This window comes from Choristoneura fumiferana, chromosome 9 (assembly GCF_025370935.1).
Source record: "Choristoneura fumiferana chromosome 9, NRCan_CFum_1, whole genome shotgun sequence".
NCBI classification, from domain to species: domain Eukaryota; kingdom Metazoa; phylum Arthropoda; class Insecta; order Lepidoptera; family Tortricidae; genus Choristoneura; species Choristoneura fumiferana.
This window is the reverse complement of record NC_133480.1, coordinates 3919543-4055194: the sequence shown is the minus strand read 5'-3', so window position 1 is coordinate 4055194 and position 135652 is coordinate 3919543. Positions and strand designations below refer to the sequence as shown.

Below are 135652 nucleotides of genomic sequence, written 5' to 3'. Positions count from 1 at the left end.
AACTTAGAATATTGTTTTTTTTCGTTCCCAAGATAAAGAGACTTGACAAAGTGATCCTATAAGATCCTATAGGTTCCGTTCCGTTTTTTCTTTTTGAGGTACGGAACCCTGAAAAAAACGGCCAAGTGTGCGTCGGACTTGTTCATCGCAGGTTTCTAGCTTTGTAGGTATCCAATGTGGAAAGAGGTACGATACAGATACTCGTATCTCTCCAGGCTGGTATTATACCTACCTGGGGACCGAAGTCGGGGAGCGTAAGAAGTTCGCACTTCGATAGCGAAATTTAGGATTTGGAGTTTCTATATTTGCTCACTAGATGGCGTGAGGGGTCGCTCGCTGCGCTATGAATATCCAGTATTTGGTTTAAATGTGCTACCACTAAATAAATCATAGTTTTATGTTGTATACCTGTGAGGGAGTAATTTAAAAACGAATAATATTTTTAACGAATTCAAATGATTTTGTACTATATCGAAAATACAAACTGAAACATAGATGCACAGAAAACCAGAAAAAGGAGACCAGCGCTGGGGATCGAACCCAGGTCCTTAGCATTCCGTGCTGCGTGCTATACCTCTACACCACCACTGGACAGAAGAACAAAGGCCTCCCCCTTAGAACGCCGCAAAAAACGACTACTCACCACTTGCATCCACCGGTTACCTACAAGTCTCACGATGTCGTCAATCCACCTGGTGGGAGGCCTGCCAACGCTTCGTTTTCCGGTTCGTAGTCGCCACTCGAGGACTTTTCTCCCCCAACGGTTATCTGTTCTTCGAGCGATGTGACCTGCCCATTGCCGCCAATATGGTTTTTTATCTGAATTAAATAAATGGAATTGAATTGCCACTTCAACTTGCATATTTTCCAGCTATGTCGGTGACTTTAGTTCTTAGACGAATTTCTGTACCTACCAGGCTAGGCTAACTAATCTGCTTTAATATTTCATATAACATTTTACATTAGGTAAATTATATTAGGTACTGCTTTTGCTTTAAACATAACGGAATAATATCGTACATTACCTACCAGGAAGCAATCGTATAAACCTTCCAATTTTTAATTGATGTTTTTTTAAGTTTTCAATTTTACTTTGTTTTGCTTACTGTACCGGGCACATAACCTTTCGTTTTAATACGTTTTTTTAATACCCACCCTTACAGGGCACAGCTGCCGACTCCCACTCGTTCTTGCTTCTAAGTACCTACTTACTCTTCGTACGGACTGGGTACGAAACAAAGGGCCTAGTAACGTAGCTGCGAAATATGTGTGCTACTTAATTAATATTATTTATTGTGTCAAGGCTATAAAACAATAAATAATTACGATTAGTTATTTGGAGTCTTTTTGTATTTTTTATTTCAACTCCAAATTTGTTACTTTTACGGTCATCCCGTAAAACCATCGAAAATACAAACTGAGACATGGATGCACAGAAAGTGTGTTACGTCTCTCGATGGATGCAGTGGGTGCAAGTGGTGAGTGTCTTTTTTTGTGGCGTTCTTAGGGGGAGGCTTTGTTTTTCTGTCCAGTGTGTAGAGGTATGGCACGCAGCACGGAATGCTGAAGACCTGGGTTCGATTCCCAGCGCTGGTCTCTTTTTTCTGATTTTTCTGTGCATCCATATCTCAGTTTGTATTTTCGATACAATAAATAATATTAATTAGCATATCTTAATTAGTCATGCGAACAGTATAAATAAAACATTGAAATTAATAAATACCAGCTTGTTGCCCGCTACTCGAATTCATTTATCGCTATCCCATGGGAACTATGCAGTTTTCCGGGATAAAAACTATCCTATGTCCTTCCCCGGGACTCGAACTATGTGTAGGTATACGTATTTCATCTAAATCGGTTCAGCGGTTTAGACGTGATGGGGTAAACCGGTTCAGCGTAACCAGGGTTTGGGTAACAAACAAACAGACTTACAAACTTTCGCATTTATAATTTTAGTGGGATTACAATGGCCCTAGGTCAATCGAATGGCCCGTTTAAAAAAATAATTGGTAATGATATGATATATATGATGATGTAAGATGGTAGTTTTGGTGATCATTGGTCATGTTATGAGAATTTTTTAGATGTGTGTTTCACTTTCGTAGGACAATTTTGTTTTAGTACATATAAGCGTACCTATAGTGTAGGTATATTTTTGTTATACCTAAAAACTTTAAGGTTAGTTTGTGAAGGCCTAAGTTAACATTACTTTCATTTGTTTTCTTAAAAAATTACTACTTTTTTCCTTACAAATAAATCTGTAATGTATAACTATATGATCGCTTTACAGCACGAAAACCAACGTCTGGCTACTTTTATTAAACGACTTCAAAAAAGGAGGAGGTTCTATGGTCCACTGATTGTGTTCTTTTTTATGTATGTTCACCAATTAATCAGTCAATAAGTGACCGATTTTCAAAATGATTTTTTATTCGAAATAGTACTCTTCTGAGGTGGTTCCATCGTCACCAAGTCAAGATCTGACAATGGGATCCTAGGGAAATCGAGGGAAACCCTCAAATTTTATAGGAATAGGTACCTAAATACTCAGAAACAGTAATTGCTACGCAGTATTAGCTTAAAACTAGAATCACCTAAAAAGGGAAGGTTATTTCATCCGAAATGTATGTTTTTATGCCGCGATTTTCTCAGAAATGAAACGGAAAATTTTATGATTCTGACTGAAGTACGTACTTACATATACTTATCTAACCGTATTATAACTGGAAGAATCTAATATAAAATTTAGTAGGTATTTTGCTGAGAGCTATGCTCGAGGTTTCTTTACGGGATCGAATCATAAATGAGGAGATACCTACGTAAAAGAATGAGGGTCACATAGACAATAATTCGCTTGTCTATGTGACCCTCGTTGAAGTGGCAATGGGCAGGCCATATAGCACGAAGAACGGAGCCGTTAGGGCTGAAAAGTTCTCAAATGGAGACCGCGGATCGGCAAGCGCAGCATAGGACGTCCACCAACGAGATGGATGGATGGATGTTAAAGTCGCGGGTTCAAGGTGGATGCAGGCCGCTTCCGACCGAAGCGACTGGGGTCTATTTAGGAGGCTTACGTCAACAGTGGACGTCCTACGGCTGATATGATGCTGGTGATAAGAAAAGTGTTTAATTTAGTCCCCAGAAAGCGCAGGACATCGCGGGATGTCCATTTAATTTTATAAGTAATTACCGACCCCCTCCCCCTGTCTTCCCAGAGTACATTTTTTTAAAAGGTCTCTAACCAGAGGCACTAAAAAAAATTCAGCTCCATTTCCCAAAAACTACACCAAGTCGCTAGAGACGATTTATAAACCTGCAGTGAAAACATATCTAACTGATAGTTAACACTAATTTTTTGTACATAGCGCCCGTGATCACGAGTTGGCGAAGTGTAGTGTATCAGAAGATACAATAAATACATAAAAAAAGATGTCTAGTAATCCTGGTTAAGTACCTACCGAAATATATTAGTTGAGTGAGAATCGTTCGCCAGTTTAAAACATTATTTTAAGCCCATTTATATTCAAAATCCGGCGCAATTTATTCAAAAAACCTAAATGAATTCTTACCTAAAAATGCGGGCCGGAGCATCAGTAAATTTTGCTAAAGTGTTCTGGAGATCTGCTAACAAGATAGGCCCACTGTATATATGTTGTTATAAAGGCTCGACACCACCGCGACACCATACGTTTTATGGGCATCTTGGGGTAGGTACGCGGTAAAACAGTTTCCTGCTTATTTGGCAGCGGTGAGTGCCAAATAAGCAGGAGGATAAGGTACGAGTATATATAAAATAGGTACTAGCTGTGTCCTAGGACTTTGTCTGCAAAGGATTCATTTGTCTACTTCAGAACAACTGTGCCAAATTTCATGACACAGTAGGTACATAACGGTCGAGATTTCAAGATTCTATCCCGATACCATCGGAATATCGGGATAAAAAGTAGCCTGTGTGTTATTCCAGGTGTCCATTGCAACTAGTACGTACCAAATTTTATCTAAATTCTAATATCATAATGTTATAATGTAATATTTGTCATAACTCTTTTTTTTCTCTGAATCCGACAATTGCTCAAAATTGTTATAAAAAAAACCTAAACCTAACCTACAGAGTTCTACATGTGACCATTTAGAAATATCTGAAAAAATACGATTTCGGTAAGGAAAAAATTTTGTTTAACAAAAATTATCACAAATATATTTATTACATTATGACTGTAAAAATATATGCAATTAGATACCTACACACCCAGGAAAGTTACTATAAATCTGCGAAGCAATAAAAGCGAAAATCGGAAAGTATGTATTGTTTTCGACATCAATGGCGATCCGTTTTCATTTATGTGCGTGTTTTCGTCTTTACTACATTTTTGCGTTCCTTTCGACGCAGATAGATTTCATTCCTGGGGGGCTACTGCGAAATTTGAAAATCGAAGTTCGTATCGTACCGTCTCGCTGACGCGTTTAATAATTTAATATGAGAGTGAGAGTGTCGATACGATGCGAATTTCGATTTTCGAATTTACGACATCTTCAGATCAGAGTGTTCGCCAAATAGAAGGCAAATGAGGCTTGGTGCTCTCGTGTTTATACACGGAGCAATTTCGCGGCAAATTTCCCAAATAGGCTGAAGCCACACTGAAGATGCGTTTAGTGGGAAGCATTCAACCCTTAGCATTCAGCGCCTTGAATATAGGGGAGATGCGTGGAATATGAATAATGATCCCTTAGAGGTAAAATGATTCCCCATCGTATTATTATTATTGTATTAATGTTAAGTGACGGGTCCGACGTTAGGTATTCGGACATAAAACTGGGTTCGATTTACTATCAAAACTAGGTGTTAAAAACATTATTATAGGTGCGTTTCCCTATTCTGCTTCTCTAAATAAATCCAATAATCATTTATATCGTTTAAACAAAATTATTGTTTAAGATGACGAGCCGTCATAGTGACGTTTTTTTTTTGACACTAATAATGTTATTAGTGACTACCGACTGACCCCCGACAAGCTTGCTAAATCCTTAGCATGTTATATTAATTCCGTATTCGGAAATCACCCCCCCTCCCCCGGCCCTGTTAGGACGACACCTTCAAGCGCGAATGTGTCTTTAAACTACCTACACCGACAATAGAGAAGCAAAGTAGTCTATCATTTCTACATCAAAATATAAATCGCTTCACTGGCAAAATATTAGATTTAGAATTACTCTCTGAAAAGTTAAACTTAGATATTATCTGCTTAACAGAAACCTGGCTAAAAAAAGATTCAATGCAATTTAATGTACATAATTATGCAATAGCCAGCGCCTTCTGCAGAGAATCTGCAGCAGGTGGCGGGTCTCTCATATTAGTGAAAAATGGTTTAAAGTTCAAAGAACGCAAAGACCTGTCCAGCCTTTCTGTTGAACGTGTATGCGAGATCGCTTCTGCGGAAACGGAACAGTATTTAATTTTATGTATATATAGACCACCAAACTCGAGTATTCCTTTGTTTATAAATACTATGGAAGATGTTCTAAGGAAATCAGTAAAACGTAATAAAGCGCTGGTGGTCTGCGGGGACTTTAATATCGATATTTTATCACAATCCGTTGAAAAAGACCAGTTTTTTTAACCCTTTTAATTTTAATTTCTTATTTAATGAACCCACCAGAGTCACAACCACTTCGGCCACATGTATTGACAACATTTGGTTAACTTGTAAGTATTTAGAAAAAGCTGTTATCAGTGGAGTACGATCGGATCACAAAGCTCAAACAGTGAAGTTACCTCGGGCTAGGGGCGGTGTTAATCAAACCATAGAAATTAGGCCGTTGAACAAACAAAGACTTGACCGTCTCAAAACAAACATCGCGCAAAAAGTAAACAATTTAAAAGTAAATACTAAAAATCCAAACGAAAATTTCAAGATATTGTTAAATACTGTATGCGAGGAATACGATAAAACGTGTAGTAAAAAACGTATTAAAATAGGAAACAAACTATCATTCAATGAATGGGCTACACCCGGAATACGTAGGAGTAGGGACGTCTTATATGATCTTTATGATAAGAAATCGTGTACCACTGATGAACGTTTCCACCAGTATGTCAGGGATTATTCAAAATTATTCAAAATTATATGTAATAAAGCAAAAGCAGCCCATGTAACTAATAAAATTAAGTCCTCTGATGATAAAATTAAAACAGTTTGGAAAATTATAAATACTGAAACCGGTCGACGTAAGAACGCGGAGTCCTCTATATCATTAAAGATTAACAACGTATTAGAAACGGACGCGGTTAAAGTAGCTAACGAGTTTAATACCTACTTCTCTAAAATCCCCATCGAAACGACAAAATGTCTCGCGTCTTCCTCAAAGTTAGCTGAATCGCTCTTAAAACAAAATGTATCTATTCCAAACTTAAGTAATTTTAAATTCACGCATGTCTCTCCCTGTGACATCATTAAGACTTTTAGATTATTGAAAGTAAAAAAAACGGAAGACTTGTGGGGCGTCTCAGTTAAGGTTCTACATTCCATTTTAGATGTCGTTGCTCCAACTTTAGCATTTATATTTAATAGCTGTATAGATGAAGGCGTATTTCCAGATTTGATGAAATATAGTAAAGTAGTTCCTATTTTTAAATCAGGTGATAAAGATAATCCCTCTGATTATCGTCCTGTGTCCATCCTATCAGCGTTTAGCAAAATATTCGAAAAAATAATGCTGACGCAAATGATCTCGCATTTTAATACCCATAAAATCATGCATCCACAGCAGTTCGGATTCACAAAAGGCAGGTCTACTACAGACGCGGGTCATAGTTTAGTTAAATTCATATTGCAAGCTTGGGAGGAATCACATGACGCTATAGGTGTATTCTGCGACCTTTCGAAAGCTTTTGATTGTGTGGATCATGATACTTTAATTTGTAAGTTAAATTTTTATGGCATTCGTGGCCTCGCTTTAGAACTCATTAAATCTTACCTCACACAAAGAAAGCAAAAGGTAGCGATTAACGGAACGGTATCGGAGGGATCTGTGGTCGAAATGGGAGTGCCTCAAGGATCCATTCTTGCCCCATTCCTGTATCTTATTTATGTAAATGACCTTACTTATATGGTAAGCCAAAAGTCGGGTATAGTTATGTTTGCTGACGACACGTCTTTACTGTTCAAGGTTAGTAGAAAAGATACCGACTTCATTGAGCCCAATGAAACCCTGTCCGTGATATCCGCATGGTTTGCTGCCAATAATTTGTTACTAAATCCTAAGAAAACTAAATGTATTAAATTCTCGTTGATAAATTCATCTAGCTCGAATTCAGTTTCTAATATAAAGTTAAATGGTCAAACTATTGAATTTGTAAAATCAACAGTATTTTTAGGAATAACGCTCGATTCTAAACTACAGTGGGGACCTCACGTCACAGCAATCGCGGGTAGATTGAGCTCTGCTGCTTTTGCAGTTTGGAAAATACGGCAGCTAACCGATGTGGCGACGGCACGGTTGGTGTATTTTGCTTACTTTAATAGCATTATTTCGTACGGCCTTATTTTATGGGGATCTGCTGCAGACATTGAGTCAATTTTTATCTTACAAAAGAGAGCAATTAGAGCAATTTATAATTTGAAGACGCGTGAATCTTTAAGATCTTTTTTTAAGGAAACAGATATCCTAACCCTGCCGTCGCTTTATGTTTTTGAAATAATCATGTATGTTAGGAAGAACATATGTGATTTTCCCACTAACGTCGATAAGCCAAAGGCTACTAGAAACACAGGGAAGCTTAAAGTTCCATCTTACAGACTGGCTAAAACCAAAAAGTCTTTTCTGGGAAATTGCATACGTTTTTATAATAAAATTCCAAAAATATTATAAATGAAACGGATACAAAATTCAGATCTATTGTCAAGAAGACATTAATATCAAAGGCGTATTATAAAGTTAATGATTATATCATGGACAGGGATATTTGGAAATAATTCCGATCCGCATTAGCGATCCCTTCAAATAGCGAACCTACTGTGTTAAAAATAAAGTTGTGTTAAATACTTGTGATGTATACATATTATTTAATAATATTGTAAATCTGTTTTAAAAAAAAATATATATATACCTCGTTGAGTTTCTTGCCGGATTCTTCTCAGCAGAGGTTTTTCCGAACCGGTGGTAGATTTTTTTTTGACATTCATAAGTGCTTGTTATAGCCTAAATTGAATAAAGATATTTTGACTTTGACTTTGACTTTATTAATTAATATATGGCAGCGATATTTCCGAATTACTAGTATTACTACCCATTGGCACAAAACACAGATAGTTCAGAAGTCAATCTCCTGTGTGTACTTCACTTTTCAGCTTAGGAGCACGCTCTCAACAGAAACAAATAGCAGAAACAAGGGATGCCTTAAATTATAATAGTATAGTAACAATAGAATACAATACAAATACTCTTTATTGTTATTTTGTGAATATGAAGCCTTGAGTTTTGAAATAAATATTATTATTATTGTACACCAGAAATAGTAAGCGATACAGAAAAACAGGTACACAGAGGAAATAAAAATCTGTAATGATATTTATTTATAGCAACAAACGTCACCCCTTCTTCGAATGTCATGGCGCTGTGAGCACTAAGCGAGGTTTTATTACAATAAATAAAAGTGCTTCCGATTGGAGCACCTACCAGTGGCGTGGCGTCGTAATAACTCGACTCCCACGGGGTTGCCTAAATTTTAACCGACGAAAAAACGAAGTAGGTTCTCAAGTCGACGCGTATATTTTTTTTTTTATGTATGACCACGCATGGCTTTTTACAGAGTAGTCCGATTTTGATGATTCTTTTTTTATTGGAAAGCGTATGTACCCCGAGAGTGGTCCCATTTAAATTTGGAAAAAATATTCCTACCCTAATGATAGGAAAACAGGGGATGATTGATTGTTCAGTCGCTGATTGTACTGTATGACCAGGCATAAAACTTTTTACAGAGTATAGTCTGATTTTCATAATTATTTTTTTATTAGATAGGGTATAACTACCTTAAAGTTGGTATTAAGTATATACATTTGAAAGAAAAAACACTCCAAGGGTGGGTGGTATAAAATAAAAACTATTTAACAAAAAAATAGAACCGCCGAAAAAACTGAAAAGCAAAAAATAATACCTTTTTTGTTAGACCTTAATCTAGGTACCGGTTTGAAGTCGGTGCCTCAGCACGAGCCAGGAGGAGTGATAGAAGCCCATCAGGTAGATGACTATAGGTCCACTCCTCCTGGCTCGCGCTGAGGCACCGACTTCAAACTGGTACCTAGATTAAGGTCAAACAAAAAAGGTATTATTTTTTTGCTTTTAGTTTTTAGGGCGGTTATATTTTTTTGTTATTTATTTTACACACCTACACTACCTCCAAGGAGTTGCATCTGAAGGCATACCTATATATATATATATATAACTATAGGCATACCTACGTATGGAAACACGAACATCGCAAACGTTCCGCTAGAGGCGCTGTTCGCGTTTCCATACAAATTGAGATTTTACGCAAACGCGATCGAGACGTATTTTGTAACCGAAAACTTACACTAGGGGTACTGATGTCACGCGCCGGGAGCGGCGTTCGATTATAACTTGTGTTTTATAGGGCGATGTGGATGCAGTAAAAATGGAGGATTGGCTTTTTGGAGCGTTATTAAACTTGTGTTTGATTGAGATTGTAATCCGAAAACGTGAAGTATTAAGAAGAAAAAGTGACTTACGCTTTTTAGGGTACAGTCACCAGCATCAATATCTGCCACAGTGAAGCGTGCAAAAATATCTGACACGTCCTAACGACCCTAGAAATACAGTTGTATCAGATATTTATGCACGCTTAATGTGTCAGATATTGGTGCTGGTGACTGTACCATCGAAACAACTACATGCTCGTAACCAACCGTGACATCTCAAACGGCATTTGTAAGTAGGTATTGTTTCTTTATCTAGGTATCTATCTATTTATCTATAAATGTATCTATTTAATACCTTTAAACGAGCAATTATTGCATATATATAATCAGAATTTTGGAAGCGGCTCCAACGATTTGAACGTGCTGCGTCATCGGTGAGTGTGAACGTACCTTTGCAGAGCGATGTTTTTAGTGTTGTGTGATGTTGTGCTACCCTACTTTTGACAGTTATAATGAAAATGACGACGAAAACGCGGGTAGTTTTGCGCCGGTGTCAGTTTCGTCGGGTAGTCGCGCGTGCAGAGCGGCGGCGCGCAGTGCGCGTGTTGCAGCAGCCGCTGAGTCGCGTTGCTCCGAAGACGAAGGGCTACGGATTAGCCCGAAACATGTCGAGCTAAACTCGATTTAAGACGTGAGTTATCCGGGTCAATATAATTGAATACGAGTGAGTCTCACGGTAGTTTCATGTTCAAAACTTACACTAGAACCTCAGAATAATTACACATTCGACTTCCAAAACTAAGTGAATCCATCCAAAACTTTATGTCTGGCTCAACAAAGTATATCTACCAAACCGTATTTAATAACCGAACTAAATTCCCTACAAATCCTAAGTAGTTTTAAATTAATTTGGGTCCAGCATTAACTAACCCAAGCGGGAACCCAGCTATAGCAAACAAGGCGAGCCTGTAATCCTCATACTGTAACACCTGTACGGAACAGTCTTAGGGAGTTCTGGGGCTTAGTTGTCGAAGGTATACCTACATACATATATGATGGTTCTAAAGATGTGATCGATATTAACATTACACAACTCAATTAAAGTATGTACCTATATCTCGTTTACTATCGTATTTACGAGAAAAAATATCTGGTTGTATTTTGATGAATATTGCAGTGTTAAGAATAACGAACTATAAACAACTAGCTTTTGCCCGCGGCTTCGCCCGCGTGGAATACGGTTATCGCGCGCTGTTCTCTCGGGAACTGTGCATTTTTCCGGGATAAAAAGTAGCCTGTGTCACTCTCTGGCCCATAAACTATCTCTATGGCAAAAATCATGTCAATCCGTCGCTCCGTTTTGACGTGAAAGACGGACAAACACACAGACTTTCGGATTTATAATATTAGTATGGAAGTATGAATATTTATTTATTTATTTATTTATATTCAGGATAACAACAGCCATAAATGTAATACAAGGAACATACAACATGGTTACATCACAAAAGGCCAATAACAGTTATTTATCCATTAAGTTTTAAAATCTATGTCATCATAGTGGAAATGTTCACACCAGACACGCCAGCTCATGAACAATCTCTAAAGTATTATAAGAAATTGTGTATTATAATTATAACTATCTGTTTACTGCAAGAGTGCCTAATGTCAGAAAGACTAAAAAAGAAAGATAACATGAGTTTAACAAGCGTACATGAGTGGGGTGGTTATTTAGAAGATTTCCATCCATAATGTATAATGCTTATAATCTTATTTATTCTACTCATAATTTATATTACTATTGTTAAGTTGCCTCATTTAGTACCTTTTGTTCTTCAAGGTCATAAAATCAATACATAAATACTGCCAACTCACATAAGAACATTTTTTTTATATATATATAAGCCACTAGTAAGTACAGTCGACCAAGAAAGTGCTCCACCAATACGGGTGACTCTCATATTGACTTGTGAGTGAAGATAGGCTTTGACGTTTAAACGCTACAAAGGACATCGAACCGCAGGGTGGTAAAGGAATTTCCTGGTCGACTATGCAGTAATGCTACCAATAATCAGCAGGACAGTCAAAACAAAGTTGGAGTAAATTTACATACATATGTATGAAAAAAATTAAATAGAAAGAAGAAAGAAATAGAAATTACAATAGGTAAGCTCTAAACGCAACAACAACAACCAGCTCACAGTGCCCACACTAGGTGTTGTAACTGTTAGTTTTAAGTTAAAAAGACCGAAAGAACATCTGATTTAAATTTATTTTTGGATCCCAAAAAAGGATCAGTAGTACTGAATTCACGGTTGTACAGACGGGGGATGCGGGATAGTACGGAATTTGAACCATAGTTAGTGGAATGAAAGGGTTGATGGAACAGGGTAGTGTGTCTCGTGCGGCGCTTAGGGGTGCGCAAGTAAATAGCTGACAGTAATTCAGGGCTGTCTATGGAACCACGAATAATATCGAAAAGCAAGGTCATGTCAGCCACTTTACGACGCTCTTCAAGTGTAAGGAGACCGTAATGGCGGCAGGTATTAGAATAAGTTGTATGAGGTATTTTAAATTTATGATTTAAATAGGCTAAGAATTTCTTTTGGATTCGTTCAATGCGGTTCTTATGTATAGCATAGTAAGGTGACCATATTGGGGAGGCATATTCAAGAATACATCTTACATATGCATAATAGACTATTTTTAAACTCAACAAGCTTTGGAAAGGTTTGCAAGTTCTTAGTACGAATCCTAGATTTCGGAAAGATCTGTTTACAATGTGATCTACGTGGTCTCTAAAGGACATTTTACAATCAAGCATAACCCCCAAGTCACGGACAACATCGGTTCTCTCCACAATAACACCATTAAAGTTGTAAGAAAATTTAATAGGAGTAGGACTACGAGTAAAACTGATACACTGACATTTATTAATACTGAGAGTGATCCTGTTACATGTGTAATATTCAAATAGACTATCAAGATCCTTCTGCATAAGCTCGCAGTCACTTAAGGACTTAATTCTCATATATACTTTCTTGTCATCTGCGTATAACAAGTGACGCGCATGGATTATATGTGTATTTATATCATGTATATACGCATTGAAGAAAAGAGGACCGAGATGCGAGCCCTGAGGGACGCCAGATGGAATATTGATATAGTCAGATCTAAATCCGCCGAGAACAACCGCCTGACAACGATTGGTAAGGTAGGATTTGACCCATCTTAGTAGATCACCATGGATTCCTAGCATCTCAAGTTTCATGAGCAGGATGCCGTGATCCACCCTGTCAAATGCCTTTTCAAAGTCCGTATAAATCACGTCAACCTGCCCTCCACCCTCCATTTCATTCAATACATAATTAGTGAAACCTGCCAAGTTAGAAACTGTAGATCGTCCTCTAAAGAAACCATGCTGATTATCCGTAATGCCAAGACGTACAACAGGGTAAATAATATTAAAAACTATCTGCTCAAACACTTTTCCCATCGTATTTAGGATTGAAATTGGACGATGGTTATCGATCATAGTCTTTGAACCTTTTTTATGAACTGGTATAATATAGGCTTTTTTCCAAATCGAAGGAAAAGTACACTTCTTTAATGACAGGCGGAAAAGGATGGTAAGTGGAAATGCAAGGGACTCCGCACAAGAATGTATGAAAATTGGAGGGACACCATCGCAACCCGCCCCCTTGGACTTATCCAGGGCCTTTAAGGCTTTTAAAACGATGTCACATGATATATTGATAAAGGACAAATTATCCCGACTAACGACACGTTTTACATTATCGGAGGTGTAAGATGTAGAGGAAGTGCTAGTGTTGACAAAAACACTTTTGAAAAACCCGTTAAATGCGTTACAGATATCTTTACCGCTATTAAAAATGTCATTGCCTAGACTAAAACAATTTGGGTAGTTTGAACCACCGCGCTTAGATTTGACGTATTTCCAGAAAACTTTTGGCGAATGTCTGATGTGGTCTTCTATATTATTTGTAAAACGCTGAAAGCATTGTTCTTGTACCCGTTTTTGACGAGATCTGAGCATCGAAAATGCGTCATAGTCGCGTGGGTTGCCGAATTTTTTCCATTTACGATGATATTTGGATTTTTCGCGCAGTATTTTAATTAGAGCTGAACTGTACCATACAGGATAGGAGTGATTTTTTGGAATAGTTAAAGGAACAAACAGTTCAAAACACTCATTGAGCTTATTATAAAATATATCAATAGCTTCCTCCACATTTTCCGTGTCTAATAAGCTTGTCCAGTCCTGTCGCTTTAGAAAATAATTAATTTGATCATAGTCACATTTATAGAAGTTATAGCGTGGCGTGGCATTAGGTTTTAACGGTTTAATAAGTAAGTCAATTATGTCGACAGTGAAAGGAGGATGAAAAATATCCAACTTTGAGATTGGATGGCATTGTATCACTGACAGTGATAAGCTACTAAAACACAGGTCTAATATATTATTACAAGAGTTAGGGATCAAATTATATTGAGTTAGACCTAGATATTGCAAATCCTCCACGAATGCTAGTGCAGCGTTCTGGTAATCTTCTTTACCTCTACTTATCAAACTAAAGCCTGAATTATTCCAGGAGATACATGGAATATTAAAGTCACCAATTAATAGATAATTATCGGATGGGTACGTTTCGATCATACGCGAGATATTACTTTTTACCGCCTCCAAGTTGAAAGGCAATTTATCCTGGTCGGGCGCAAGATACACTATTACTACAAACAAGTCATTAGAAGTGCCGAGTGCATGGGCGGGTATTCTTAAACACAGCGATTCAATGTCCGGACATGCCCACTCGCGGACCACAGTGGTACATAAGTTGCGCCGAGCGCACAGCATTACGCCGCCACCCGTACATTTGTTAGTCAGTTCGAGGTTCCTGTCACATCGAAATACATCGTACCTAAAATCACATAGTTCCGAGTCCAAAATATCGCTTTGCAGCCAAGTTTCGGTCAAAAAAACTAAGTCATATTCGTTAAGAAGTATATTGTTATAAAGATTTAAAGTTTTTGTACGGAGCCCACGGACATTTTGATAGTAAATATTTAATTTTGTGTCCGTGTTTGTTGAATCAGCCATTTGTACTAACAATTAAATAATAAAGTAAGATTTCAATAATAGAAACGGCGGACGCAGGCTCCAGTACATTAATTATGCCATCGAAGTCGTAGGTATACTCGGTAGAAATCTTATTGTAAATAAAATGATCGTTCAGCGAAACAAAAGTGCCTTGACTGTCGTAGTTGTGCGATAGTTTAGGTAAACATCTACCGCTTAACCTTTCGAATTCACTAAACAAGGCATAAATATTGTGATTAGTGGTATTTATTAAGTAGAAATTAAGGTTACTTTTGAAGTAGCATGTTATTATGTGATTAGGTTTAATATATAATGATGGCATAACTAGTGTACTATGCGGAGTGCAGGAATAATATAGATTAATTTTGACAATATCGTGGAGGCATAATTTTGTTATATGCGTACTGTGGGCACGATGGGCTAGCCTTGCTAGTGTCAATAGAATTAGTAAGATTGATACATCAACATAATAGGAAAAGAATATTACATTATTATGACGTCTACTCTCCAAGAAAATACATAAATGCGTTAAAGTGACCGTAAGGTATAGGTTTTTAATAATTAAGCGCGTTTTGTAATTACAATGAGAATGTTTACATGTTTTATTATGCGTTACATTATAAAAGTAAGCATTACAAGGCAGTAGGTATGATTTAGTGAGACATATTAACAGCAGCAAAAAAAACGACTTAACCAACCAGAAAAATAACAGAATTAATCTCATTGTGTAGAGGTATTTACTTTCGTTACAGTAAAGTCATTTCAATAATTGCAAGTCACTTACGTCCCTTACGTATATAATAGTAGATGTGTCTGTCTTTCTAGCAAATATCCTGCAATCTCTGACCCAAACATGCTTGTAATTAGCCGCTTCAGCCGCTATCTTGGTTTCCTTGCGTAATTTTTTATAAAATGGAATGAGATGCTCGTTCACGTAGATTCTAGCGGGTTCCCCGGGCAAGCCGATTTCATTGGTAGTTATACCTTTTTTCTTGCGGATTCCGGATAAAATACTATCCTTTATGAGCAAGGATGTTAACTGGACTACTACATTGCGTGGCTTTCCTGCTACTTTCACACGAGGCTGCACACGGTTGACGCGAGTAATGTTATCGGCGGTGATGATGACGCCGACAGCGTTTGCCATATCAACAACACATTTAGAGAGGTTTTCACTATTCCTTTCCGGAATCCCAGATATTTCCAGGTTAAGTAGGCGTTCTCGTTGCTGCAGCATATAATTTTCAAGTAGTAAATTATCGTGAGCAATTTTTAGGCTGGACACATCTTGCTCAACTGTGTTGATCCGATTAATATTGATTTCAATTGTTTCAACCCGAGAGTCCAAGGCGTCCTGCCTTTGAGAATGGAAGTTAAATGATTCTTTAAAGTCGGACAGCTCAGTCTTGAAGTAGGTGTGCTCAAGAATTATATTTTCCGTAGTAGATTTTAAATTAATTAGTTTATCTTTAATGTCGGAGACATCTGCTTTCATTCCACACACTTCATCCCTTTGAGACTGACATATTTCCATCAGTTTTTTTATGTCCTGTCGAATTTCAGATACTTCCTTTCTCATTTCGCTTTCATAGTCTGGTTGTTTTCTTTTACGCAGAGTTATTAAAGAGCTGTCGTATTCGGTAATTTTACTAAGATCTGGCTGCGACCCACCCGTTGATCTACCTTCCAAGGTTTTGCTCGGCGACCGCACAACACTCATCATTGAAAGTAAAAAACCACCTTGTGTACGACGCTGGAGAGGCAACAATCGATTGCGATCATTAACCTTAACTTATTAGTTAAATGCACCCGCGGTTATGAATCGAGTGTGACACTGACGACAAGCAACAGGCTGTCGTTCACTGCTACGATTAAGGTCTTTTTTTGAATGAATATATATAATTATTTTAAAGAATTCCTTATTTCTCACGACACGTCCACTACGATTGACTGGTATCGAGCGAAAGCATTGACTGGTATCGAGCGAAAGCAATGAATATTTATTTATTTATTTATTTAATAAAATTACGCCATCATTACAGGACATCCAATGCGATAGCGTACCAACATAATTATTATACAATTTAATATATACAAATAAGCTTAACTAAAAATTGACATAAAGGAATCTTCTATACTACTATAACATTACAATAACATAATACATAAAAAGTTACTTTACTAAATTCGAACAACGAACATGAGAACAAGTCTATCCTTTCCGCCACCTCATTTAAAATGTGTAAGGCTCTAGTAAGCGGAGCCTTGTTTAGGAGATTGGTCCGGCCACGGGGTACCTTGAATAACTTCGGCCGCCGCCGACGCTTTATATAATATGGATGGATTAGGTGGGGCCAGTACACACGGACTGCATTCCAACCATTCCAACTGTAACTTTACTGCCAACTGCCGACTGCTCTACGTTTGTCATTGCAGTTCCATTGCAGTCGGCACAAACAGCACGCTGGCTGCGATTGAATTGCTGCTCAATGAGGGCTATCGTTTTTTGTCTCACTAGATGGCGCACTGTTGCGTGAGGTTTTTAAGTATAGCTTTCAAAGTCTGTTATTACGGGCGTGAAAACAAAGTTTAGATTAAAATCATATTTAATACACCTTAAACCTTACCATAAAAATATTCAGCAACCACAGTGTTGCTTAGTCCCGTTTTGTTCGGAAAAAAGGGACGACAAAAGTTTCCGAAAGACAAAACTGTCTCAATACACAGACATTAATTGCCTCATACCGCATAATTGCCATAATTAATTTCAGGTAATGCAAAATATTCACAAAATTATTCTAATTATAAATAAACCCGCGTAGCTCACCCAAAAACTATGAGATTTGACATTTCGGAGACCTCACGCTACACTAGCGCCTCTAGCGGCGAATTCATACGCGATAGCCCTTATTACGACTGAGCAACAAAACCGTTACAAATTACCGTGGCAATTTACTTACTTGAATTATAATTTTATTTTACATAATCTGAAGAAGATTATGAAGCTCGATAGTCTAATTTAACACTCCAGCTGCGACGTCATGCGTTGTATCCATTGGTCCGTTAATGTTTGAACAAATTGTAACGTTCTGTATGGACCGCTTCCTGCGATTGTGAACGTAATTTAATTATACGAGTTGACACTACGAGGGGTTGAGGCATTATATTATTTGCGAAAATGGGAAAATGGGCGTTTTCAGAGTGGAATAATTTCAATGTATCTTCTGGTATTTTTCATGAGTTTAGAATTTAATGTAGCTGCGATGGCAAATGAACAGCTTAATCTAGACATTTAACAACAGAAATTCAGCTGTATATCATCATCATCATCCCAGCCTATATACGTCCCACTGCAGTGCACAGGCCTCCTCTCAGTGCGGGCCCAGTGCGGATTGGGAACTTCAAACACACCATTGAATTGCTTCGCAATTATGTGCAGGTTTCCTCACGATGTTGTCCTTCACCGTAAAGCGATGAATTCGCGTGATAAATTTCAAATGTAATTCCGCACATGAATTTCGAAAAACTCAGAGGTGCGAGCCGAAACCACTCGGCCACCACGGTTATATTCAAAGTCAAAATCAAAACGTTTATTATGTTAGTAGGCGGCAATGGGCATTTTGATATGTTACTTTTAGATACTAACGCACCGCAAGAAAAGAAAAAAGAAAGTATTTTTTTTAAACAATATTGTATTATAATTTTCTTAACTTTACAAGTAACTACTTAAGCCAGCAAAACAGAGTAAATTTGAAATAAGTATATAAATAAAAAATAAAACTGACATGTTTTACACGTCTAAATTTTATTTTATCTAAATTAGAGATGTAGGGGATCCTTTGGATAAGTAGATACCTAACTTGGAGATCTACCGATCATTATAAACTTAACAATAAGCGCAACAGTGCAAATTATAGAAAAATAACCAACCAACCAGTAACCACGCCTTAGTAATCTTTCAATTTTTTTTTACTCCTGACGTTTACGTGTATATTTCGATATAATTGTGTATATATCTCCGCTTATAGGCTTTCCCATGCATTTAAAGGGTTACTTAGTAACTTAATACAACTTTAAGCAAATAGGAAGCACTATTACTGCTTATAAGGAGCTTGAAGTAATTGGAAACTATATTTGTCGTATCGGACATCAATAACCATCAAAAGGCCTGTGTGTGTAACAGCTTACTTACACAACCTCCAATCTAATTTAACTATGCCATTGCAAAAGCGACGCTGTGCCACGACTTTAAGACTTGTGTTTCAGTGAAGGCTGGAACGTTGTGGGTGTGTTGGAAAGTTATGAGGTGTTATATGGGTTTTATATAGGACTATAGGTTGATCCTTGCCCGAAGCGGTGTCCTTCTAGCAATATTGGAGTTTGTGCGAGACATTCTGTTTTGATATTTATTAGGAAGTAAACAATACAGATTACATACCTACACGTAAAAATACAAGCTTTTTAAGAGCGTTTATATCTGCTGAGCTGGCAACGTTGCATTTTTGTTAGTTTTACTCGATTATTACATAAAAATTGTATGAAAATTGAAAATTTTGTCTGATAGAACACTTCTTAATATATAAGTTAATGTGTATACTCCAATAATTATTCGTTATAGACTTTTATTTTCTTTCAAAACCGTTAATACACACTAATTCATTTTCAAAGAATATAAAAATCTATCACGAATAATTATTGGAGTAGAGACATTAACTTATATATTAAGAAGAGTTCTATCAGATAACATTTTTAATTTTTATTCAATCATCTAGTCGGATCCTGACTCAAAAGCTTATCTTTCGACATATACTTATTACATTTTTTATAGTTCAATGATAAATAGTTTTTAAGCTAACGAAAATAAAAACTGAAACATGGATGCACAGAAAAAAACCAGAAAAAGAGACCAGCGCTGGGAATCGAACCCAGTCCTCAGCATTCCGTGCTGCGTGCCATATCTCTACACCACCACTGGACATGAGTCTAGACACAAATTTTACCCATGCACCACACATTTCAGCCTGCTTTTTACTTTCCTAGCCACTTAAGCAGCGACACTAGCGACATCTTTGTTTTAGCTCTCATCGAGAAACATCAACACTTTCGTAACTAACCGCTCACCCGGACAAGAGATGTCGCTATTAAGCAATCAAATTATGATTGGTTTTTTGGAGTCTTTTTCTATTTAAAAGATTCAAAATACAAAAAGACTCCAAAAAAACAATCGTAGTTTTTAAGCTGTTTAAGGATAGTTTTTATTCCGAAAAATGCATAGTTCCCGCGGGATAGCGATCAGTAAACGAATTCGACGCTGACGGAGTCGCGGGAACAGCTAGTACCAAATATGACAAAGTGGTTTGGGCAATTCCAGCATAAATTTCGCCGGAAAAAGTTGCTTTAGATTTACTGCAAACAAGCCATTGCCGCCTAATGGATAGGGCATAAACAGCTATTACGGGGACAATCGACCTGCCGCGTAGAATCACCCTGCTAACTTTGTTTAACGGCCTTTCGGATCTAAGCGACATGCTAGAGACGGTTAGGCAGGTGACGACTAGAAACGCGGGTTCCGTGTGTACGCAGAAGTTTTACGGATAAGCCAGACGCGAATTTTCGCGTGACTGGAGAGTAGCTTGGTTTACACGAGCTTAGTAGCTAATGCTTAGTACTTGTCACTTAAACCTAGTCAGATGTGGTGTGTAACAAAAATATTGCATAAGTGCTTTTATTAGTGCAACTGCAAGTTCGAGTGAATAGAAGCCTGTCCTGTTTGCTAAGCAACAAAGTGCCTGCAGGGCTACTACGAAACTCGAAACTCGAAGTTCGTGTCGTGCGGTCCCTCTCGCTCTCGTATTAAATAGTATAAGTGTCAGAGGGACCGCACGACACGGAATTCGAGTTTCGAGTTTCGTAGTAGCCCTGCTGCTTCCATCTAAAAAATTACTAATACTTGTCACTTGTCGGGTGGTGTGAACATTCATGTCAAGTGAAAGTACCTAAAAACATTTCTTAAAACGAGTCGGGGGCGGTAATCAATGGCGTATATGTAATGTGTATACCGCTACTTGTCACTTTCCAGACAAGTCCCTAATTAATACACTAATAACAAGTACTAAGTCCGTGCAAACCTAGCATCGGTTGGAAGTGGCCTGTGTCTACCATGAACCTGCGGCTTTAATCAAAGGCTGTATTGCCTAACGTTTCTAACGCTCGTGATCGCAATCAAATGACAGATTTCGCATACAAAAACTGTCATTTGATTGCGATAGCGAGCGCCAGAAATGTAAGGCATCATCATCGTCATCTGCCCTTGTTGGTGGACGTCCTACGCTGCGCTTGCTGATCCGCGGACATACAATAGTGAAAATATAACCTCCGTCTGTGTCCAACAGTGGACGTCCTACGGCTGACATGATGTTGATGATGATTGTATATTGCATCGTTGAAAGTTTGAAATCTTAAGACATTTGCGTAAACACTTCTACGCGCCTTCGCCTGTGTAGGTTCTTCATTAGCATACATCTTAATTAACTTAGGTATTTGTCTTTGCAATTAAATTGGCTGAGTTCCAAGGCTTCGTCATAAGTGATATTTCGATTAATTCTCGAGTTGCATCGAATATTTTGAGAAACTCGTGTTTTGCTGTCAAACTAGACAAATAACCGCTTGTAAAATCATTTAATCGATCGTTTTAAGAGAAATATTAACGAGTTTAACAGATTAACAAATAATAATAAAGAAAAAAATGTCATAGAGGCATTTGTGCCAAAATTCCTTTGATCCTGTTATCCTGAGAGATGACAGATTAATACACAACTAACTTAAAGATAACTTACACACACACACACACCCATACACACAAACAGCCTGTATTCCCAAATGGGGTAGGCAGAGCATACAAAACGTATTACCGCTTCGATAACTTACTTACTTAAATAAATGCTGAAACAAACTTTAAGTCGGTACTTATAACAAAAGGAAGAGAAAAGTGGTTATTTCTGGTTTAATTGAGCCACTGGATCAAGCCCCGGGACTTAAACACGGTACTCGATTTTGAGACTTCATTTTGCATCGGTTGTATCAAATACTTCAACAAAAACTTGTTTAAAACGGATCTCCAAAAGCTTGTAACCATTTTTTCACCCCTACAAATTGGAGGGTGACGGGAGGGTGGGGAATTGTTTCAGCTTTTACCCCGTCACCCGATTACGCGGGGTAGTTAACCCACCGGCGCATATAACAAGTTATTATGTTTTTGCAATTATTACACGTCATAGGACGAAAATTCCTTTCTTTATTTTTTTCGGATGACTCTTGGTTTCTAATTTACCTTAGAATTGTTGGATTGCGCGCCACAACACTCTGTCTTCAGCCCCTCGCATCCATCCGCCGCCAGCGATCCTCTTAAGGTGATCCGTCCACCGTGCCTCAGGACGCCCTACACTACGTTTTCCCGTCCGTGGTCTCCATTCGAGGACTAGTCTGCTCCATCGTTCATCGGCTCTATCAGCTCTTTAATTACAACTATTTTTCGCGAAATAAAATGGTAAATGCGACCAAAGTAATGGGCGAAGGATGATTCTGCATTAGCACGTCGTGTGACTTGGGTTCCAATTTTTACCTAATGCAGGAAAAAAAACGTTTACAAAAAAAGGATGAAAAAAACTTATTCAGGAGGAGTTACGAGTAAACTCTAAAAATTTAAGACGTGTGTTTATCCAGGGGAAGATTGCCGAAAAGAGAAGCGTGGGTAGAAGACACTCGTGGCTGAAGAATTTACGAGACTGGTTCAACTGCAGTACCACGTCCTTGTTTAGAGCAGCGGCCTACAAAATCAGAATCGCCATGATGGTGCCCAACCTCTGATAGGAGAGGAATGAGAAGAAGAAGAGTTTATCATATAACGTAAATGAGCCATTTTTGGAAATTCCGATGGGAATATAGTGAAATCCCGAAATTACAATTAAAAGTCTCTACCTACTATACCAGCTACATAAAAACTATTTTGGAAGGGCAAATAGAAGGCAGGCGAGGCAGGGGAAGGCAAAGACGGTCATTTATAAATCAAGCCAAGGAAAAAGTCAATGTCATGATGCTGAAAACGCTGACATAGAACCGAAAAGAGTGGCGATTACTCCACCGACAAAAGATAAACTCTTAAAATTAATGATGACCTACTATACCGTATGATGCTATGACCGTAATAGGAACGGGTCAGGAACGGAATGTCAAGCGCATACATGACATGCGACGACGACGTACTATTATATATTCTGTGGCGACAGTTAGTCAGGAAACGTGCTAGTGGGCATAGTCATACTTTTCAATACAAATACAAGATCAATACAAGATCTTGTCAAGAAGACATTAATATCAAAGGCCTATTATAAAGTTAATGATTATATCATGGACAGGGATATTTGGAAATAACTCCGATCCGCATTAGCGATCCCTTCAAATAGCGAACCTACTGTGTTAAAAATAAAGTTGTGTTAAATACTTGTGATGTATAGATATCATTTAATAATATTGTAAGTCTGTTTAATAAAAATAACCTCGTTGAGTTTCTTGCCGGATTCTTCTCAACAGAGGTTTTTCCGAACCGGTGGTTGATTTTTTTACATTCATAAGTGCTTGTTATAGCCGAAATTGAATAAAGATATTTTGTTTGACTTTGACAAAGAATATATTTTTGCCTTACACGTTGCTGTTACGGTCATGGTATGATACGGTGTAATGGGTAGAGACCCTTAACTGATAAACTTATGGTTTACGCGAGAGAAAGCTGCTGAGTCTTTGTACGAGTATATGTCGGCTTTGTATAAAATCCGCCAAAACACGAAATTCCTAGGCATATATGCCTAAAAGTTGACCAGGCATGTCACGATGTGCCTGAGAAATAATACGGCAGATCAATTAGAGCAACGCATTCGTCGATATTCTTAGATCTATACCGGGCACATCGTGATATGCCAAAAAAATAAAAAATATGGTACGACGAGCGAAGCGATATGGCGGCGTTTTATGATATACCTAGGAATTTCATGATCTGCCTAAACTGGCCAAATCATGAAATGGCGGTGTTTCATCATATGCCTAGGAATTTCATGACTTGCCTAAACGTCACTAGGCAAATCGTTAAACGTTGAGTTTTTAACGATATGGCTGATGTCCTTTAGCCAATCATGAAACGGCGCCGTTTCACGATTTGCCTAGGAATTTCGTGATTTGGCGGATTTTACGATCGGCCGTCGACATATACTCAGAAGGAATATAGATCAACATCAAAGTCAACACTGCAGATATGACTTACCCTATTACTGGATATAATGCACACAATCTGATTACTCAGGCGCTCATAGACAGCACTTGGGAGATCATTGGTCAATATTAGCGTTAGTGCGTCTATATAATGTGTACCTATCTGTCTATATGTCTAAACAGTGTGCCTAAGAACAGCTTTGATTAAGTTGGCAGCGTTTGTAATCAGTTGAGTTACGGATGCGTTGCCGGCCCTTTGAGAAAGAAATAGGCTCGCTTTGTGAAGATCCCTAACTTGTGCCCGCCCGGAAATTGAAAATCTGGATATTGGTGTACGAGAGACTAAACTTTACTTAACTTTACCCTTAGGCAAGGTCCCGAAGATGCTGGCAGCGTTTCCTCTTTGAATCATCCCAGTCTATATACGTCCCACTGCTGGGCACAGGCCTCCTCTCAGAATGAGAGGGTTGGGCTGTAGTTCCCATGCGGGCCCAGTGCGGATTGGGAACTTCACACACACCATTGAATCGCTTCGCAGGTTGTGCAGGTTTCCTCATGTTTTCCTTCATCTTAAAGCTCGTGGTAAATTTCCAACGTAATTTCGCACATGGATTTGGAAAAACTCAGAGGTGCGAGCCGGGGTTTGAACCCACAATCCTCCGCTGGAGAGGCCATAGGTCAAACCGCTCTGCTTTTTTTTCTCTTTGAATAGCCAAGCTAATTTTTATCCGAGGAAGCCTCTACAACAGTGTACTATTATTAATGTACTCGTATGCATGTATCTAGTATGTCCGGGTCAAATCTTGCTAGTTAAATTTGACCCACTTCTAGTAGTAGGATTGTCTTGACATTTGACATACTTATGTAAATAAGGGCTATCGCGAATGAATTCGCCGCTAGAGGCGCTAGTGTAGCGTGAGGTCTCCGAAATGTCAAATCTCATAGTTTTTGGGTGAGCTACGCGGGTTTATTTATAATTAGAATAATTTTGTGAATATTTTGCATTACCTGAAATTAATTATGGCAATTATGCGTTACGGCGCAATGCATGTCTGTGTTTTGAGACAGTTTTGTCTTTCGGAAACTTTTGTCCTCCCTTTTTTTCCGAACAAAACGGGACTAAGCAACACTGTGGTCGCTGGATATTTTTATGGTACGGTTTTAAGCTGTATTAAATATGATTTTAATCTAAACTTTGTTTTAACGGCCGTAATAACAGACTCTGAAAGCCACACTTAAAAACCTCACGCAACAGTGCGCCATCTAGTGAGACAAAAAACGATAGCCCTCATTGCGTGACAATACTACAATAATCTGGTAAAGCGCGGGACGGAACTCTTCAACGGTTAATGGCATCGACTTGAAATTTGGTATGCAAATGTAGTTTGGGTGACAGTGCAAGTACAGTCAACGAAAAGTACAGTCAGCAAAAAAAGCTCGTATTAAAAATGTAATTTTATTTTTTACCAAAATCTTATTGTGACTGATTTGTGTTGAGATGTATGCAATGCGGGTTACTTCAAAGTACCTACCTATCCCAAGCAAGCTGCGAGCAAGTTGTAGCATAATTAAATATTTTGGTAGGCGTATTGACTCTCTCAGTGCGCAATCTATATACCATGTACATGAGGTATGTGTGTATATTGGGAAGGTAAGTGATTACATTTTTAATTAGGAGTGAATATTGCGATGTATATGTATATTACAAAGACGTTGTAGCCTAGTTGTTGATGGTGTCTCATTCAAAAGGTAGTGGGTTTAAAACCGGGCCCACGTTTTTTAGAATGAAGAAGAAATGAGAATGTTGAATAAGTATCCAAAATAACAAAAAATAAGACTCAGCCAGCATGTTAACACACTCAGTAACCGCATTCAGTTAATTTGTAATTAATTTCTAGTAATTATTTTTTTTTTTAATTTTTTTTTCTGTGTATCTGTTTTCTGTATCGCTTACTATGTCTGGTGTACAATAAAGAGTCTTTGTATTGTATTGTATTGTTAATTTCAAATCAAATATGTAAACTCGAAAAACATATCTCCCTTCAGGCAGTCAGGTAAAAAGAGTAACTGACAGCTCCCAGTGGAAAGCACATCACGTTCACAATTAACGGCAAAGCATTGTACAATTTGAAATGGAATTGCATAAAAAAACAGTTCTGCCACAATGAGAAATGTAAATACAGAATGTTCCGCTGTTGCCCGTTGATTCGTTCCTAATTAGACAACGGACGGGATAAGGGGAATTTAAATACTTTGGCTAAATAATATTTGGCAGCGTTAAGGGTGAGCTGTGGCTTAATTTGTAATTCTGCTTGTATCTGTATTTTTATGTGTATCGAATATGTGTAAATAAATGTTTCTCTCTCTCTCTCTCTCTCTCTCTCTCTAACAAGTAAAATTTTTACAGGCTTTTACTTAACGTAAATGTATGTACTCGCCTGAGTCTGACAAGGTAAGGAGAACTATACCTATATGTTTTTCTAATTTAATTTGCTTTTCTGGATTTAATTCTTAATAGTAATATTTATTTTTATTTTTGACCAACTTGGATCATTGAGTTAGCAATACAGTTGAAAAAACTTATGCTAGTATTAAATGATTTGAAATACCTATAAATTTGATTCAAAAATATTTTCTGCCAAGTTTCTTACGGCGCATTCTTTGTGGCAATGGTGGTATTGCCACAAAAAAGAAAAACAGGACTTATCACGCTAACACACGATTAGGTAATATTTAACCAGTCGCGAGGCATATTTAGGACACCCAAGGATGTCGTTCCCTTCCAAACACCGGGTGTTTATAAGGTTAATTGTAGTTGTGGTAGTTCCTACATCGGACAAACGAAAAGAACAATAGCTGAGAGGGTCAAGGAACATATTGCGGCTGTTAAAAATCGCCAAGTGAACAAGTCAGCCATAGCCGAACATCTATTGGAGTCAGAACCAAACCACTGGATTGAGCTTCACAATCCCAAAATTCTCTCCACGGAACGTCATTTCTACTCAAGAATGGTGCGTGAAGCGATTGAAATAAAAAAGTACAAAAATTTCAACCGGGACGATGGATATAAGCTTTCATCTTCGTGGAATCCTGTTATAAATAAGTGTCGGCGTCGGGATGAATGTTCGGAGGGACGATCGGATGTTGTTAGGGTTGTATGTCGGTCTGATGAGGCGACAAATAAAAATGACCAAGTGTGGGTAATTCGAGATACGTGCCGGTACTATTTGTGATCAAGTGCGGGTAGTTCGAATGACTCGCGCTGCTAGGCAGACTTGACACCCCACACTTCAGTCTACTCGTGAACACGGCCACTGTAATGTGGTCGAAACGTCGAGGCAAATATTACTCGTGGGTTTTAGCGTGATAAGTACAGTTTGTGGTATTTTGACTATGAGTAAAAATCACGAAAGTCTAAAATGTTATAGGTATTCTAAAGCTAATATCTCAAAAACGGTTGACCCGATATTAATGAAACGTAAGCTAATAAACACCACAATGAAACTCGCTCTTACGTAAAAAAAACCATAGCCCTAGTTGGAGAGCTACGATGCCATAGATAGATAGATAGATAGAGAGACATTAGCGTCAAACTTATGTGCGTCGGGGGTTACAAAATTACATGTAAAACAGCCCTTTCCGTAAATAACCGTTTGGATTTTGATTTTAATTAAAAAACAATAACCTTCGCGACCTTTGCAACTGACAAACCTTCACCAGCGGTCAGCAGACAATTTTAAGCAAATTGATGCCGATAGAATCCCGGGCCATCCAACAAAACTCCAATTAAGTTGAATAATTAGACCCGACCCTCTGCGAATAATTAAAACGCAGAATTACATTGTTTGCATTATGCTGTTTCGGTTTTTAATTTTCCATCTGGCTCGGCTGATTGAGGTTGCTGAAAGGATTACAGGCGGTTATAGATTGTTTGATTTATGAACCGAAAAACCACAGAACTTTGAACATGAATCTACCGTGAGACTCGTTCATATTAAAATGTAATAAAAAAACTAACTTTCACGTTGATGGATAGATGTTTATTCAAAATACAGCTTGCCTCATCTCACCACGGTCCCAAGATCGAATAATTAACTTCACTGCACTTTTATTATTTATTACGATAATAATACAAGAACACATATGGAGTATTAGGTGGATAAATCACATTGACTTTCTAAAGGAAGGTCATTATACCAGGAAAAATCTCAACAGCGCGATGCAGAATGGTGACTGACACGGGACAGCGACATCTAGCGGTGAACTTAAAAACTAAAAATTGTATGCAGAAGTGAAGTGTGATTAGAAAGGAATTGTGTATAAAGTGCATGGCAGCTGCATTCTGCAATAGGCACAATGAGACGTCAGCTTCCACAACTGAAGTTTCTAGCTGTCAGATGCAGTGTAACTCGACTGGCTGTTTGTAGAGAAATCCAATAAACATTGCTCTTTTGTTGTTGCATTAACATTTATTTAGTGTCATACAATTTGTACAGTCAAAGACATAAATATATGTCGGGTCAAGTGGCCAACAATGAAACACATAAAATTTAAAATCTCATAAATCTTTTTTGAAAAATAGAAGTCTGACGTCAAAAATATCTACGAGTATACTATACACCTTTATACCACTAACCATAAGGGTTGATGTCTATACATGTATTTTTTTTATTCGACTGGATGGCAAACGAGCAAGTGGGTCTCCTGATGGTAAGAGATCACCACCGCCCATAGACACCTGCAACACCAGGGGATTGTAGATGCGTTGCCAACCTAGAGGCCTACTTTGGGATACCTCAAGTGCCAGTAATTTCACCGGCACTGCTGCTTCACGGCAGGATTAGCAAGCAAGATGGTGGTAGCTAATGTATGTATGCATTTGACGCTATGGCCGTTTAGATATTTATGTCTTCGACTGTACTTGCGTTGGTGTCAATTGTCCCATTGTATTGTACTGTAATGTATTGTGTAAAAATAAACGAAGTAAGTGGATTCTACACGAAAGTCTAGTTCCTACTTAACACGGAAGGTGTCGCTGATTGCCGTCGACACCTCGGATCCTCGTCACTTGGAGAGCCCTCGGGGCGCGGGCGCGTGCGAGTATGAATCGTCATCCTCGACAATACACGAGTGCCTGTTTATACTTATAGGCAAACTGTTTATTAAGTAATTACAGGGGTGGCTGAGCTTGGCACGGAGTTTTTTGTGGTAAAATTATGTTTTTTTTTTTTGGAAAAGATACATTAAATTTTTGCAGGTGGTAGGACCTTGTGCAAGGTCCGCCCGGATTGCTACCACCATCTTGCTCGCTAATCCTGCCGTGAAGCAGCAGTGCTTGCACTGTTGTGTTTCGGCGTGGAGAGTAAGACAGCCGGTGAAATTACTGGCACGTGAGGTATCCCATCTTAGGCTTCTAGGTTGGCAACGCGTCTGCAATACCCCTGGTGTTGCAGATGTTTATGGGCGGCGGTGATCTCTTACCATCAGGAGACCCACTTGCTCGTTTGCCATCCAGTCAGATAAAAAAAAATTAAGCATAGCTTAAATTCTACTAATATAATAAATCTGGAAGTTTGCGAAGATTTTTGGATGTTTAGATGTTTGGATGTTTGTTACTCAATCACGTCTTAACCGATTTAGATGAAATTCGGTATACAGGTAGTTTGAGTTCCGGAGAAGGACATAGGATAGTTTATGTCCCGGAAAATTGCACAGTTCCCACGGGATAGCGATAAACGTATTCTGCGCGGACGGAGTCGCGGGTAACGGCTAGTAAATAAATAATATCTTGGAACAAATTACACCAATACCACTGCACTATGCTGAGCACACTAAGCAGATACGATAAGATATCTGTATCTGAACGCATATCTGTCAATATCGCTCCCTATAGGTACAATTCAATGAGTTAACACATACAGCGCAGATAACTTATATTTTATCGTGAAGTATCTGTGTGCACCGACGTATATCGAAAGATGGCAAAGATACCTATTAACTGCGTATATAAATTGTTCTGTGTATAATATCTGCCGATATAAATATGGAATAGTATTGTATCTGCAGATAGATACAGGTTGATGTGAGAGCCCCGCTGCACGCGAGTAAATCTAGAAGAGATAAACACGAAAACATCCTGTATAAACAATCCGCACCAAAAAACAAGTCTACTCAGTTTGAAGAATTTAGACTGAATGTATCGTCTCGTATATTATCGTATCTGCGTAGTGTAATGCTGAGCTGAGACCACTTCGTGATTTTGCAATACCTTAAGATTAATATTTACTTTATACTTGTTTATTTTGTGTTGTATGTAATTTGCGAAGTGCGAATAAACGTTTCTATTCTATTCTATTCAATAGGGAATATTAGGCAAAGCTCTGTTCGTCTAGGCCTTCCTCTCCCAACGTTCCCATTCACGCTCGTCTTATAGATCTGCTTAGTCAATCTGTTTTCATTCATTCTCTTAACATGCCCAAACCATCCAAGCATCCTTTTCTCAACCCGTGTGACTATACCTTATTTACACCACAGCGTTCCCTTATCGCACTATTTCTAATTCTGTCACTCAACCTTAAGGGGCTACCCGATGTTTTCATCGATCTTTGACAAGTTTTGAATCGTATCTCCTACTTTTGTACTATATACAGATAGAATTATAAGTCAAACGGCTATCGGTTCTCCGATCTTTTATCTCCATTCTTGTCAACCGGATTTTGAAAAAAATTAATACTTAATTTTGTATGATTTTTTAAACATTGTCTGAAAAAACTCTTATTTTGTATCTCTATTGACGTGAAAGATCTAACACGAAATCTACATAATTTGGGTTCGTCTTTGACGTCTCTAAAAACGTGTCGAGGGTTTTCATTTGAAACTAATTATCAACACAAAAGTTATTGCCAGAAAACCAGTTTTTTGGCCTAAAATTGTTCAACTCTGATGCCAAATATCTCGAAGATAATGAACTTTGAAGTAAATATGGGATACTATATTGCTAAAAGCCGTTGTTTTTAATATAATAAGCTACAAAAAACATTAGAAAACTAAGGAATCCCCATACGAATTTAACCTTGAATTCAAAGACCCATGGTCAGAAACACCCTGCATATATAGGTCGACTCATTCACGATGCCGCGCGCCGTGGTTCTTATTACAAATCACGCGTCTTCGTGGATAGCACTAGGTACAGAAATTAGTCTTAATATTAGTAAAGTAGGATAACTTAAGAGCTTAGTTTGTAGGTTATTTAGAAAACCAAGCTTTTATCGGTACACAACGCCTGTAATGTGAGAAAATGTGTTCGATAAATCAAAATATGGATGCAATCTGTCACAGCTGTTACATTATGTGCCGGGATCCAGAGTGCGGATAGTCGGGCGCAGTTTATCACGCCGCCGTCACTCTACGTGAACGTTTGAATTTTATGGAACACTTCCAATTTTTTTTTAATTGTGCAAAGCACTAGCTAAAAGTAGTATGCATCTTTTTGCAAATAAATTCGCTATGCAGAACAGTTTGCTGGTGAGTTATTATAATTTTAGAAATTCAGGTGGGTCACAGACATAATTACGGATGGATAACAAAATGGTCCTATGAAGGTTCCGTTTTTTTGCGTTTTCAGGTACAGAACCCTAAAAATCAATACTAAACACACACAAATAGAATAAGGAAACTCAGCACTCCGATCTGATGCGTGGCGGAAGTGAAAGTTTCCGTCCCCGGGGCTCGAACACACCCGCCGTGTTGCGAACGGCTTTTTCCGTGACTCGAACAGCGCGGACTGTTTCCTTGGGGATTTTATTGAGATTTTACGTACGTTTACATTTCTTTGCTAATCTGAAACATATATTGAGAAAATTATTCTCATAGAATTCGTTTATCGCTATCCCCGAGGGAACTATGCACTTTTCCGGGATATAAACTATCCTATGTCCTTCCCCGGGACTCAAATGATCTATATACAGGTCATTTAAATTAGTTCAGCAGCTTAGACGCGAAGAGGTAACAAACAAACAAACTAACGCATTATTAATATTAATGGGATTTTATATTTTGACATGATATTCCACTTTTTTTATTCTTTTTTTACTAACGCCATTCTATCTTAACTTTATAACTAACATTATTATAAGAAGGTAACTAACATGATGTACCTACTCGTAAATGGGGCTAGAGATTGAAATATAAACGTTTCATATAAAATTGTCCTAAATCCATAATTATCTTAATAAGATTAGATATATATTAAACTCCGCGGTTTAGTTTACGAAGAACTCGTTTATCATTGCAATGTTGCGAAGTAATTTTGACATTTTGTTCGGATAAAATATAATTCTTTCCTTCCCAGGGTCTCAAACTATATCCATCTAAATCAGTTCAGCGGTTTTAGCGTGAAAAGGACCGATTATTTTCACATTTACATTATAACATTAGTGATTTGGCCACAGTTAAAACGAGATGCAGTTCTCTAGTATGATTTCTCTGCGGCTCACACTTTTGGCGCCGTGCGCACTCCAATTTAGGTTTAGATGATACATGAAGTGGCACTAAAAGCTCTGCATGTAGGCCCTGACTTTTTTTACTCTGCATAATCGGCCCTTCGTGCTTGATCGCACAATATTGGCAGTGGCACTGCAAGCAAATTCGAATAAAGTTCAAAAGTGGAACACTAGTTACATTTTTGCCACAGATGCAGTACGTAAGTAGGTATGCACAGAGTAACTCAACATCAGAGTGTGAGTCACTTTGTAAGCGACCGTGTAAATAGCTATCGGGCTGCGTGAAACGGAACTGCCTTTATATAAATTCTTTTTAATCGCTCGCTTGAGACTACGGCCTTTGATGAAATGCCTCAACAAAAATATTTGCCTCTTTGAAAAGCGTAACGAGAAAATGTGTATGGAGTGTAATATTACAGAAATGTTGTTAATAAAATTATATAGGCTTTTAAATATGTTAATGTTTTCGTTCTAATACGATTAATGTTTGAAGAAAAGTAACAAATAAATAAATAAATAAACCATAGAAAGATACAGCGAGGAAATGCTGTCAACATTTTTGGGTTGATGTTATGCCACGGGAAATTCCCTTTTCTAGTTTTACTTTAGTTCAAAGTAAAAGTCAGTATGTTGGAGATGAACATAATAAAATAGTATTCAAATATTACAGTTCCTATAAATACGATTTTATGTTTGAAATCATTTACAGATCACATAGAAGAAAATATAAAATGGGCAAATGTGACACCAAATGAAAGAGCATATTTTTTGTATTTTTATAAAACAAATAATTTCAAAGAAATTTAGTCAATATGATGAAAATACCGGGTGTAGTCATTGCTCTTGTAACATGCCACACCCGGTATTATAACAACTGCTTATCTTGTTACTGAAACTAGGTACTGATCTATAGGTAGAGTCATTCACGATGACGCGTGCCGTGGTTCCTATTACGAGTATAATGTATTTGATGTCTAATTTTGACAAAATCACGCGTCTTCGTGGATGGCGCTAGGTATAGATGTAATTATTCACCACCTACTAATCCCTGCTCTTCTATTTCAAACTGTTCCTAAGTGAAATAGTGAGCTTATTGAAGATTAAATGTACGTATAGTGTAGTTATCGATCCTCATTAGTTGACAACGCGAAAAGAAAATTATTTAATAAAATTACATGTACATACTAAAATGAGTATGAGTAACATATTATAATATTATACCTTTATGTACAGCTTTATACCACGCATTTATTACAATACTAGCTTTTGCCCGCGGCTTCGCCCGCGTGGAATTCGGTTATCGCGCGCTGTTCCCTCGAGAACTGTGCATTTTCCAGGACAAAAAGTACCCTATGTCACTCTCTGGCCCATAAACTATCTCTATGACGTCGCGCCGTTTCGACGTGAAAGACGAATAAACATACAAATACATAAACACACACACTTTCGCATTTATAATATTAGTATGAATTACTCTACCGAAAATAACCAAATATAGTAAGTACTTAACTCCAAAAAAAACCAATGGCCTGAGCTGTTTAAAAATAAATACAGCAGTAAATATGGTACTGTAGGAGTTCAAGACGGCCCCACAATGGCAACACTCAGCCTCTGGATTTATGGGGCGGCAAATGGGGCGAGAATTCAGTTACTTCGTTTTGCCACGTAGCTCAAATGGTTTAACAGTTGTATTTCAAATTATTTATTAAGAGAGACCGAGGCCCGCTGGCTTGTTTTGGACGTGGTTTTTTTCTGTTATTAGGTATCTATGTAGCTTTTACTCGTGGTTTCGCTTGCGTGAATAATATGGTGTTTGGTAGCTCTTGAATTTGCCGTATCATACATTATTGTGAAAATATAGATAATACAGCCCATGCTCAGCTCTGCATTTGACAAAAAACGGTTGAAAATTGAATTTAGAGAGCGATTTTCTGAAAAATCTATATATAAGTATCTGTTTCTTTCGAAAGGGTTTTTTTTCCATGCACTAGGGTGGCAGAAGGTATAGAGCTACTTGTATATGACGACACATAATTTGGGTTTTTGTCTAATCTTGAATTTCAAACCCATACATTTCTTAAAAAATGTTTTCCCGTTCGATAGCACTGTCAATCTTTGATTTATAACATAAATAAAAAATAATCAAATACCATACCTATTAATTTAGTCTGCAATTGAATAGAAATTCTGAAATTGTACTTAATTTTCTTGAGCAAAAACGAATCTTCATTTATATTGTAACAAATATACCCGTGCAGTTGAGTGCGATTGAGGTACCGGGTTATTTAAATGCGTACCTATACCCCAATTCGGGGAGAATATCGTAATAAAAAGTATATCGGCCTAGTTGAAGTAAAGGCTTGTAAACAATATTGTGCACTTCCTAATATTTCATGTTAAGGGCCGCACTTTAGAGTTAAGGTTTTTAAACTTTAGAGTTTACCGTAACTTGAAATGAACGTCTAAAATTTTCTGCGAACTTCTAATAAGTCGCAACAAAATATAACAGAATTCTATTCTCAAAAATTCTCCAATACTTAGTTCTAAACGTTCGTAAATCAAACTTTATTTTACCTGGAACCGTTCCGAACGGATAACTTTGTATTTCAAACAAAACTTTCCAGCCAGTAAGCAATACGCTTTTTCAAATTCAAAATTCACACCTACAGGTAGCTTTCTTAGTACACCCAATTTGTTCACTGAATTTTGTTTTGTTTTTCGCAAAATTTGATTGAAATTGGGACCATAGAGTTTTTACCATAAAAAACCTTTTTACTGGGAAGAGATTCTTTTTCCTTTTTTGCAACACTAGCGCGGACTCCAATGGCCGTTTTGTACGTAGTGAATTGTAAAGCAAGTACTCAGCCTACAACCGATTCGAGTAACATTGAAATCCGATAAAGGCAATTCCACGAACTTGTGCACTTGCAATAAATTCAATATTCGACGCCAACTCGCAGGAAAAGGAAACTTTGCCGTTTTTAAAACGCCTAAGGTGAAAAAGTAGGGTTATTCAAATCGGTGCTTAAGTTACTTTGCGATTTTATGGTTTTTATCGAATTTACCTAGACTCAAGTCATCATCATCAACCGGGAAACGTCCATTGTAGAACGAAGGCACCCTTTGAATGCCACAATGGCGTCTCGTCGCCCTAAGAAAGTCACAATGAACAACTCGCCACTTGCAACCCTCGCATGCCTGCAACTCCCGCATGTCGTTAGTCCACCTAGTGGGATCTTCCAACGCTTCGTCTTCCGGTTCATGATCTTCGAGCGGTTGCCGCTTCCATTTGCATACTCTTCGAGATATCTCGGTGACTTTAGTTCTGCGGTGAATTGCCGAATTTCGGATTCTACCTATCGCGTAAAGAAACTCCAAGCACAGTTCTCTCCATAGCTTATTGCGGGACTCTGAGCCTTTTCAAGAGGCCAAGATTCAAGTATAATTAGGTTATCCTTCACAAGCTTGCCCGGGAGTGAAAGAAACCTAAGTTGGTATGTCTTTAAATGCAAAACACATCACAGCTGTGTGGTTAGTGTAATTTAGTGTGTTTAGCGTTTAAAAACTAGCTTTTGCCCGTGACTTCATTTATCAGCATCATCATTCATAGCGTGAGTTCATAATTGCTTGTTATAGCCTAAATTGAATAAAGATATTTTGACTTTGACTAGCAGGTATGGAGATAGTTCTAGAAAATCTAAAAGACTTATAATTATTTTTAAAAGTGAACCAATGTCGTTCACTTTGACGAGTACGAACTATGTTTTAATTATTTGCTCCTGCTTTTAACGCGTTGTTTTGAACTTATAGGTACAAAGTAAGGTTCTGTTTATTTTAAAATCAAACATCTAATCATTAGTTATAAGCGGGAAGTTCAGTGAACCGTGAGTGCAGCAGGTAATCCTGCAGTAATATATTTCACCCACTTACCACTCTCAGATATATATATATAGGTACTATTTAAGTCTATGTATGACTCTCAGAAATCTATACTACGGGCTTGTTTAGCTGTGGAGTCTGAGGGTAATTTGAGAGAAGAGTTGGAAACAAACAAATGAAGGTAGATATATCTTTGCGGTAAATATCGTTTTTGTTTTGAAGTGAAATGAAATATGTAAGAAGGAAGACGTGGTATCAAGTTATTTTTATAAATAGGTCGTGCTGATGTGGAGTGACACGTCTAACCAAATATATTGTCAATAATGCAAATGTTAATTTTATTTTGAAATGCATTTTTTGAGTTAAATAAATTGAGTAAACAAATACTCAATCACACTATCACTCGTCCAATATGTATACTAACAATAAGCAAATTACTAATAATGTATGGATCTTTGTTGTCTGAATAAATAAATGAATTATTAATTATTATTAAATAGTGAGATTATTGTAAATAGTTAAACTAAAAAGAATAAATATTCCAATTTTAACTTACCTACGACAAACTGAATTTAATATTCATTTTATACTAGCTGTTTCCCGCGGCTTCGCCCCCATTGTATTTTTTCTGTATTTTCTTCCATAAAAACCTTCTCTAGACAGTAACGAACACAACAAAAAAAGAGTTAGCGTAATCGGACCAGTCGTTCCCGAGTTTTGCGCTTAGCAACACATTTTTATTTATATAGATTGATCCCTTATCAAGCAGGTGAAATGAGCTAAGATCAAACCAAATCCAACTCCCGGATTCAAACTGGATCATTTATTCGTACTATTCAATTCTCAAGGCTCCATTGTTAAGCCCAACTACGTAATCCAGACAATTTACCGCAGTAGTTTTATCTGCGAGGCATTCTGGATGCTCGAAGCTAAGCAGATGACTGAGCCACTTAGTCTCGAAATAATTCAGATGATCTTCGCGGATTCCAAGGCAAATCCATCGGTAAGGAGGCTATAACAAATGCAGAGACTTTAACGTGAAGGCATTCTGGGATTGAGAATCCCGAGGTTTCTACTAAAAGAATAACGATTCATTTGACCTGACACTACTTTGAGCTTAATGATCAATCCATATTGCTGTCGTTGCCTAGCTAGGCTTGTAATAGTATATTGTATCTATGAGAATAAGTTGAAAAAAATTTAAATATGAAAATGTAAAAACTCCTAAAAAATATAAGTAACAATTATGAAATAAACACTAGCTTTTGCCCGCGGCTTCGCTCGCGTGGAATTTTATCGCGCGCTGTTCCCTGGGGAACTGTGCATTTTTCAGAGATAAAAGTAGCCTATATAACTCTCTGGCCCGTAAACTATCTCTATACCAAAAATCACGTCGATCCGTCGCTCCGCTTCGTCGTGAAAGACGGACAATCATACAAACACACACTTTTTCGCATTCATAATATTAGTATAAAATATTTTTAAGCCGAAGTTTTATGTTAAGTTGAACAATACCTCATAAAGTCACTACATGCTTGAACGTAATCCGTAATACACAAAAATTCTCATTTCTAAAACTAGGATAATTGGCTTAATTTTGTAAAACATTGTATATTGATGACATTATCGTATTCTGCGAGGGTAGATTATAAACGTGGAAAGCGTCGCGCTGCCGCGCTGTAATTGGTTGACGCCATTGGACTTACAACGTCATAAAGTGGCCATAAATATTGAAAGCTACCTGTCCATAAAACAGGGCCTATACAGCAATTTTAACGACAAAATTTCTTTAATTCTGCAGAGCGTAACTTCGCCGTAACACTGCCATTAATGGCGCAGCTGACAAATTGCAGTTACCCGTCTTTTATTGGCCATTTTGTACTTTTACTGTCGATGTTCGAGGTTACGTGTTGAATAAATTAAAAATTGTTAATTTGAAGTGCGCGCTTGGAATGAAATTGTCGGTAGAGAAAGGACTTCTGGTTGACTGTTTTTTAAATGTCATTTGCTTCTACCAATGGATTTTCCTAGTGTCTTAATAGTAGTTTATGTGACTGTTACATAACAAGAAGCATTAAAATACGAGAGTACTTTCATAATAAAATCTTACGAGTTTTTTAACTAATAAATGTGTATTACATACCTACACTGCTTTTCCTTCTCACATATTATAAACAAAACACGTGTATAAAGATGGACTTTTTTGACCCCCTTAATTATTCATTTATTTTTATTACCTACTTATTTATTGTTGGCAGTAAAAAGATACATGATGTGTAAACTGCAGCTGTCTATCTATTAGGGCTCTCGAGATACCGCCCTGTGGTAGAAAGACAGCGAAGCGACAGTTCCTTTTATCAACCTTCGGGTACGGAACCCAAAAAGGATACCAATTACTCTATATCTCATCTATTGTTCTTTCACGCTGGCACAGCTGAAGACGTGTCAGTATACTCGTAAACTTTACAGCTAACACAGAGATAATGCACATCCAGAAAACAAAGGTTGTTCTAACCTCAGCTATTGTTCCAGTGATAGACTGCGAGGTGTCGCCATGGGGCCAATGGTCGGTATGCGACACCCACTGCGGCGCCGGCAGCATGGTGCGCAGCCGACGCGTGGTGCGCTCCCCAGCGCGCGGTGGTCGCCATTGCCCCTCACTAGTGCAGCGTCGTGCTTGCCAGGAGCACCAGGGATGTGGGGACGACAGCGATGTACCTTTACGAGGTGAGTAACACCCACAGTAACTTTACTCTTTCAGCGAGTGGAGCGAATGTCGCTCGCTCATGGCGATGCCACTACGACCGGAACGACTGAGATGTGCTTGGCATTTACAGTGGTGTCTTGCCTGTAGTGAATAAAATGGAAAACGGTAATACTCGTACTCCTAAATCGTGCAGCGTCACAGGCAGAAGCTAGGTGATTGCGGGGAGGGTAGTATGGTGAGCAGTCGACGCGTGGTGCGCTCCCCAGCGCACGGGGGTCGCCATTGCCCCTCACTAGTGCAGCGTTGGGCTTACCTCCTGGCAAGCACCAGGGATGTGGGGACGACAGCACGAGGTGAGCGGCACCCACACGCGTCTGCCTTTAATATACCCTGAAAATAATAATGTAATTAAATTATAAAGTACATTCGGTCGTAATTCTTAGGGGCTGTTTACCCATCCATTGATTAGTGTTAACTGACGGTTAAATGTGATGCCGTCTCCGTCTATTCGATCAAAACAAATAGAGATGGTGAAACAGCCCCTTAATGTTAATTTGGTCCTTTATAAAGTACGCGAGGGCTCACCAGGTTATTGATATACTTTTTCTCCCGACAGAGGAGACGGCGATGATCCTGCCAGGCGCGCTGTCGGTGAGCCGGCACTCCAACGCCACCGTCGACATCCGCAAGAACCTGCGTCTGCGCAACCCAGACGATCCCGAGTCCAACTCACACAGGGAGTGAGTACCACCTCTAGTTCTTAACTAACCCAACCAATGAACCTTATGGTAGGTATTGCTCACCAGCGACCTTATGGTAGCTACGTTTATGCAAGAAATGTATGTTCATGCAGTCCCTCCACCTCCACACTGTAAGAACACACACAAATCACACAAACGCATTGGTGATCCAGCCAAATTCAATGGTTAATTGCGTCGACTTGAAATTTTGGTACGGAAATATAGTTTGGATGACAATGCAATTACAGTCAACAAAAAGTACAGTTAGCAAAAACAATCTTGTATTTTTTTTTTAACAAAAACTTATTCTTTTAAAGTGATATTTATAAGACCCTGTTTGGTATGAGCAGCGGCGGCCTTACCCATTGCGAGGCTCCGGGCGGCAGGTCTTTGCGAGGCCCTTTGTCCTTCGTGAAAAGTATGTGATGCGAAAATATAGTAAAAAAAACTTTTTTTTCAAAATTTGCTCGGGTTTTGCAAGAGCGAGGCCCCGGGGCCCCGGGCGATTCCCCTGTTCGCCACCTCCTAAGGCCGCATCTGGGTATGAGCGCTGGACGTATCTCGCACAATCGCACAGTTTAACAGTAACTATAGTGCCCGGCCGCGAAGCAGTCAATCCTGACACATTGCACAACTACGAAGTTCCTGATTAATTTTAATGTCAACCATTGAAAAAAAAATGCTATATACTTACTACTCCGTCGCGCGCAACAAGTAAGTATTGCGTTTTTGTCTATGACTCTTATTGTTAAAATTCAGAAACTTCATAGTTTTGCAATGTGTTAGGAATTACTTCATAACGGCCGTTGACTATAAACATCTTAAAACCATGGTCATTTCAAAGAAATAAAATAAATCTAAATAATATAGTTAAAGAGCAACCCGAAAAATGGCGTGGTTTTACAATTATTAACTTCAAAAGATTGCATTTTCCATAAAAACACTTAGAAAAGCTTTGAACAGAAAAGTTGCACTTTGACCCGTCACGTCAGGGAGGAAAGGTTATTTTTCTGAATGAGAGGTGTAAAAAATATTTTATTTAGTCCGTCGGTTAGATTTTTTAGAAAAATACAAAGATGAAGCGCGAGGAGCCTGTGACGTCACGCGGAACTTTACCTTCATCATCATCATTCTTTATTAAATTGACAAAACAAAAAATACGTGTCAAATATTATCTTATTATCTAATTATTAGATTTCTTAGGACCCTAGCTTATTCGAGAGCCTATTAGCCTAAATTCGAGATCTAAAGCGTTTAGACTTGCGAGAAAAATCGTGCAAGTTGCATTACATTACCGCTCGATTGACCACTACAAATTCGTTGGCTTTACGGCCTCGCAATGTAATGCACCTTGCACGATTTTTCTTGCAAGTCTAAACTCGGCTTAAAGATTCACGAAAATTATTAAGATAAATTCCTAACAAAACGGACACATCCATACAATATTTTGGGGAGACATCTGGAGATAGGTTTTACAGCTCTGAATCATGGACTGAGTCTACCTCCCTAATTTTGTTGAAAGCGGAAAGATAAACTCAGGTAGATAGAAATGTCCAATTATCAAATACCTACAAGCCTACGAACGCCAGGCTAACAGTGGGGCTACTACGAATTTTGAAAATCGAACTTCGTATAGTACCGTCCCTCTCACTCTCGTAGTAAATAATATTAACGTCAGCGGGACGGCAACATACGAAGTTCGAATTTTGCACTTCGCAGTATAGGCCTGCTAACATTAATCACGTTTAATTTGATTCGAAGCGGAAATTCGTCTGTTATCAAACTAAACACAATTTGGTACTTTAATGAGCAAACATGTCTTACCGCACAAAAGCCGGAAATTCGCGAAAGGTCCGCCTTTCACTATGAAAATGGCCTTTGACAAATATTTGCCAGTATTCGGCCGCGTCTAATATTAATATTTCGCTTAGCTGTGACAAAGGTTAGGCGTTATTTATGGTATTTTGCGGGCCACTGATGGTTGTTTCGTTTTAAACGTTTGAAACAATGATATTATATTAGATACAGACCAATCGTATGCAAAAGTTGTATAAGAGGGTCAAAAAGGCGAGTGGCGCAGGTTACGATTTGAGCGTAGCGAACGAGACGCTACGAGATTTGAAATATATGTCACTCCGTTATCAATTCAAGTTCTGATATAATATGTTTATTGAACTGACCGGAAATTGTTTCAGGTACTGCGTAGAGTTCCAAGTCACTAAGGTGTCAAAGGCCTGCCACATGGACTCTGACTACAAGGCTCTGCGGGAAGGTATGCCACTGTCATGAAAACTCGTCTACACAAGATGTTAATGTAATAAATTACTTAGTAATTCAGTGATACTACTTTATTATCTATACACAAGTCTCACTATGAGGAAATGCAAGCTATAAAATCAATTGCGGCTGTCAGTTTTGATGCTTGCAATTAGGTTCGCAGCGATTTAATTGCTTGCATTTCGCCATTGTGAGCTCAGCGCAAGTTTATAATGCAGTATCAACGAATTTCCAAGTATCACCGAAAAGGCAAAGTTTGCCCTACATTTGATGCTATGACTGTATAAATATGTATGCCCTCGACTGAACATAATCATTAGGGACCTTTCAGAAATAACGTCATGGGAGGGGGGATTTAAAGTAAGATAAAATGCGGGACAGGGGATGGAGGTTAAAAATCCCATATTTTACGTAATTTATGAATGCGTCCTTATCTTGTTTTTCGACGTAGGTAACTGTGCTATAATACGCACTTAAGCAATATTGCTGCCAAAGAAAAAAATCGTTTTGGGCAATGAAATTATTCGATTTAAATATTCTATTTATTAATTTGACAGATCTTGGCTTCGTCTTTTCATAAAATAGCGGGAAATTAGTCTTTATCCCTTGATTACATCATAGACTCTGGCCAACGAAAGCTGTCCACTAGATACCGCGGCAAATTAAAAAAAAAGAAGCTGACAACACTTGCTGTACACTGATTAAACGATGTTGATACTTAGATATTATTAAAATTTTCCAGACAATAAATTATACTCTGGACTCTTCAAGGTGCATCGAAATTCATGTAGTAATGTGTGAAACTTGATGAAGCACTTTAGGAGTCCCTTGGTAAATTTAATGACCTTTGTCAGTCAGCCCATTTACGTACAGTCCAGACGCATCAATTTTTGGACCATTTTGAATATATATATTCAATGCCAATTTGGTCAAAATGGTCCAAAAATTTCAAATTTTATATTTTGCAAATGTTAGAAGATATATCTTCTAAAATTTTAATTCTAACATAATCTTATAACATTTGCATTTTGACGATGTTATGAGGTTGGATTAAACAAAAAATAATTTATTTATTTTTTATAGTAGAAGTATCAAAATTATCTAAGCCGGGCTAGAATGACAATATAACAATTTTGACAGTCTCAAAAATGATACCAGATTAAAGTTTCGTAAAAAATGCGTGGACAGTTTTCGCTGGCCTGAGTCTAATGACTTTGTGCATGTGAACTCAAATCTACCCTCTTATGTGTCAACTGTCATAAAATTTAACAAGGCATTTTACCAATTGCTGCAGACCTCTTGATCATCAGTGATGACAATAACCAAACTATTTTGTTTCATTATAAACTCTTGCTTATTGAAAATAAATAAATCACATATATGTACCTACTGTTGTAATTAACAATGTCTAAAATATGTAATTCACAAAACATTATACAAAAAAAAAACAACTTAAACCTATACCTACAAACTAAGACTTAATCATCTAAACTATAAACTAAGCTATACTATTTGTTTCTAGGAGAAAAGGTGTGCGTCCTTTGTGAAGCAGCAGCGTTACGACGCGATCTAAAATGGCGGTGCGGCGGACACGGCGTGGCGGGACACACGACGCGATTCTACGCCCTCGTGGCCCCACACTGCCGTGGCAAGTGGCAGCGTGCCGGCAGCCCCGACAAGCGTAGCCACTGCTGTACCAACCCCCACTTCATATTCGTGTAGATCACCGGCCTATAATTCGATCGTCAACAGTCTGATAAAAAGAGGGCGTGTTTAGTCCTATGGTACTGAAATTAGCAAGTTCCGGTCGTCAGTACGACCGCGACTCGCAACTGCGACCGGTCGCGCGAGCCAATACTCAGAGCTCACGCATATAGAGGGCATTCTAGTGTTCCGCGTTCCGCATCTTACGTTCTTTGTAAGTGGTGAGCGCGGTGGTCGCTGTGTGCGAAATTTTTAAGGGTGTGGTACATTACGAAGAACTCTGAACCAACTTAGAACTTTGGATCGCTCATTATCTGATTATTAGGAGTCAGGTCGTTTGTGACACGGGCACAAAATATTTTTTCACTTCTCATGCTCGTAAAGTTCGTGTTTATGCTGTATCTAGGCGACATAACATGACTTTTTATGATCTAGTGCATAAAATAAAATCTTCGTCTAATACCAACTCAAGACCAAGGTAATCAGGTGTCAACGGCCACAAACAAAAAAGTTTCTATATATTTTTTTATTAATTTATATAAAACTAAAAATCAATCAAATCAATCATAATAAATCAGTAAAATTAAAATAATGGAATGATTATAATAATGCATAAAAAATAAAAGGTTAATAGGAAGTCAATCGTTGTTTCCACTGTTGCTATTTCATTTCCTCGCCATTGAAGTGAAAAGCAGAGTGTAGAACTCGATCATTAAACCCATTTCCCCCTCGACGTGTCTATCCATATGAACGCCTCGGGTAAAGTGTATCGTTTTATGCTCTTGTTGTACAATCTACTATTTCATAGCAATAGGTAACAGCAAAGCAAGAGGATGGGCCTCTTGGATGAGTAGTCAAAATAGAAAATTGTCTTAGGTTCTTAGATCCGCCTTCCATTAAAAAAGGGAACCTAATGAGCGGATATGGAGGTAACAGACTGAGTGGAACGGAATAAAAAGAGTATTACTTATCATTCAGTCGAAGCTCGTCTGTGCAGTTCTCCATTGTGAGTTAAAGAGACTCCCCATACGTCCGCTCCACTTTCAGTTTAAGGTGGGCATTAGAATAACTTAGTTGCGAGTTTGCGAGGCGCTTTTAACATATAAACAATGGTCGTGCTTGCTATGTGTCCGTGTGCAATAAAGAGTTATTGTATTGTATTACATTGTATCGTCGCGGTCGTGTGGCGTGGTCACCGGTTGCGGTCGCGAACATCAGAATGCTGCCTTTATCTTAACGGTTAGTACAAACACTCCGAGTGCAGTAACAACTCGATTCTGAACAGAGGTTTCCACAATTTTTATGAAATTAGTACATCTTTTGTCCACTGTTCGTCTTTTTTGTCAGACTGTTGACTGTATAATCGCGCCGTAAATTCCAATAGACCAACAGAACACACTTTTAGCTAAGTACTTATTAGTTTTAGTTGCTTGGTTTTACAAATACTTATTACACTGATCATGGCTAGAACTTTGATTTTCAATAATCACTTAATATTTGTAATTATAATATAATAGTAAATATCATCAAAATATAATAGCATTATTTTTCTGTTTTTTTTAGGGTTTATATAATATTTCATGATCAGTTTTCGATACCTACTTAATTGACTCAGGCGGGACTTTATGGAGATGCAAAACAGCTGCGTCTGTGCGGAAAATATGTGTTTTCATTCAAAAAACCCACCCACTTCCACATAAATCAACTTAACTACTTATGTCACTAGGAATCAACTATCACGATCACCACACTAGATGCTAACTAAAACATAGGCCTCCCTCATATACCTCCAGCTGCTTTGGTTGGAAACGGCCTGTATCTATCCTGAACCAGTTCATCCGTCCATGTTGTTGATGGACGTCCTACGCTGCGCTTGGCGATGCGAGAAAAGTTCATAATTTCGAGAACTTTTCGGCCTCAACCCACCTTCTACGTATCTCCTCATTTCTGATTCGAACCCGCAGAGAAACCCCTAGCATAGCTCTTTTCGCATAGCTCGCTGAACAACTCTGAGCCTATTAACTAAATGTACATTTACGAACTTTGAAATATACTCAAATAGTAGAGAAGCTCAAAGTACACTGCAACAGCTAAAGTTATAAAATACGTGAATGCGACACAAAAGAGAATACGTTCGCATAAACAACTAACTCCTCTATATATTTTACGCCAGGAATGTTTAACCAAGTTATAATGCAGTTCCATTCTTCGGTTCCCCATCCATGCTACAAAGTATCTAACTTCAATCAATCTAAATTTTCTATTCACCACTTGAGAATAGCTTCTATGTGTAAGCGAGCAAGGTTGAGTACGGATTGGAATTTTGTCGTACTGAATACAGTGATACTCGTATAAGACAGGTACTGTCACGCTTCGCTAAAAAATAAAATAAAATATCTTTGTTTCAGACACAGCGATCCGTTTGTTAGTTGCAAAAAAGACTTCTCGTACTATGTTAGCAAAAGGATTTAAATTCTTCTTTGTCAGGTACTTTTGATAGAGCAGTCGTCGAATAACTCTACGCCGTTTGTCTTGGCAATAGTACGGCAAACCTTGGCTTATTTGTGATACTTATTATCTTACAATTCAAGCTATAAAAATCAATGGCAGCTGTCAGTTTTGATGCCAAGGTTTTCCTTATCACATTATTAGGGCTCTCGAGTCCAGAGCACAGAAGAACGTTCTCTTCATCTTTTGCCATCGACCCTCCTTGCACTACAAGTCGCTTTATAGAGTGCTCCCCACGTCGAATTACATGTTCGAAATATCGGAGGACACGAGATCTCACTATGGATGACAGCTACACTTTCACCCGCAGTTCTTCAGGCATGGACAAGTTGGTTGGTTGGACACGCGAAGCATACGTCTCCAATACATCTCAAAAGCGTTGAATCTTTACCTCTCGCGTTCTGACTATCCATGTTTTGACAACGTATAGAAATATGGGGAGCACTAGAGATCTTATTAGTTGATCTTAGTGGCTTTAGACATATTATTGTCCTGCAATTATCGTGATCAATTTCCTCACTGTAAGGATTAAAATATTATAAAAACTCAAACAACGTCGGGGTTTATTTGGCTGCTAGCTCTAGCTGAGGCACCGACTTCAAACGGTTAGAAAATTATTTCCATGGTTTTCTGTAGACGATTTTTTACTAAATATTTCCTACCGTAAGATTTTAATATTATGCCTGCGTGCCAGCGTGAATGAGTGTATTGAAATGATAAGAATGATGGATGGCAAAAAAAGCATTTTTATTTTACTAAACTGGAAAATATTCGGTTGGCGTCGTTCCCATTCGCCCGGCAACCGATTCGACACGTGCAAATAAATAAGCATTAAAATTTCAGGACGCAGGATTTTGTGTACTATTTATTGGCGACGCGGAGTATATTGTATGTACGGCCAGTGCATTTTTATTGCTACAAATTTTTAGTTTATTTGCGGAATATGGATGATAAATAAAGCGAAGCATCTGTTACATTGTTATTGGGATGCAAACAGCTGCTAACAAATATTAATAATAAAGTGCTTAAAGCAGGTTTTATGGCTTTTATATTGCTTAAAAACTACCGTTTTTATTTTCGAATCATGCTTAACTAAAGCATAATAGTGTCATAGCCATAGCCCTGATGTTGCTATATGATTTTGTTTCTACCTTTTTCATGAATGAACGTTAAATGAGCTTAACAAATAAAAAATACAAATAGATGTTATCTTATGCTTTAAGATGAAAGAAAACATCGCGAGGAAACCTGCAAAGAAATTCAATAAAGAAATCATTTAATAAGAAGTATTAAGAAAATACAAAATATCCATAGGACTAAAACTAGTATTTAATTAAAATAACTAAAACTAAAACTTTATTTGAAAAAGAGAGGGGGGCATGGTGCCCATCACGCAGGCAGCATTCCCGCGTAGAACTGCGATTGCGATTCTTTGCGCGAGAAAGCCGCCGCCGTTGCCTGTTGCCTCGTTAACCTATTGATGAGCTCCCTGTGTAGCTCCAGCGCACCCTTACCCCAAGGACCTAGAGTCTCGATGGTTTGTGTGAAGTTTCCAATCCGCACTGGGCCCGCGTGGGAACTACGGCCCAGGCCCTCTCATTCTGAGAGGAGGCCTGTGCCCAGCAGTGGGACGTATATAGGCTGGAATGACGATGATGATGAGACGTAGTCTAACTGTTGTGTTCACCTGTGTTACCACAAAAACTTTAACAACCGTTAAGACGTTCTTTAGTTTTTGTGGTATATTCACCAAGTCTTAACAAATTATGGTGTTGCGAATCGTAAAAGTGTCAAATGAGGAATAAACCATCGATTTTTAACCACGTTCGTTCAAAACTTGAAACACGTGGGGACGTCATGTTTCGAATACATATGTGTTTTAACATTTAACATTTTTGTGCGTATCACTTGGCGGTAAAAAAAAAATATTTTAAAAAAATGTGGTAAAATAAAATTCAACTCCTGTTAAAAGTGGTCAATGTTTCAGAATATCACATTACTAACTATATCAATTCTCCTGTCAAGAATGAGCTCAATCCCTTTGTATTAATGATTCACGCTCGTTTTGCGTGTTATATTTCATTTAAACACTGACAGAATGATCTATTTCTAGTAGACTAGATCCATAAAGCACTTATAACAAGAGTTAACACACATATTATTTATTGTATTTTCAGTCGCGTAATTTTGTTTCATACAAAAGTTTTTTTAGTTTACAACTCATTTTGAGTCACCGTGTTGCACAAACTGTACTTTACGTCACTACTTAAAAAAACTTGTATCTCAAATCAATACGTCAACAAAATTGATCCTTGAAACAATGTTCATAAAGATTGGTTTTTTGGAATCTTTTTGTATTTTTCATTTCAATTCCAAATTTCAAATTTTGGTTTTTCTGTGCATCTATATTTCAGTTTGTATTTTCGATACAATGTTCATAAAAGTTCACTCAGAAAAAGTGACGATTATGAGATGCGAGTTTTCTTAAAAGTAGCGACGTTTTGTATGATATCAAATGCAGCTGAAATTATAAGTACCTACATGACCGAAAATACACGACACACAACTCAAAAAATTACTTCTATCTGACTTCACCATTGGATTAAAAAATAATGACTACTTAAAAGACAGACAGACACTATCAGTGGCAATGCTAAATAACCCTAAACCCTGGTGGACTGCTCCCGTTGTAAGTTCTATAAGACCAGGCCAAATAGATTGTTTAATTGCTACGAAGGAAGCTACGCGCTTCTACGGCGTAGGCGGCGCGTAGCACAAGCTACGTAAGTAACATAGAAGAGCTAATAACTACTGCAATAGGACTGGGCTAATTTGAGGCTCCTATCTGGTTAAAAATAAAGCCTAAATTTATATATTTTTCTCAACTTGCTGTTTATTTGTCTAAAATAGAATTATAAAGCCCCATAATTTTCAATTCACGTATTATACCGGTTTGAATACTCATGAAGTAATTTGAAAATAAAACAGAATAGAGCTTTATTTATGAGGAAGTTTGTAACTCCAGTTATGATTTTGTTATTTTTAATAACATATTATTTAATTCATTAGCCTCATGGGCTTAGTCACGTTCTATATTCTGGTTCACTTATTTTATAAGATTGAATATAAGATGATTCCAGTTTTTATGAGTATCTCACTGAATTAGTTTGGATAAGGCTTAGATATAAACTTCTAGTTAAGGTAAATGTAACAATTTTTACAATAAATAAATAGATCTGTTCATTTACTAAAAATAGTTTGTGAATACATATCCTTAATGTAAATAAAATGTTATAATAAATGCATTTTGAAATGGATCTTTGGTTTTATTTAACCAATTGGGAACAGTTATTATCCTGTCCACTCAAATAAGTAAGTATTATAAACACGAGTATGTATGAATGCTTAATGTTAAAATGTCAAAATTTATTTGGATTATACGAGGTTTATGCCATTATTGTTTCTTCCTATTCGCGATTCTGCACAAAATAAATTCCACACAGCTGAATTTGATCACATGCGTAATGCTTCACAGTCATTATTTCTACGCAGTCTTGTTTCTTCCTATTCGCGATTCTGGACAATATGAATTCCACACAACTGAATTTAATCACATACGTAATGATTCACAGTCATTATTTCTACGCAATCTTGTTTCTTCCTATTCGCGATTCTGCACAATATGAATTCCACACAACTTAATTTACTCACATGCGTTATACTTCACGATACTATCTTTATCTTTTATTCTATCTATTTTCTATAATATCTTGTTTCTTCCTAGTCGCGTTTATAAATAAAAAAAAAAACAGACTGCGTGAGTCGCTTTTCCCGCGGTAAAAATTATCATGGTCGCGAGCTTTAAGTTATGTGAACGGAACACCTTGAGACGAAGCTTCCCGAAGGCAGCAGCAGCCTAAATAAAATAATAATAATAAACAGGGACGATTGAAATTAAAAAAAAAAAAATTTTTTTTCTCCGCCCCAATTTTGTCCGGGTTCGATTCCCGGTTATGTATGAGATTTAAAAAAAAAATTACAGAATCGTGAAGTATAACGCATGACGTGATTAAATTCAGTTGTGTGGAATTCATATTGTGCAGAATCGCGAATAGGAAGAAACAAGATTGCGTAGAAATAATGACTGAATATCATTACGTATGTGATTAAATTCAGTTGTGTGGAATTCATATTGTGCAGAATCGCGAATAAGAAGAAACAAGATTGCGTAGAAATAATGACTGTGAAGCATTACGCATGTGATCAAATTCAGGTGTGTGGAATTTATTTTGTGCAGAATCGCGAATAGGAAGAAACAATAATGGCATAAACCTCGTATAATCCATTTATTTCAATGAGATTTAGGGGCTGTTTCACCATCCATTGATTAGTGTTAAGTGACGGTTAAATGTGATGCCGTCTCTATTTGTTTTGTTCGAATAGACGGAGACGGCATCACATTTAACCGTCACTTAACACTAATCAATGGATGGTGAAACAGCCCCTTAAAAAGAAGTTATTAAGCCGCGAGCGCGCAACGAGTGAGCAGCATACTTCTTATAGCACGAGCGTAGCGAGGGCGGATAGGGATGCGAGGCCGGCAACCCCGTTTCTGGCCGAGGCTTGAATAGTGCTTTGCTCAAACATGACGAAATAAAATAAAATAAAAACGGGCCAAGTGCGAGTCGGAATCGCGCACTGAGCGTTCCGTTTTCACATCTCCAATGGACAGTAGACCGGAGATTTGATATGAATTTCAGCTTGATACCTACGCGTTCCTGAGAAAAAAGGTCTTGACAGACAGACAGACAGACAAAAAGTGATCCAATAAGGGTTCCGTTTTTTTTGTTTTGACGTACGGAACCCAAAAAAAAACAAGAAATTAAGCTGGCGGGATGCTAGTCTCGTCGCCCTGTCCTGTTATGTGCGCGCGTGTCGCGCTGGCTGCTGGCGCGGCGGCTGCGGAGCGAGTGGTGCTGGCGGCGGTGCCGCAGAGCTCGTGTTGAAACAAAGGACGGTCGCATTGCCGGCCAGCAGCCGAGAAAGTTGTATGAAATCACTTTGCAGGTCGCTAGAGTGACCGCGCCGGGCAGCGAGCCGCAACGCCTGCAGCGCGATACTTCCGGCCTATTATTTGTAACACACACAATGTCAATATTTCATCTCATGTCTGAGAAAAAATAGTTGGGTTTGCGTCCGCGACCGAAGCAAAATCGTTGCGCGCTCGTGGCGACCTCGTGGCGACATCGTTGCGCAGTCGCGATGAAAGCATTGCAGGCTTCCTTCGCTTTCAACTCACCTGTAAATCGCCAGTGTGATAAGGCTCTAAGCCACGTGTCGACCGAGATTGAAGTACAAACAATGCACTTAAAATACAAAATACGGCTAGCAGTTTGCTATTTAGCTAGGTAGATAGTTTATCTTGAAAATTCCTGACTGCCACTTATTACGACCGTGCGCGGGCGCGCCACATCCCTGCTGCGCCGCGTGCGGGGCAGTTTCAACACCGTCCTGCAGCAGACAGACTTGACTACATGTCACACTATGAGGGACTGCATTCCCCTACCAGTGTGATACTGTGGTAGAATGAGTAAAAAATTTTTTACTAATTATAAGTACAAGAGCAAAAGACACAGGTAATGACCAATAGCGTGAAACATAGAGTTTACAGTAGATGGGCAAGATAAGTACCATCAGCCAAATTTATGGTCTACCACACTAAAGTTTGATAATCGTTTGCATGCTCACAAAACCAATAAAGCAAATAGACGTGTCTGTCAACTGAAAGTTCGACTTTAGCGACATATCCATTGATAGGAACGTGTTTAAAAAATGACAGATCATTTATTGGCTTATGGTACACAGTAAAAACACCCTACGTTTTTAAGTGTGGCTTTCAAGTCTGTTATTACGGCGTGAAAACAAAGTTTAGATTAAAATCATATTGATTACATCTTAAACCGTACCATAAAAATATCGAGAAACCACAGTCTTGCGTAGTCCCGTTTTGTTCGGAAAAAAAAGGGAGGACAAAAATCTTCGAAAAACAAAACTGTCTCAAAACACAGAAATTCATTGCCCCTTATCGCATAATTGCCATAATTAATTTCAGGTTATGCAAAATATTCACAAAACTATTCTAATTATAAATAAACCCGCGTAGCTCACCCAAGAACTATGAGATTTGGCATTTCGGAGACCTCACGCTAGAACTCTAGCGGCGAATTCATACGCGATAGCCCTCATTGGTTAGAGTGGATTTACTTTATGTTTGTTCTCGGGTCTTGGGCGTTTAATATGTATTTAAGTATGTATCTATCTATATAGTTATATCCGTTGCTTAATACCCATAGCACAAGCTTTGCTAAGCTTACTTTGGGACTAGGTCAATTGGTGTGAATTGTCCCCTTGATATTTATTTATTTATTTTTATTTATTTATCCAAGTTTGAAGTTAACACATTCACTGCCACCGACGCATATATGCGTCACTGTGACTCTCACCCTGTGCCGCTGTCATAATTATTAACACATTTTGAACGCACATGTGCGTCGGTGGCACCTGTGGTCAGTCAAGTCAAGTCAAGTGGCAGTGAATGCGTTAAGCGACTCATATTTCGTTGCTATGCATCTGTTACAGAAGGTAAAAATAGGAAAGAATTTTAACATTATTTATAGTTTCATGCGAAAAGTCGGTATGTTTCCAGCAGGCCGGAAATGAATGAATAAATTCCCATTCCCGGCATAAATCAAACCATTCACCTCACTTTCATTCAATTGTCCTTATTGATATAATAGCAGAGGTCGCCAACCGCGCGAGTTATTAATCATATTTGTTTCTTTCTTTATTTGTATCGAAACCCATTAATCAGTTGCGAAATTGAATTTATCCTTTGAAAACAGTGAAACAATGGGTATATTTTAACTTTGCCTGCGGTTGGGCACCCCTGAAGGGAAGGCTCAATTTGGCGGGAAAGTTTTACCATTATCAATCTACCTCCGCTTGCCGCCGAATTTAAAGTTGTTTGTTACTTTATTATAGGTATTATTTATTTATTATTTATTACATTTCACAGCATAACAGTTAAACCAAAGCACTGTGAAATTCAGATACAAAGCATCTCAATCGCGACTATTAGTCCAGGTGATCGTGGCAAGGCAAAAAATATAAATACTGAACTATTCTGTTTCATTTAAGATTTCAAGAAGTATGTATTTGGTAGATCGCACAGGGTTTCGCCAGTAAACAGTAGATCTTGGGTCTAATAAAGTTGGCCACCCTACTCTAAAGGAATGGAAACCTTATAGAATCACTTTGTTGTCTATCTGTTTGGTTGTTTGTCAGCTCCTTATTTCTCGGGAAAATGTGAAGATGTAAAATGAAATCTTACAAAATCAAGTTTTCGAATTTTAGTTCCGATAATTCCACGTAGGTACCTCACACAGCTTTATGTAATAACAATAACGTCAAATTATCATTTTAATGAATTTAATGCATTTTTGGGCAAGTGAAATTTCTTAACACGTTTCTATTGAATTAATTATCAGAACATTAGCCAAATTCTGTTTCAATTACGTCAGCAAAGTTAACTACGGCTACTATCAACTATTTTTCCTAATTACATTAGCAATTTTTTTTATTACTTATTTTTTTTAAATATAGCTCTATAAGTTTATTTTGATTCTCGAATCGAACATTAATATATGAACAAACATCATGTAAGTAGCCAGTGCCTACTAATCTTACAGATTTTTTTTTACTGGAATAAGGAAAAAATGTCTTCATTTCAAAAAGCACCAAAAAGCTATCACCTTATTCTTTTCGTTCTCGTAGTCTTTTAAACTAATTCTCGTAGATTAAAGAGTAGATACATATCGTATTTTATTTGATTGTCAATGCTAGTTTTTGTTCAATTTGTTCAATTGAACAATTCTTTATTTATTTATATATTACATACACACAACTTTCATTAGAGGTTTATGTATCCTAATTCAACCGTGTGGATTTTTACTAATTAACTAATAAATTACATATTATAACACGAAACATGCAGTGTAGTTCTTGTAAATTCGTTCAGAACACAAGAGAAAAGATTTTTCTTTATTACTATCCCACGGGAATTATACAATTAATTGGGATGGTCCTCTACCTGACAATAGTAGGTAGTAAAAGCGAAATAGCGCACATCTCTCTAATATTATAAATACGAAAAAAAAACTAAAAAAAAAAAACTAAAACTAACTTACTCTTTTTGTTTGTTTGTTACCTTTTCACGTCTAAACCGCTATTTTGATGAAATTCAGTATACAGATAGTTTTAATCCCGAGGAGCGACCTAGTACAGTTTTAATCCCGGAAAATTGCATAATTCCGGGATATCGATATGAATTCTACGCGGACAGAGTCGCGGGCAACAGCTAGTGCTACATAATTTCTTTGTACACGTTCCTCTTTGTCTCCTAAATGAGAAGTTTACAATTTTAAACATTTCCCGCAAACAAAATGTGTCCTTTGTGAGGGCGTTTCCATTTCTGTGAAAGAAAATTGTCCCGTAGTCGTACCTACGTTAACCACGAGACCGCGCGACTATTAGGCGGCATGTCCTATAAAACTGTGCGAGCGATGCTGAGCGATGAATAGAATAGAATAAAACAGTTTATAATTTGGTTTACTTCAGATTTTTTTAAATTATTACTTATTACTTCTGCTGTAATCTAAGTTCTTACTTCTTTCTGTAAAAAAGGTTGCCTGGAAAAGATCGCTTTGAAGCGATAAGGCCGCCTATTGTTTACCTTGTAGCTTTCTTTCTGTGTACTTGTTCTCTGTATCGCTTACTATTTCTGGTGTACAGTAAAGAAAAGAGTCATTGTATTGTATTGTATTGTATTATTCACGTACAATTGTACGGGTACGGGATTTTAAGACGTAATGACATTCTCATCTTATTCCTTTGGTTATAGGTACTAGAAGTTTAGTAATTTAAATTCGACAAGCTGTGTCGGCGTGAAAAAGTAAAACACACACACACATCGCATTTGTAATATTAGATGGATTATATACCTACACAATGCCCCACGATCCCACCACCGCTCAGCCCTGCTCTTGTGGATAGGCGGCCTTTAGGCAACCGTACTGGTTACTTTTTATTTTACAGTAAATACCAGGCAAATACGAGTAACAAAAACAATGCCTTGTGACCTTTACAAGAATATTCTACTTTCCGTAGGTAAGACTGTCTGTCTGTTCAGTCAACTTTTATTACATGGCATGTGGATTCTGAGGACGACGATCGATTCAATTCTAATCAACTCAGTAGACTAGCGTTTAAAACAGTAATTAGTTATAATATTCCCTTCCTTATTTCCTTTTCTTTTCTTTAAGTTTTAATTGTATCACTCTGGTCATGATGTGTACACATAGTTTGAATTGTAAATGATCTCTTGCCTTAATTATTCTCATTACTGTACCGCATGTTTACAATTTGTTTTGTGTGCCAAAGTTAATAAATAAATAAATAAATATTAGTATTTTTTTGTGTCGTGTGAGATGTACGTACGTGTGTGTCATTAAAGAAGTTATTGTTATAAAAATAATTTGTAATTCAAGATTGATTGCTGACTGTAATTTTTATTAACTGTACTTACATTGTAATCCAAACTGCGTTTCCGCGTCAAATTTCAAGGCGGTACCTTTAACCGTTGGGGAGTTCCGTCCTGCGAAGACGATCCTGGCCGAACTACCAGAACTTTTCCATAATTATTGTATTTTCATCAGATTTCCGCTCAATTGGATATCAGGAAGTGGTCGAAAAATGGTTCCTCCAGACGTGAAATTAAATAAAATGAAGGATGATCATGAGCAGGAAGACGTCCGAGTATGAATAATATGATATGAATAATGTTATGTTATGATTTATTTGTTAGTTACTGTTTTCTATGTTGCTCATTTTCTGAGGTAAAATATAGGTCCTCAAATCATTTTCGCTTTCAGTTATTTGTGTAGAAGGCATTCACAAAATTGACGATTAAATAACAAAGATCGCTTTCTGTAATACCTTTACGTGATTGAATTGAAATCGAAATGTTTTGAACGCAAAACATCTTGAGATCATTATGCCTGTTTTATTTAAACCGGTTTATAAAGCAGCACATTGACTTATCTCCCTTTTCAATGGAGAAAGCTTGTCATTACCAGGGGTCGCTTCTTCATTACATACAAGAATTTGTCCAGACCTTAATCTGGGGTCGAATTAATTCTTTTCACAGGCGGAATGGTAGAAATGTTTTGTCCCCTTTTTGTCAACATTTAATTAATTCAGGGCAGTTTTATTTAGTTGAAAAAGCTCCTGTGACCCGGGACCTTTCCTTATGCAGTGATGTTTGATCAGGATTCTAGTGAAGGCAGGATCAAGATAAAAAGGTGGTTGGACTTTTTGAGGTTAACCCTTTTTTTGAATTAAAATGGCAGGTATGTCAAAATATATGGTATAAGCGACCGTATCCATAAAAATCCAGATGTAACAGAGGTTTATTTAATACTGGTTAGCTGAGAGAACAATAAAGATAAATTTACCATTAATGGGGCTTAATGATTAATTTATCTTTATTGTTACATATGTTTTGTTGTAGCAGTAATAAAACCGGCCAAGAGCATGTCTGACACGCCCAAAATAAGGTTCCGTAGCCACTACGAAAAAAAAAGTAATATTTTTCTAAGGATTTCGTATTTTATACGGAATCTTCCAAGCTTCGGTATATTTTATATCTCAGGCTGCTATTTACTCTTAAACTACTAATAATTCTCAAGCAAACTTAGCCGTTATAGCTTTCCTTGATATACTTACTACCATTCTGAATTTCTACAAATTTTTCCACCCTCCGGTTAGAGGGGGGGGGACGCTCTATTTTAATGAAAATTTGCACTTTAAAGTGGAATATTTCGCAAAGAAATCTCTGAATCGAAAAATTGTATTCGCAATCCCCTAATATTTTTAAAATAACTATTCAACGATACACTATGGAGTTAGATGAGAAAAAAAAATTACCCCCACTTTACGTCTATGAGAGGTAACCCAAAAAATTTTTTTTTTGAATTTTTATTATACCATTTTCTCGGCATAGTTTACATTTATATCAGTGCAAAATTACAGCTTTCTAACATTGACAGTCCCTGAGCAAAGCCGCGGACGGACAGACAGACAGACAAACAGACATGGCGAAACCATAAGGGTTCCGTTTTTGCCACTTTGGCTCCGGAACCCTAAAAACACACATTCTACTTCTTACTGTATGTGTGTATGGATGTTTCATGTTACGCTTTCACGCAGAAACTACTGAATGGATTTGGATGAAATTTTGTATGTAGATAGCTGGGCGTGTGGAAACAACACATAGGCTAACTTTTCTACTACAGCATCCATATAAAATGTCGAAGTCTCAACCGCTGGGTTTAGAAATCACAATTTAAAATGCGCCGCATAAAATTTGCCACAGTTGTTTTTAGTGCAACGTCAATAAAAAACAGAACTCAAGTTCCTTTCTGTCCTCCTGTCTGTTTGTTTGTATGTGACATATTTTTTTAATCAAAATCTATTCGAGTAAAGTAATAAATTAAAACACCATATTTTATAAATATTATAATTCATAGTCCCTTAACTATAAACACCGATTACAATTAGTTGAACCCTATCCAAAGTAACAAAGTTGTGAAGACAAAACCGACAATATCTTAACTAATGAATATTTTTTTGGTACTGGCGTCGCTTTGGACAGATAATTGACTAAAATAATTTAATTTCTTATTACAAAAAATAATTTTACCTTAAAATAACCTAACGATTCCACAAATTTAATGATTTATTTAATAGCGTATCATTAGAAAACAGAACCCATAAAATTGTTAATTGGTTCATTATCATTTTACTGCGTTCTAATTAGAATTCTGGTTATATTTAGAATACACAGTCAAAAGAAAATTTTAATTTAACTTATAACGTTCTTACGAATATTTAAAACAACCTAACGATCACTTGTATTAACTCGCATAGCCCAGCTCCCTAAATAAATAACACATACGTTACTAAACTAAAAGGAATTTCGTAAGTTTAAAATTACTAATAGTAGGAACAACCAAAGACAAATAAAAAAAAACACACCTAACTGCAAATGAACTGCCTATGGCTTTGGACCATACTGGTGACACTCTGCATTTGCTTGCCCATGTTTGCATCTTTCTCAAGCATCACCTTGTTAATAATATTAGCACAATCCTTATTCTCAATTATAGTGACATGAGTACCTTCCAAATAATGCACTGTCACTGTACTGTTTGTGAATTTCTCAAGACCATAGTTTTCATCACAGACGAGATTAGGAATATTGTCTTTCGGACGCAACAGGACTATAGGTGCATCGATCTTCTTTATATCCTTCGAGTTATAATTCTGTACCACTTTGACTCTATCATAAGAAACTTTAGCGACCTGAGCAATGAATTTGGGGGTGTATTTAGTCTCTTGGACGGGGCACATTTCAATAGCAATCTTGATCTTATCATCGAAATCATCCATTTGGCTGATTTTTTCCATGAGTGCTGTGGTGACATCATTGTTCGGGGCTACGATATCCACCGTGTGGCAAATGAGGTTGTTCTGGAGCTGTGCATCGTTCTTGTAGTTAATTATTGTGGTGACGAGACCTTGCAAGAAGTCTGGAGCGCCGTCCACGCAGAACACCAAGCCGTTCCTGTGTCCTGTTGCAAATAAATAGTTTTATTTATAAAGAAACAGATACAGATGCAGATGGCCGTTGGGGCCGAAAAGTTGTCGAATAAAGACCGCTAATCGGCAATCGCAGCGTAGGAAGCCCACCAGTGAGATGGATGGATAACCTGGTAAAATCGCGGGTTCATGGTGGATGCAAGCCGCTTCCAACCGAAGCAACTGGAGGTCTATGGGGGAGGCCTATGTTCAACAGTGGACGTCCTACGGTTGATAATGATGGTGATGATGTAAAGAAATGATACTCAGGCTAAATAACTGATACTATTCAAGGGCCTATGTTTCACAAGTCTGTGTCAAGTTTCGCTTAATTTTTATAAGCTTCTATTTAACTTGCCCTGTTTGTTGACTTCAATTTTACAAGTTCATTTTGACCCACTTTCAGTGGTCGGATTGACTTGAAATTTGATATACCTACATAAGTTTGTTTGTAAGTACAGTAAAAAAAAAGTAGAGGTTTGTACTTTTATTAAAAAAACTAGCTGCTGCCCGCGACTCCGTCCGCGTAGTATGAAAAATAATTTACGTCCTATTCTCAGACCTACCGAATGTACACAAACAAATTCATGAAAATCGGTCAAGCCGTTTCGGAGGACTTTGGTTACAAACGCTGTGACACGTGAATTTTATACGTATAATAATTAGAAGAGAAGATAGATGACAATTCAAAGAGAAATCTTTAAAAAAAAATCGAGCAGCATTCCAAAATACGTGTACAATGGCCGACGTCGGTGTGCTGAGGCACAAGCGTTAGTCGTTCGGTGAAAATTCCAACATCGACAAAATAATTCTACAGCGAGCTTTGTTGCAGACTGAATTTCTATTGCATATGTTTTGGGTTTCATGGACAGCAAAGTCTTAGTAATAGGGTCCCGTTTATACCCTTTGGGTACGGAACCCTAAAAATGATGATGAAGATGATATAGCCAGCTTAAGTGCCGCGTGCTTAAAAGGTGTCAAACAAACCCCAAACTCCAGAACTTTGACGCGCTTCATTTTTTGTTTAATTGACAAAACAAAAAAAAACGTGTACCTGCAACCTTTTTTGATAATCTAATCATCATCATCATCATCATCAGCCTACAGTCCACTGCTGGATATAGGCCTCTTAAGGTCCGTCCACCGTGCCTCAGGATACCCTACACTACGTTAATAACAATCTAATGGACGTTCTAAATAGAATAATATTTTGTTTACCCAAGAAACAACCTAATTCGTCATCAGAAGTGGGTGAACTTCCACTTGGAACATTTGAAGACAACTTAAGTTTGAAAGCTTGTAAAAATTACTCACCTTCGCTTTCAAGTTTAGCAGCCAGCTCAAGTATCAACTGGCAACCGAAGCTGTAGCCAAGTAGCGTGAACGGACCTCCTGGCGCCAACCTCGTTCGCACCGTCTAAAACCATACTTCATTTTTAGAAATACATTAAAAAGTTTAGTAGCAGCAAGGCGGGGCAGACCTAACTCAAACACTAAAAACCATTGATCAAATTTAATTTGTCCGAAAACTATTCGAATTATTATCCTTTGTCCAATGACAAGTCTCGTAATTTTTTCTGTTTACCATTTCACGTTCAGTAAAAGTATCGTTTGCCCAAAAAAAAATTCACTAGCTCTTTGAACTGTTACTTGTTTCGTTTCGTAGCCTTTTTCATTTATCCAATGATACGAGTACCTTGGTACTGCTTAAGTAAATAAGTGCTGCCACTAAAGTAGATAAGGTTAGGTTTGAACTGCGATCCCAACAGAACCGAACTGGTTACCAATAAAGTAGGTTAGGTTAGAACTGCGACCCTAACAAACCTGAATTGCCGTCAGTAAAGTAAGGTAGGTTAAGTGAGGTTAGCCTAGTAAACAATGTTAATAAAAAAAAACAAATGATAAAATGAAAGGAAAGATGCCTAATCGTAAAAATATGAATGATTTTTCGGACAAAAAAGAAATTAAATGACATGCCAAATAGTTTTGTCGAAACGAAAGTCGGACTAATGTTTTTACTGTTTCAGATGGGTAACAGGACGGAGCGCAATGCGCTTTCTTGCCTACACTAGTTGTTGCCAGCGACTCCATCCGCGTAGTACCTATTCGTTTGCTATCACGCGGGAACTATGCAATTTTCCGGGATAGAAACTATCCTATGTCCTTCCCCGGGACACAAACTATTTGTATACCGAATTACATCTAAATCGGTTTAGCGGTTTAGACGTGATTGAGTTACAAGCATCCAAACATCTTCACAAACTTTCACATTTATAATATAAAAGTAGGAAAGTAGGATGGTAATCCGGTTATCCGGTTGATTGAACAAAAATATCTAGAACATTATACACTCCAGATGCAGAAGGCCGTAGCAGTATCTCATAGAACCACTTACCAGGTACAGTCTATTGACCATGGTCTCGATATCCTCGTTGGGGTGTTCCACGCCGAGCTGCAGCACGCAAACCTTTGACTTGAGTCTTCTGCAAAGCGGCTCCATGACTGCCGCAGCTCCTTCCAATCCTGGAAGCATGAACATCGGCGGGTTTTCTGTGTCGTGGATCGCCTCATGACCCTGTTGGAAAAATAATAGGTATTTTTAAAAGTATTCGACAGTATTTCCATTTATATTCAGAGGACATATGACTAGTCAGCTTAAATAGAAGTATTCTGGTCATATTTGTCAAAGATGCGGTCGCCACTGGAGTAAATTAGTTCGTCATTGGATACTGCTAAGTCTTCAGTTTCTAGTTTTAGGTTTCAGATAATTTTATCCCATTAAGGATTTCACATTATATACAACTAGGACGTTACTGTCACTCTAGACTCATCAGTTTTCTTAGTTTTCCTGAAGATTAATATGAGAAAGAAAAAGAAAACCGAACTTCTGTTTCGAGTTCCGAACGACATTAGCGAACTAGTTTAATTGTAAATTATGTCTTAATACGAAAATACAATATCCAGTTTTTTCCACTTATCTTTCCCAAGAGAGACCCATCATCACACGGGTATACCCGTACACCAAGGAACATCCGTAACACACTGCTTATCTTTTAAGCCTTACCTCTGTCCCGTCGGTAACCATGGTAGGCATGTAGACGAAGGGCTCTGAGACAACACGCTCGTCGCCGAAGTTCCTCATGAGGACTCGCAGTCCAGCCGCGCCCACCGTATCGCTGGGTCGCACCGCCGTCGTCGAAGCACTCGCCTCTCGCTGTGCTGACAGCTCCACCAGTCTAACAGAATATAAACAGTTTTTAGCCATCATAAATTAGACGAATTTGATACTAGGTATATATCGAGTATACACGAGAGGTTCGTGCGATTGCCGTGCCATACTCAATACTCAATACTCAATATTTTATTGCTTTTCCACAATGTATGCTTACAGATGTTACAAAGAGATTATGTGATCATCATGGACCCTAATATAGGACTCATCATCATGGACTTTAGTATAGGACTGACCCGTGGGTGTCGTAACCCGCAACTCCCGCGTGTGCACATCACAATAATACCAAGGAATGACAAGCCAGTGTTGACTGCCAGTGAAACCTAAGCCTAGCTTTATGTCAAACGGTAAAAGTGAAATACTGACTTGGCGAAGGTCAAAGTTCTGATGTCCTGCGCTGTGAGGAAGATCTCGAACTCTCTCTCCAGGGTCTGCTTGATTTCCACCGCCATCATGCTGTCCATGCCCAACTCTGCTAGCGATACTTGCTGGGAGACTGTCTTCAGGTCTTTGATGCCTGATGAAGGAAAGCCATGCTGTTTTATAAAATTCTAAAGCCATGCTGGATGGGTTTCAAACTCGCAACTCCTAGCTATAAATGCCAAGTGTGTTACCAAAGGTATCTTCCGGCGAACCTGGTACACTTTACCGTTGTTAAAAATCTTAGATTTTATTGAAAAATAAAAGTACATAGTAAATAATTTCTTACGCCTTTCCATTGCATTATAGAACATAGTAGTCATAACTTATATTAGTGGCGATAGATGGCAGCACACGCCATAATTAGGGTAGTTATGCAAGTGATCAAAATTATCGTGTGAGTTGATCGGGGGCCCATTGCAGTGATACAGCCAGGAGTTGTGGGTTCAAACCCCATTCTGCGCCCCTAAAAAACTTTTCAATTCATTAATTTCGATTTACTATCGTTTGCCCGAATTTCGTTTCCCATAATTTTTATTTGTCATAAAGTTATTTGTTTCTAACCTTATTTTCTCTCCAATTTAACCTACGCATTCTACAAGATGACATATCAAAAATCTTGAAATCAGCACGATCTTATTTGTTATACGGAAAACGTTGGTATGTCAGTAAAGAGTTATATCTACAATACTATAGTGTTTTACTTACCCATAATCTGCGCAATAGCATCCACAAGATTCCCGCAGCCAGAGCCTCCAGTTTTCTTCTCTGCTACCACGATCGAGGAGACGATAGCAGCGTCCTGCTTTAAGAACTTGTCAAGAGCCAGAAGGCAGGAGGAGATCCTCTGCTGCAGCGTGCCACCAATCTCCAGTTGAACATCATCGTCTTGTAAATCAGCGACCAAACCGACCTGGGGAACGTAAGTAGTTAAGTTATATTCACGATTATGACCCCTTTGTTGAGCGGTAGCTCGCCCTCTCTCCAGTAGGCTGTGAAAGCCACCTGTAGATGGAGCATCAAGAGTGCGTTCGAAAAGCAAATTAGACTTAGGTTCTTAGCTAAAACGGGAGGACCATGCAGATATATAGATTGAAAATAAAATACATAAAGAAAACCGGGGGGTTTTTTATGTAATTTTACTTTCAATCTATATTTATTTTAAGTTACATTGTATTCCTGGCTTTTCTATATAATTGTAATTATATATAGTATTTTGTTTTGAAAAAATGACTCTGCGAAGTTTCTTGCGGCGTGTTCTTCTTGGTTATGATGCTCTTCCCGAAAGCGCAGTTGGTAGCATAATAAAAAAGTGACATCTAAACGTGCCCTTTACAGCTTACTTACAGAATAAAAGTTTTGAATTTCATTTTGAATGCTAACTTCAAAATAAAAAGTCAATTGCGAGTCGCATGTCTTAACCGATTTTCGTGAACAGGTTTATGTTATGAGTAGGTTCGATAATTACTAAAAGGGTTTTTTTTATCGATTCAGTTTTCGATTTTTTTTCAAATTATGGAGCCATGAGGGTTCAAGAAGACAGATTCACAAGGTATACATCTCTCAGAGCCACTAGTCAACACTTACGTCACCAACGGCTCCCCACTGAACGGCCAAGGCTGGTAGACCAAGCTTCTTCCTCCACTCGCAAATGCGCTCCATCACTGAATTGGAAAGACCGTAGTTGGTCTGCCCAGCATTTCCCCGACCGCACGATACCGATGAAAATACCACGAAGTCCCTAAGAAAAGATGCTCTTTAAGGTTTTTTGCAAGTTTCAAATCTTAAATTATACCTACATTCGTTCATTTGACGCCCATCATGTTGTTACAATACAAAAATAATAACAATTCCCGCCATAATTATTCGCGATTGACATATTAATATTGAAATAATATAATTATGTATTGTTGTACAGGATAGGTAGGTACAATTCGCGGAGTCTTGTGTCGGAGGCCAAGATCCACTTTGGGTCGCTGAGCCGGCGGAGTAAGTAAGTAAGTAAGTATATCCTATGTCACTCCAACATGGTGAATCTAACGATAATTTATGTTAAATCCGTCAAGTCGTTTAGCCTGTAGAGCGGACCAAACAAATAGACATATAATATATACATATGCTCGGAAACCATAACTATTCATCAAGTAGTCTGGTAATAACAAAATTAAAACTCACTGCAATCCCGGGCACATCCTCTTGGTCAGTTTATCCAGATGCATCGTGGCCAGAGCTTTAGGCGCAAATGAAGTTTTGAATGTCTCTGGCGTTTGATTTTGGAAAATGGAATCTTTAAGCACTACGGCCAGATTGAAGACAGCTTGCACTGGGCCCATGGCAAGCGCCATCTTGAGCATTTCCTCGCAGCCCTTTTCGGAAGTGACGTCATCGGTTGAGATCTGGACGTTGGCACCGTAAGATGCCCAAGCGCTGTTAAAAAAAAGAAAAAATAGACTTTTCTGGCAAGAACTAGAAAATAACCTGTCCTATTAAAAAAAGTTTAAACCCTCAGTCATTGTCATTTTAAAACTCAATCATTTAATGAAACTGAGATAATAGTAATTTTGATTAAATTATCTTTCGTTTAAAAGAAACACATCAAAATCTGTTCCTCCGTATAACTTAGACCAGACTACCCTAGACAGACGCACAAATGACACTCAAAGCCCCTTCCTTTTGCATCGGGGGTTAAAACAGATACCTAATACCTAAGTGTACGTTAGTCGTGCACATAAAACTTTCTATAACAAAGTAAAATATGGTACTTTTTGCTTTGTTATAGAAAGTTTTATGTATTTACTAAGAAAAAAATCGCCATTAATTTTTAAAATTGTTTTGTTTTTATTTCTTCATCGTCATCTTCTTGCTTCGGTTGGCAGCGGCTTGCGCTTGCATCCATCGTGAACCCGCGACTCTAACCAGGTCATCCGTCCATCTCGTTGGTGGACGTCCTACGCTGAGCTTGACAATTCGCAATATATTTATTTATTAGGTAGGTACCTATTTTGTTGTTAGTTGAAGGAACAAGTCTGATATCTTTGTCCTGCATAAAGTTGTTGTTTCACAAGAAAGTTATGCCAGTGTAACATTAAAAAAAATAAACATTATGTCATATTGCAGGTGGTAGGACCTTGTGCAAGTTCCGCCCGGATTGCTACCACTATCTTGCTCGCTAATCCTGCCGAGAAGCAGCAGTGTTTGCACTGCTGCGTTTCGGCGTGGAGAGTAAGACAGCCGGTGAAATTATTGGCACTTGAGGCATCCCATCTTAGGCCTCTTGGATGGTAACGCATGTGCAATCCCCCTGGCGTTGTAAGTTTCTATGGGCGGTGGTGATCTCTTACCATCAGGAGACCCACTTGCTCGTTTGCCATCCAGTAGAATAAAAAAAAGTTACAATAAAAAAAGATGACAAATTAACATTGTACTAAACTACTTGGAAGTAAGTTTTAATTTAGTCAATACATTCCACACAGCTTTATTAATCAGCACCTGAGACTTTAGGGTCACTCACCGAAGTCTGGTAGACTGATAGCCGTTAGTGAGACCTCGGCGCGAGTTCAGCAGGACCCGTCGGCAGCCCCGCATGATCAGCCAGTCCGCCAGCTCCAGCCCGAAGCCGCCAAGTCCTCCTACGATGACGTACACCTTCTCCGAATCGCACATGTATCTGCAGGAACCATTGCTTTTGAGTACGTGTAAAATATGAGGTTTTCTTTTATATAAGAGGAGAAAAGGTTGGATTTTTCGCATTTTCAATGCCCTTGAACTCCGCCATTTTATGAGCAGATAAAAAAAACGGTTTTTGTTTGATAAGAGTGAACTAGGTTACTTTGTCACTAAATTAGGATCTAATGAGGGGATCTCCCAGAATCCCCGGAAATCAAGAGAACTCTTAAAATTTTGTAGGGCCAAGTCAAAATGGTGAAGGAGTTCGAGTAATGAATATAGTAAGAATTTTACCTTGGTGCGGCGTCGATGAGCAAAACGCTTGGCTTGACAGTCCGGTGACTGCGTTCATCGTCACGGATTTTGATGATCACCTATGAAATCAAATCATATTATCGGGAACGCCAAAGTCCGCATACTCTTCGCTAGTTATACCGTAACTATTGTCAGAATCATCGTTTGTCATTTTTTTTTTTATAAAACAAACCTAGGTTAGGTTTGTTCAATTCTAGACAATAATGTGATTCAGAGAAAAAAGAGTTATGACAAACATTACATATGGACCCAATGTTATCATATAATTTTTAAAAACTCAAATCTGTTTTAACACGAGTGAGCCATTTAAGGCTTGTGTTAAGTCCGAAATTTTGTTTACTACCATGTATCAGAAATAATGTCAAATTTGACCTCATAGGGCCAATATCGCACGATATCGGCACCGGAAAGCATATTTTGTGTCGGAAACCCTGTTTTATACCTTCCTATGTTCCTAGCTATAGCTCAAGAACAAGAAGCTAAAAAGCCTAACCCCAGTAGGCCTAAAAGCTATTTGAAAGTCTCAACATGTTTTAAGTCGGAGTTGCTTAAATACAATAAGGTTTAAGGGTTAAAGAGCTTTTTAGCTGAACGTGTTGAAGTCAAGAAACGAGTTGAGCTTTTAAAAACCGGCCAAGAGCGTGTCGGACACGCCCAAAATAAGGTTCCGTAGCCATTACGAAAAAAAATAAGTAATATTTTTCTGAGGATTTCGTATTTTATACGGAATATTCCGAGTTTAGTTATATTTTATACCTTGTGGCTGCTATTTACTCTTAAACTACTAATAATTCACAAGCAAATTTAGCCGTTATAGTTTTCCTTGAAAGTTTGATATACTTACTACCTGAATATTTTCAAATTTTTCTACCAACCGGTTTAGATTTTAGACGCTCGATTTTCATGAAAATTTGCACTTTAAAGTTGAATATTTCGCAAAAAAATCACTGAATCGAAAAATCGTCATAGCAAACCCTTAATGGTATTAAATTACTTATTCAACGATACCCCACACTATAGGGTTGGATGAGAAAAAAAACCACCCCCACTTTACGTCTATTGGTGGTACCCTAAAAAAAAATAGTTTTTGAATTTTTTATTGTACCATTTTGTCGGCATAGTTTACATAATATATTCGTGCAAAATTACAGCTTTCTAGCATTGATAGTCGCTGAGCAAAGCCGCGGACGGACGGACAGACAGACAGACAGACATGGCGAAACTATAAGGGTTCCGTTTTTGCCATTTTGGCTCCGGAAAACTAAAAAGGGCTAAGATTCTACACTAGCTAGCGCGGGTTCTCGGAGCGGGCGCATGCCATTTAGTGCGGGTGCTGGTAAAATCCGTCGCACACGCAACGCGTTCAGGTAGCGCTGTTCGTACTTATTATTTTTCAAGAGGGGTCCACCCGCTCCGCGCAAACCATATCAGCTAGCGTAGACCCCAAAAGGCTCGAATTTTTGTTTTTTTTTATTCGACTGGATGGAAAACGAGCAAGTGGGTCTCCTGATGGTAAGAGATCACCACCGCCCATAAACATCTGCAACACCAGGGGTATTGCAGACGCGTTGCCAACCTAGAGGCCTAAGATGGGATACCTCACGTGCCAGTAAATTCACCGGCTGTCTTACTCTCCACGCCGAAACACAACAGTGCAAGCACTGCTCACTGCTCACTGCTGTTTCACGGCAGGATTAGCGAGCAAGATGGTGGTAGCAATCCGGGCGGACCTTGCTCAAGGTGCTACCACCTGCAAAATATTAGTCAAGATTCAGTTACTTCGATAGCACACGAAGCTTTTGATATCAGGTTGAGAGAGTTACCTTGCCAATATGCTTGCCAGCAGCCATGTATCGGAAGGCAGTTTCCACTTCATGCTTCTCGAAAGTGCAGTACGTGAGAGGACGAACTGCTCCGCTTTCTATTCCCGCCAATAGCAAGTTCTGTAATCGCTGTAAAGAAGAATGAAATACGTTATAATAATACCGTGTTGTTTTAAATTCCGTTAACTTTAAGTGAACAGTTAACAGGTCAAATAAAGTTAATTTCTCCAAGACACTAGTTAACTATTACAGTGGATTAGTCCGCCACTGTTTTAAGAAAAACGAGTCAAGAGCGTGTTGGACACGCCCAAAATAGGGTTCCGTAGCCATTACGAAAAAATTAAGTAATATTTTTCTAAGGATTTCGTGTTTTTTATAAGGAATCTTCCAAGTTTAGGTATATTTTATACCTTAGGCTGCTATTTACTCTTAAACTACTAATAATTCTCAAGAAAACTTAGCCGTTATAGTTTTCCTAGAAAGTTTGATATACTTACTACCATTCTGAATTTTTTCAAATTTTTGCACCGGTTTTAATGAAAATGTGCACATTAAGTTGAATTTTTGCGCAAACGCACCACTGAATCGAAAAATTAGCACTATTAATGGTTTTAAAAGACCTATCCAACGATACCCCACACTATAGGGTTGGATTACCAAAAAAACACCCCCACTTTACGTCCATGGGAGGTAGGTACGTTAAAATTTTATTTTTTTATTTTTTATTGTACCATTTTGTCCGCATAGCTTACATATTATATCCGTGCAAAATTACAATAATCTAGCATTGATAGTCCCTGAGCAAAGCAGCGGACGGACAGACAGACAGACATGGTGAAATTATAAGGTTTCCGTTTTTGCCATTTTGGCTCCGGAACCCTAACAAGGTTTGGCTTTACTCACAATCACAGTCATCGTTACAAGATATCGCTAGATAGCATAGTATCCTGAGCTCCCTATAACGTTGCAGTCTTGCTTGCGATTGGCTAATTTACTTATTTAACCAATCACAAATGTGACGCTATGATACTTGCGCCTACTAGCCTGTTACAGAACACTGAATATTATTTCTGGAATGTCATAGAATCTATGAAACAACCAACTCACCAGCCTGAAGTCGAAGCTCTGGTCGAAGATGTAGTCCAACATGATGCCGTGGAAGGAAGTCTCTTTGAGGAAGAAGTACATGCCAATGGGCGTGTTGTTACTGATGTCAAATTTGCCGATCTCAAGGAAGCGACCACGGTACGCGAGGCAGCGGACGGAGGCCTGTCAAAACATGACCAAATAATAAAAGCAAGTAAATATGAAGACAATAGGAAATTTTGCCGCGCATGGCAACTGTTAACTTGTTTGCTGTATACTCGTAGGTAAGGACGTATCACCAATTGATGAGGATCCGCGTTCGATCCGCGGCCTTTACTTACATATGTATAATTTTAAAAAATATGTGGTAAGTTTAAAAGTCCTTACTTGTAGTTTATCATCAGATAGGGAATTGAGCACCAGATCCACTCCTTTGCCGTTGGTTTCTCGTCGAATCATGTCTTCGAACGACGTGTCACGAGAGTTCCCGATGTGGCTGTCTGTTAAACAATTATATATTTTTTTTTCATTTATTAAATTAAATGTTTATGGGTCTACTTCGATATTCTAAATTCGTAGTTTGTATCGTGTCGTACCTCTCACACTTCGGTTAACTACAAATAGCGTGAGCGGGACGGTTCGATATTCAAAAACCAAATTGCGTAATATAAGGTCAATTCAATAAGGCCTGCCATATATTGAGCTCTCAGGTATTCTAAAAAACTGTAATGATTAAGAAGAAAAAGACGACAGAAGAAAGACACCAAGAAGAATAGGAGAAAGACAAGAGGAACGTAACAATACAATAATCTGGTAGTGCAATTCTGATGGTTCAGCCAGGACCGTCTACTTGTCAAAGAATGTTTCAGCAGTTTATGGTATCGACTTGAACCTTCGTAAGGATGGGGTTTGAATAATTATGCGAATGCAACCAACAAAATGTATAATCAGCAAATAAAGATTGAATTACTAAGTAGAAAAGAAGCATAAAAACCTATTTAGTTTAACAAAAGAAATTCGGAAGGAAATTATAAAGCATATTCATTTTATTCATATTACCTACAGTACAATAGGTACGAGTACGATAAAATAAGACTATTGAACACTACATAATATGCATTACAGAAAACAGGTACGTGGAGAAAAAGTGTAGTGGCTTTATCGCTTTAGAGCAATCTCCTCCAGGCAACCTTTTAAAACCTACCTTTGAGACTGGGGAACAGCTTCTTAATAAACGCACGCTTCTCAGCAGTACCAACGGTGGTGAAAACTTCACAACCGAAATGCAACGCCACGTTGATGGCTGCCTGTCCTACACCTCCGGAGCCTGCGTGGATGAGGATGGACTCTCCAGTCTGGATCTGTCCTACCATTATCTGTGAAACAAGTCGTTTCTGTTAAGTAGTAAAAAATACCTCCGTTGACCCGTTGGTCGGAGGACATCTGGCAGTCGGTTGGTAAACTGATGGCACTAGCACAGGACCGGGCAAAGTGGCGTGTAAATGAGGCTTTACTCAGCACTGGGTGTGTGTGTGGGCTGATTTGATTAATTCATTAAAAAAACCGTGTCACGTAGAAATTACAACTAATGCGCTGTTAAATTTAAAATGTGTACAAAATGCACAACTACACATGTTATGTAGAGTTATTATTTTATCTTCTCTAACATAGAAAATAATAGAATAGAAAATATTCATTTTTGAACAACTATAAACAACAAAATGATGGAGCATTACACCTTCTGGAAAGGTTAGCAGTAAACACTGCTAACCTTTCCAGAAATGTAAACACATTTTGTTGTTTTTAAATAGCAGTTGAATCATTTTCAAGCTCATCAGTGGAACATTCAGTCGCACTTACCATCGCGTAATAGACAGTGCCGTATGCAACGGGTACTGTCGCCGCCTCCTCGAAGGTCCAATCGTCAGGAATGCTCCACATCAGCGCCCTGTCTCCTTGCACCAAGTTCGACATGCCCCTGTTCCTCACCATACACATAACACGAGATCCACTAAAAAGCAAAAAAATATATTGTTAATAGTGTTGTAAAATCATGGGTCAAACAGAGTCGGTTTTTAACCCCCGACACAAAACGTGACGTGTGTCTGTCTGTCTGTCTGTGGCACCGTAGTTCTTAATCGGGTGGACCAATTTGAATGCGGTTTTTATTTGAAATCAAGTTTTCTAGCGATGGTTCTTAGACATGTTTCATCAAAATCGGTTTTTGAGATATTAAACTTTTTAAAATTTAAACCTTTTGTTATATTCAAATTGTCTGTTCCTTGTTGAACGTCTGTTCATTCGAGACGCGACACTTGGACTAAGAAAAAGGACTAAGAATTTTTGGTCGAAGATTCTCTTTAGGGAGGCGTTATTCGATATCCGTGTTGTAGACACTGACGCCCCGTCATTTTTGTACTAAAACCTGCTGAGAATGAAAAACAAAGAAAATATTCTACTGCTTGTGAAATGCGTCATGCAACTTTTACTCCCCTTGTAACATCAGTAGACGTAGTTTTCGCACCACAAATGTCTACATTTGTCAAAAACCTCGGAGAAACTATCGCCGATCGTTGGGACAGATCCTTAAGTTTAGTAATGGGTTGGCTAAGATCACTCATTATTATTTCAATAATCCGTGCCACCAGCATGTGCATTCGTGGTACACGGCACCGATTTAAGCCACTAGCCAAATTATTTGGCTTCGATGACGGTGCGGCTCAACCCAATTGATTTTGTGATATCTACCCATGTTCTTTTATATGTTTTTTTTAAATAATTTTATTATCTTAATAAGTATAAAGATACTGTAGTCAAAATTTTGTTTTTGGTGGATTCCCACGAGTCTAGGGCATATTGACTCATCAACATCTACCTCAAATTCATAGACAAATAAAGTCTGAAAATTTGCATGCCTTTCTAAATTTATATCTTCGTAGTTTATCTTTATAAAAGACGAGACTTTCGAAACTTGAACAGCAAGGGAAATTTTAGACAATGATAAAACACAAAGCTTCTACGTGCGTGTACTCTAACAATCGGAGCCCCAGTGCAATCCTCCATACCATTTTAATCTCCAGATTAATCATGACTAGTAAGTTCTCTGTTGAGCTTACTTGTTAGTTTTGCCGACAACTTCGAACCCTTGCACGCACTCTTGCGCAAGTCTTCCGCGCGCTACGGCGTCCACTGTAACACGGCCTGTTGCCGTCATCACGTCACGGAAGTTCAGTGCGGCACAGTACACCTAGACAATAAAGACATTGAAAAACGGAACGAGACAACAATACACACCGAAAGAAATGAAAATTTCAGTCAGGTATTTTAATTTAACCTGTACAGGACCAGCACAGGTAAATACCAGCGCAAGTTCACAGGTACAGCACCCTCTAGTTTTAATAGTTAAAAGAATTGTAATATTATTATAAATTTCATTTTGAAAATAGACTTTCTCTGCCGAGTTCGGCGGCACATTAACCTTACCAATGACGGCGTTTCAGGAAGGCAGGTACGAGTATCGATTAGTATAGAAAAGTAACATGGAAAAGAGCCTTCTGCGGCTTACTTGGAGAATAGACTTTTTTTGCACCATTTAAGGCCCAATTATATCTACTGTATCAGTGAGTTACATCTTTGGTATCTTCGGCTTCATCTGCACTGTCATTGCGGTGAATAGTTTTGAATAAAAAATAAAAAACAAACTTACGTGGACTAGGGTGTGTTCTATGTCCCTGAACACGAAGTCATGCTTGAGCGGTCCTTCTAGCCACTTCAAGGAAGACAGGTCACCGATGGTCACAGTGTTGACGTAGGCATGGTTAGCACGCACAGTTTCCAGGTCACCAAGCAGCAAGTGACGGTACGTGCCCCATTGACCCTAGGCATTAAGAAAAAAAAAATTTTGTACTCTTAGTATTAGTTGGTATTAGCTACGGCCACCCTGTCAAAGGACCTGGGCTGAAAACCAGCTTTGGAAGAACCAGCCTTTGCTGAGACCGATGACAAAGTTTAGACCTATTTTGTGCCTAATATTATGTACTTTTGTCTACTATTTATACTATGCTAACAATAATTAGTCCAAGTACCATCAATCAGTGTTCTCCAAGTGCTAAATAAAAGTTCGCTAAAGATTTGGAAAATTATTAACTACTTACTGATTAAAATGTCGTTAAAATGTCGCTGCATGCGGCGACCGCAAAAGTGTGAAGAATACTGTAGTCGCCTAAGTAGTTTTAGAAGCTAGTTAACATTATGAAAACTTACATCCTGTAAAACGTTGAGTGCCAAATCCTTGTCAAGCTGTTCTTCGTAAATCTCCAGATCCGAATTGAAAGCAGGAGCTGAGGGATCGGTGATTAACAATCCATACACGATTTCACCACCAGGCTCTCTCCTCAGACAGTTCACCAAACCTAAAAGTCCATTAAGATGCTCGTCTTGGGCGTAAAGGACCACTTTCTGTCCTTCCTTGATTTCTTCCTTTACTGTTTCAATCCATGAGTATGAGTCATCTGATGCGAGTATTCTGATAAACTTGGCTGGTTTGGCTCCGACTCTCTTTCTGAACATGACGATGTATTCACAGCCAGTATCATGGATGGTGATTATGTCATACTTCTCAGCGTAATCCTTGGGATTGGGGCGTTCCTTCTCCCTGCTGATGACGAAACATTTTTCTCTTAGAGTTGACACTGCTTGTTGAAGTACCTGTGACAAAAAGTGTACACTTGAATAATTGGTAATTCAATCAGCCAGTATATTGGCAATCTTTAAACCAGGACGAGGGGATGTTGTAGATACCATTACTTGTGTTATGAATGATGTTGTATCAGTGACAAAGATAGTAGATTTTCTATCTATCAGTAGTACTTACATCAGGACGAGTCAGCATATTGGCACCAACAAACAGTACAGTATTCGTCTCGCCCGATATCTTCTTATTCTCCACAGTGATATGTTGCGGCAGCTCAATAGTATCTTCAGATATCACCAACAATTCCGCCTGCATCAGCGGCAGGTCCCCGAGAATATCACCAACTTTCTCAATTAACGGTTCGTAGTCATTGGTCTTGTATTCTTCGTCAACCAATTCAATGCTCTTTACTTTGAATGTTTGGACGTTCTCGAGAATAAGTTGGATGTTGACACGGAGAATGTCGTCAATCTTTAAATAAAAAGTTTTGTTGATTAGACCTTTACTCGCTCTTGGTTCAGTAATTGGATTAAAATTCTAGAATTTTATTAAAATTTAGCAGGGAATTGGCAAAAATACAGAAGGATCAATATTACCTTAGCATGTAATTGGGTAGTTTCTTAGCGTTATCTGGTAATGTTGATCAGTATTGATTTATTACAAGCTAGCTAGTTATTTTATTTCGCACAAAGTAGGATCAACAACAATAGCAAACAACAATGCAATTGGCTAATTTCTGTGCGTTCTCTCAGAATATTGATTATTATCGATTCGTTACAATAGCTAGGAAGTTATTTTAATTCGCAAAAATAAATGCCATATTCAGAATACTTGGTCAAATAATCTTAGTTAAATGCATAAAAAAAGTATCTATTTAAATGCATACTGCTGGATTCTGATTTCTGATATATCGTGCGGCTCTGACGAGTCAACTCACTAGTTGTGATTTACAGAGCAGTTGAATTGAAATTCTGGGATTTTATTAAATTCTCAGGGTAGTTCCCTAAAATTACATCGTGGTTTTCATTGACGTTATATTATAACAATCATGCCAAATATCCTGACCCTAAACCCAGCGGTTGTTATTTCGAGATTTTATCCCTACCCCATGGGAATATCGGGATAAAAAGTAGCCTATGTGTTGTTCCAGATGTCCAGCTATCTACATACCTACTAAATTTCATGACTCTAAGCCCAGCGGTTGTTATTTCCATATTTAACCAGTATCCCGTGGGAATATTGGGATAAAAAGTAGCCTATGTGTTATTTCAGATGTCCAGCTATTTACATACCAAATTTCATGACTCTAAGCCCAGCGGTTATTATTTCGAGATTTTATCCCTATCCCGTGGGAATATCGGGATAAAAAGTAGCCTATGTGTTATTCTAGACGTCCAGCAACCTACATACCAAATTTCATAACTCTAAGCCCAGCGGTTGTTATTTCAAGATTTTGTCCCTATCCCGTGGGAACATCGGGATAAAAAGTATCCTATGTTTTAATCTAGATTATAAACTAACTTTTTGCCAAATTTTATCCAAATCCGTCCAGCCGTTTCAGCGTGAAGAAGTAACAAACATACTCACTCACTCACAAAATCACTCACTCACTCACTCACATACTTTCACATTTATAATATTAGTAGGATAGGATTACCTTCATCTTGCTCTTTCCGAAGTTGGGAACAAATTCGTTCTTTTCTAGTACTGGTACTCCAAGTGGTAACCTCTTTGAAATGGGTGTTGCATGCAGGCCACGGATTTCAACGCCGCCAGATCTATTCAAACGTTTCATTCATTTTATTAACTGTGTTATTTTTCACTTCCGTCAAGAGAACGTTCAACAGGTCAAATGACATGAATTTATCTAAAACTACTCGTAATCGCTTATACTAACTCTTACTGTTTTAAAAATAATTTACTTAGTACGCGAGGTAAAACAGTGTACTTACGTATAAGGTAAAACTTTGATGTCATATTAATTACCTTTTTCAAAGTTAGTGACTAACATGTTTTTGATTAATGCATATTTGGTAAAATAAAAAACCGATCAATGAAATTACTGACCTGATGACTCCAACGTCTGGGTATACACGAACTTCAAACGACTGCCGACCAGAATCCGGGTTCATGTTGGATATGGCATTATAGTGCATGCCGGCATCAATGGAGAGCTTCTCAATCCTGGTGGGTACGAAGAGACCGCGTGTGTCGTGGCCCATAATCTTCATTTGAAGCATGCAGTCCATGAAGGTGACCCAGTTGTTCACCCAGGCTAAGCGGCCGCGGCTACCTTCGACGTTGCAGCCAATAACGCCGCGGAAGAAACCACTGGAAGAAATGAAATTGGATTAGATAACTAACAAACGCACATAGATGAAGCGTGCTTAGTAGAGCATGCGCCAAGGGAAGTTGCGTATGCAAAATTAGGGGACCGCATTCTGTGAATAGTTTTGAACTCAGAAAAGCTTGCAAATTATGATTCTGAATGTTGCCAGGAGATCCGGTGGTTAATTTTTTTTATACTCCATCCCTTAAAACATCATGTAGATGGACTGAAAAAATTGCTTTTGGAACATTTTAATAACTAATTTCGTGATAATATAATATGAGTTGATAACTTTTATTTTTAGCAATGAGAAAAAAGTATTTCATTTAAAATATTATTTTTAATACAAGCTTTTTTGCTAACTGTACTTTTGTTGATTGTTCTTTTATCGTCATCTAAACTACATTTCCGTACCAAATTTCAAGTCAATGCCATTAACCGTTGAAGAGTTTCGTCCTTCAGAGACGATCCTAGTTGGACCACCAGGATGTCACTATCCGATTATTGTATTGTCATCAGATTTACATAACTATGCCAAATTTCAAGTCAATCGGGCTACTAGATGTGGGTAAAATTCGACTTGCAATATTTGACCCGCACATTTGTACATACAGGCGTACATACATACATTGCAAGTGAAATGAAAGCTTGTTAAAATGGGATATTGTCAGGAAAATAATTATTAAAATGGTTTAAAAGCATTTTTTCAGTCCATTTACATGACGTCTTAGGGGTTCAAGTATAAAAAAAAAATGGACCACCGGACCTCCTGACAACATTCAGACTATACTTAAGACGGACCAACGGGTTTTATATCGTTTATCTGAATTTCTTAAGGCATAATCGTTTTCCATATTTTCATTTGTCGTAAATTGATTTGTTGTTATACAATATAATGTTCTTAAAGTTTGGAGGTAGAATAACTCCATGAACACATAATCTGTTGCATATCTACGTATTTAGGTAGCGTAAACGGGTGTGCAAATTAATCGTTTACAGTTTAGCGAGAACCTGTAAATAGTTATTTTTCCCTCTTTCTTTCTCTCTTTCTCATACCTGTATTGGTATCCTCTGAGTCTGAGCTCTTTGTAGAAGTCTTTTGTGAGCATATGCTTGATGCTGGGTCCACTGGCTTCTGGTACAGGCTGCAGCTTTCGGAAGTTTTGACCCACATTCTTCTGGGCGTAGATACGACCCGTCACTACTGATGCACCGCTCTCCACGATCTGTAGAAATGCTTTATTACAATACTAGCTCCTACCGCAGTTTTGTTCGCGTAAGTAATACATAAAAAAGTGTATGTGTCAGCTCCCGCACGACTGGAGTGTATAGTCATTCACATTCGTGTTTGTAAGTTTACATCGGCCATTCTCATTTTATTGTGCACCTGTCTAATTACCGTACCGTTGCGCACTAGTAATACGGTAATTAGACTTGAGTGCACAGATAAATGTAACTGGCAGCCATCCTTTTTCTACATGTGCACTCAGTCTCAGGGCCGTGTCGCTTTTGCATAAAAAAAATGAAACGGCAATTAGACGGGTGCACAGTAAAATGGGAAGGACCGACCTAAAATTGATAATAAGATAGGATAAGAAGGATCCACTGGGCTTTGATAGCTTCTTTATATTGCTATTCTTTAACTAGCAAAAAAAGTTATATAGTACGGAGAACAGATGACCTTTGGAGCCGAAAAATTCTCAAATGGAGACCGCGGATCGGCAAGCACAGTGTAGGACGTCCACCAACGACATAGACACATGACCTGGTTAAAGCCGCGTGTTCATGGTCCCAACCGAAGCAACTGGAGGTCTATGGGGGAGGTCTGTGTCCAACAGTGGACGTCCTGAGGTTGATAACTTGATGATGACAAAAAGTAGATCGTACCTCAAAGTTGCCACTGCCTTTTTGGATCATGATGATGAATTCAAGATTTCCATCCTTGGGAATGTTGGTGGCTCTCTGGAAGCGAACGTTCTCGAAGACGACAGACACTTCAGTGAAGAGTTCTCCCATCATCATGCCGAGGGTCTCCCACACGAGCACCAAGTAGCCCGTTGCCGGGTACAGGTTTCGACCTTGAAGAAAATATCAGCTGTTATTTTTAAAGTTTTTATTTAACGTGTTGGATAAAAAGGTCCTACTAATGTTATAAATATGATAATTTGAGAGCATACTGTGACCGCTTGTGTATGTGTGTGTTTTCGAGACCTAGGCCTCTCAAGCAGAGGATCGTGGGTTCAAACCCGTGCTCGCAGCTCTGCGGGGCTAGTCCGAAATTCAAAAATCGCAGTTCGTGTCGTTCCGTCCCTCTGACACTTCTTCTATTTAATACGAGAGTGAGAGGGACAGTACGATACGAACTTCGATTTTCGAATAGCGGAGTAGGCCCTCTGGATTTCTTGACGTCAATGAAGGAAAACGTCACAGAAAGCTGCAACGCGATTCAATGGTATGTGTGAAGTTGACAAGTCCCATTGGGCTCGCGCGGGAACTAAGTCCCAAGCCGTCTTATTCCGAGAGACTAGTGCCCAACAGTGGGACGTATATAAGCCGGGATAATGTGGGTTACAGAAATGAGGAGATACGTAGAAGAACAAGGGTCACCGATATAGCCAAGCGAATTAGCTCGTTGAAGTGGCAATGGGCAGGCCATATAGCACGGAGAAAAGATGGTCGTTGGGGCCGAAAGGTTCTCGAGTGGAGACCGCGGATCGGCAAGCGCAGCATAGGACGTCCACCAAAGAGATGGACGGATGACCTGGTTAAGACGCGGGTTCACGGTGGATGCAAGCCGCTTCCAACCGAGGCAATTGGAGGCCTATGTCCAACAGTGGACGTCTTATGGCTGATATGTTAATGATGATGATGATGTGGGTTACACTTTTACTTTAGCTAGTTTGCTAATAGTGAAAAGCAGCCTGTGGCCGGCTCCTATTTCGGTTGAATGCTGTAATGAATTACGGTCCATTCTCAATTAATTGGAACAAAACCGCAACTAATCGAGTCTGGAATTTAAATGGTCGTGTTGTTGTGGGTATGTACAAGCTGTATCCGAATCTAATTGTTATTATTATCTGTATCTAATCTACACACACACACACACACATAAACATCACGCCTGTATTCCCAAATGGGGTAGGCAGAGCACACGAAACGTTACAGCTTCGGAGCCACTTTTAGCAATTTAGGTTTTAAGTTTGACAAAAACGGTACAATAGTGACAGGTTGCTAATCTAATCTATAATCTATGTATCTATCTATATTCTATAAATTATTCATATTTTGTATATACATGTGATCAATCCAAATGGGTCAGTAGAGAGAAGTTAGAAACTATGAGAGAGAACGAAATCATTTCTTAGGTAGGAACCATGGCGTCCATTTTAAATTTAATAAAAATTACATTCAATTTTTTTATAACTCTCATACCTACAAATCGGGAATGGCAACAATGCGCTTTTAATAAAAAAAAATTTAACCCCCGACGCAAAAAGAGGGGTGTTATAAGTTTGACCGCTATGTGTGTATGTCTGTGGCACCGTAGCTATTAACGGGTGGACCGATTTGAATGCGGTTTTTTTATTTGAGGTTTCTAACAATGGTTCTAAGACATGTTTCATCAAAATTGGTTTAGCCGTTTTTGGGACATTGAAATTAGAAGTGACGAAGTCGGGGGTTTTCCTACTTTTATTTAGTTTCACCTGACCCGTTGTCTGTCTGTAGTCAAATCTTGAAAGTTAAATTCGATTCGACCAACTTACAGTAGTCGGATTGACTTGAAATTTGGCATACTTATGTAAATTGCGTGACAATTCAATAATCTGGTAGTGACATCCTGGTAGTCCGGCCAGGATCGTCTCCGCAGGATGGAACTCTTCAACTATTAATGGCATCGACTTAAAATTTGGTACGCCAATGTAGTTTGGGTGACAATGCAAGTAAAGTCGACAAAAAGTACAGTCAGCAAAAAAAGCTTGTATTAAAAAAGATTTTTTTACCAAAAACTTATTTAATTCAAGCACTTTTTTACCGGCTGCACTTGCATTGGCAATGAAATTAGGTACTACACATTGCATACCGAATTTCCAGCCTGGAAGCTCAGCCCCCCGTTCAGTAACACCTGAACCCGTGAGATACACGTTTGACCCCATCAACACTTTTCATCATGTGAGATAGGGTCAATCACGAGATTCACGGGTCAGTATTATGTAAGATAGGGTAGTTTTTACCGTCGACGACGTGTCCCGCCATGTACTCGCTGTCCTCGTCTACTATGGACATGCGCACTGTCCGCTCTCCTGACTTCATCTTCTCCTGCGCCTTGTACGATGTCACGTACCTGTGGTCAAAGTGAAAGTCAAAGTCAAAATATTTTTATTAAATTTGTATTCAATATGTATTGTTAAATAATAAAATTATAATTAGATAACACAGTTTGCGCATTTGAAAATTTGTGGAGTCTACGACAAATTATCTACTTATTGCTATATCGCAAGAATAGGACTCAAAGAAATAGACATACCTACACTTATAGTGCGCGATGTATTCCATACGCTCGAAAAACACAATCCTCCTTCGACCAGTCGGGTAAAAATTCGGTCATTGCTTTCGATACCATTATGATTTATTACTCATGTCTGGTTACGTGGTGGCGTCTGTACCCTCTTGATAAACTTGGCAACTTAGTAATATATCCGTCTTAGAAACCGAACCAATCTGTCTAGTTTCTTTTAATTAAAACTAGCTAGTCGGGAATTCGGGGCCGCACAAGTCGGGTGCACACCAACCGCTTGGATAAAGTTGACATACAAGTGTGTGAAATTGACCCGGGCAAAGTTCAAGGCCGATTAGTGGCAAAGTTGACATACAAGCTACATGTACAATTGGCTCGGATAAAATCCATACCGATTACTGAAAATAATTTACCGAGTTAAGAAACACATAGTAAAACTTTTGACTTTAAAATTCCTACAAAAATTTGCTCGATCAATTGGGTTACTCGCATAGCCCTGGTCCTGACATGCGTACGACAAACATACATTATTTGCAATTGACCATTCTATCCTAATTAGAAAATTATTGTAAATGATAATTTCAATTACCTACCTAACTGTTAAATTAGACTTTTAGTTGCTTTCAAATAAATATCGAAGCGAGTTGGTCAATGTTATTACAGTAAAAAAACTATAAGGAAAGCGCGTATTTAAATCATCCAATTGTGACTGGGCCTAGCAGCAAATATTGATCATCTCTGTACAAGAAATTGCACAAGGGATCTCAAACACTTCGATGTTTGAAAAAGCGCAGGACGGCATGGCAGCGCCGGTACAGAATATCCGGTAAGGTTGGTGTGGACCCAACTAATAACGAGCGACTAATATTAATAGTCGTACATCCGTCAGTAGCCCGCAAACAAATCGCTGCCTGTGATCCATCGCTGCCACTTTGTATGGTGACTCCAATACGTAAGGGCGTTTTTCATCAAAAACTGCATTTTTAACCCCCGATGCAAAAAGAGGGGTGTTATAAGTTTGACCGCTAATCTGTGTCTGTCTGTGGCACCGTAGCTCTTAAACGGTTGGACCGATTTGAAGGCGGTTTTTTTTATTTTAAAGCAAGTTTTCTAGCTATGGTTCTTAGACATGTTTTAAAATTAAAATCATTCATGTGACAAAGTCGGGGGTTGTTGCAATTTTTGTTGGTTAGGTTTGGTTAGTTTTAAACCTACCTATACCTTTCCACTAATCCCATGTGTTTGTAAATTATTCATGCTAAACGGCTGAATGAATTTGGATAAAATTTGGTATGTATTTAGCTAGACATGTAATTTTGCGCGAATGAGATGTTGGTCATACAACTAAGATATGTGTATTCCCATGGGAATTTAGTAAAACCAGGAAATTTCAATTAGACTGTGAGAGTTCATCAAATTTAGCAAAATTTAATGTGCTCCAGAAGCTAAACCGAGGCCTTGATTTTTTTTAAATACTGTAGTGTACTATTATAATGATAATAATGAATTTAAAAAGAAAACTATCACAGCCTAGTAGGCTTTACAAGTTAACTAGTTATAGTCGACCAAAACTTAATATTGAGTATTTTCCGCACATTAGATTACTTATTCTGTGATATTAAACTATGGAACCTTACACTGCGCAAGGCCCAACACTCTCTTGGCCGACTTTTTTAATCGTTTAAATATCTGTGCCTATATAATCAGTTATTTCATGATCAAAGGACCTTTTACATCGATTGAAGTTTCAAAGTCACCGTTAACGAGTCACAATCTCACAATATTAAATTTCAATACGGTATTTGACAACTCCTGGATTTGCCATATCTTAATATTATTTATAAATGAAACGGATACAAAATTCAGATCTATTGTCAAGAAGACATTAATATCAAAGGCGTATTATAAAGTTAATGATTATATCATGGACAGGGATATTTGGAAATAATTCCGATCCGCATTAGCGATCCCTTCAAATAGCGAACCTACTGTGTTAAAAATAAAGTTGTGTTAAATACTTGTGATGTATACATATATCATTTAATAATATTGTAAATCTGTTTTAAAAAAAAATATACCTCGTTGAGTTTCTTGCCGGATTCTTCTCAGCAGAGGTTTTTCCGAACCGGTGGTAGATTTTTTTTTGACATTCATAAGTGCTTGTTATAGCCTAAACTGAATAAAGATATTTTGACTTTGACTTTGACTTTGACTATTATGAAAATATAGATGTACAGACAGTGTTTAGCGAAGAGAAAACTTAATTCGGTTGAAAATTGGGTTTATAGTGATTTTTTGAAAAATCTATATACCTGTCTCTTTCTCAAACGCTTTTCTATGCAGCAAGTATGGCGCTACTAGCGTGTGACGTCACATACCAGTATGTCTTTCTCTGTCTAATCTTGAATTTCAAACCTTTATAACTTTGTTATTTGTAAAGGTAGCTTAAAAGTTGTTTCTCTATTTTAAAACAGGCATTGTGTAGTTTTAATTTATAAAACATATACAAAATAGTCAAATACCGTATTATCTAACTTTATTAGGTATGTAACTAAACATAAATCTTTGGACAAAGCGGTTTTCTAATTTTTTGCTGAAGACAGTTTTATCAAATAATTAATTTCCCAGCTGTTTTATGTTATATCTATATATGTTTTATAACGATTTTTATTAAAACTGTATTTCAGGGTTGCTATAAAACTAACCTAACCCCACAAAGGGTTCTACAGGATGGTCCTGAAATATACCTAATCCTGAATACCTAGTTTACAATTTGAGAATGGAAATTGTTCGTCCATATGAAACAAATCTTTTTTTTTCAGTGTATAATTTCTAAAATCTAACGTATTAAATCTACCTAACCTGGACAAATCATAAAATGGCGGCGTTTCATGATATGCCTAGGAGTTTCATGATTGCCTAAACGTCACTAGGCAAATCGTTAAACGTTGAGTTTTGAACGATGTGGCGGATGTCCTTTAGCCAAATCCTGAAATTGCGCCATTTCAGGACATGCCTAGGAATGAAGTCGATGAGCCTGTGTAGGTATAAGAGCTATTATTTACTCACCAGTCTTCACTATGCTCCCACTCCACTAGATGTGAGATCATAGGTGTTCCAATAGACACTGGGTACTGTACATGCGGGTACACCTCAGCTAGCCGCGGGTTCAAACCCACCTCGTACATCCTGAGGAGAGAGACGAATTCAGTCCTGCTCGTATCTATAATCATCATTATCATCAACAACAGCAATATCATCAGCATCTCCTGCTTATGTACCTACGTCTCATTGCGGGACATAATCTCCTCTTATATTAAGAAGAAGCCGTGGAGGCCTAGTGGTTTGACCTACCGCCTCTCAAACAGAGTATCGTGGGTGTTAACCCCGGCTCGCACCTCTGCGTTTTTCTAAATTAATGTGCGAAATTACATTAGAAATTTACCACGAGCTTCACGGTGAAGGAAAACATAATCTGCACAAACCAGCGAAGTAATTCAATGGTGTGCGTGAAGTTCCCAACCCGCACTGGGCCCGTGTAGGAACTACGGCCCAAGCTCTTTCATTCTGAGCCGAGCAGTGCCCAGCAGTGGGACGTATATAGGCTGGGATGGTGATATTAAGAAGGCTTGAGTTGTAGATCCCACCCGGGCTCAGAATTTATTGGGAACTTCACACACAGCATAGAGTTGCTTCGCAGGCGTGTATCAGGTTTCACCAGATGTCTTTTTATCTTTCAAATATATTATTTCCCATATAAATTCCAAATAGCTTAAAATTTTCAGTTCGGCTTCGAACCCTCGATCATTATCTTGAGACACCATCGGTAAACCTCGTAAGACCCGTAAGAAGAATTTGAAACTTGATGTCAATGCGTAAAAGTTGATACTTGTATTTGCTTTCAAAGTATGTCCTAAACTTGGGACGACTTGGAAAATAATTTAGACTCACTTTCCTAAAGCAGTCAGGAAGACCTGGACATTGTCTTCGTTCCCTCTCTGGGTCAGTGGTATATTGACGACATCCTTCGAAAGGGAGCGTCTCAGGATGGCCTGCAGAAGACCATGAGGCGCAACCTCGATGGTGACGGCGTTAGGGTGAATCAGACGCGAGGCTTCTTCGAAAAGAACTGGGCTCTGAGGATAAATATGATTGATGAAACAAAGACTTTGATAAGATTTAAGAAGATTGAAGAACCACACCAATGATGGTTCTTTGCTCGGCATTTCTTAGCTGTGGTATATAAGTAGATATTGTAAATGGCATCTATTCATCATCATCATCCCAGCCTATATACGTCCCACTGCTGGGCACAGGCCTCCTCTCAGAACAAGAGGGCTGGCATCTATTATTGAAAATCTATTGAAAAATAAGCAAGATTTTATGAGCAAAACAGTTAAAATAGGTACATCCCGTCTCTTTCTAGAAAAATATATATTTTGTACGGACTTTCAATGGTCGTCGTAGAACAATTATCAAAAACGTGATTGTTTTTAAGATATTTAAAACATTCTTTCACTACTCGATTTCTCTCACAATAAAAAGCTATTCAAATAAATAAATAATGCTTGCACGTTCCCGCTATTTCTTTCACGTTGATTTTTATTTATGGGCCATTTAAAACGACATTACGCACCAGTAAGTTGTTAGTGTGGTATTCAGCCGATGAGAATTCTGCTTTCGCGTCGTTCCAGAACTGCTGCGGCACTGAGGTGGAAACCCAGCGCTCTGAACGAGGCTTTGGCTCCGGGATCACTTTCTTCATGTACTTCAGAAGGGTTGGACCTGGTTACAAATAGTTTTGTTTTAACTCGTTTAATATTGAAAAATGTAGTCGGTCTACTAGTTTAATAGACCTTACATTTACGAATGTTGAAGGTATGTTAAAGTTATGTTGTATGTTATAATGTTAGAAGAACGGATTGTTAAGTAAAAGATGTGACCGTCCTGGTAGAGTACCTTTATTGCACTAAAATAATATGAAAGAAATACATTTAATTGCGTAAGTTTACGTAAACAGTGTGACGTACACAGAGGGTGCAGCGTCCGCCTAACATTAATGGCGAGCGTGCTCGTACAGCTTCACTAAGTAATTTTTTATCCATGTCTATGTATGTAACGAAATCTTTGAACTTGATTTTCACCCACGTCTTATTATAAGTGAAGCAGAACTACTTAGGCAATTTTGGATTTTTTCTTGTCATTGAATTAATAAAGAATCCAAACTCGCAGGGAATTAACGCTCGGCACCCTTTTAATGGCTAAAAAAAAACACGAATTTACTCGTTTTTACAGCTAAGTCTGTAACGAAGTTTGTAACTCAAAAACTGGCCAAGTGCGTTGGACTCGAGCACTGAGGGTTCTGTAGGAATTTGTAGGTATCTATTAATATCCGTGTTAGCAGCGTTTTGCCAAGTGCGGTAGAGAACCATAAAAACTCGAATGCATTGATGACAGCAGATGTGAAAAGCTACGATATCGATTTTGGAAGACGCGATTCCAATTTCTCTTAACATTACCAAGTTTTGTAGTTTTTGTTATGGTTCAGAAAAATAATCTTACCAGCTTCTGCGATGTATCTGGAATGGTAGGCAATGTTGGAGCATGGGACTTCTTTGGCAAAGATACCCTTGGCGGTAAGCTTGCCAACAAACTGCTTCATGGCCTCAGCAGGGCCCGAGATAGTGCTCGACTCTGGACCATTGCGGCAGGCCACCTCGATTTCGTGCGGGCACATTGTCTTCATCTGTGACAGAAAATATTTCTCTTGTGACATTTGAGACCACTACTTACCACCACCATGATATGACCATTTAGAATTTTAGATTTTGAATGTTACATGGTCACATGGTCATTGTTTACAAGTACGACATCATAAGCTGAAATTGTACACTTTTTTTGTTTAAAAATTTGACAATAACGTCCTTAAATTGTGGCAAAATCAAATCCAATCAAGTCATATTAAAATATTTTTATTCAATTTAGGCTATTATTATAACTTTAGACAAATTTGCCGACGTCGAAAAATTTACCTCCAGTTCGGAAAAAACCTCTGTTGAGAAAAAACCGGCAAGAAGTTCTACGAGATAGATAATATTTTTTTCGAAACAATACATAATTTTATGATTTAAATTCGGGTTTTGTTCCGCGTAAATTAAAATCTACATTTTCCCACTTGATGTTATAGTGTTTGATATGATTATTTGTAAAATTATAGGTAAAATAGATAGCAGAAACAAAGACGATGTATTGATGCCAACAGTGTTAGAAGCATTCTGACTACCATTGCTGGTTCTGACCTGGTTGTAGCCCAGTCCTACGGCCGCCATGGATCCCTTGATGAAGGGTGTATCGATGGAAGCCTTGCCGCGGTAGTAGGCAGCCAGGATCATCTGTTCAGCCGTGAAGCAGCCATCGGCGTACGCGCAGCCGAGCTCGCCCACGCTGTGACCTAAAAAGGGAGTTCAAACGTACTTGATCACATCTTTATAAAAGAGTAACGAGACTAACTAACTGATGAACTAAGTAACAGACAGACAACGTACTGCCTATCGAACTTGGGCTTGAGACTAGAAATTAAGCAAACAATTTTATCTTGAGTCTCGTAGAGTTGCACTAAAAGGGAATTCCTGGAATTCCTGTGGCCATTTTTTATGGTAAAAATGGTATCCACATTAACTTAAGCCACGAGCATAAGTTAGTATGGATATAAACACAAGGGTCCTGCTTTTTCAGACCTAATTAAAATGATTAAATCTACAGTTTATTTATGACCGATTACTTAATTTATAAAAAAAATAAAGTTGAAAATAGAAGAATGAAATCAGAGAAGTTGAAGAAACAAGGCTTGGATTAACGAAGGAAGCTATTGATGAAGTTGAACTTAAATCAGATCTTAAACATACCAATAATGTGATCAGGCTCGATGCCGACAGCCTTCAGAACATCAGTGAGACCAACTTGAACGGCGGCGATACCGATGAACGAGTGCAAGATGTTATCGTAGATCTTTGGGTCAGGATCCGTCACGATTTTCGTTAGATTTACACCCAGAGGTTCAAGAGCTTTGTGGCACCTAGATGGCAAAATTGTAATTTTTAGTATGATGATTTACGTCTTAGGCTTGAGGTTCTATTGTTCGATGCGCAATCAGTTGCAAATCGAAGTCAGGACCATTTCTACTTTTGGTTGATAGAAACAAATGGTGATTACTATTGATATAAAGAGGGCAATAATGGCCTCTAGCTTTACTTGAACATAGGTATTTCTGTAATAGCGATAAAGAGTTATACGAAGTAAATAACCACTGTCTCATAGAATACTTTTGTAGAATATATGAGATAAGCTTCTAAAAATCCCAAAGTATTTTTAGTTTTTGTCATTGTCATTACGAAATAAGGCATTCTGGTATGAAGTAAATGTACAAGATAGTAATGAGTTCTTTATTGTCTTACTTGTGTATAGCGGCAGCAAAGATAGGCAGCCTCATGAGCTGAGCTGCCATGCCGGCCCATTGGGATCCCATCCCAGAGTAGACGAACCAGACGGGGCGTTTTACGCCGGAGAAGTACTCCATGCTGCGCACGAGCGATTTGGCATTCGATGTGCCGTCTTTGCCTGTATTATAGACCATTGTTTACTTGGCGTGTAAAAATATTTGTCACATGAAATTATTTTTGGAATGGTACTGGAACGAGAACACAAAGAAAACGATGAAAATTGTTATTTAGTATAATTTTGTGATGGTTGCTTTACCAAATACTAAGTGTACCAAAGCGATAAGTATACACTGCGAAAGTTTTCATCTGTTTTCGAATTGGCTGTACTTATCAAATTATTTGGTGAATTCTGTTGCATGTAGGTAATCATTTGAACACCATATGTAGCCCAGTATTTGCTGTTCTTTAGCCGATACTCATCAACTCATTGCTATTGTATTAAGCCAAGACACAGGCAGCGACACGTGGCTTAAGTCTCTTTTTCAATAAGGACAGATGATGAATGATGCATCAAAACTGTTAGATGCAAAGACGTACAACGGTTCTTTATAATTGGCCAGCTGGCGTCTCCAGGTTAAAAAAGAGAAGATCACGAACCAAACATAAAGCTACAAGAAATACACTTACGTAGTAACGTGTAACCCCTCACAACATGCCCTCCAATGTCTTCCTCGTGGATAGCATGCCAGAGTCGCACCAGTTCAGCGTCTAATGGCCTCGACTCCAAGTCGTTCAGGATCTTGTCGACGGCGGACTCTGTGCGACCAGAGGCGCATACCAAGCGAGGCAAGTCGTCTCCTGGCAAACCGTGGTTTACCTGTCAGAAAAAGTTTAATTGTGAAAAAATCTGGTCATATAGTTACATTTCGATGCAAACAAAAAACTTTATAGCTACCTTACCTACAGTGGTTTAACAACCTTCCTACCAGTATTATAAATGTGTAAGTTTGTGAGTATGTGCGACGCGTGTGTGTGTGTGCATTTGTTACTCCTTCACGCTAAGACGGCTGGACTGATTTGGATGAAATTGGGTAAGTAGGTAGCTGGACGCCTGGTATAACACATACAGTCATAGGAGAGGAGACCTCTTCACTTCTTCTTATTGTCTTGTATCATTTTCACCACTAATTTTCTGTCACATTTCATAAGACGGGGGTTGAAAGAGACGGGGAATGCGACCGTGAACGTCAGCGTGTTAGACAATACGGTTTCAGATCTTTCTCCAATCTTTGTTATACAGGTCACTTGGAAGAGACCGCTCTGAATTGCTTACTTTGTGAAGTATTTTGTATTCTATAAATCCTTTGTTCACTTACTTTGGTCCTGGCGACATTCTTCAGCATCACGTGAGCGTTAGCTCCGCCGAAACCGAAGCTGTTGATGGAGCTCAAGCCCTTGCCCCACGGGTGCTTGTCAGTCACCACTTGCAGACGACCACTGGCCAGCGCCTCCACGCCCTCGCGAGGAGTTGAGAAGTTTAGATTGGGCGGGATGAAGCCAGTCGTGTAGGCTATGCACATCTAAAGGAAATAATCCTGGATTTATAGTATGAAAGAGGTAGCTTAAACGATAATGTGAAAGTAATTGGATCTGATCAAGGCAGTACCGTGGAGTTTTGTTTCTCTATCGCACGTTTCTTTATCTTAAGGGCCAAAGACTAGGTCTTTGCTTTTATTCACTTGTTTTAGTTATTAATTCGTATCGAGTATCTTTGGTTGCCAATTCGCAAGAATTTGTAATCCTTTTTAATATTTATGAAAAAAAAAACACGGGACAATTCACACCAATTTACCTAGTCCCAAAGTAAGCTTAGCAAAGCTTGTGTTATGGGTACTAAGGAACGGATAAATATAATTAAATAGATAGATAAAAAATACTTAAATACATATATTAAACACCCAAGACCCGAGAACAAACATTCGTATTTTTCATACAAATATCTGCCCCGACACGGGAATCGAACCCGGGACCTCAAGCTTCGTAGTCAGGTTCTCTAACCACTAGGCCGTCTGGTCGTCTATTAGGTTTATCAAATTTACTTTTTGATAAATGTGATTTTTTCGCATATATATAATTATAAGTAATGTTGTAGCGTCATCGAATATACTAGATTCCTAAAAATATATAATTAATTCTTCAGTTAGATTTTCAAAAAATATCGTACTTTTGTCAAGTAAAGTTTCGCGTAACATTACACCTACCTACGTCCATTTTTTACTAACGAGTGGCGTCACGGGATACTTGGTCACTCTCGAACTTTGATGTACCTACATCATCTTTATTTGATTGACAAAAGAAAATCCATTTTTTTTTCTGATTATCTTACTAACGGACTAACATTCTATTTACCTATACTGTTTTACCAAGGAATGTATGCAATTAGGTTTTTGTTATAGTTTTTACTATAGGCACTTCACCCACGCTAATTCCGAATTTAGTTGTTTGTTCCATTAGTTTTTTTAACACCCCTTTGTTTCGTACTTGGCTGGCTGCAAGCTTTCGCTAAATTATTCCCCGTAAAGACGTACAATGGCCAGCTTTTACAAAAGCTTTAAGTCCGACTTAATATATTACTGTGAAATTCGAGCACGAGCCTTCTCCTGTTTGGGAAAAGCTCTATATAAGCTTTATTCACTGAAGCAAATAATGAGAGAGTGCGGTTTTATCTGAATTTAAATATTTTTACCTGTTTTTGTTTTTTACGTTATCTTTGTTCTGTGAAATTTATTCTTCCTTAATTTTTTACTGCTTTTTACAAAAAATCCCACGCGGGCTTAGCGCGAATCGGAAACTTCACAACTAATGGGTTTCTTTGCAGATGTGTGCAGGCTTCTCGATATTTTTCTGCATCATTCTTCAAGGCAAATTTCAAATGTAACAAGTAATATCGCACATAAATTTCGAAAAACATAGAGGTGCAAGCCTGGGTTCGAACCCACGAACTCTTGCTCCAGAGGCTAATAGGTCAAACCACTAGGCCACCACGACTAGCGACTTTATTTCTGATCATTCGATTTCAAAAACTAGATTTACATAAATCCGACCCGTGATTAACCCCCCATCTCACCTAATGGAAAGTGCAAATATTAAGACCAAAGGTCTCAATGGTTCAGTAACAGCCTCACTCTTAGCCCTGATGAGCCCTAGATTGTATTTATCCGGAAATACAGACGATGGGAGCTCATTCCATTCCTTATCAGTTCACATTGTAAAAGACGAGATCGAATGAGATCTGATCTGATCCAACGAGATCAAACGCCTCGATACCTTAGCAACAGAGCAGAGTCCAGAGGCAGGCTCGCTGTGCCCCAGGTTAGACTTGATGGAGCCGATGAGCAGAGGTTTGTCGCGTCCGCTGCAGAAGATCTCATCTATGGCCACGAGTTCTTCAGGATCGCCCACTTTTGTTCCTGTTGGAGAAACGAGATGTTTTAAGAGTGCACCGAACTTCTAGCGCATTTATTCGTCGATGATACTACAATGCCGCGTAAGCAACAATGGTTAATAGGTACGGCGTAACCTAAAAAAGTAGCAAATTGTAATTTCGTGGCTAGTAAAAGTAAACACCAATATATTTTTGATATTAACGCTTTTCTGAAAAAAAAATTACATTGTTGGTTACGTGGCATTGCAGTATCATCAAGGCATTCATTTCTTCCCTTGCTGTATCATTACTAGTAAAGCTTCAGTCTTGAAACTCATATGTAAGACTAGCCTGTTACTTGCAACTCAGTCCGCGTAGAATTCGTCTATTGCTATCCCGAGTTAATAACTATCCTATGTCCTTCCCTGGGACTCAAATTATGTGTGCCAAATTTCATCTAAATCGGTTCAGCGGTTTTGACGTGATGGAGTAACGAACAAATAAACAGACTTACAAACTTTCGCATTTATAATATTAGTGGAATGTTTGAGGATTTACTCTATAAATCATACACTGTAGTAACACAATTACTTGTAGTTCATTCGATATAAAAAGATCCCAAAGTCGTATATAAAAAAATATAATATTTATAGACGACTTATTTGGTGGTGGTTTAATGGTGTAACTGTTGCACAGCGGTCATGAGTTTTTGAGTGATAAGAAAACGTGATCTTTCTATCGCGTATACACGTAACATTTTTAAATTATGTAGGTATTTGTTGTAATACGAAGGAAATACCTAAAAACTCGCGCGTTCTGATCAACCTATCTTCCTCTTACCTACATATAATTAGTGCTAAATATATTAGTGCTAGAGACTCGGTGCCCCCTTAAGGTTTATTTTGACGAAGAGGCCGATCCTACGTTTTTGAAATAAACAATGAAACCACAGTGCTAGTTTAAAATAGAAACAAATAAATCTGCTTAGAAGATACGGAATTAAAACGGTATTTAGTTGCCAAGAAATCCTTTCAGAATCTACAAATTGTATTTCCCGCTGAAACCACTTGTGTTCCGACAATAGTCTTCTCGCAATAATTGTCTTGAGAATACACGTCTATTGTTCTTCTACTTCGTGTAAAATGGACATTGTCTGGCTCTTTTTAAATTATACAGCGGGTAAGGGATGTAAGAACGCGTACGCGGTGCCAACAAAAGTGAGCTACTTAGATTTTAGTGTTATGAGAGTTTTTTTTATTCTACTGAATAAATGTGAAACTTATTTGTGAGTGCGTGTATGCGTACACGTACGTGAGTATTTATTTGTCGACGCTAAAACGTCATGACAGATTTAAATAAAATTTTGTATAGGTAGTAAATTGAACGTCTAGAAATACTACGTACGTTACTATCCCGGCATTCTCATGGGAGCCATGTAAAATTTCAAAAAATCGTCTACACACATGAAATTTTGGATGGGTGTTTAGTGAAATGGAATGGAAATTCAGTGAAATCCTGGAATTTCAATTCCAATCACAGAACTAATGGTTTACCTAGGAAATAAGAATAAATCAGGCGTTAGTTTGATGATGATATCCGCAATAGAACTAAGGTTACCGACATAGCTCGAAGAATTGCGAAACTGAAGTGGCAATGGGCGGGGCACATTGCTCGCAGGACTGATGGCCGATGGGGTCAAAAGGTTCTCGAATGGCGTCCGCGGACCGGGAGACGAGCCGTCGGTAGGCCTCCAACAAGATGGAGCGACGACCTGGTTAAGATCGCGGGATCGCGGTGGATGCGGAAAGCACAAGACCGGTCTGAGTGGAGAGCCTTGGGGGAGGCCTATGTCCAGCAGTGGACGTCTTTCGGCTGACATGATGATGATGATGAGGCGTTAGTTTGAAAATTACAAATTGATTCGGGAGACCCAAGGCAAGCCTTTTTATATCTGTCAAAGTACTTATTACGGAAACATTTTGAGACCCCTTCCTTGCATACGGTGAAATTTCTGAATTATACATATTTAGCGAGCCTTTTTGTCGCATAACGCAAATTCAGTGCGTAAAATACTCTAACTTTGTACTTCACTTCACGTCCTTGTTTCTCATCCCACTTGCCGCTCCATTTTGAATGGAGGCAGCTAAACATAAACTAATTGCGCGCGGCTTTGTGCCGATGCGCTGAGTGGGTTGCAACTGGCTGCAACTAGATAGCGTTTGTTTTAATGCAGAATTGCCCTCGTAAAGTCCTTTTTAAAACGCTTTTGTTGCCATTTGTAGCTGCTTCTGTTTGCTACTAATGTTTTAAATGTGATAGCTTGGGAACTTGGATGTTGCTAGGGTTCCGTACCTCAAAAGGAAAATACGGAATTCTTATAGGATCAGTAAAGTTAGCTGTCCGTCTGTCTCTCGGTCCATCGGTCAAGATTATTTTTGGTTAGAAACGAAAAACTCAGAACTTTGAACGAACGATCCTCTGCTTAAGAGAGGCCCTAGGTCAAATCACTAAACCACTATCAGCTATCGGCAAAGTAACTGGTACAACATAAACTTAACAATTAATTATTTAAACGCTAGATCACGAAAGATACTTAGATGGCAGCCAGTCTTAATTTGTTAGAGCAGGGTTTCTTAAAATGGGGTACGCGAACCCCTAGGGGTTCGCTATTCGACAGTAGGGGGTTCGCGACAAGGTTTACGTGATGGTGGCTGCAAAACTGGCAAGATGATTAAGATTGGTTTTTGGAGTCTTTTTGTATTTTTTAACTCCAAATTTGTTACTTTTTGTTTATTTGCTGTTGTGTTGTTTGTTTCAGTTTGTATTTTCGTTGGCAAGACGATTCTTACCTATATTTGATACCTTTATTGACCTATATTGAAATACATATATATTCATTATTAATAACTTAGTTTCTTTAACACCATATTTTAATTATTTTCTTTGGGGTTCGCTGTTCGCTGTCGTCTAGAAACTTTAACAGGGGTACGTGGAGCCATAAGTTTGAGAAACCCTGTGTTAGAGCGAAAAGCTTCCTAAGAGTTTTCTCAAACTGGAAAGCGTAAGTCCACAGTGCAAAGTGCCATGTAGCCAATTTATCTCGTTTATGATGATGGAAAAAATACAATGTCAACTTTAAGGCTGAGGGGAATGTATAACAAGATTTTGCGCGGAAGCCCTAAGTATCTGGGTTAACAAGGTATGAAAGAGGCAGGAAAAAGTTTCATATAGCGGTTTGCTGAGAGCGGTGTTAGAAATGCTTTGAATTAAGTTAGAGCTCTTGATGCTGAGGTCTGTTTTAATAAAAATAGTTTAATAATAGTATTTTATGCGACAGTTGTATAGAGGGATCAAAAAAGGCGAGCGGCGTGAGTTACGATGTGAGCGTAGCGAACATCGTAAGAAGACGTCGCGACCTTTTTTTACTCAATTATGCGACGTTACATACATTATGTTTCTACGACTGTGAATTTATTATATATAATAAAAAAAAATGAGAAAAAAGTCTACAAACTTAAGTATCAACTATGACAAACGCAAATAAATACTACGTTTATTGCGTTTTTTTTGTAAAACAAACAAGTTTTGCGTTTGCAGTAAGGGGGCGGAAATGTTTTTCTTTCTGTCATTTAATACTTTATTGTGTTCTATCTTATAACTTTGTTTATACATCGAATAACCATTTTCTTTCTTTCATTTACCTGTGCCGTGAGCCTCAACGAACTCCATGGTTTGCGGAGGCACAGAGCATTCCTCGTAGAACTCCCTGAGCAACATTTTCTGGATGTGACCGGCTGGGTAGGTGATGCCCTGTTCTTTGTACCCATCGCAATTTGTCTTGGCGTGGAGGAGCTGGGCGTATACCCTATAAAAAAGTCATTCAATTTTAGCAAAAAAATCGGTCTTTATAGTTGGGTAGATTTTTGGGTCGAAAACACAACAAAAAAGTCTTGGGATACTCATTATCATCATCATTAAACATCAAACATTCGTGTTATTCATTATTCACACAAATAGCTGCCTCGGCCGGGGTCAAACCCAGGACCTCAAGCTTCATTGTCAGTTCTCTAACCACTTGGCTATCCGGTCGTCATTTTTGGGATTGGACATGGACACGTATTTTTTTGTCAATCCAACAATAAATGACAAAGGTAAGTATAGCTACAAGGCTCCGAAGCAATATTTCGAAAATCAAAATTTCTAAGTACAGTCGAGGGCATAAATAATTTACATTTCAAAGGCGTCAAAGATATCTATACACTTTTATGCCACTAACCATAACGTTGATGTACATGTATTTGACGCTATGGCTGTATAGATATTTATGCCTTCGACTATACCTACGAAGCTAGTAATTTACCTTCTAGAATCCTTAGCTTTTTGAAGGAAGCAGACGACAATGGCTTCCGAACGAGCGTACCCGTTGGCGTTGTTGTCGAAACTCTTGCAGCTGCCGTCAGGCGACAACACTCCCAATCTAAAAGTAAAAGAAGCATTTTAATATAACCCACCCTGACAACTACCTAACTTCATCAGATGCAAAGAACTAAAATAATTCCCTTGCTCACCCGCGAACTTACGACAGCTAAGCTTATGCAAAATATGCGTGTTCATGCAGTTCCTCCACCTCCACACTGTAAGATCACACAAATCAAACACCATGATAGATCTTTAAATGTAGTACGTGAAGTAGCGAAGCCATATTTTGTATTTTAGCTATCGTAAGTTGAATTATTTTAGTTCATTGATATGGACCTCCGCAAAGTAACGCCTGATTTAATAAATTATTCATCAGATGCGTCACAATTACTTCGTGGTGATTTTCAAATACAATCATTACGTACTCGTAACATGAATTTAAATGATAATAAAGAATCCCCAGGTAATTAAATTTGACATAAATAGTTCTGTAGTAATTTAATTTAGCCGCGCCATGATTTTTTCAGTTCACGTGTCTTAACCCTTTGACCGCCACGGTCGGTAAAACACGACAGCTGAAAAAAGTGCCATAGTGGCCATATGGAACGATTTTCAGAAAAAAAAATGTATTAAATGATATTGTAACGGATAACTCACGTCTTAAACCGAGTTTAGCTCGACCGAGTTTAAGACGTGAGTTATCCGTTACAATATCATTTAATATGAGTGAGTCTCACGGTAGTTTCATGTTGAAAAAAAATTGTCTGCGCAAACGCAACCACAATTCATCTCTTTACTGCAATACTACTTGAAAGCCCCCATTCTCCTACCAATATGACGTAGCGTCATGAAAAGCAAACTGAGACGCGTCGCGTTTTTATCGCTCGTGACTTTTACGGTGCTGGTTTTTAAGAATCTGAATACTGAATCGTTGCTTCAGCAGAGCTTGCTGCCTCTCGCGAGCCATTCCCGTTCTGAAGAACTAAAAAAATCTCATTTCCTCTTTCCTTTTAATCCTCACCTTTTTTTGGAGTGGGAATCTTCAATAAGATCCCCAACGCCGTTTGCCGCTGGGTTATGCAGGATTCTTATATACTAAAGCCCTTTCAGTGGCCCTCATTATTATAGTTTGGCAGCTCCAGGACATCAGGATAAACTCGCTGGGCTGGAACCCCCTCAGACTACGCAGACGTTGCTCATCTCAACGACATCTCGGGCTATACCGAGAGTTCTTTGATATGAGGACATTTAGAGCCCTGCCTCTAGGAGTCTTACCTAGAGAACTGTAGTGACACGTAAGGATGTAGGCAAAGGTTGGAGCCCCCAACGATGGCGGAGTCGCAGTGGCCGTCCCTGATGGCTCTGAAGGCGTGTTCGAGGGCATAAAGGGAGCTGGAGCAGGCAGAGTCCACTGTGTACGAAGGACCGGTGACTCCAAGCCAGTAGGACACTCGGTTTGCCAACATAGCTCGGGAACAGCTGTAGATTAAAATCATGATGTAAATATTATCTAAAGAATAAAAAAAAAAATTGGTATAATATTTTCTACCCAGTGTGTTTTTATTCATTGTACTTGAACTGTCATTCAACCATTTCATACTAATATTATAATGCGAAAGTGTGCGTGTTTGTATGTTTGTCCGTCTTTCACGTCGAACGGAATGACGGATCGACGATATTTTTGGCATAGAGATAGTTTATGGGCCAGAGAGTGACATGCGCTACTTTTATCCTGGAAAAATGCACAGTCCCGAGGGAACAGTGCGCGATAACCGAATTCCACGCGGGCGAAGCCGCGGGCAAAAGCTAGTACTACAATAAATTTTAAGTCAATCCGACTACTGGAAGATTTGACCCACATTGGACATCGATGCCGGTTTTAGTGTTAAATTATGCCATATTTTCAAATTGGTTGATTCACCAATTGCACATGTACAATTTTATTTCTTTATTTTTATACGTACTGTTTTTTAAAGAAAATAAAAACTATACAAAATTTTTGTACGATTCTACCTTCACAAAAAATTATAAGAACAAAGCTGTATGTAATATTAATCAAATTTATCATCGCTTCTAAAACTGAATGTCAATCTTCTAATAGGTACTATCTCACTAATATTATAAATGCCAAAGTTTGTAGTTCTGTTTGTTTGTTCGTTACTTTTGCCCGTCTAAGCCGCTGAACCGATTTATATGAAATTCGGTAGGTACCTACACAGATAGTTCGAGTACCGGGGAAGGACATTATGATAGTTTTTATGATGGAAAATTGCATACTACCTGCGGAATAGCGATAAACGCATTCTACGCGAACAAAGTCGCGGGTGATAGATACTTGTAAGTAATAATAATAATCCTGTCATTCGTTCAAAGGTTAACTGGAAGGGATAAGTTCGCCTTTGTACATCTTATTATCATGTGTTCTGTTATTTTCATGTGTTTTTATGTACAATAAAGAGTTTTACTTAACAATACATTACAATACAATAATCTAAACAAAAACCTCTACAAAGAATTTTGATTTCGAAACACAAAATTTACAAAAAGAAAAAAAAACATCCCAATTTTTCAACCAGTGAGTACAGAATACAGCCAAAGTGCACAAAATATGTATACACGACCTTAACGTTCAGGCAATAAAGTCCTGTATGTAAAAATAGTTTTAGCGCTTCAAACGTGTGTATATTTTTGTTGCTGACTGTACCTGTGCAGTTTGGGAATTCTTGCTGAAATTCAGTGAAATCTTAGAATTTCAATTAAACTGTCGCCTTATTGTTCATGCAAAGCCGCGGGTAAAAGCTAGTATAATAATAATTGTATTTACCCGGTAATACCGAACCCGTTGACCTGCATTTTTTCGTAGAACCAGGTTTTTTCAGATTCCGAGAAACAAGCGCCGACGAAAACGCCCACTTTCTTATTTTTAAGCTCTTTGGGGTTGACACCTGTAAAGAAAGACATTATTTGAGTAAATAGTAGATTGATAAACAAGGGTTGTAAGTTATCAATTACACCCAAGATATTTTAGGCGCACGAGCGAGCAAAGCGATTTCCCGAAATTAATTCGTAGGTGTGATTGCCGATCAAGGAATATTTTTTCAAAATGGCCGCGCCACTTGACAGTAAATTTTAAATATGGCGCTGCCACTCCAAGGGTTAATAGGAGTTGCAATTATTTTTTTCGTTAATCCTGGTAACGGTAGCTGTTTAGTTTTTATTCCGTTCAGTGGTTTTTTTTTAGGTTTTTAACATCATTTTAAAGAATTTACGACCAGTGATAAAAAGGGCTATGCCCTTCTGCATTTTTAGACTTTTTTCCACTTTGATAGAACATACATACATACATAAAAACACGCCTCTTTCCCAATGGGGTAGGCAGAGACTACATCCTTCCACTTGCTACGATTCTGGCATACAACTCTCGCTTCCTCGACATACATCACTTTGATAGAAAAATGACCTAAACTTCTTTTCATTGCTTTTTTAAACAAACATCATTCAATCAAAACCTCGAACAACTGCAGTCACCCACTATGTTTATTTCCAGCCACATCCAATCCGAAAAACATTTTAATATATACGGCAAAAATTAATTTAGTAAAATGTGTAAATTTCGTTCCAGTTCTGACAGATGACGTTTCTTCCGTTTCAATATTCCATTAAGTGACATATTACGGCGAGTGCTGAATAATTCAAGCCCGCCAAGGGATAATAATTCGTTAACAGTCTTGGTTTGATATTTTGACGTAGGATAAACGGGATAGGGGTAATTGAAGAACCCCTTCCACGCGAAGCCATTTAATTGTCAGTCAGATTTATCACTTGAAATGGCTACAATCTGACTTTCCACGCGTAAGATGTCAAGTTTTTGTACAAATAACTGTGCTTAGCTGTGTGTTTGTCACTGCTTTACGCTTAAGTCGCGGAACTGACTTAGATTAAACTAGTAACGGGTGAAGCGATGACTTGCATAAGCTATTTAGTTTGCTAAAGAAGAAATGTTATAATGGAGCAACAAACAACCTGAATTGAGCAAACTGATTCATCTACGAGAGAGGAATCTTTTAATAATTAATTTCACTATGATTTCTTTGACAAAAGTATGGGATGTCAACGTGACATTAGTAGCACAAAGGTTCCACTTTGGTACATGAATCAGTTTGTTCGGCAGTACAGTCGAACGCAAAAATATATATACAGCTATAGCGTCAAAATATGTATACATATTTGACATCATGGTATCGTATATATATTATGCTTTTGACCGTACCTACAAGTGTTCCTTGCTTTTGTACATAGTAAAGGTATACCCAATTCGTAGAGTATTTAACATTGGAAATTTTCAAATTTGGCAGTCGCGAACTCGCGAACTTTCAAAGACGAAATGACGCAAGTGAAAAACACTATAGTGTTAAAGTCAAAGTCAAAGTGAATATTTACAAACATATATGTTTGTTATATCAAAATGCTATGTTTTGCCTGCAAGCATACAAAATTCAATTTGTTAAACGGTATCCTACTTACCGGTACTTTTCGCGTAATGCTGCCGGTCTCCTATACTTGGTTTGGATAGGTTAACCAGGTAAATGTAAACAAAGTTCAGCTGCCAGATTTGGTACATTCTAGGATTTTAAACATTTTACTTATCTATCATTGCAATACAAACTAGACTAGTGTATTTCAATACAGAAATGTAAATATTTAGATATTTTAAACGGGGGAATTTCACACCTATTGACATTGTTTTGTTTACATTTAGTTGAATACATATCCAAACCAAGTATATGAAGTATGCCGTCGACTGATATTACGGAAGATTCTTTTTAGGGTTCCGTACCCAAAGGGTAAAACAGGACCTTATTAAGACTCCGCTGTCCGTCCGTCTGTCCGTCTGTCACCAGGCTGTATCTCATGAACCGTGATAGCTAGACAGTTGAAATTTTCACAGATTGTGTATTTCTGTTGTCGCTATAACAACAAATACTAAAAACTGAATAAAATTAATATTTGAGGGGGCTCCCATACAACAAATGTGACTTTTTTGCCGTTTTTTGCACGATATTAATAACGGCAACAGGTACACGCTTGAAATATTCCTAGAATATTAAATAGTTTAAAAATAAATAATAAAGTTAAAATAAAAAAATAAGGGGGCCCACATACAACAAACGCGTTTTTTTTTGTTAATTTCTCACGTTGTGACATAGCTCTGACCTCTTCCCTGGTCATGTTGCTAAGTCGGGCCAGTGTTCTGCTGATGCTTTCTCCTACCATGATCTAATTTACCTTTCTTACAAAATTCGTCCCCCTAAGGTTAACATAAAGTGATCCTGCAGCGCAGCTTTGGTCGTATGAACACTGATTTGCTTCGTAAGGATGCAATGAAGGTTGATTGGGGGTCTGTCTCTGAAGCTAGCACGGTTGATAAACAAATTGATATTTTTAACTCTCTTCTCACCAAGCTTTACGACGTGCATGCTCCAGTCAAACCTATTAAGGTTAAACATCTTCCTGCTCCCTGGCTCACCGATGACATCAAAACGCTGATTAGAAAGAAAAATCTGGCTAGATCTAAGTACAAGGCTGACCCTTCGGATAGGAACAGGGACAGGTATCGTGCTTTGCGAAATCGTTGCAGCACCATCTGTCGAGACGCTCAAAGACGCCATATTCATAACGCAGTTGAAAACGGGGACTCTGCCAAAGTTTGGAAATTTTTAAAATCATTAGGAGTTGGTAAATCTCGGCAAAACTCTGTTCCAGTTGATATCAATATTGATCAGCTAAACCAACATTTCTCGTCTTCGGCTATTTTTCATGGTCCTGAAAAAGACACGACACTTTCTTATCTTTCTACGCTATCAACTCCTGATACTTCTTCCTTTTGTTTCAATCAATTTACCGACAGTGATGTTAGGAAGAACGTATTATCCATCGCTTCTAACGCTGTTGGCGTCGACAGTGTAAGCCGTGCTATGATTCTCCCTATCCTTGATATACTCGTCCCAGTCATCACTATTATATTAAACAATTCTATTTCATCCAATATTTTCCCTTCAGCGTGGAAAGACGCTGAAATTGTTCCTTTAGCAAAAAAATCTAGTCCAGCATCCTTTTCTGACTACCGGCCAATTTCCATTCTTCCTTTTCTTTCCAAGGTTTTAGAACGTCTTGTACACCAGCAGTTGACATCATACCTAACCAGAAACGATCTTCTCAATCCATTCCAATCAGGCTTCCGTCCCGGTCATAGTACGGCAACCGCGCTTGCGAAGATCACTGATGACATCCGAATAGGCATGGATAACAGGAAACTTACGGTTTTAACCCTATTAGATTTCAGCAATGCGTTCAACATGGTTGACTTCGACATTATGCTTGGTATTTTACGTTCTCTTAACATATCTCCTGCGGTTATTGAATGGTTTCGTAGTTATTTAGTGGGTCGTCGGCAAAGAATAAAGGTGGATGATTCACGATCTTCATGGTGCAACACGCTCGCTGGTGTACCTCAAGGTGGAGTGTTATCTCCATTACTTTTCTCTATCTTCATAGATTCTATTTCTCATAATCTTCATTCTTCGTATCACCTTTATGCTGATGACCTACAAATTTATTCCCAAGGCATGCTTGCTGACCTTCCGTCGGTTATCGAATCCATTAACCTGGATTTGACAAAGATTTTAAGGTGGAGCCAACGATATGGCCTAAAGGTTAACCCGACAAAGACCCAAGTCATTATTGTTGGCAGCTCGAAACTTATCCCAAGGGTTGACTTTGTATCTTTGCCATCTGTATTTTTCGACGGAGTTCTGATACCATTTGCCGATCAGGTAAAAAATCTGGGTGTTATCTTGGACCGCACTCTGTCATGGACTCCATATGTATGTGAGATTAGCAGGAAGGTGTTTGCTGCGATGGGATCCCTAAGACGCCTTCAGAATTTCCTTCCATTTGCTACCAAGGTTGCGCTTGCACAGACTTTACTGCACCCTATTTTCGATTATGCTGACATTTGTTATCCCGATCTTTTAGAAGAGCACTTGAATAAACTTGAGCGAATTCAAAATCTGTGCATTCGGTTCATATTTGGCCTACGTAAATATGATCATGTTTCTAATTTCCGATCACAGCTCAGGTGGCTCCCCATCCGCTTTCGCCGAAACTCTCACATTCTCCATCTTCTCTACGGCATTCTCTTTAACCCTGCAACTCCTTGCTACCTCAAAGAGCGATTTAGCTATGTTACTTCTGTTCGTTGCTCTCAGAACTTCCTCCTTACTGTCCCACTTTCAAACTCTAAATTCTATGTTTATTCTTACACTGTCCAGGCCACTCGGTTGTGGAACTCCCTACCGATAGACTTGAGGCGCGCAAAGTCCTTGCCTATCTTTAGGTCTATGCTTAGGGAGCACTACCTGTCATCTTGCGTATAAATGTTATAGTTAGCTTATTTATGTGTTGTTATGGTATCCATCTACCTATCTATCTGTTTAGATTTGTTGTGTATGTGTATTGTATGTGTTAGTTTTATGTATTCTTGATACAGCTCTGATCTACTGTAAATTGCACCACCTGCTAAAATGTATTCCTTATTTCTGTCCATTGTAAAGGTTGCCTGGAAGAGATCGCTCTGAAGCGATAAGGCCGCCTATTGCTTACCTTAGAAAATCTCTATGTATATACTTGTTTTCTCTGTACTGTTTACTGTATTGGTGTGCAATAAAGAGTTATTGTATTGTATTGTATTGTATTGTTGTGTCTATAGATAATGGCACGGAACCCTTCGTACGCGAGTCCGACTCGCACTTGGCTGGTTTCATTAGTTTATTACATGTTTACACTGATTTGTGGATTGGTTAATTAAATAAGAGAGAGAGAGAGATAATAATAATATCATGGGACACTTGACACCAATTGACCTAGTCCCAAACTAAGCAAAGCTTGTACTATGAATACTAGGCAACGGATAAACATGCTTATATAGATAAATACCACACTTAAATACATACCGTAAGCTGCTTCAACTTTGCCCTCTGGCCCCAACATTGCCTGATTCGATTTAGAGTCGATAACTTAGCACTCTTATAGGCTTTAAAGTTTTATCTACACGGGAATTATTATTACGGGGGGATAAAAGTTTAAAAACCTAGAAGGGTGCTAGTTATCGACTGTAAATTGAGTCAGGCAGTTACGGCAGTTTACGGTATTAAACATCCAAGACCCGAGAACAAACATTCGTATTATTCATACAAATATCTGCCCCGGCCGGGAATCGAACCCGGGACCTCGAGCTTCGTAGTCAGGTTCTCTAGCCACGTGGCCATCCGGTCGTCGAATAGTTAAATAAATTTTCTACAATTGTTTATTTAATAAAAAATAAACTTACATTTCGTGTAAGTAGAGATTATATCAAATTAAGTAGCAAAGCAAGTAGCAGTACCTGATTTCATTTAGAATTTTATTCAGTCTTTTAAAAATGCACTCAAACGATTCCCAATCTCACTGATCGCAGAATCTCGAAACTTTTCGTTTTCTCTTTCGCCAAAGGGTAATTCTCGACTCTAGGTAAATTTAATTTCCGTTTTAATTCCAGAATTCAAAATGGCAGTGGAACAACGCAAGTTAAAGTTGCCGCACAATTTAAAGTCTCTGGCACAAATATTCGTTTGTGCTCCCCTATATTTCTATGACATTTAACTAACTTTTTTTAATTACCTTATTCCTATTTTTTTTCCTTTATTACTCTTTATTCTAACATTATGAGACCCTTTCATTCTGAGAGGAGGCCTGTGCGCAGCACTGTGACTCTATGGTCATCAGTTCTTGTATCTACTATTACGTTGTCCCAACCACTTTCTTACGACACCAATTTCGGACGAGCCTCGCAGCTTTCGACCACATTATATCAGATAGGCCGTATTGCTTAACGTTTCTGGCGCTGGCGATCGCAATCAAATGACAGATTTGGCATACAAAAACTGTCATTTGATTGCGATCGCGAGCGTCAGAAACTTTAGGCGATACGGCCTCTGTTTGTACTAATTGAATGATGTTTTCCTCCCTGTAACGCACTGAGTTGATGTTTAATAAATCATCATCATCCCAGCCTATATACGTCCCACTGCTGGGCACAGGCCTCCTCTCAGAACAAGAGGGCTTGGGCCATAGTTCCACAAAGCTCGTGGTAAATTTCAAATGTAACTCCGCACATGAATTTCGAAAAACTCAGAGGTGCGAGGCGGGGTTTGAACCTATGACCCTCTGCTCAACATTTCGCACTGATATCATTTCCCAACTAATAATTTGATAAATTATTATTATGCAAATTATTACCCCGGATTTTTTTAAGATGTCATTTAGGTTTTGGTCAAATGTATTGATTGGCATACCTTAACTTAGCAACATATTGAATGGCATCCAACCTACTTTCCTAGTGGCAGTTATCCTGGCTGCTATAAAAAAAAAACCTCACATCGAACTATCCAAGTCGCTTCTGCTCCGAACCGTCTTGCTCGCTCGCTTCGCTAGCTCGCACAAATTTTGAAGTAAAACTTTGCAATATAAAAATTGGCCAAATGTTATTTGTCAATTTGTTATTCGCCTAAGCCAATCATTTGCTACATAATTATTTGCCACATAAAAGTGTGATGAAGTAAAATTTTGCAATATAAAAATGTTGCGAAATATGAAAAATGCGAAGTAAACTTATGCCAACGAATGGTTTGCCAAATAAAACTTCGGCGAAAGGTTGGTTGCTAATTGAAATTTGGCGAAACATATTTCGCCGAAAAGGCAGTACACCCGAAAATCAAGCTCGTCTGGCTTTACCATTAAATGTAGGTACGTTCGTACCTATCTATCATCTGGGTATATTCAAACGAGTCAAAATATGTACCAATTTTTTTTTATTACACAAGTAACAGATTTTTGTACGTTGCCTATAGAAAATAACTATTCAAACTGGCAGTAAGTACAAAATCGCGCCCCAGCAGCCGGGGAATATGAAATGAAGAAAATTCAAATTTTAAGAGCCCGAATGGCCGCTGCGACAATATTGAGTTATAATCGCTGAAGTTATATCTCTAATGGATTCGGAGATAGGGACGTGGTTATAACTCGGCAGGGCTTTATGTAAAAATTTGAAAATTTGAACGCAGCCGGAGCTTATTCAGTTTGTTTATTGTTCAGCGGAAGCTGCGGAACCGCCGCTGCTGAGAGTTTCTACTCTATGTATAATTTAATTGTTTAATATTTGACTAGCATTGCGTAAATACGGTATTTGACAACTCCTGATTTTGCCATATCTTAATATTATTATGAAAATATAGATATACAGATAGAAAATTTAAATCGGTTGAAAATTGGATTTATAGTGATTTTCTGAAAAATCTATATACCCGTTTCTTTCTCAAACGCTTTTCTCTATGCAGCAAGTATGGCGGTACTGGCGTGTGACGTCACATGCCAGTATGTCTTTCTCTGTCTAATCTTGAATTTCAAACCATTATAACTTTGTTATTTGTAAAGGTAGCTTAAAAATTGTTTTTCTATTCGATAACAGGCATTGTGTAGTTTTAATTTATAAAACATACAAAATAGTCAAATACCGTATTAAAAAGGAGCGTTTCCACCAGAGATGTGCAAGAATGTGTTCTTCATTAACCAATAGAAACGCTTCATTTACCTCGCCTCGCTCCGCTCAGCTGTTTCCACCAGAGATGTGCTGTGCGAGGATGTGTAAATGAAGCGTTGCTATTGGTTAATGAAAAACATATTCCTCGCAACACATCCTCGCACATTATTGGTGGAAACGCTGCTTTAGAGATGGCAGCCGAATTGATATTTAGAGATTTCTACTCTCGATTTTGAACAAACTACATACATCTAAAAAATCTTGGGATACTTATTATCCTAGACAAATTTGATGTTTTGACTCAATACATAATATGTCCATTGAAATGTTCAACACTTTCTAGAAACAAAAAATAGCCCTAGGCTCTTTTGATGAGAATACTTTCAGGTTTTCAGTTATTTATTTAATTAGCACATTGTATATTATATGTTACCAAGACGTCAAAAATATCAAAATACGGCCAAGAGCGTTAATTTGAGATCCATTTCGTCAAAAAATCCTTTGAATTGTCATACAAAATGACAGATATTATCGAGATGACGCAAATTTAAAGATAACTACTGGCAAATAAACCATCTATGGATTAGGTCCGACCAGTGGCCGTATTGTCAAACGCTCTGGCGCTCGTCATCGCTTCACCGTCTCTTTCTACCCTCTTCCTATACCGTGAGACAGAAAGAGTGGTGAAATCGAACGTGATTTCAAGTGCGTTAGGCAATAAGGCTTCACATGTCTTTTAAAGCTGTAATACGAGCAAAAAATTAAAACATAGATCGTCCTCGTCAAACTGAACAACATTAGTTCAGCGACTTTTAAAAATAATGGAGTCTTTGAATTTTCCTTTTTTCATACAAATTAAATAATGCTATCAATGTACGCCGTCCTAGAACACAACTGACGTCGCCTGTCACGCTACAAACATCAAGCATTTTGCTTTACATTGCTTCTTCGAATTAACTTAAAAGTGTAATAAAAATTAAAAAACAAATTATTTTTAAAAGTCGCTGAACTAATGTTGTTCAGTTCCGGTATAATTTGCTGTGCAGTAAACTCAGTGAAAGAAGAAAATAAAGTGAGATTAAATAAGGCACTTGAGAAGCATAAATAAAAAAAAAGCTTTCCAGAAAAAACCAATTACATTTGTAAAATGTCAATCAGAAGCATTTCGCGCCGTATCGAAATTACTCTGAGTACAAAAAACACTTCTTTCCAGCTCCCAATGGACGGGAGTTAATGTAAAAGGGGACTTAAGGCTTCGAAGGAATTGAAGCCCAGTGACCGAATCGAATAGAATCCCGATTGCGGATCAAACAAATTGCGCTCATTATCGACGAAAAAAGTCGGTTTTGGCACAGACTAGAAAATACAGATCAGACTGAACAAAACAAAGTGAGCGGTACCAGGGGTAAAAGGCATAGATTTAGGTCGGCCGGTTATAAAAAGCAAAATATAAAAGCACTTGTCAGAAATTTGGTACGAGAATCTATAGTCTATAATCCTACTAATATTATAAATGTGAAAGTTTGTGAGTGAGTGAGTGAGTGAGTGAGTATGTTTGTTACTCCTTCACGCTGAAACGGCTGGACGGATTTGGATAAATTTGGCAGAAAGTTGGTTTATAACCTGGATTAAAACATAGGATACTTTTTATCCCGATATTCCCGAGGGATAGGGATAAACTCTCTTAATAACAACCGCTAGGTTTAGAGTCATGAAATTTAGTATGTAGGGTAGCTGGACATCTGTAATAACACATAGCCTAATTTTTATTCCGATAGTCCCACGTGATAGGGATAAAATCTTGAAATAACAATCGCTGGGCTTAGAGTCATGAAATTTGGCATGGGTGTTTTAATTTAACGTCAATGAAAACCACGATGTAATTTTAGGAAATTGCCACGAGAATTTAATAAAATCCCCGAATTTCAATTCAACTGCTTTATCTAATGATTTACGCGTGCGAAGCCGCGGGTAAACGCTAGTTATGAATATTCCTAATTGGAAAAAAAGCAAAACCTTTATAACTCCCGACTCAAAAAGACTGCAGGGCTACTACGAAACTCAAAACTCGAAGTTCGTGCCGTGCGGTCCCTCTGACACTTATACTATTTAATACGAGAGCGAGAGGGACGGTACGATACGAACTTCGAGTTTCGTAGTAGCCGTGCTGGTATTATAAGTTTGATATCAATGTCTTTTGTGGACTCGTACTAGTAACTCTCAAACGAATGGACCAATTTAAATGCGGTTTTTTTCGAGTAAAAGTGAGTTTCCTTGCATTGATTTTTAGCTGTGTTGTATTACAATTGGATTAAGAAGCAATTTTTAAGATGTTGAACTTTGAAATGAAAAGATCGGGGTTCTTCACCATTTTTACAAATTGAGAGAGAGAGAGAGAGAGAGAGAGAGAGAGAGAGAAACATTTATTTACACATATTCAAGTAAAAAGCTGTGGTGGCCTAGTGGTTTGACCTATCGCCTCTGAAGCAGAGGATCGTGGGTTCAAACCCCGGCTCGCACCTCTGAGTTTTTCGAAATTCATGTGCGGAATTACATTTGAAATTTACCACGAGCTTTGCGGTGAAGGAAAACATCGTGAGGAAACCTGCACAAATCTGCGAAGCAATTCAATGGTTCCCAGTCCGCACTGGGCCCGCGTGGGAACTATGGCCCAAGCCCTCTTGTTCTGAGAGGAGGCCTGTGCCCAGCAGTGGGACGGATATAGGCTGGGATGATGATTCAATAAGTACACATAAAAATACATTAGATGGAAAAATAATAACATCGAATAGTATAAAGTGGACCCCACTCAGCATAATGTCAGCATGTGTTAATTGGCTAGGTTATTTTCAAAAAAGCGTCCGCGAAGGCAAGAAAAACCAATATCAATGGTACCAGCTACTTAATAAGTACTAGAAAGCAAAGCGAGTCCATTTCACGGGCAGATTATTCTTTTCATTGTTGCCGCTGGGTCACATGTTCAATCCTATTACAGCCTATTTTCGCGGCTCTTTCTGTCCGCCATCAATTATTTATTAATAGTTTTCTGAAAATTGGAGGGCGGATTTTGTTAACATTTGTGACAATTCCAATAGAAAGTTGTAAAATACGGTATTGGACGATTCCTGAATTTGCGATGTCCAATTTATTATTATATATGAAAAAAATATTTACCAGCCAATGTTTAGCGAAGAAAAATGTACTTTTGCAAAAATCTATATAAGTATTTATCTCTCTCGTGCCGTGCTTGCCGTGCCGTCTCTTTTTCTTTTAATTTTTAAAATATTCTACTAATTAAATACTACTAGGTATGTACTATTTCTGGTGTACATACAATAAAGATTCATTGTTTTGTATTGTATTGTAAATACTTTAGTTTACTTTATTTGTTAATTCGAACAAAGTATGATCATTAGGTATAAAAATAGATTAGATTAAATATCTCAGTTCAAACCTTTACATTGTCCTCCATTGACCAAAGAAGCATTAACTTTGTATCATGTTTCACTGTGTATTTAATTGTATTTATTATTAAAGAACTCAACGCTCAGGCGCGTAATTGAAAATGATTTCTCTCCCATTAAAACATGGCAATAACGAATTCCGTTCGCGAATCCATTCACCCGTTCCATTCGGTCGTTCATTCATTCGAGGAACAGTAAATTAGACCGCAAACGACACTTTAATTGGGGCAGGAGTTCACGGGATCCGAACACGTTACTTGCGATCCTTTTGGTTGGGCAGGACTATGGTCCTGGTATGTAATACACTAAACTATCATTAGATTAGATTAGCTCCGACGCAAAAGAAATGAAACAAAACTTTAACGATATGAAGCTGAGTTTCGTTGTTCTGTCTTAGAGTTTCAGTGCCTAGCTTCCGGATTATTATATTCTAAAATAAGAAACACTTGTAATACTAGCAATCTCACTTTATTGTCGTATTTTAATAAAATAATGCTTTTTAATCTTACGAGTATTTCATTTCAACTACCTTGCGCGCTTCGAAACCAAATCGAATCCGAGTGCCTAGATTTAAGCCCTTGTTAGCAATAGTGCCACATTCCGCTTTACAATACCGTAATATGAATCGATGCAGAAACAGAGTTACTTAGCTACATTTTGTCATCAGAGCTAAGCAGAATTGTCAAGTTTTGTGTCGTATAAGTTGTAAGAACTATATTTTTACATGGTTCACTAATATGTTGCATAAAATCGAATCTCACAATTTCGTTTCTCATAACAACCTTGAGCAGAATCATCATGTCACCGAATTACTTTTCGCATACATTTTTTCTCATACTATCATTTCTCATAATTTTGTAAAGCAGAATATTAACATCACATAATATCGATGAGAATAATATTTATATGTTCGAATAGTTGCTACGCAGAAAGACGTATCTCATAATATTACTTTGCATAGGGATATAAAAAGCAGAGTAAAATTTTACTAAACATTCCTTGCAATTAAATTACGGTTGTTATTTAGGCAGACAATTACTGTTATTATTGTGAATCTGACACTGGCTCAGTATAATGCTGAAGCGTTAATAACACCCCAGCGTTGTTTTAATTATAGTTCTATATTAACTTAACCTTTATTGGCAGCAGTAAGACTCTGCCGCTTCGACGGCCGCTGCCGCGGCACGCTCGTTTCGCTCGCTCGGCTCGCGCGCTGTTGTTGTGGTTGCAGTTCTAACCTAACCCAACCTACTATGTACCTGCTGTTCTGTTCTGGCGCTTTGCCTGCTGCTGTTACAGCACGCTTACTTTGCTGGCCTTACTTCAACCTTAACCCATTCTTATGGTAGCTGTTAGTTCCTTTAACTATGTCATTACGCCATGTTAGTCAGCGCTTTTTAAAATTCCGTGAAAATACAATAGTCCAAACTAGTATTTTGCTATGCCATTATGCCATATAAAAATCGGCGATACTAATGTTCTGCTATTTAATATTCTGCAGAAGTATATTCGGCGATAAGAGTGTCCTGCTATTTAATATTCTGAGAAATGACTATTATTCGAACTGATAACTATGCAAAGTTATGATTATTCAAAAGTATCATTCGGCTAAAAAAAAATGAGATACCTGTTATGCGAAGTGTATTTCGGAGAATCGATATTATGCAAGATAAAGGGAACCCTTTTTACAGACATAGTCGCGGGCAACAACAAATCTAATTAATTATAAAAGTTTTAATGCATCATTCTCGATAATGGTTTAAATTAAAACTCTGAATAAAATAGTTATAGCCAACATGTCGAGTCAAATTAAAATATTTAATTAAACGTTGGTCTGCGGGTTTATGTTTTTCCAACTGATAAATCTGCATAATCTTATTTACGTACATAGCTTTTACGCGCGGCGTTACTTGTATCAACCATAATAACTATGAAGCAATTATTATCAGTGATTATCTTATATTGCCATATCTCTAGTTTCCAGGTGGGACATACAGGAGTACCTCTGACCATTTCAAATGCAAGGTGCGATTCTACTCTTATAACTAACCTTCTTTTTTGGTCTGCAACTTTTTGAAAATATTAATGACCAGTTTTAATTTGTTTTTTTTTCATACAGATTAAAATGTAACTTTAAATGTATGTTAATGTAGGTAATACTCCTACAATACTAAATTGACAGCACGTTGATAAATGTTTATCTCCAAGAGATTATAATAATTTATAGGTGTCAAATTATTAGAACCAAGGAAATTTTACACAGCCTGTGTGTGTCTTTTGTTTGCTTTGACATAGAAGCTACGAATAAACGAATAATAATAATAATAATAATAAATATCACGGGACAATTCACACCAATTGACCTAGTCCCAAAGTAAGCTTAGCAAAGCTTGTGTTATGGGTACTAAGCAACGGATAAATATAATTATATAGATAGATACATACTTAAATACATATTAAACACCCAATACCCGAGATCAAACATTCGTATTTTTCATACAAATATCTGCCCCGACACGGGAATCGAACCCGGGACCTCAAGCTTCGTAGTCAGGTTCTCTAACCACTAGGCCATCTGGTCGTATGCAACGAATAAATGATAAGTCAGGAAGCGTAACTCAGAACAAATTCCACACAAAAAGTACTTTAAACCAAAACGACTTATGATTCAAATACGAATATTTTTCAAGGTTGTAATAGACGTGCTTGTTGATTGGTTAAAATTCGGAAACAGGCAGGGATTGGTTTACGCGCTTGATGCAATGTCAGATGCACGGCACAAGTTATAATTTATGTGTAGCATAGAAGTTTGATTTTTTCACTGTTTTTGAGTTTCTAAGAAAAAGAGTCTTGAGAGTCTTTACTTGGTAACTGACTAAGATCTAAGACAGACATAAAAATATTGTCACTTTTTTATTGGGTGTGCAATGTGACATGCAATATCTCTGTTAAGCGTGTCCAATTAAGATGAAGAGGTAATTATCGACCTAGTAACGGAACGCCTATCGATCGACAGTTTTTAAACTTACCTGCATCAATAACAGCTTCATATGCCTTCTCGAGCAGGATTCTGCACATGGGGTCCATGGTGTGGGCCTGCTTGTAATGCACGCCGAAGAAGGAGGCGTCGAATTTGTTGACATGGTTGATCTTGCCGGTACGCTGCGGGATCTCGGGATGGGCCAGCTTCCATCGACGGCCGTCGCCGGAAATCAAGTCCACCTGGGGAGTAAGAAGAGCAATGGATAGGGGGCGATACGATTCTGTATTTGGCGGATGTATAGTGGTACTTGAGTATGCACTGCTATTGACAATGTGGGTTTTTCGACAGGCGAAATATCGCTAGATGGCGTTAGTAGCGTGAGGTCTGTTTGACGTTTCAGTCATGCTTGCAATGAGGGCTATCGCGTATGAATTCGCCACTAGAGTGGCGCTGTCAAATCTCATAGTTTTTGGGTGAGCTACGCGGGTTTATTTATAATTAGAATATTTTGTGAATATTTTCTAATATCTGAAATTAATTATGGCAATTATGCGTTACGGGGCTATGAATGTCTGTGTTTTGAGACAGTTTTGTCTTTCGGAAACTTTTGTCCTCCCTTTTTTCCGAACAAAGCGGGAACTATGCAACACTGTGGTTGCTCGATATTTTTATGGTACGGTTTTAAGGTGTATTAAATATGATTTTAATCTAAACTTTGTTTTCACGCCCGTAATAACAGACTTTGAAAGCCATACTTAAAAACCTCACGCAACAGTGCGCCATCTAGTGAGACAAAAAACGATAGCCCTCATTGGCTCATTTACTAGTACGTATTTTGGAAATAATTCGATTTAAGGCTATTTTTTTGTATACCTTAGGCTTTTACGTGTAATTTTAAGAACCTATATTTTTGAATCCACAGAAATTTAGTTCCGGAAGATGGTAAAAAAATAGTACCCTAAAATAGGTGATTTTTTAGCAAAAATTTTATCAGTAAATTTACTGTCAAATATGTTTAATATATTTCAGTTTTTAGACCCGCAATCCCTGAATCCAGCAATACTTATCTAACAGGAAATTAAAAAAAAACTAAAGTGATTATTTCGTAATACGTCTAATTTCTATTAGGAAAAAAAATAAGATTTTTTAAGTATATATTATCAAGAAATTGGATTTTAAATAATTATCATTTAAAGTCCAACAATAGATATGATTGGAAATTACGTACTTAAGTATTTTGTTAAACCGATATAACAATTTAGCAGTACAAAAAGTCTCAAGGCAAGACAAACCTAAATCTTAACTGTACCTACTTACCTTTCTTTTTCTTTTGAAAATACGAAGCCTTTTTGAAATTTCTGATGATAAAACCAGTAAATTATGAAGTAAATAGGCTTATAGCAATTTCGACTGATTTTTACAGAATTATTATTATTATTTATAAAAAATTTGGTGGATTATTGAAGAATATAATTTGCAAATTACCTGACCTTAATTTTAACTCAAAAAATTGCTTACTTGAATTAATGTTGATTTTACAAAGAGCGAAGGTGTTAGGTGACTGGGGCATAGATAATTATCTAATCACAAGAGTGACAGAAATGTTAAACGGACCTCACGTTATTAACGCCATCTAGCGATATTTTGCCTGTCGAAAAACCCTCAATGCAAGGTTTGTAGTTTTGGTAGCTTTCATTATGCAAATTTATTATATGAAAGACAATCAAAACCTAGTACTCTAGGTGACCCTTACCTTATTGAAGAGGTTCTCTTGGAGCTCTATGACGGAGTCCGAGTCAGGGAAGTAGCCAGAAATGCCGCTGATGAGCACCTCATCACCAGGCGGGGGGTGCGACAGCCGATGTCCTGACGTCAGTCGGTCCTCTACCTTCGAGGGTGGTGCCATCTGTGGAACAGAAATAGAAACATTTAACATTTCCATTAGTGATCAGTGTGGGTGGTTCGAAGGACTCGCGCTGCTTGGCAGACTTGACACCCTACACTTCAGTCTACTCATGACCACGGCCCCTGTAATGTGGTTGAAACGTCGAGGTAACTATTACTCGTGTGTTTTAACGTGATAGGTACCGTTTGTGATATTTTGACTATGAGTGAAAACCACGAAAGCTTAAAACACTGTAGGTGTAATAGATAAGCTGAATTATCCATTGTTAGTTACGCGTTGTTCTACTCCCCATGAAATAAATATTGCACCTACGTACACTACGATTACTTGGAGTTAACACTTGACAGATGGGCGTGCCTTCAGTCAATTTTCAACTTTGTCATACAAATAAAATAGTTTTTACATAATCTGTAAACGTGGGTAGCGGTATACTAAAAATGGCTTTATTTGTATTATGTCAAAGTTGAAAATTGACTGAAGGCACGCCCATCTGTCAAATGTTAACTCGAATTAATCAAACTGTACTTCGTAACTAGCAATGGCGGCATTTTATGCACATTTTAAATTATGTGACCCCCGCCCGTATCCAAAGGAATGAGGAAAAAAACATTACAAACTAGGCTCCTACATATTTATAACGTATTGATGTACTAGCTGTTACCGTCGACGTTATCCACGAAGAATTAATTTCGTCACTACTTTTCAAAAAGCTTTCACGAAAATTAATATTACCTAGTAGCTAAACTTTATGAACATTCTACGTCACATGTATATTACCACGAAAAACTTTAAGTTCATATACGCAACTTGTTATCTCAGTAGTGTTGTTAAAAATACTACCTTAGATATTGAGCTATGTACCTAAGTTTTTCAAAGAGTGACGATTAACTGCATTCCTGCAGAATTTGTGCAATTTACTGGAATGAAAAGGGCTACATTGTGTTAATGCACATAAGAATATTTGTGCAAATTTTTATTCAAATTCATTGAGCCGTTTTCAAACATTCGTTACAGTGTAGACATTCATAAGACCAAAATTTTCATTTTTTTTATCTATTATATCTTCTATCTTGGATTTATTTCTCTTTGACGGAAAAAAACAACGGATCCGTTCTATAGAAATTTGTATAACATTGCTTTATTTCCTCAGTATAATTCTTAAGTATTCTGTTTTTAGTTTAAACTTACACATACCTCGTACCAAATTGTTGTTTAAAAATGTAATCTACCTGCTATTAATAGGGATTAAAATACTAACACAGTCATATGTAAATGTGGTGTAGCTACTTATTATTAATTTACGTTGGGGTCAATGAAGCCGGTATTTTTAATTATTCGATTACATTAACATGCTAGTTTACATAATTAACTGTTCGTAGACTGTTTATTTCAGTTCGGTGAAGTTGTTTTCAGATACTGCAAAGTTTTGATTTCAGTTTTGTATGTATTTATCCATATTATGTATGTCTATCCGTTGACTAGCATCCATCATAGTACAATTATTATATCTATTTCCGGAAAAAAAATAGAAATTTAAATCATTTATTCGTAACAAAGCAGCGTAGCATAAAAAAAAAAATATTTTTTTTTTATATTAAATAATTTCAGCATATTTCAGCAGATCAGATAGTGTGACTGAACATTACTGTTTTTTTTTTCAGATTTTTTATTTATCCCGAAAAAATGTTTCTGCACCGACATTGGTATTCTTCAAAGGCATTTTACATTTTTAATCAAAAACTCCATTGTAAGGCTCCAGGAGTATTCAGTTCAACCATCAACTAAATTTTCCGGATTTATTTTAGGAATTATCATTATTAACGTAACAAATTTTCAAAGTAACAATATTTTATCCCTAGACCTTAGTACAAGCGGCCATATGAAAATATCCACTAATAAAGTTCGTAGGTTGTTAAATGTTTGCACCTATCCAGTTTTGAAGTCGGTAATAGTTTTAAGGTTAAGCAAAGGTGACATTAAAAATCAAAGTAAGCAGACTAGGTGTCAATGAACTACGAAACTATGACGTCATCTGTTTCAGACAATCGTGTCCCACCAAAAACATTTCATGTAAAATTGGTGGCCAAGACTCAGAGAAAGATATACAGAGAGATAGAGATAACCGTAATTATCACTCTTTATAATTATACATGTTACTTTTTTGTTCATCAATTCGTCAAAAAAAAAAGTAAATTTTTAAATTTTATTTATACTCTACAATCATACATATTTGGAGTGGTTTCATCATTATGGTTGGGTTCGCAATTTTAATCTTACTCGAATCTACTCATAGAGCGGTTTCATACTAAAGTACAATTCAATAGAGTCTGTCAATTTTCTACATATTTAAGACACCCTATCGTGGGCACACTTGATTATATATGTCCCTGTTGTTGCAATTATCATCTACAAGGAATCAAAAAAGAATAATAGTCACATCACAAAGGTCAGATTGACTTAAAATTTGGCACTTATGTAAATCTGATGACAATACTTAAATGTTTGGTAATGAAAAACTGGTGGTCCGGCCAGGATCGTCTCCGCAGAACGGATAATGGCATCGACTTGAAATTCGGTACGGACATGTAGCTTGGATGACAATGTAAGTACAGTCAACAAAAAGTGCAGTGAGCAAAAAGCTTTTATTAAAAAAATTAATTTTAACAAAAACTTATTTCACTGATTAGGATCGGATTCCGATCGTTCCAGTTCAAAACCACTCCTATAGTGACCATTTATGTCCGTTGGGATTGCAGGTCAAACCTACCATAACCCTTCCATCGCACCCGTAGAAAAGTTACGTCGAAAAAATTTATGAATAGAAGAGAGTGGAGTCGAAGAAACTGTATCGTGTACTAGGGTAGGACCATCTCACATTTAATCAATTACGTTATGATTACATTTTCAGTTGTATAGAATGTCAATATGACAATTGTAGCAAACGTGATTCTGTTCCTTTGACTGCACTTGTATGTACGGAAGATATTTATAATTAAGTACTAAATTTATGAAATTCTAAAATTCAGAAATTAGACGACCAGATGGCCTAGTGGTTAGAGAACCTGACTACGAAGCTTGAGGTCCCGGGTTCGATTCCCGCGTCGGGGCAGATACTTGTATGAAAAATACGAATGTTTGTTCTCGGGTCTTGGGTGTTTAATATGTATTTAAGTATGTATCTATATCTATATGCAACCGCAATGACACATACTTTCCTACGTGTTGTCTATTTGTACTTAATACTATTGTTGTGTCTTGTGTTGTGAATAAATGTATTTTCTTTCTTTCTTTCTTCTTATATAATTATATTTATCCGTTGCTTAGTACCCATAACACAAGCTTTGCTAAGCTTACTTTGGGATTAGGTTAATTGGTGTGAATTGTCCCGTGATATTTATTTATTTATTTATAATCGTTAGTTCACAGTTTAGAGACTTTATAATTCAAGTTATTTGAAAATGTTACAAAACAAAAGTAGCTAAGTTATGGGAGTAGAATCAAACCTTAAATTTAAAGCCTCAGGTAAAAGACACCCTGTATAATAATAATATACAATACAATTAATTTGTATGGAATACCATTACCCAATTACAGAAAACACAGGTATTATTCTGATTTGAGAGGTACATACAATTGTAAACGAATGGAATTCTATGAAACACATTTTCGGAGCTTTAATATTTGTAGTTCAATAACTCTGTTTAAATTCCTCGAATGAACGGGTCGAGTTATGTTTGTCTGACGAGCACAGCGCTGAATCCATGGTCGAGGTTCGTTAAGAGAACACATCAGCGATAGATGGCGACTTCATGGTGGTCAAAAAAATCCAATTAAAAACAGTTCAGTCAGACTTACCTAATCAGTAGACCCAGTTATCAACAATGTCAATAAAAAACTTTTTTTAAATTGAGTTTTCAGATAAATTTTGTAGTTCCTATACATAGCTACAACGTCGAGACTTGGATAGTTTGTATTGCACAGCACTAATGTTAGGTAGCCACCAAAATGCCCGCTTGATCGTATACTAATCAGTTTATCAGCTATTGTAATACAGTGTGATACCGGCAGCCAAGCTTATTTCAAGGGAGGTTAAAGTAACGTATTTCTGTAACTTTACCATAACATTAATTTAATTAATAAACTAAAATTCAGACTGTGTTAACTTTCTGCCAAAATTATAATTGCCAGCAATGTACAGCAAAGCAAATTGACAAGTAAGTGTAAACGGTAAATGACAGCCGACAGATACTTTGATTATTACTTGTCAATTTGCTTTGCTGTACATTGCTGGGCAATTATAATTCTGTGAAAAAGTTAACACAGTCTGAATTTAAGTTTATTAATTAAATTAATGCCACGGTTCACTTACATACGTTACATTAAACTCCCTTAAAAAAAATCCTGGCTGCCGGTACGCACTGTATATCGCATTATTTTCCACCTCGCGACTAGTGTATGATAAAACCGGAAATAATGATACTGATCTTAACTCACCTTTGCAACACAAAACTTTCACAAAACTGAACTAGTAACGGATTGAACCCTGGACGTGGACACCGGCAGGCACCCACTACTCGTCTGGACGTAGCCGCTGCTCCAACGGTGTTTATAAAACGAACAATCGAAAAATATTTACATATAGGGTGCTCTTTAATATTACGTATGTATAAATGTTTCAAACTACATAGGTAATAAAGGAACTAAAGCAGTATACAAACGTCAAATTCTATCATTCCATCCTACTAATATGAGAAATGCGATAGTTTGTAAGTATATGTGTGAATACACGTGTGTGTATGTTTGTTGCGATGATGCTAAAACGGCTGGAGAGATTTGGCTAAAATTTGGTACCTATGTAGATAGCTGGACGGAATAACACATACCTAGGCTACTTTTTATTGATCGGGATTCACACGGGATCAGATGAAATCTTAGAATCCCACCCGTTGGGTTTAGAGTCATGCAATGGCACGACTATGAAATGTGGCACAGTTATTTTTAGTGCAACGTATTGATTGACGTTCGTATTGTGATTTTTGATAATGTTCTACGGGAATTTAGTAAAATTTAGTAAATTTCTAGTATAAATTATTTTTATACATCCGATAGTCTAATTAAACAACGTTAATGAAGATGTATTTTTTTATTAATATTTGCTGAAACGGCAATGAGGAAAACACTTATACGATAAATATAATACTGTGACATTTGTAAAAAAAAAACTTGCATTTCATCGTCTCATGTGTGTTTTTCATTTCTTGCTTTAATTTATCATAAACCAGCACAGGTCACTGGTTAAAATCCGGTTCGGAGGACCAGTGTTTTAGTCTAGTTTTTAAATTATTTGTGGACAGGCGATGGAACGGAATAGAGTTTATTTCTTATTTATTTTTTACAAATGCCACAGATACAGTATACAGTATAACATAATTCCCCTTGATATTTTTAACAATATAAGGTATACGACAGTATTACGTCACTACTTAGAAAAATGTCGTATCTCAAATCAAGAACTTCAACTTCGTGGCTCAAGTTTTGCCAACGGGCAATAGAATATTAAATATAATGACCCGGATAACTCACGTCTTAAATCGAGTTTAGCTCGACATGTTTCGGGCTAATCCGTAGCCCTTCGTCTTCGGAGCAACGCGACTCAGCGGCTGCTGCAACACGCGCACACTCGATTTAAGACGTGAGTTATCCGGGTCATTATATTTAATATGAGTGAGTCTCACGGTAGTTTCATGGGCAATATAATGCTGTATTTTAGATGTAAAAAAAGTAAAAAGGTAAAATGCTTTATTACCAAAACCAGAGACACAACTTTGAACAATAATTCGGTGACACCCAACCCATACTAGGCTCAGCCTGCAGGGCTGCTACGAAACTCGAAACTCGAAGTTCGTGTCGTGCGGTCCCTCTGACACTTATACTATTTAATACAAGAGCGAGAGGGACCGTACGACACGAACGTCGAGTTTCGAGTTTCGTAGTAGCCCTGCTGTATCGTGTTCGTAGAACTTGACCGCATGAGACACCACGTTGTAGGTTTGGGCACCAAGATCTCTACACTTAAGTGCGACTGGGCTTGTCTTGACTACATGATCCAGAGCGATGGGCCCAAATTGCTATCCATTACGCATATTAAGTGGAGTGGCAGGAGCACCTCTGGACATGGACGAATGGCGAAAAAAAGGGAAAGCCTTTTCCCAGTGAGTGAACTCTTAAACGGGCTAAAAAAAAAAATACGTCAATAAAATGAACCCTTGAAAAATGTTCATAAAGACCACTCAGAAAAATTATCGATTTAAGATTTATTGCTTATCATTTTACGTGTTCCCAAGCAAACCTTTCGGCCGCTTAATTCCTTACTTAGTGCGTAAATCTCTTAACCACAATTTGATATGTTATTTCCATCAAAAGCTTATTTTCCGAAACAAACAGGATCCAAAGCTAAGCTTCCCTGCGGGCTCGGCGTCACGCACTCCGAGATAGCAATGCCAAAGTATAATTTATAGTTCCTAAACTTTAAGACACTTACAAACATCGATGACCTTGAGCAGTGCCAGTCATCGAACACTGTTGTTCTGCTTGAAAAAGAAAGAACAAAATGTTTATTGGGGCATATAAACAATGTAATAAAAGCTAAGTACGGAATATCTCGTTACTTAGAGCCAAAAAGGCTGGCAGCTCGGCAATGCTGAGGTACATACGGAACTACAGCGCTGATAAAAAAGCTATTAAAAAATATATATATATTTGACAATAACAACTCACAAAGGATTAAGGTACATAAGAAAATTTTCAAAGAATTATGTTTTCACAAGTTGGAAAATATTAATAATAAAATAATATTAAAAATAAAATAAAGCCGTGGTGGCCTAGTGGTTTGACCTATCGCCTCTCAAACAGAGGGTCGTGTGTTCAAACCCCGGCTCGCACCTCTGAGTTTTTCGAAATTCATGTGCGGAATTACATTTGAAATTTACAACGAGCTTTGCGGTGAAGGAAAAACATCGTGAGGAAACCTGCACAAACCTACGAAGCAATTCAATGGTGCGTGTGAAGTTCCCAATCCGCACTGGGCCCGCGTGGGAACTATGGCCCAAGCTCTCTTGTTCTGAGAGGAGGCCTGTGCCCAGCAGTGTGACGTATATAGGCTGGGATGGTGGATGGATGAGCTGTTCAAAACTAACAAAATATTTTTACATTTCTAATTGAATCACAAAACTATAAGCGTGGTATAAACGAAACAAATAACGTGTGTGTTTTTAAGAACCTTAACCTTTTTCAGTTCATTGACATCAAAAATGTCAAAAAGTGAGAACCCCCTGTATGTGCCCACAGAAAAGAATTTAAAAAGTTTTATGGTAGTTTTGTGAGAAATATCGGTATTTTTCTAAAATGTCTAATATTTTTTGACCTAATCTATTTATTCATAAAGCTCTAGCTCCACTACTTTTTTATTCGTAAATAGATTACTTAAGTAGTCAAAAAATAATAATAGTAATATTTACCTCGTTTTGGGTTAGGTTTAGCAAAGACAGCGAAGATTGTAAAGTATGTGGTGAAAGGGTTGAAATAATAGATGGTCTATCATATTATTACGGAAATGTGATAAATAATAATAATTATATCCTCGGTAAACTAATAAGGAAACTTAAGCGAGGGATCTACCGTAACGGGGGACTTCAAGGTACTACTGCTGCATTTGATCATCCAATTCACGAATGAGGTGGTGAGACAGTGGAATAATTAAGTGCGTAGGAGTGGTAAATACACGAAAAATCTCTGTAGGTCGAAGTGTATCCCAAACAAATTCTAGTAATAAATTTAAATTAGTGGCATTTTCGTAGGGAACTGTAATATTTAGTGTCAAATCACAAAACGAAAATTTACGACAGGTACTAAAACTAAAAGGTTAAATTTTTATTTTATTTAAATATTATTTTTATTTTTTAAAACATTTTTCTTCATAAAAATATGTGTTTTCTAGGAATGGGGGTAAGATGTAAATAGGGATCATCTTACCCCTACCTAGGGGATCATCTTATCTATAGGGGTGTACAAGATGATTACATTGTAAGGTTTTTTTTTAAAGTAATATTTTAATGAAATCTCAATCAATTTCTGGTTTTGAGTATGAGGAAAGTTAGATAAATGAATATACTAGTAGTAATTACCTTTATTTTTGATTTACCTTGAAAAATATGCATTTTACAGCGATTCTCGCTTAAGGGGATCGTCTCATACTACCTTCCTCTACTATGAAAACCCAGGTGTTTCGAATAAAGTCTATTTCCCTCATTTATTCACACTGAACGATATTATGTGGGAGCATTGTATGTAAACTAAGTGTTTTCAGTAGCTCACCTGGATGGAAACCCGTGACCCCACCGCTTACATTACAGCTGAGTCCATAGAAATAGTAAGGTATTTTCAAAATATAATTATTTTCTACGAGTACGTAAACTGAAGTTCTAAAGTGTAGACCGGAAATTGCTAGGGATTTGGAGCAGTGAAAGTGTTTAGGCTTTTTGTTAGCAGTGCCTTATAGACTTACTAATGTTTACTCGCGACTTCGCACGCGTTAACTATTCGATCTGGTAGTTACAATTGGAATTCTAGGATCTTAAAATTAATATTGTGGTGTTCATTGTAGTTGTTAAGAACAACTTGTCTTCATTAAGAACAACTGTCCAAATTTTCAAAACTCTAAGCTCAGTCGTCGAAATTTTAAGATTTTATCCCTATCCCGTGGGTATATCGGTATAAAAAGTAGCCTATGTGTTATTACAAAGGTCCAGCTACCTACATACCAAATTTCATGACTCCAAGCCCAGCAGTTGTTATTTCGAGATTTTAACCCTATCCCATGGGAATATCGGGATAAAAAGTATTCTATATTTTAATCCAGACTATACGCTAACTTCTTGCTAAATTTCATTCCAATCCATCCAGCCGTTTCAGCGTGAAGAAGTAAGAAACATGCTCACTCACTCACTCACTCACAAACTTTCACATTTATAATATTACTAGGATTACTAGGATTATAAAGAGGAATGATTTGGATTTTTGTATTTTTGGATGTTTGTTACGAATAAACTCAAAAATTACTGGACCGATTTCAAAAATTCTTTTACCGTTAGAATGCTAGATTGTTCCAAAGTACCTACCATACTTAGGCTATATTTATTACCAGAAAAAATCTTCATCTAAAACCAAGATAATCAGGTGTCAACAGCCGCAAACAGAAAAGTTTCTATACCTACTTATATTTTTTAATAAAAATTTAACCAACGTAAAATTAAAAATCTAAATCAATCAAAATAAATCAATAAAACTAAAAACTTATAATTATATAGCAATGTATGAAAAACAAAAGGTATCTAGTAGTAAGTGCACAATTGTTTCCACAGTTACAATTTAATTTTCTCTCAATCGAAGTAAAAAGCAAACTCGAGCATTAAACTAATTGTCCCCTCGACGTGTCTACTTATATGAACGTCTCGGGTAAAATAGCTTGTTTTGTGCTCTTGTTGTACAATCTACTATTTGTTTATACCCCAAAAATGGTTCTAACCTAGCTATACTCGAAAGGAAATGACTGCCATCGTCTGATTTGACAAGCAAATGTATATTCGTGCGGTTCGAGTAATTGAGGGCATTAACCTGCACTGTGGTCATAGAGTAGGGACAACTATAGAATGAATAATTTAGTATATTATATTTGTTGATATACGCGTCAGCCAATTAAGTAGATGCGTGTTAATGACATTGTTATTCGTAAAATTCCGAACAACATGAAATAGTTTTGTCGTTACGCAACACTTTATTTGTAGTTATTTACTTAGTGTAAGTTTTTGTTAAAAAAATCATAAAAGCTCCATCGTACCAAATTTTAAGTCGATGCCATCAACCATTGAGGAGTTCCCTACTGCGGAGACAATCATGGCTTGACCACCCGGATTTATCTACCAGATTATTGTATTGTCACCAGATTTACATCAGTATGCCAAATTTTAAGATAATCTGAACACTGGAAGTGGGACATATTTAGCTTCCAAGATCCGGACAACAAAGTGAAGCCTAGGTATATGACTTCCGTGTTTTCCAGTTCTCTAGTATTTCGCTTAAAATATTTTTTTATTGTTTTTATTTTAAGCTGCCAGTACTTCAGGATTGTTATAAAACTAGCCTAACCTAACCAATAGAGTTCTACAAGAATGTCCTAAATATATCCTGAATAGTTTATTACATCATCATCATAATCCCAGCCTATATACGTCCCACTGCTGGGCACAGGCCTCCTCTCAGAACAAAGGGCTTGGGCCATAGTTCCCACGCGGGTCCAGTGCGGATTGGGAACTTCACACGCACCATTGAATTGCTTCCATTGAATAGTTTACAGTTTCAGAAAAATCATCGTTCGTCCAGATGAAACAGTTGGGAAATGGGTCTTTTTGGAAAAATATTTTCAGCGAAGTCAGGATCCTTTTTTCCTTTTTAAGAATGGAATTCTGAAAGGAATGTCACACGTTTGACTACACATATGTCGTGTTTATTTTTATTTTACAATATTGTGTACAATAAATACTATCTAACATCCAAAACTAAAACTAGGTATTTATAAACTAAACATATATAAGATAATTTATTAAATTCAGTCCGGAATGAAAGGATTCACAATAATAAACAAAATATAAAAATACTCCTTAGAAACTACTGTATACAATAAACAAAATAAAATTAACCTAAACCTATAATAGGAAGCTCGCTTATTTTACTTTAGATAATTAATATTTTCTGCTGGGCACAGGCCTCCTCTCAGAACAAGAGGGCTTGGGCCATAGTTCCCACGCGGGCCCAGTGCGGATTGGGAACTTCGCACGCACCATTGAATCGCTTCGCAGGTACGTTCAGGTTTCCTCACGATGTTTTCCTTCACCGCAAAGCTCGTGGTAAATTTCAAATGTAATTCCGCGCATGAATTTCGTTAAACTCAGAGGTGCGAGCCGGGGTTTGAACCCACGACCCTCTGCTTGAGAGGCGATAGGTCAAACCACTAGGCCACCACGGCCAGCATACATACATACATACATCCAATTATATACCTGTTCCAAGCCAAATGCTCCTGTTATTTTCGTTATTTCATCGTTGAATATGACAAAGTTATCTTCAGTCAAGTAGAAACGCTTCCGCGTAGTCGGTTACCTTAAAAATGTTAGCTAGAATTTCATGAGATGTTGGCATCCAGGATAATATGAAATACCCTATTTCAGCGAGTTATTTTTAGGAACTACTGTTTCCATTACACCACTATACGCCTTTTAGCGAAGACGTCTACAGCGAAATCAAAGATTTTGAAACGAAAGCTTTTCAGGGCTGGACCACGGGGGCTACTACGAATTCGGAATTCGAAAATCAAAGTTCGTATCGTACCCCCCCCCCCCCTCTCACTCTTGTATTAAGTAATACTGGGTGTGGCCTGTAATATGAGCTAATAATTAAAACAGTCAAACTAAACAACATTAGTTCAGCTATTTTTAAAAATAATTAGTTTTTATTTATTTATATTACACTTTTAAGTATATTCGAAGAAGCAATGTAAAGCAAAATGCTTGATGTTTGTAGCGTGACAGGCGACGTCAGTTGTCTAGGATGGCGTACATTGATAGCAGTATTTAATTTGTATGAAAAAAGGAAAATTCAAAGACTCCATTATTTTTAAAAGTCGCTGAACTAATGTTGCTCAGTTTGACAAGGACGATCTATGTTTTAGTTTTTTGCTCGTATTACAGAGGCCACACCCGGTCTAAACGTCAGCGGGACGGCAAGATACGAAGTTCGAATTGTGTACTTCGTAGTATATCGGAAGCAGTGTAAAATGTAAGTACCCAACTCATTTTACACTGCTCACAACCCAAAAAATATACTTTTTGCAACGCAACTTGAAAATAGCTGCAACTACCGTTAATTGAAACCAGTGTTGTTCTCAGGTGTTAATTAAGTAATTGTAAAAAGTTAGTTTATGTTAAAAAGAGAGTACTTATGTGTTGATATTTTGGTTTTTATTGTTTTTTATTTTATTTCATTCTTCATTTTTTTTTTACTTTGCTTTCCAATCTATCTGCTATGTAAGCCATTCTAGCTAGCCTGAGTCAACGGGGGCAGGCTGAAAACCAGCGCTGGCAGCTTCTGAGCAAGCGCAGCATAAGCTGAGCTTGTTCCTTTTGCCACACAGTGCAGGACTGGCAAACGCATTTTTTATTAGTTTATTGTTTATTTGTATTCTGTGTGCCTATCCTGTATTGTTCATGTTGGCAAATAAATCAATCTTAATCTTAATCTTAATCTTAATCTTTTCACAACACTGCTCGAAAATGTGGCTATAGATAACCTAAATTTAGTACACAAAATTGCTTATATTTACTTGTACATTTGACAGCTGACTCATTAATGGAGCACTTTAAATTTTCGTGTTGTAATGGAAACAGTCGTCAAGGTACACCCACGAAGCTCGGAACTTAGATCGGTAGAGATACAACACACCGCAAGATAAACCTAATGGGGTGCTCTCTGGGAAACATGCTGATACCAAACTACGCCCTTTACAGCGCCTAGCGACGGCTTATGTTCACTGCTGCTGAAGAATATGAAACAGCGAAAATATTCTCAGGGATATGAAGAAAATTCGCATGACAAAACGAGGTGCTTTTATGGCAACCAAGTAAAGGAAGATGGTACCAACCTCAGAAATCTAAATAAAGATGTCTTTTCGGCGAAATATTATTCCCAAATGTTTAATTTACCGAACTGTTTCATATCCCAACTCACAATTTTCTCTGAATATGAAACAGATGCCGTATTGCCTAACGTTTCTGCAGGGCTACTACAAAACTCGAAACTCGAAGTTCGTGTCTTACGGTCCCTCTGAGACTTATACTATTTAATACGAGAGCGAGAGGGACGGTACGATACGAACTTCGAGTTTCGAGTTTCGTAGTAGCCCTGCTGACGCTTGCGACTGCAATCAAACTTTGAGTATTTATCTAGAATGGAGCAGCCTTGAAGCGCATTTTCCCTCTGTCAAAGGTATGAACCCGCCGGGTATACTCGTTTAATAAAACTGTTTCGCTCGCCTCTCGTGACATTTCGGAACCGTACTTGTCAGTGAACAGAGCTCCGACAAAAATTACTGGATGCAGTGTTTTTGGGCTTAAAAAAGGTCTGACACGTCGAGTCTACAATTAATGAATGACTGAATGTATGAACGATTGAATGCTCGACATTCTTATTGATATGGCCCCAGCTCTAACTGTTTTTACTTTGTTGCCTATGTGTGACGTACAAATGTCATGTCCAGACAAGAAGTTTTTTACTGTGTGCATGCAAGTTACTGTTGTGTTTATGAATTCGGTTTGTGTGCGTGTGTACAAACATTGTGCTTTTTTTCATTAGTTGTAAAATTGCATATGTGAGAGTACATCGCCCCCCCCCCCCCAGCGAGTTTTGCCAGAAAAATGATTACCAAGCGGTGAGCCCCTCCGATTTCCCTCTCCGTTCTAGATAAATACTCAAAGCAATCAAATGACAGATTTCGCATACAAAAACTGTCATTTGATTGCGATAGCAAACGTCATAAATGTTAAGCAATACAGCCTCAGTTCACAGAAATGTAAATAAATACGTGGATAGGATTTTTTTTAATTTAGATATTATTAGTTCTGCCTCCATGTGAAAGCAGTACAACACATATCTCTAATCTAATCACACGCATACAACAAGTCCCTTTTTAGGGTTCCGTAGCCAAAATGGCAAAAAACGGAACCCTTATAGTTTCGCCATGTCTGTCCGTCCGCGGCTTTGCTCAGGGACTATCAATGCTAGAAAGCTGTAATTTTGCACGGATATATAGGTAAACTATGCCGACAAATTTGTACAATTAAAAATAAAAAATAAAAAAAAATGGTAACTACCTCCCATAGACGTAAAGTGGGATGATTTTTTTTCTGATCCAACCCTATAGTGCGGGGTATCGTTGGATAGGTCTTTTAAAACTATTAGGGGTTTGCTAAGACGATTTTTCGATTTGTGATTTCAAATTTTCATTAAATTCCAGCGTCCCCCCCCCCTCTAAAATCTAAACCGGTGGGTGGAAAAATTTGAAAAAAATCAGGATAGTATATCAAACTTTCAAGGAAAACTATAACGGCTAAGTTTGCTTGAGAATTTAATAATTCTCAGAAGAGAATGCCTACTAATGTAGGTAGTTTATAAAATACGAATATACCTAAACTTGGAAGATTCCGTATAAAATACTTACTGGAGGGGCAGGACATACCTTGAACACCGGGATGCTGCTTTCTCCAGCAATTGAGTTTCCACGACACAGGAATTATTTTAAACGGCACAAAAATGTTCATCACCACTTCACTGCACAGATTTTAGAGGTTTTGAGAGTTTTTAATGGTATTTTGCGAATTAAGAGTTTATTTTTGCGTTTGTACAAAATTATAGCGTCATCTCGAGTCGTTTGTTTTCTTCGTTCTTGGTTCGAATTTCGGTGCCCAATGGTAGCGGGATAGGAAAGGAGGGATGTGTTGCCAGAGTATGGATGCGTTCATGTTAATGCGTGAGTGTGTGTGTGAGTTAAAATTAATTAAATATATTTAAAATAAACAAATAAATGGCGCAGCCAACTTCGGGGGGCCTAGAGGTTTCCTCTACATTGAGAACTAAAAATAATGCTTACTACTAGAGCGGTTGATAAACTTAAAACTAAGCGAGAACTTATGATTATTGCGTTGGTAGAGGACAGAGTCGAGTTATCGGACGTATATACGTCCCAGATGCGGTTTTAATTTTAGCAACACGAGTTATATTATCCTTTCCAGGAAAGACCTCTGAAACAATAGCCAGTGGCCAAAACATTGGGTGCGTATTGTCATCTTTGACAACAACAACCGTCCCTACACTCACAGGTTTTGAGGGTATATTCCATTTATCGCGTTGTTGAAGTGAAGTTAGGTACTCCATGCTCCAACGTTTCCAGTAGCTTTGAACTATTCTGCTCAAAAGCTGATAGCGTGTGAGTCTGTTATCTGTGAGGGTAGAGTCGATATTTTCAGCGGGTAAAAATTTAAGCGGAGTTATATTTAAAAAATGATTTGGAGTTAGCGCGGTCAGATCAGAAGGGTCTGATGAAAGTATGCAAATTGGTCGGCTGTTTAACAGGCCTTCTATTTGTATTAAGATTGTATTAAATTCCTCATATGTGAGGATTTGACTGCCGATAGCTTTATATAAATGCGTCTTAACGCTTTTAATATTGACCTCGCTCAGCCCATTAAAATTCGGTCCATAAGGTGGGCTATGCTTAAATTGAACTCTATGTAGAGTAAGATAATGACTCAAATCATTTAGATAATTAGCGGATTGTATTATTGAGTAAATTTCATTTAATTTGCGTTTAGCGCCAATGAAGTTGGTGCCTCCGTCGCTGTACAATATAGAGACCGGACCTCTGCGTGAAATAAAGCGTTTGAACGCGTCAAGAAAGCAATCGGTACTTAGGTCTGAAACTAACTCTAAGTGAAGAGCTTTTGTCGTAAGACAAACGAATAAACATATATAAGCTTTGTGACTTTTAACACCACGTCGGCGGATATGCGTAATATAAAAGGGTCCAGCGTAGTCAACGGCAGTATGTACGAAAGCTTTGACTTGGGAGACTCTAATCGAAGGGAGATCTCCCATTGGAGGGTTTGTAATACGCGGTTTGAGTTTAAAACATAAGTTACAAGCGTGTACTCTTTGGCGAACTAAATTTCTGGCGGAAAGGATCCAATATTTTTGGCGAAGTAGAGCTAGTAATAGAGCGGGACCTGTGTGTAAATTTGACGCGTGATAGTGATCTACTAAAAGCGAAACTATGCGATTTTTAGCGGGTAGTAATATCGGATGCTTTTGATCGAAATCTAACTGAGAATGAGTAAGGCGACCACCTACTCTCAACAGATTTCGGTCGTCAAGAAAAGGGTTCAGTTTAATAATAGTTTTGCTTGGACAAATTTTATTATTTTTAATTGCGTTGATTTCTTGAGAAAACGCGTCAGTCTGAAGGTAGCGTATTGCGTAACATTCAGCGTGATCTAAATCAGTTATAGTGATAGAACCGCGTGAGTCGAGTAATTTTGAAAAGCGAAGTACGTATACTAGCGAGCGGATAAATTTTAACCAAGACGAGCAGCGTTCGGCGAGATCATGGATGAAGTGAGTATTTTCTATTGAATTTACATTTTGCGTAGGTAGAGATATAGTTTTAGATTCTTGTATTTCTGTAATTTCATTGTGATTAATCTTATGTTCTTTTACAGGCCAGGCGTCGACGGGAGCGGACAACCATTGCGGACCATGAAACCAGAAATCATTACTGATTAAACTTTTTGGAGTTACAGGGCGAGAGACGATATCAGCGGGATTTTCTACACCGCGAACGTGAAACCAGTGAGATGCGGGTAAATGTTCGTTTATCTGAGCGATGCGATTGGCTACAAAAGTGTGAAACTTATGCGCAGGTGAGTGTATCCAAGTAAGCGTTACTGTAGAGTCAGAGAATGCGTATATTTTATTTATGTTACAGCGCTTGCCGAGGACCGTGCGTACTGAGTCAATCAATTTTGCGAGCAAGACGGCAGCGCAAAGTTCTAAGCGTGCGAGCGTTTTATTCGGAGTTGAAACCTTGGACTTAGAGGTGAGCAGTTTTACGGACTCTGCGGGTGAGTTATCATTTGAGTCAATTCGAACATATATAACAGCACCGTAGCATTTTTCGCTGGCGTCTGCGTAGCCGATCAATGAGATTCTATGAATAGAATTTATGCCTATGTGACGCGGTATTTTAAGTTCAGAGAGAAGCGGAAGTTCTTTGTGAAAATTTTCCCATTTGGAGACTATAGAATCAGGGACCTCATCATCCCAGTCGAGCTGCAATTTCCAGCATTCTTGTATTAGCAGCTTCATGTACGCGACAACTGGACTTATGAGACCGAGCGGATCGAATAAGCGTGCGGTAACTGAGAGAATCGAGCGTTTGGTACATTTTTGCGGTAAATCGATGTTTATTTTAAATTGAAAATTATCGTCATTAGGCTGCCATTGCATACCTATGATTTTTGTATCAGCGTTGGGATCATCGTCAAACTTAACAACGAGAGGGCTTTTATGAGAAGTGGGAATGCGTGACATGAGTTCTTTGTCATTTGAGATCCATTTAACTAAATTGAAACCTCCAGATTTGAACATTGAAATCATTTCTTCATACGTTTTTTCAGCGTTGTCTAAGCTGTCAATAGAACTGACATAATCATCAACATACATATGGTTCTCAGTTTCATAAGCGGCAAGCGGATATGTGTCGCGACTGTCAGCGGCGAGCTGACGCACAACGCGCATAGCGAGGTAAGGCGAACTAGACACACCAAAACACACCCTATTGAATTGGTAGATCTCTATTGGCGAATCAGAGTCGAACCGAAACAAAATGCGTTGAAACGGATGGTGTTTAGGCGCGAGTTTCACTTGAAAATACATCTTTTCGATGTCAGCGGTTAGCGCGATTGAGAACATGCGGAGGTTGAGCAGCAGTTCGAAAATACTACTTTGTAGTATTGGACCTACATATAAAATGTCGTTAAGCGACTTGCCTGATGTGGTTTTACAGCCAGCATCGAGAACAACGCGAGTTTTGGAAGTCTCTTTCTCTGGACGATAAACGGCTTTATGCGGAATGTAATAGACGTTATCATCTTGAAAATTATTTGGAACTTTAGACAAGTAACCTTGATCGATATATGTTTGTATAGTTGCGTTATAGTCGGCGCGTAAGTCAAATGAGTCGAGTTTCTTTTCTAGGTTTAAAAAACGGCGTTTAGCTATAGCGTAAGAGTGTCCTAATTCCGAAGGTGAGTATTTGAAGGGAAGATCTACTGTGTATCTACCACTTTCATCGCGTGAGTAAGTACTTTGAAATATTTTTTCACATGCTTCATCATCGGGGCTGAAGTGTTTTTTATCGGGTACATTTTCTATTTCCCAAAAGCGGTGCGTTAATTGATCAAGCGAAAGCGACTCTGTTTGACAGAAAAACGTTTTGTCAGAGTTGGGTGCGGCTGTAGCGGGAACGTTATGCAAGAGTGTAATATTATGCAAGAGTGTAGCGGGAGCGTTATGCGCGAGAATAGCGGGTGCGATAGGAGCGGGTGCGGATTCATTAGTTTTAGCGTTCGTATTTATTTCGAGATGCGATTGACTATTTAAATTAAGTGCGTTTGAGTTTTGCGGAGAAGAACGAGAATTGTGCGAAGAAACGAGAGTGTGAGCGTTTTGCGAGAGCGGGTGAGTTGCGTCAAAAGACTGCGTATGCGTTGAGTTTGCGGCGAATAGCGAGCGTGAGATACATTGGGCTTTACCCATGGCGACATATCCAAGAGTTGTTTCGATACCTACGACCGACGAGTTCGGTGAGGTCGATTTATTAGATCCGAGTAAAAGCGGGAATAATTCGTTGCCTATGAGACAATCGATTTCTCCAGGTGCGTAATAATATTCATCAGCCATTGGCAGATGCTGCAGATGCGTCAATTCCGTCCTATCAATTTCAGCGTTAGGCAAAAAGTCAGTAATTGTGTCAATAACACGAGCGTTTACTGTATAAAAACAGCGAGAGTCAAACGTGAATAAATTTTGAATTGTGTTATTCCGAATGAGCGATTTTCAATTTGACCGATACCTTTAATTATCGACGGCGCGGGAGTTATTTTTAAATTTAAGCGTTCACAACAAGATTTTGTGATGAAATTACTCATTGACCCTGAGTCGAGAAATAAACGCATACGATTTACTTGATCGTTATTAAATACGTTTACAGACGCGGTTGTAATAATACTGTAGTATCATTATTTAAGCGCGCGCGGGAACAGTGACAGACATCGCCCGGTTGTTATCAAAGTTAAAGTACTATTCAATGGAAAAAATCAATCGTGTAAACAAAGCAATTTTTCACGATTACTGCGTAGTTACTTACATTTGAACGCCAATCCCGATCATATTCACATCTCAATGAACTCACCACTGTTTTTAACAATCATTTTATTATTAAATAATCGTGTAAATATGTTTATTTTATATAATTAATTGGAAGACGAAAATCCGTTATATTTGTCAAATTGACATGTCAATTTTTTCCTCACCGAAGTTGGTCTATGGTCGGTCTAGTCTCTGGAAATTTAGTGCTGTACCTACAAAATTTAATTATTTGACTGAACCAACCTTACCTACCGATAATTATGGCTGGCTCTGCAAATTGGGGAATTTTATTGGTTCAGGTTGTAGAGCGTATTCATAAGCATACCTATTAACTTATTCGTAATATTGACGTTATATTAAAAACAACCATGCCAAATTCATGACTCCAGCGGTTGTTATTTCGAGATTTTATCCCTATCTTGGGGTATAACGGGATAAAAAGTAGCCTATGTGTTATTCCAGATGTTCAGCTATCTACATACCAAATTTCATCAAAGTCCGTCTAGCCGTTTTTGTATAGTTTTATTTTTATATTTATAATGGTAACCCGGGGCTATTGTAGCTGGGGGGATATTGTATCTGAGCCGTCTAATGGCGTCCATACGACGCCATGCTCTCCATGTTCATATGTGTTGTGTGAAGATAGTCTTCTGACGAACACAACGTAAATGGCCGAGAAGAAAATGGGGTCGTAAGGATGCCATCAGACGGTTCAGATACAATATCCCTCCCCCAGCTACAATAGCCCCGGGTCACCTTACACCCGCCATTCTGACTCTTTGCCCCATTGGACAGAAGTTATTTATTAAAAAAAAATAAGGCGGTATAAATAAACTTGTACTTTCATTTCGCTACTATTTTATCATAGCTGTAAACATACAAATAATAAATACTTAAATAATGTAATATGAATAAACTCAAAATAATTATTTTACTGCTGATTGAAGTATGTTAAACAGCATTCACATCACTAGAGCTAACGTCAGTCAGTCAGTCAGCCAGTCGTCAGTCAAGTGTCAATGTCAGTCGCCACATTTGTTTACACGATTGATTTTTCCATTGAATAGTACCATATCCAACATTTGAAGTCTCGCGCACAAGAGG

General features: G+C 38.0%; 2 protein-coding genes across 2 annotated transcripts; one reads left to right on the top strand and one right to left on the bottom strand.

Moving 5' to 3' along the window:
• The first annotated feature begins 35672 nt into the window (after positions 1–35672).
• LOC141431463 (uncharacterized) lies at positions 35673–49669 on the top strand. Its single transcript, XM_074092648.1, has 5 exons — positions 35673–35850; positions 38949–39143; positions 39740–39863; positions 42059–42135; positions 43663–49669. The coding sequence occupies exons 1-5, from the start codon at positions 35673–35675 to the stop codon at positions 43860–43862; spliced, it is 774 nt and encodes a 257-aa protein (XP_073948749.1). The 3' UTR covers positions 43863–49669.
• An 8304-nt stretch (positions 49670–57973) lies between these two features.
• Positions 57974–120043, bottom strand: LOC141430983 (fatty acid synthase-like). Its single transcript, XM_074091893.1, has 41 exons — positions 119954–120043; positions 115307–115459; positions 113600–113792; positions 99295–99415; positions 97746–97949; positions 96412–96528; positions 95753–95916; positions 91955–92097; positions 90004–90207; positions 89315–89504; positions 88643–88805; positions 88094–88263; positions 87488–87639; positions 86751–86934; positions 85825–85973; positions 85140–85324; positions 84258–84377; positions 80905–81014; positions 78560–78750; positions 77729–77898; positions 76411–76674; positions 76001–76121; positions 74524–74814; positions 73914–74357; positions 73357–73527; positions 72767–72897; positions 71511–71661; positions 70855–71026; positions 70038–70150; positions 69672–69833; positions 68565–68693; positions 66721–66800; positions 66272–66427; positions 64936–65187; positions 64348–64501; positions 63469–63673; positions 62707–62857; positions 62173–62344; positions 61504–61683; positions 60423–60525; positions 57974–59101 (listed from the first exon to the last, which is right to left on the bottom strand). The coding sequence occupies exons 2-41, from the start codon at positions 115457–115459 to the stop codon at positions 58506–58508; spliced, it is 7281 nt and encodes a 2426-aa protein (XP_073947994.1). The 5' UTR covers positions 119954–120043; the 3' UTR covers positions 57974–58505.
• Positions 120044–135652: the final 15609 nt, after the last annotated feature.

What these genes read in the sequence shown, in the direction of transcription:
- LOC141431463 (XM_074092648.1), top strand. Translation starts at nt 35,673, where the DNA reads ATGGCGTCTCGTCGCCCTAAGAAAGTCACAATGAACAACTCGCCACTT. An exon ending in ATACTCTTCGAGATATCTCG is followed by an intron (nt 35,851 to 38,948) that starts GTGACTTTAGTT and finishes CTATTGTTCCAG; the next exon opens with TGATAGACTGCGAGGTGTCG. An exon ending in CTACAAGGCTCTGCGGGAAG is followed by an intron (nt 42,136 to 43,662) that starts GTATGCCACTGT and finishes ATTTGTTTCTAG; the next exon opens with GAGAAAAGGTGTGCGTCCTT.
- LOC141430983 (XM_074091893.1), bottom strand. Translation starts at nt 115,459, where the DNA reads ATGGCACCACCCTCGAAGGTAGAGGACCGACTGACGTCAGGACATCGG. An exon ending in AACGGGTTCGGTATTACCGG is followed by an intron (nt 97,950 to 99,294) that starts GTAAATACAATT and finishes TTTAATCTACAG; the next exon opens with CTGTTCCCGAGCTATGTTGG. An exon ending in CCAGACGTTGGAGTCATCAG is followed by an intron (nt 76,122 to 76,410) that starts GTCAGTAATTTC and finishes ACGTTTGAATAG; the next exon opens with ATCTGGCGGCGTTGAAATCC.